General features: G+C 47.1%; 1 protein-coding gene, 3 long non-coding RNA genes and 3 pseudogenes across 10 annotated transcripts; 4 read left to right on the top strand and 3 right to left on the bottom strand.

Annotated features, from left to right (window-relative positions):
- The first annotated feature begins 39,410 nt into the window (after window positions 1-39,410).
- On the top strand, window positions 39,411-40,136 carry LOC139358912 (complex I assembly factor TMEM126B, mitochondrial pseudogene; annotated as a pseudogene).
- An 8,351-nt stretch (window positions 40,137-48,487) lies between these two features.
- On the bottom strand, window positions 48,488-50,631 carry LOC139358600 (mediator of RNA polymerase II transcription subunit 28 pseudogene; annotated as a pseudogene).
- A 2,720-nt stretch (window positions 50,632-53,351) lies between these two features.
- On the bottom strand, window positions 53,352-86,761 carry LOC139358599 (zinc finger protein 337-like). 7 transcript variants are annotated; one of them, XM_071079823.1, is made up of 5 exons: window positions 86,682-86,756; window positions 73,799-73,874; window positions 71,009-71,135; window positions 70,578-70,673; window positions 53,352-56,557 (listed from the first exon to the last, which is right to left on the bottom strand). In XM_071079823.1, the coding sequence occupies exons 2-5, from the start codon at window positions 73,844-73,846 to the stop codon at window positions 55,569-55,571; spliced, it is 1,260 nt and encodes a 419-aa protein (XP_070935924.1). In that variant the 5' UTR covers window positions 73,847-73,874; window positions 86,682-86,756; the 3' UTR covers window positions 53,352-55,568. The 7 variants fall into 7 exon arrangements, with proteins under 7 accessions (XP_070935924.1, XP_070935927.1, XP_070935926.1 ...); XM_071079826.1 differs by lacking the exons at window positions 73,799-73,874; window positions 86,682-86,756 and adding an exon at window positions 72,709-72,960 and having other exon boundaries at window positions 53,352-54,653; window positions 56,388-56,557; XM_071079825.1 differs by lacking the exon at window positions 70,578-70,673 and having other exon boundaries at window positions 86,682-86,761.
- Window positions 86,762-112,322: 25,561 nt separating this feature from the next.
- On the top strand, window positions 112,323-130,740 carry LOC139358598 (uncharacterized). Its single transcript, XR_011613783.1, has 3 exons — window positions 112,323-112,435; window positions 123,849-128,346; window positions 129,110-130,740. It is a non-coding gene; the product is annotated as an uncharacterized lncRNA (long non-coding RNA).
- LOC139358784 (helicase SRCAP-like) lies at window positions 116,209-118,346 on the top strand (annotated as a pseudogene).
- Window positions 127,018-139,340, bottom strand: LOC139358597 (uncharacterized). The gene is made up of 4 exons (XR_011613782.1): window positions 139,152-139,340; window positions 129,116-129,358; window positions 128,432-128,607; window positions 127,018-127,081 (listed from the first exon to the last, which is right to left on the bottom strand). It is a non-coding gene; the product is annotated as an uncharacterized lncRNA (long non-coding RNA).
- LOC139358596 (uncharacterized) lies at window positions 133,175-141,719 on the top strand. The gene is made up of 3 exons (XR_011613781.1): window positions 133,175-133,401; window positions 140,888-141,081; window positions 141,167-141,719. It is a non-coding gene; the product is annotated as an uncharacterized lncRNA (long non-coding RNA).
- Window positions 141,720-142,738: the final 1,019 nt, after the last annotated feature.

The following is a 142,738-nucleotide window of genomic DNA, read 5'->3' as shown; positions in this document are numbered from 1 at the left end:
AGGTGCAGAGCTCCCAGAGGAAGGGGCAGGCTATCATCTTTGCCTTTTTGCAGACTTCACTGCTGATACCTTCAGGCATTGGAAAATAGGAGGCCATTGGGGACTGGAGTGGACCCCCAGCATACCACAGCAGCCCCACAGAAAAGTGGCCAGACTGTTATGTGGGTGCCCATTTCCATATCTCCTCAATGGGTAGGCCCTCCTGGCAGGGTCTCCAGCCAGCCCCCCACTGGAACTATCAAGCCTGTAGCAACTTGGCAATTCCCTGGACTGGGCTTCCAGGAGCAACTGAAATCCTCTCTGCCGCTGCCTCTGCAGTGGAACTGCCCTTGCTTCCCTCAGAATATTAAGGGAGCAAAGACCCTAAGTGCCATATCCACACCTCCAACAAGCTGCAGTTGACCCAAGGAACACACCAGTCCATTTCCCACAGGTACCACACACCCTGCACTGTTCATCACCAGACAGGGAACCCTGACTTGGGCTCACAGCACAGACCCTCCATCCTGGGGTGATTACATTAAGTAACTGCTAACTTACATCTCTCTCGGGTGGAGCCTCCAGGAGACAAAGTTGTAGAGCAACAAGTCAGATGATATGCAGCCCAGAGGGCAGGGACAGCTATCTCTCTAGCTCTGCTTGCTCTTATGAGACACTTTATCCAGCACTTAAGGAGTGCTGCGGTCAGACCAGCCCTGTCTCATGTGCAAGATTGCCCAGCACAGATCAGGTCTAAGAGTTACCTTTTTTAAAAAGGGGAGTTTCTTAAAAAAGAAGTCTGGCCATGTTTGTGTAGAGCAGTTGTGCTGTGCTGGGGTTCCCTTTTGAGAGAGTTCTCTGAGACCTGATCTCTGCTAGGCAGTTTTGCACATCAGGTGAGGCTGGTCTGTCCTCAGCACCCCTTAGTCAGCTTGCCTCTCCCAGGACCCCAGCCAGGCCACACCTGCTTACAGGACACTCTCGGGTGCACACACCATAGCTTCTGTACCAGTGGACCGTGCCTGATTAGTGGAGAGCTGCAGCAAGGTGGCCCCTACAGCCATGCACCAGCCTGCACATCACCTCTCCATACTGCAGCCCTTTATATGGAAACTTCTCACATCCCTTTGCTGTGTGTGTTTACACAGGTGGGTTTTTCTGTACTTGCCCTGATAGCACATGGGAGTACAGCACACACCCCAACCCACACCAACTGCCACTGAAGACGAAGCTGTGGTTGGAACAGAGCCAAAAACCCCATCCCTGTCAACATCAAGATATGGGTAGGAATAAAGTTCACTGAGTGAAAGAAGTACGTTGTCATCCAATACAAGGAAGCTAAAAATCATTGTACAACACTGCAGGAGATGACAGACAAAATAGGCAGTACAGAGAAAAACATAACTGACCTGATAGAGCTGTAAATCACACTACAAGAATTTTCATAATGCAGTCACATGGTGATTGTGTGTGATGGCATTATGAAAATTATTGTAGTGTGTGTGGGCACCCGAGAGTGCCCTGTAAGCAAGTGTGCCCAAGCTGGAGTCCTGGGAGAGGCAAACAGACTAAGGACGGCAGAGGTCTGACCAGCTCCATCTCATGTGCAAAACCACCCAGCAGAACAGACGAAGCAGAGGAAAGAATCTCAGATCTTGAAAACTGGCTTTCTGAAATAAAACAGGCAGACAAGAATGGGGAAAAAAAAAGAATGAAAAGTAATGAACAAAATATCCGAGAAATATGGGATGATATAAATGACCAAATCTGTGACGAATTAATGTACCTGAAAGGGATGAGGAGAATGGAACCAACTTGGAAAACGTACTTCAGAATATCATTCGTGAGAATATCCCCAACCTAACCAGACAGCCAACAATCAAATTCAGGAAATCCAGAGAACCTCAGTAAGATATGTCACAGGAAGATCATCCCCAAGACACACAGTCATCAGATTTTCCAAGGTCAAAATGAAAAAAATAGTACGTTAAAGGCAGCTGAGGAGAAAGGCAAGGTCACCTACAAAGGGAATTCCATCAGACTTAGCAGACCTCTCAGCTGAAACCTGACAAACCAGAAAAGATATTCAACTTCTTAAAGAAAAGAAATTTCAACCCAGAATTTCATGTCCAGTAAAATGAAGCATCATAAGTGAAGGAGAAATAAGATCCTTTTCAGACAAACAAATGCTGAGGGAATTCATTATCACCAGATCTATCTTACAAGAGCTCCTGAAGGAAGCACTAAATATGGAAAGAAAAAACCATCACCATCCAGTACAAAAACGCACTGAAGTACACAGTCCAGTGATGCCAAAAACCAACCACATACACAAGTCTGCAAAATAACCAGCTGACAGCATGACGACAGGATCAAATCCACACATACCATGATTAACCTTAAATGGAAATGGGCTAAATGCTCCACTTGAAAGACACGGGGGCAAGCTGAATAAAGAACCAAGACCCATTTGAGTATGCTGTCTTCAAGAAACCCATCTTGCATGCAGTGCCATACATAAGCTCAAAATAAAAGAATGGAGAAAAATATTTCAAGCAAATGGAAAACAGAAAAAAGCAAGTGTTGCACTCCTAGTTCCTGACCAAACGGACTATAGCAATAAACATAAAAAAAGACAGAGGGCCGGGCGCAGTGGCTCACGCCTGTAATCCCAGCACTTTGGGAGGCCGAAGTGGGCAGATCTCGAGGTCAGGAGATCGAGACCATCCTGGCTAAGACGGTGAAACCCCGTCTCTACTAAAAATACAAAAAATTAGCCGGGCACGGTGGCGGGTGCCTGTAGTCCCAGCTACTCGGGAGGCTGAGGCAGGAGAATGGCATGAACCTGGGAGTCGGAGCTTGCAGTGAGCTGGGATCGCGCCACTGCAGTCCAGCCTGGGTGACTGAGCGAGACTCCGTCTCAAAGAAAAGAAATAAAAGAAGGAGATTACAAAGGTGGTCCTGACCTTTGATAAATCTCATTATTGATTGATACCAACCTGGGCTATCTTTATTGCCCAAACCAATAGGATAATTTGCTGAGGTTGGGGAGTTCTCCCCTGCAGAGAGTTCCTGATCTCCCAAAATTTGGTTGAGATCTAAAGTTGATTTTGCTGTACAAGTCCTTTTCTGAAGTTTTACTCATTTCCAACAACGAAGGCAAGTTTTCCTGCTTCCATGGCGATGGAGAGCAGGCACCTCCTTTCCTGAGTTTCGGCTTGCTTCTGACAGGAAAGGTGAGTGTCAGTTTTTTCCAGCTTCTCAGATGGCAGAGAACGATCACCAGCCTGAGCCTTATTTCCAGGTAAGTAACTGAATTAGACTTTTGTCTTAAAATTTTTTCTAATGACTAAAATTTAAGATTATCCACCAGCTACTTTTAATTTCTCCTTACCATGAGAACACTCAGTAATCATATAAATGGTGCATTTGTTTGTTTTGCTCAATTCTTTGTGTTTGTGTTTGGGGTTTTATTGTTGTTGTTTCACTTTTCTCCCATCTCTTCCTGACTTGGTCAAATCCAAGGAAATGTTCCAAATTGTGCAGAGCAAGGCATCTGAATTGGCTAAAAGCCCTGTGGCTGCAAAAATGAAAAAAAAAATTCCAGTTATCAGAAAATATTTTTTATTTTTATTTTTTTTGTTTGTACATAAGTGGGCTCACCTACATAACAAGGCCATCTTTTGCTAGCCAAGGCCAGGCTGAAGGAGTAGTCTTGGTGACCCAGTGTTAAGATTCTGCTTGTTAACTACGGAAACCTGAGTTTGGTTCCTAAGTCTAGTTCTTTCTGTTTGATGTTTGTGTTACTTTTGAAATATCAGCAGTTTGTCCAAGCTATGATGTGGTAGTAAAAGATTCAAAAGGATTTTTTTTTTAAAGTTCTATGATTAAAAGTTTACTTAAAAGCAAATTTCCTTTTTTTAAAATTATACTTTAAGTTCTGTGGTATATGTGCAGAACATGCAGGATTGTTTTATGGGTATACACATGCCATGCTGGCTTGCTGCATCCATCAGTCCGTGATCTACATTATGAATTTCTGGTAATGCTATCCCTCTCCTAGCTCCCCACCCTGACAGGCACTGGTGTGTGGTGTTCCCCTTCCTGTGTCCATGTGTTCCCATTGTTCAACTCCCACTTATGAGTGAGAAGGTGTGGTGTTTGGTTTTCTGTTTTTTGTGTTAGTTTGCTGAGAATGATGGTTTCCAGCTTCATCCATGTCCCTGCAAAGGATATGAACTCATCCATTATTGTGGCTGCATAGTACACCATGGTGCATATATGCCACATTTTCTTTATCAAATCTATCCTTGATGGGAATTTGGGTTGGTTCCAGTCTGTGCTGTTGTCAACAGTGCCTCAATAAACATACGTGTGCATGTGTCTTTATATTAGAATGATTTATATTTTGGGGGGTATATACCCAGTAATGGGATTGCTGGGTCAAATGCTATTTCTAGTTATAGATCCTTGAGGAATCATCACACTGTCTTCCACAATTGTTGAACTAATTTATACTCCCACCAACAGTGTAAAAGTGTTCCTCTTTCTCCACATCCTCTCCAACATCTATTGCTTCCCGATTTTTTAATGATGGCCATTCCAACTGGCATGAGATTGTATCTCATTGTGATTTTACTTTCCATTTCTCTAACGACCAGTGGTGATGTGCTTTGCTTCACATGTTCGTTGGTTGCATAAATGTCTTCTTTGGGAAGTGTCTGTTCATATCTTTGCCCACTTTTTGATGGGGTTCTTTGTTTTTCTCTTGTAAATTTGTTTAAGTTCCTTGTAGATTATGTATATTAGCCCTTGGTCAGATGGAGAGATTGCAATAAATTTCTCTCATCCTGTGGGTTGCCTGTTCACTCTGATGATTGTTTCTTTTGCTCTGCAGACACTGTAGTTTAATTAGATCCCATTTGTCAATTTTGGCTTTGGTTGCCATTGCTTTTGGTGTTCTAGTGATGAAGACTTTGTCCATGCCTATGTCCTGAATGGTATTGCCCTACTCAAGGGCATTTCTGTGCCTGAGTGCCATACCACCTAAAGTAATTTATAGATTCAGTGCTATTCCCATCAAGCTACCACTGACTTTCTTCAAAGAATTAGAAAAACTGCTTTAAATTTCATATGGAACCAGCAAAGAGCCCACACAGCCAAGAGAATCCTAAGCAAAAAGCACAAAGCTGGAGGCATCACAGTACCTGACTTCAAACTATTCTACAAGGCTACAGTAACCAAAAGAGCATGGTACTCATACCAATCCAGATATATGGACCAATGGAACAGAACAGAGACCTCAGAAATGACACCACACAACTAAAACTGTCTGATCTTTAACAAACCTGACAAAAACAAGCAAAGGGAAAGGATTCCCTATCAATAAATGGTGTTGGGAAAACTGGCTAGCCGTATGCAGAAAACTGAAACTGGGCTATTCCCTTACGCTTAATACAAAAATTATATTAAGATGGATTAAAGAGTTAAATGCAAGACCTAAAACCATAAAAAACCTATAGAAGAAAACCTAGGTCACCAACTGCAGAGAAAGGTACTTGCAGTGAAATGCATGGTACAACACACATTCCCGGCTTCCCTGAGTGGGTCAGGTTGACGAGTGGTCCACCTGCTCTGGGTGGATCCCTGCAGACATGGCTGGTTGCTCTTTGAGCCAGGTTGGCCTTGCCTGGCATGCACAAGCTGCAGTGCAACAACTGTGCTTCAAATGGAGCCACACAGAGAAAAGCAGCAGCAGGATCAGGAGCAGGGTGTGCGCTGCCTTCAGGGTTCCAGTCCATTCCTCAGGGCTCAGATGGCACTGTGGGCTTCTTCGTTTCAAAGAGGGAGACCACAGGCCATCTTGAGGAGGACTTTATGTTCAAGTGCAGAAAGCAGGCAGGAGTTCCACCCAGTGGACTCGGCCTTCTGTGCCCCTGGCCAGATTTAGAATTTGACCCGAGGCAGGACAAGCTCACTCAGAGTAGCATGGTGGTAGCTGCGGTCTATGCATGCCAGGCAAAGCCAAACTGGCTCAAGGAGCAAGCAGCCACGTCTGCAAAGGTGAGCTGGAACAGGTGGAACAGCCACTGACCTCACCCACTCAAGGAAGCAGAGATGGTTTCAACAGCCAGACTGGCTGCCACCTGATGGCTGATGGAGCTGAGGCCTGAGGAGAAGCAGATGGCACTGGGGCCCTACGTCTAGGGTAGAACTGATGTACTATAAGCGGCAGTGAGTGAGGTTGGTGGCTGGTCCACCAGCTCCTGGCACACCCTTGCAGAGGTGGTTGGTTGCTTTTTGAGCCAGCTTGGCCTTGCCTGGCATGCACAAGCCTCAGTGCAACAACTGTCTTACACATGGAGCCACATAGAGGAAAGGAGCAGCAGGCTCAGGAGCAGGGTGTGCGCTGCCTTTGGGATCCAGTCAATTCCTCAGGGCTCATATGGCACTGTGGGCTTCTTTGTTGCCAAGAGAGAGACCACAGGCTGTCTTGAGAAGGACTTTCTTCTCAAGTTCAGAAAGCAGCCAGGATTTCCACCCAGGGGCCTAGGCCTTCTGTTACCCTGGCCAGACGTAGAATTTGGCCCTAAGCAGGACAAGCTCACTCGGAGCAGTACTTTGATACCTGTGGTCTGTGCATGCCAGACAAGGCCAAGCTGGCTCAAAGAGCAACCAGCCACCTCTGCAAGGGTGCGCCCAGAGCAGGTATAGCAGCCACCAACCTCACCCACTCAAGGAAGCAGGGATGGCTAGTTTCCAACAGACTGAGTGACTGCCACCTGATGTCTGGTTGAACAGAGGCATAAGGAAAAGTAGATGGCTCTGGGGCCTTACCTCTAGGGTAGAACTGATGTACCATGAGCGGCATCGAGTAAGGTTGGTGGCTGGTCCACCGGCTCCTGGCACACCCTTACAGAGGTGGCTGGTTGCTCTTTCAGCCAGTTTGGCCTTGCCTGGCATGCACAAGCCTCAGTGCAACAATTGTCTTACACATGGAGCCTTATAGAGGAAATGAACAGCAGGCTCAGGAACAGGGTGTGCGCTGCCTTTAGGGTTCCAGTCAATTCTTCATGGCACAGATGTCACTGCGGGCTTCTTGGTTGCAAATAGGGAGACCACAGGCCATCTTGAGGAACACTTTATGTTCAAGTGCAGAAAGCAGCCAGGATTTGAACCCAAAGGACTCGGTCTTCTGTGGCCCTAGCCAGACTTAGAATTTGGCCCAAGGCAGGACAAGCTCACTCGGAGCAGAATGTTGGTAGCTGGGGTCTGTGCATGCCAGGCAAGGCCAAGCTGTCTCAAAGAGCAGCCAGCCATCTCTGCAAGGGCGCACCTGTAGCAGTTGGACCAGCCAACAACCTCACCCACTTAAGGAAGCAGAGATGGCCAGATTCTAACAGCCTGAGTGGCTGCTGCCCGGTGGCTGATGGAGCAGAGTCCTGAGGAAAAGCAGATGGCAGTGGGGCCCTAACTTTAGGGTAGAAGAAATGGTGTACCCTGAGCAGCATCGAGTGAGGTTGGTGGCTGGTCCACTGGCTCCTGGCACACCCTTGCAGAAGTGGTTGGTTGCTCTTAGAGCCAGCTTGGCCTTGCCTGCCATGAACAAGCCTCAGTATAGTTATTGTCTTACAAATGGAGCCATATAGAGGAAATGAGCAGCAGGCTCAGGAGCAGGCTGTGCACTGCCTTGAGGGCTCCAGTCCATTCCTCAGGGCTCAGATGGCACTGCAGGATTCTTGGTTGCAAAGAGGGAGACCACAGGCCATCTTGAGGAACACTTTATGTTCAAGTGAAGAAAGCAGCCAGGATTTAAACCCAAGAGACTTGGCCTTCTGTGGCCCTGGCCAGACTTAGAATTTGGCCCAAGGCAGTACAAGCTCATTTGGAGCAGCATGTCAATACCTGGAGTCTGCGCATGCCAGGCAAGGCCAAGCTGGCTCAAGGGCAACCAGCCACCTCTGCTATGGTGCGCCTGTAGCAGTTGGACCAGCCTTTAACGTTACCCATTTAAGGAAGCAGGGATGGCCAGACTTAGAAATTGGACCCATGCAGGACAAGCTCACATGCAGCAGTGTCTGTTTCTGGGGCCTGTGCATGCCAGGCAAGGCCAAGCTGGCTCAAAGAGCAGCCAGCCAACTCTGCAAGGGTGCGCTCAGAGCAGGTGGAGCACCCACCAATCTCACCCACTCAAGGAAGCACGGATGGCCAGATTCCAACATACTGAGTGGCTGCCACCTGATGGCTGATGGAGCAGAGGCCTGAGCAAAAGTAGATGGCACTGGGGCCCTAACTCTAGGGTAGAACTGATGTACCATGAGCGATAGTGAGTGAAGTTGGTGGCTGCTCCAACTGCTCCAGAGGCACTCTTGCAGAGGTGGCTGGTTGCTCTTTGAGCCAGCTTGGCCTTGCCTGGCATGCACAAGCCTCAGTGCAACAATTGTCTTACAAATGGCGTCATATTGAGGAAAAGAGCAACAGGCTCAGGAGCCGCGTGTGGGCTGCCTTTAGGCTCCAGTCAATTCCTCAGGGCTCAGATGGCACTGCGGGCTTCTTCATTGCCAAGAGGCAGACCAGAGGCCGTCTTGAGGAGGACTTTATGTTCAAGTGCAGAAAGCAGCCAGGATTTCCGCCCAGGGGCCTAGGCCTTCTGTGGCCCTGGCCAGGCTTAGAATTTGGCCTCAGGCAGGACAAACTCACTCAGAGCAGCACTTTGCTACCTGAGGTCTGTGCATGCCAGGCAAGGCCAAGTTTGCTCAAAGAGCAACCAGCCCCCTCTGCAAGGGTACCCCTGGAGCAGGTGGAGCAGCCACCAACTTCACCCACTCAAGGAAGCAGGGATGGCCAGATTCCAACAGACTGTGTGACTGCCACCTGATGGCTGATGGAGCAGAGGCCTGAGGAAAAGCAGATGGCACTGGGGCCCTACATCTAGGGTAGAACTGATGTATCATGAGCGGCAGTAAATGAGGTTGGTTGCTCGTCCACTGGCTCCTGGCACAGCCTTGCAGAGGTGGCTGGTTACTTTGAGCCAGCTTGGCCTTGCCTGGTATGCACAAACCTCAGTGCAACAATTGGCTTACAAATGGAGCCATATAGAGCAAACGAGTAGCAAGCTCAGGAGCAGGGTGTGGGCTGCCTTTAGGGCTCCAGTCAATTCCTCAGGGCTCAGATGGCACTGCAGGCTTCTTGATTGCAAATAGGGAGACCGCAGGCCCTCTTGAGGAGGACTTTATGTTGAAGTGAAGAAAGCTGCCAGGATTTCCACCCAGGGGACTCGGCTTTCTGTGACCCTGGCCAGACTTTCAATTTGGCCCCATGCAGGACTAGCTCACTCAGAGCAGAATGTCAGTAGCTGGGGTCTGCGCATGCCAGGCAAGGCCAAGCTGGCTCAAAGGGCAAACAACCACCTCTGCAAGGGTGCACCTGGACCAGTGGACCAGCCACCAACCTCACCTACTGAAGGAAGCAGGGATGGCCAGATTCCAACAGCCTGAGTGGCTGCCGCCTGATGACTGATGGAGCAGAGGCCCGAGGAAAAGCAGATGGCACTGAGGCCTTACTTCTCAGGTAGAAGAAGTGATGTACCCTGACCGGCAGCGAGTGAGATTGGTGGCTGGTCCACCGGCTCCTGGCACACACTTGCAGAGGTGGCTGGTTGCCCTTTGAGCCAGCTTGGCCTTGCCTGGCATGCACAAGCCTCAGTGCAACAACTGTCTTACACATGGAGCCACATAGAGGAAATGAGCAGCAGGCTCAGGATCGGGGTATGCACTGCCTTTAGGGTTCCAGTCAATTCCTCAGGGTTCAGATGGCACTTCTTTGTTGCCAAGAGGCAGACTACAGGCCGTCTTAAGGAGGACTTTATGTTCAAGTGCAGAAAGCAGCCAGGATTTAAACCCAAGAGACTCGGCCTTCTGTGGCCCTGGCCAGACTTAGAATTTGGCCCAAGGCAGGTCAAGCTCACTCGGAGCAACATGTCGGTACCTGGAATCTGTGCATGCCAGGCAAGGCCAAGCTGGCTCAAAGGGCCACCTGCCACCTCTGCAAAGGAGCTCCTGTAGCAGTTGGACCAGCCTTCAACCCCACCCACTGAAGGAAGCAGGGATGGCCAGACTTAGAATTTGGCACCACGCAGGACAAGCTCACATGGATCAGTGTTGGATTCTTGTGCCTGTGCCTGCCAGGGAAGTCCAAGCTGGCTCAAGGAGCAACCAGCCACCTCTGCAAGGGAGTGCCTGGAGCAGGTGGAGCAGCCACCAACCGCACCCACTCAAGAAAGCAGGGAAGGCCAGATTTCAACAGACTGAGTGGCTGCCACCTGATGGCTGATGGAGCAGAGGCCTGAGGCTCCTGGCACACCCTTGTAGAGTTGGCTGGTTGCTTTTGAGCCAGCTTGTCCTTGCCAGGCATGCACAAGCCTCAGTGCAACAACTGTCTTACAAATGGAGCCATTTAGAGGAAATGAGCAGCAAGCTGTAGAGCGGGGTGTGTGCTGCCTTTAAGACTCCAGTCAATTCCTCAGGGCTCAGATGGCACTGTGGGCTTCTTTGTTGCCAAGAGGCAGTCCACAGGCCATTTTGAGGAGGACTTTATGTTCAAGTGCAGAAAGCAGCCAGGATTGCAATCCAGGGGACTAGGAATTCTGTGGCCCTGACCAGACTGTGAATATGACAACAGGCAGAACAAGCTGACTCAGAGCAGCACGTTGGTACCTACGGTCTGTGCATGCCAGGCAAGGCCAAGCTGGCTCAAAGAGCATCCACCCACCTCTGCAAGGGTGCACCCGGAGCAGGTGCTGATGGAGCAGAGACTTGAGGACTCTGCCTTCTGTGGCCCTGGGCAGATTTAAAATTTGGCCTCAGGCAGGACAAGATCACTTGGAGCAGCTGGGGCATGTGCATGCAATGCAAGGCCATCCTGGCTCAAAGAGCAACCAGCCACCTCTGCAAGGGTGCGCCTGGAGTAGTTGCACCAGCCACCAACCTCACCCACTCAAGGAAGTAGGGATAACCGGATCCCAACAGCCTGAGTGACTGCCACCTGATGACTGATTTAGCAGAGGCTTGAGGAAAAACAGATGACACTGAGGCCTTACCTCTAGGGTAGAAGAAATGAGGTACAGGAGCGGCAGTGAGTGAGGTTGGTGGCTGGTCTACCTGCTCCTGGCACACTCTTGCAGAGGTGGCTGGTTGCTCTTTGAGCCAGCTTGGCCTTGCCTGGCATGCACAAGCCTCAGTGCTACAATTGTCTTACAAATGGAGTCATATTAAGAAAAAGAGCAACAGGCTCAGGAGCAGGATATGCGCTGACTTTAGGGCTCCAGTCAATTCCTCAGTGCTCAGATGGCACTGTGGGCTTCTTCTTTGCCAAGAGGCAGACCACAGGCCTCTTGTGGAGGACTTTGTATTCAAGTGCACAAAGCAGAAAGGATTTCCACCCAGGGGCCTAGGCCTTCTGTGGCCCTGACCAGAGTTAGAATTTGGCCTCAGGCAGGACAAGCTCACTCAGAGCAGCACTTTGGTACCTGAGGTCTGTACATGCCAGGCAAGGCCAAGTTGGCTCAAAAAGCAACCAGCCACCTCTGCAAGGGTTCCCCTGGAGCAGGTGGAGCAGCCACCAACCTCACCCGCTCAAGGAAGCAGGGATGGCCAGATTCCAACAGCCTGAGTGGCTGCCCCCTGATGGCTGAAGGAGCAGAGGTCTGAGGAAAAGCAGATGGTACTGGGGTCCTACCTCTAGGGTAGAACTGATGTACAATGAGCGGCAGTGAGTGAGGTTGGTGGCCTGTGCTTTATGTTCAAGTGAAGAAAGTAGCCAGGATTGAAACCCAAGGGACTTGGTCTTCTGTGGCCCTGGCCAGACTTAAAATTTGGCCCCAGGCAGGACAAGGTCACTCAGAGCAGCATGTCCATAGCTGGGGTATGTGCATGCCAGGTAAAGCCAACCTGGTTCAAAGGGGAACGAGCCATCTCTGCAATGGTGCGTCTGTAGCAGTTGGACCAGCCTTCAATGTCACCCACTGAAGGAAGCAGCGATGGCCATGTTTCCCCAGCCTGAGTGGCTGTCTCCTGATGACTGATGTGGCAGAGGCCTAAGGAAAAGCAGATGACACTGAGGCCTTAACTCTAGGGTAGAGGAAATGATATATCCTGACCAGCAGCGAGTGTGATTGGTCGCTTGTCCACCGGCTCCTGGCACATTCTTGCAGAGGTGTCTGATTGCTCTTTGAGCCAGCTTGGCCTTGCCCGGCGTGCACAAGCCTCAGTGCAATAATTGTCTTACAAATGGAGACATATAGAGGAAATGAACAGCAATCTCAGGAGCAGGGCGTATGCTGCCTTTAAAACACCAGTCAATCCCTCAGGGCTCAGATGGTACTGCGGGCTTCCTCGTTGCCAAGAGGCAGACCACAGGCTGTCTTGAGGAGGACTTCATGTTCAAGTGCAGAAAGCATCCAGGATTGCAATCCAGGGACTAGGCATTCTGTGGCCCTGGCCAGACTTTGAATGTGGCCACAGGCAGGACAAGCTCACTCAGAGCAGCACATCGGTACCTGCGGTCTGTGCATGCCAGGCAAGGCCAAGTTGGCTCAAAGAGCAACCAGCCACCTCTGCAAGGGTGCACCTGGAGCAGGTGCTGTTGGAGCAGAGGCCTGAGGACCCTGCCTTCTGTGGTCCTGGGCAGATTTAAAATTTGGCCCCAGGCAGGACAAGATCACTTGGAGCAGCTGGGGCATGTTCATGCCAGGCAAGACCATGGTGGCTCAAAGAGCAGCCAGCCACCTCTGCAACGGTGCGCCTGGAGCAGTTGCACCAGCGTACAACCTCACCCACTCAGGGAAGCAGGGATGGCCAGGTCCCAAAAGCCGGACTGGCTGCCACCTGATGGCTGATGGAGCAGAGGCCTGTGGAAAAGCAGACGGCACTGAGGCCTTACCTCTAGTGTAGAAGAAATGAGGTACACGAGCGACAGTGAGTGAGGTTGGAGGCTGGTCCACTGGCTCCTGGCACACCCTTGCAGAGTTGGCTGGTTGCAAGCCAGCTTGGCCTTGCCCTGCATGCACAAGCCTCAGTGCAACAACTGTCTTACAAATGGAGTCATATAGAGGAAATGAGCAGCAGGCTCAGGAGCAGGGTGTGGGCTGCCTTTAGGGCTCCAGTCAATTCCTCAGGGCTCAGATGGCACTGTGGGCTTCTTCATTGTGAAGAGGCAGACCACAGGCTGTCTTGAGGAGGACTTTATATTCAAGTGCAGAAAGCAGCCAGGATTTCCACCCAGGGGCCTAGGCCTTCTGTGTCCCTGGCCAGACTTAGAATTTGGCCTCAGGAAGGACAAGCTCACTCAGAGCAGCACTTTGGTACCTGCGTTCTGTGTATGCCAGGCAAGGCCAAGCTGGCTCAAAGAGCAACCAGCCACCTCTGCAAGGGTACCCCTGGAGCAGGTGGAGCAGCCAACCTCACCCACTTAAGGAAGCAGGGATGGCCAGATTCCAACAGCCTGAGTGGCTGCCACCTGATGGCGGATGGAGCAGAGGCCCGAGGAAAAGCAGATGACACTGAGGCCTTGCCACTAGGGTAGAAGAAATTACATACCTTGACCGGCAGCGAGTGAGGTTGGTGGCTGATGCACCGGCTCCTGGCACACCCTTGCAGAGTTGGCTGGTTGCTCTTTGAGCCAGCTTGGCCTTGCCTGGCATGCACAAGCCTCAGTGCAACAATTGTCTTACAAATGGAGCCACACAGAGAAAAGGAGCAGGAGGCTCAGGAGCAGGGTGTGCGTTGCCTTTAGGGCTCCAGTCAATTCCTCAGGGCTCACATGGCACTGCGGGCTTCTTCATTGCCAAGAGGCAGATCACAGGCCGTCTTGAGGAGGACTTTATGTTCAAGTGCAGAAAGCAGCCAGGATTTCCACCCAAGTTCCTAGGGTTTCTGTGGCCCTGGCCAGGTGTAAAATTTGGACCCAGTCAGGACAAGTTCACTCAGAGCAGAATGTCCATACCTAGAGTCTGTGCATGCCAGGCAAGACCAAGCTGCCTCAAAGAGCAACCAGCCACCTCTGCAAGGGTGCGCCCAGAGCAGATGGAGCAGCCACCAACCTCACCCACTCAAGGAAGCAGGGATGGCCAGATTCCAACAGACTGAGTGACTGCCACCTGATGACTGGTGGAGCAGAGGCCTGAGGAAAAGTAGATGGCACTGGGGCCCTAACTCTAGGGTAGAACTGATGTATCATGAATGGCAGTAAGTGAGGTTGGTGGCTGGTCCACTGGCTCCTGGCACACACTTGAAGAGGTGGCTGGTTGCTCTTTGAGCCAGCTTGGCCTTGCCTGGCATGAACAAGCCTCAGTGCAACAATTGTCTTACAAATGGAGCCATATTGAGGAAAAGAGCAGTAGGCTCAGGAGCCGCGTGTGGGCTGCCTTTAGGCTCCAGTCAATTCCTCAGGGCTCAGATGGCACTGCGGGCTTCTTCATTGCCAAGAGGCAGACCAGAGGCCATCCTGAGGACTTTATGTTCAAGTGCAGAAAGCAGAAAGGATTTCCACCCAGGGGCCTAGGCCTTCTGTGGCCCTGGGCAGACTTAGGATTTGGCCTCAGGCAGGACAAGCTCACTGAGAGCAGCACTTTGGTACCTGCGTTCTGTGCATACCAGGCAAGGCCAAGCTGGCTCAAAGAGCAGCCAGCCACCTCTGCAAGGGTGCGCCCAGAGCAGCAGGAACAGCCACCAACCTCACCCACTCAAGGAAGCAGGGATGGCCAGATTCCAACAGACTGAGTGACTGCCACCTGATGGCTGAAGGAGCAGAGGCCTGAGGAAAAGCAGATGGCACTGGGGCTCTACCTCTAGGGTAGAACTGATGTACCATGAGGGGCAGCGAGTAAGGTTGGTGGCTGCTCCACCGGCTCCTGGCACACCCTTGTACAGGTGGCTGGTTGCTCTTTGAGCCAGCTTGGCCTTGCCTGGCATACGCAAGCCTCAGTGCAACAATTTTCTTACACATGGTGCCATATAGAGGAAAGGAGTAGCAGGCTCAGGAGCAGGGTGTGCACTCCCTTTAGGGCTCCAGTCAATTCCTCAGGGCTCAGATGGCACTGCGGGCTTCTTGTTGCAAATGAGGAGACCACAGGCCATTTTGAGGAGTACTTTATGTTCAAGTGCAGAACGCAGCCAGGATTTAAACCCAAGGGACTCAGCCTTCTGTGGCCCTGGTCAGAGTTAGAATTTGGGCCTAGGAAGGACAAGATCACTTGGAGCAGCTGGGACCCGTGCATGCAAGGCAAGGCCATCCTGGCTCAAAGACCAACCAGCCACCTCTGCAAGGTTGCACCTGGAGCAGTTGCACCAGCCACCAGCCTCACCCACTCAAGGAAGTAGGGATAGCCAGGTCCCAACAGTCGGACTGGCTGCCACCTGATGGCTGACAGAGCAGAGGCTTGAGGAAAAGTAGGTGGCACTGAGGCCTTACCTCTAGGGTAGAAGAAATGAGGTACACTGACCATCAGTGAGTGAGGTTGGTGGCTGGTCCACCGGCTCCTGGCACACCCTTGCAGAGTTGGCTGGTTGCAAGCCAGCTTGGCCTTGCCTGGCATACACAAGCCTCAGTTCAACAACTGTCTTACAACTGGAGTCATATAGAGGAAATGAGCAGCAGGCTCAGGAGCAGGGTGTGGGCTGCCTTTAGGGCTCCAGTCAATTCCTCAGGGCTCAGATGGCACTGCGGGCTTCTTCATTGTGAAGAGGTAGACCACAGGCTGTCTTGAGGAGGACTTTATATTCAAGTGCAGAAAGCAGCCAGGATTTCCACCCAGGGGCCTAGGCCTTCTGTGGCCCTGGCCAGACTTAGAATTTAGCCCCAGGCAGGACAAGCTTACACAGAGCAGTGTCAGTTTCTGGGGCCTGTGCATGCCAGGCAAGTCCAGGCTGGCGCAAAGAGCAACCAGTCACTTCTGCAAGGGTGCACCTGGAGCAGGTGGTTCAGCCACCAACTTCACCCTCTCAAGAAAGCAGGGATGGCCAGATTCTAACAGTCTGAGTGACTGACGCCTGATGGCTGATGGAGCAGAGCGCTCAGGAAAAGCAGTTGGCACTGTGGCCCTACGTTTAGGATAGAAGAAAGGATTTACCATGTCTGGCAGCGACTGAGGTTGGTGGCTGGTCCACCTTCTCCTGGCACACTCTTGCAGAGGTTGTTGGTTGCTCTTTGAGTCAGCTTGGCCTTCCCTGGCATGCACAAGCCTCAGTGCAACAATTGTCTTACAAAGGGAGCTATATAGAGGAAAGGAGCAGCAAGCTCTGGAGCAGGGTGTGTGCTGCATTTAAGACTCCAGTCAATTCCTCAGGGCTCAGACGGCACTGCGGGCTTCTTCGTTGCCAAGAGTCAGACCACAGGGCATCTTCAGGAGGACTTTATGTTCAAGTGCAGAAAGCAGCCAGGATTGCAATCCAGGGGCTAGGCATTCCGTGGCCCTGGCCAGACTTAGAATTTGACCCCAGGCAAGACAAGCTGACTCAGAGCAGCACATCGGTACCTGCGGTCTGTGCATGCCAGGCAAGGCCAAGTTGGCTCAAAGAGCAACCAGCCAACTCTGCAAGCGTGCGCCTGGAGCAGGTGCTGATGGAGTAGAGGCCTGAGGACTCTGCCTTCTGTGGCCCTGGGCAGATTTAAAAGTTGGCCCCAGGCAGCACAAGATCACTCGGAGCAGCTGGGGCATGTGCATGAAAGGCAAGGCCATCCTGGCTCAAAGAGCAACCAGCCACCTCTGCAAGGGTGTGCCAGGAGCAGTTGCACCAGCCGCCAACCCCACCCACTCAAGGAAGTAGGGATGGCCAGGTCCCAAAAGCCAGACTGGCTGCCACTTGATGGCTGTCGGAGTAAAGGCCTGAGGAAAAGCAGATGGCACTGAGGCCTTACCTCTAGGTAGAAGAAATGAGGTACACGAGCAGCAGTGGGTGAGGTTGGTGGCTGGTCCACCTGCTCCTGGCACACCCTTGCAGAGGTGGCTGGTTGCTCTTTGAGCCAGCTTGGCCTTGCCTGGCATGCACAAGCCTCAGTTCAACAATTGTCTTACAAATGGAGCCATATTGAGGAAAGGAGCGGCAGGTTCAGGAGCAGGGTATGAGCTGCCTTTAGGGCTCCAGTCAATGCCTTAGTGCTCAGATGGCACTGAGGGCTTCTTCTTTGCCAAGAGGCAGACCACAGGCCATCTTGAGGTGGACTTTATTATATTCAAGTGCAGAAAGCAGAAAGAATTTCCACCCAGGGGCCTAGGTCTTCTGTGGCCCTGACCAGACTTAGAGTTTGGCCTCAGGCAGGGCAAGCTCACCTGGAGCAGGTGGAGCAGCTGCCAACCTCACCCACTCAAGGAAGCAGGGATGGCCAGTTTCCAACAGCCTGAGTGGCTGCCACCTGATGGCTGATGGAGCAGAAGCCTGAGGAAAAGCAGATGGCACTGGGGCCCTACCTCTACGGTAGAACTGATGTTCCATGAGCGGCAGTGAGTGAGGTTTGTGGCTGGTCCACTGGCTCCTGGCACACCCTTGCCGAGGTGGCTGGTTGCTCTTTGAGCCAGCTTGGCCTTGTGTGGCATGCACAAGCCTCAGTGCAACAATTGTCTTACAAATGGAGCCGTATAGTGGAGAGGAGTAGCAGGCTCAGGAGCAGGGTGTGCACTGCTTTTAGGGCTCCAGTCAATTCCTCAGGGCTCAGATGGCACTGCGGGCTTCTTGGTTGCAAATAGAGAGACCACATGACATCTTGAGGAGAACTTTATGTTCAAGTGCAGAAAGCATCCAGGATTTCCACCCAAGGGACTCGGCCTTCTGTGGCCCTGGCCAGACTTAGAATTTGGCCCCAGGCAGGACAAGCTCTCTCAGAGCAGCACTTTGGTACCTGCAGTCTGTGCATGCCAGGCAAGGCCAAGCTGGCTCAAAGGGCCACCAGCCATCTCTGCAAGGGTGCACCCGGAACAGGTGGAGCAGCCATCAACCTCACCCACTCAAGGAAGCAGGGATGGCCGGATTCCAACAGCCTGAGTGGCTGCCTGCTGATGGCTGATGGAGCAGAGACCTGAGGAAAAGCAGATGGCACTGAGGCCTTACCCCTGGGGTAGAAGAAATGATGTACCCTGACTGGCAGTGAGATTGGTGGCTGGTCCATGGGCTCCTGGCACACCCTTGCAGAGGTGGTTGGTTGCTCCGTGAGCCAGCTTGGCCTTGTCCTGCATGCACAAGCCTCATTGTGACAATTGTCTTACAAATGGAGCCATATAGAGGAAATGAGCAGCAGGCTCAGGAGCACAGTGTGCCCTGCCTTTAGGGCTCCACTCAATTCCTCAGGGCTCAGATGGCATTCTGGGCTTCTTTCCTGCCAAGGGTCAGACAACAGGCCATCTTGAGGAAGACTTTATGTTCAAGTGCAGAAAGCAGCCAGGATTTCCACCCAGTGGCCTAGGTCTTCTGTGGCCCTGGCAAGACTTAGAATTTGGCCCCAGGCAGGACCAGCTCATTCAGAGCAGCATGTTGGTGCCTGGGGTCTGTGCATTCCAGGGAAAACCAAGGTGGCTCAAAGAGCAACCAGTCACTTCTGCAAGGGTGCACCTGGATCAGTTGCAGTAGCCACCTACCTCACCCACTCAAGGAAGTAGGGATGGCCGGGTTCCAACAGCCGGACTGTCTGCCACCTGATGGCTGATGGAGCTGAGGCCTGAGGAAAATCGGAAGGCATTGGGGCCCTACCTCTAGGGTAGAGGAACTGATGTACCCGACTGGCAGTCAGTGGGGTTGGTGGCTGGTTCACCAGCTCCTGGCACACCCTTGGAGAAGTGGCTGGTTGCTCTTAGAGTCAGCTTGGCCTTGCCCCGCATGCACAAGCCTCAGTGCAATAACTGTGCTACAAATGGAGCCATATAGAGGAAATGAGCAGCAGGCTCAGGAGCAGGGTGTGCAGTGCCTTTGGGGCTCCAGTCCATGCCTCAGGGCTCGTATGGCACTGCGGGCTTCTGGTTTTAAAGAGGCAGACCACAGGCCTTCTTGAGAAGGACTGCATGTTCCAAAACAGAAAGCAGCCAGGATTACCACCCAGAGGACTCGGCCTTCAGTGGCCTTGACCAGACTTAGAATTTGGCCCAAGGCAGGACAAGCTCACTCAGAGGAGCATTTCAGTAGCTGGGGCCTCTGCATGCCAGGTGAGGCCAAGCTGGCTCAAAGAACAACCAGCCACCACTGCAATGGTGCACCTGGAACCAGTGGACCAGCCAGCAACCTCACCTACTGAAGGAAGCAGGGATGGCCAGATTCCAACAGCCTGAGTGGCTGCCACCCGATGGCTGATGGAGCAGAGGCCCGAGGAAAAGCAGATGACACTGAGGCCTTGCCACTAGGGTAGAAGAAATTATGTACCTTGACCGGCAGTGAGTGAGGTTGGTGGCTGGTCCACGGGCTCCTGGCACACCCTTGCAGAGTTGGCTGGTTGCTCTTTGAGCCAGCTCGGTCTTGCTAGGCTTTGTAACACACTGAGGTATGTGCAACAATTGTGCTGCAAATGGAGCCAGACAGAGGAAATGAGCAGCAGGCTCAGTGGTAGGGTGTGTACTTGCTTTAGGGCTCCAGTCCATGCCTCAGGGCTTGTATGGCACTGCAGGCTTCTTGGTTACCTCCACAAGCCATCTTGAGGAGGACTTTATGTTTTAAAATGCAATTCAAATTAGCATAAAACATTTACAACCTAGGAAAAGGCTTATGGCATTAGAATCCTTATTTATATGATTATTTTGTGTTTTTTTGAGATATGGTCTTTGTCTCTCATCCAGACAGAAGTGCAGTAATTTTGTCGTAATTCACCACCGCCATGAACTCTGAGTGCAATCCATCCTTTTGCCTTGGTCTCCCAACTAGTTGGAGCTGCAAGCATAAGGCACCATGCCTGGCTAATTTTTTAAATGTGGTTTTGTTGTTGTTGTTGAGAGTATGGTATCATTATGTTGCTCTGGCTGGTCTCAAATTCCCAGCCTAATGTGATCTTTCTGCCGCAGCCTCCTAAAGTGCTGGAATTACAGGCATGAGCCGCCATGCCTAGCATAGAGTATTACATTATTTTCAAAGTCTTATTCTAAGATCCATTTATTGACTTTGGCCTAAATAACTCAATATAATATCTCAGAAACTTTTTTTTGACAAATTTTGGGGCATGATGATGAGAGAAAGGGGTTTGAAACTTTCTAATAAGAGTTAACTTGGAGCCATTTAAGGAGGAACAAACACAGATTATCAGAAAAATAAAAGAAAGATCAAGTGCAGAAGTTCTGTGGCAAAGATGATAGTAAAGAATATATGATTGTGACTCATGGTGGCTTTTACTTTCTTCTTGAATTTCTGAGTAACTTATGGGTTAACATTTAAAGAATGTATGTTATAGATAACATTTTATTGCAAGTAAATATATTTCAAATTTTGTTACTGGTTTTGTATGAGATTATTCTCAGCCTCCTTCATTATCAAGCTGTATTATTTTATTAATGTAGTTTGATGATCTTACAACACAGCTCGGAGCTGTATCTTCAAAATATGTCTATTTGACTAAATAAAATCAAGTTATTCAATGGGAGTTATAATCTATGAAAAAAATACAACAGGAATGTAAAAAATTTCAGGAGGATAAAAATATGTTGGAAGAAGAAATATTAAATCTTAAGATGCTTATGGAAAGAACACACAGGTGAAGACAAATTGGTGATGTACAAAATTATAAATTGGATCTAGAAGAAAGCGCATTGCAGGCAATAGAAAAATGAGTAGAAATCCCTTTACAGGTTAGTTTGTAAAATCAGGTAAGTTTATTTATAATGTGCTTCTATTTATTTCACCGCAAATTATATTTTGGAGATATATATATATTTCCTCTGCCTCTCTAATAGCAATTTGCCTTGTAGAATTCTAGCAATAAAGTGGCATCTGTTTTTACTTTCAAATATTTAAATTTCCATCATTATAACAAAATTGATTTTTCAGAGTAATGATTCTCACTGTGGAGTCATTTGATTAATAAGACCCATTGGCATAAGATTACAACTTCTGACTGCAAAAATCCTGGAAGAAAAACTAGGAAATATTCTTCTGGACGTTGCACTTCGCAATGAATTTGTGGGTAAGTACTCAAAAGCAATTGCCAGAAAAATGAAAACTGACAAGTGGGATTTATTTAAACTAAATAGCTTCTTCTGCACAGCATGAAAAACTATCAAGGGATTGAACAGACAGCCTACAGAATGGAAGAAAATATCCACACACTATGCACCTGTAATCCCAGCTACTCGGGGGGCTGAGGCAGGAGAATCATTGGAATCTGAGAGGCGGAGGTTGTAGTGAGCTGAGATCACGCCATTGCACTCCAGGTCGAGACTGCATCTCAAAAATAAATAAATAAATAAATAAAATAAAAACAAATAAATAAAAGCTAAAAGTTCTATGAAAACATTAATGCACATACAATCTTTTAAAAATGTTTATTGTTTCTCTAGAGATTTCAATACCTATTCTAGCTTATTACAGTAACCTACAGTTTATATTATATCAACTATGGTATAAAAACCTTAAATTGTATATTTCTGTTTCCTCCCTCCTTTACACTATTTATGTCATGCATTATAGTCTCAAATATTATGAATTCCATGATGTGAAGTTACTCTTTTTTTAAAAAAAAATTTAGACAATCCATGATCTTTAGAGCAATGTAAAATAATTGGGCTACATATCTTTATATCTTCCCTGGCACTCTTTATTTCTTTGAGTAGTTTCAACATTCATCTGCTTCCATATTCCTTTTGCCTCAAGAAATCGTTTTGACGTTTATTTTAGTGCAGACCTGTTAGCAAGGGACTCTTCCAGTGTTAATCTGAAAATGTCTTCATTTAGTTGTTATTTTAGTTATATAGTTAATGGATATAAGATTGGGGACTGATTTTTTTTTAGTTATTTAAAAATTTTGTATCATTGGTTTGTGAATTGTAGAGTTGCTGACAAGCAGTTCACTGTAATGTTTGTTTTTCTTTATCTCTGTACACAATGTTCCTATTTTTCTGTGACTGAATTCAAGATTTATGCTAATCGTTGGTTTTCATCAGTTAGACTAGTGTGATTATTCTAGCGTTCTTTAAATTTTTTATTAATCTTTCTTGGAGCTATTTGAGGTTGCTTGGGGTCCTCAGTCATCTTTTTCAAATTTTTCTTCTCTCACACTGTTTTTAATCTCCTTCTGGAATTCCAATTAATTGTATTTTAGTGAATTTCGTATTAGCAGAGAATTCTTGGACTCACCGGAGTATTTTATTTGCTTGGTTCATTGGTTTATTTTGTTTTCCTCTTTCTTCCCTTTGTGCTGCCATTCAAATAATTTGTGTTGGCCTAATATAAAATTTGCTGCTTCTTTCTTAACTCTGATTACCAGTCTGCTAATCAGCTTGTTGATGTAATTCTTCATCTCTGTTCTCAAGCTTTCACTTATTTCTAGCTTTTGCCTTTTACTGTTCCCATCTCTGCTGAAATTCCTCATTTTTCCATGCATGTCTTTTTTTTAACTAGATCCTTTAACATTTTGATCATTATTATTTAAATTACTTGCATTTAGTTCCAACATCTGAATTATCTCTGAATTTGATTCTGTTGACTTTTTATCTTTTGAAAATATTATAACTCATAACTCAAATTTCTAACTTGCTTTTATGTGTCTCCCAGTTTCTAAAAAAATGCAAATCATCAGATGTACAAAAACAGTAACTCGTGAGATAATTACTTATGTCAAGATTGTTTTATGTTTCTGTTTCATTTTGGTTTGTGTCATGCTATTAGTGTGGGCAGGAACAAAGGCTGATTTTTGCTGTGGTGTCTGAAACATTCAGTGAACCATGTAACTTCAATTTCTCCAGCAGTAGGCTGCAATACCTTGTGCCTTGTGTGGGGCCTTAGGCTCTGCAGGGCATATGCCAATGCTCCTGTTCCACAGTTACCTTCTGGTAGTCCTTACCACCTATGTCACAGAGAGGGTCTCTCTCCACTTTCTTGTTCCTCTCTAACTGTAGAACATCATTTCTTGTGTGTGTGACTATGCAGAAAATTGAGGTTGGGAGCAGAGGGATGATTCATGTTATTTTGGAGCCAGTTTCATCATCGGAGTCTCAGAGAAGGGATATTTTTAGCACTTCGTGACTCTTATTCCAGTGGGAGTCAAACTGTCCCTTATCTGTGTTGGTTTTTGAGGAAGAAATAATATCTTGCCTCCTCCCATCTCAGTGGTAGAAAACCTTTGATTTATATCATTGAAAGTTTTCAAACCCACAATAAGGGCTAACTCTTTTCTTTCTCCTTCCATAGGAACAATGTACCTTTGTCTGTGGTCACTGGATGGAGATTTTCCAACCCTTTACCACAGTAGCACGACTCTGCATTAGTCCAAAATCCTGGGCCCCAAAAAATCCTTGTTCCTCTCCTGATGGAGAAGTATTTTTCCTCCATCCGTGCCCTAGAAGCAGTGATCCTTTGCCTGGTCTCAGGTGGGGTGGAGTAGGGTGTGAGAGGTTTCTTAACCTTCTCTGAAAGCTGATGTGTTTTGCTTCTTCTTATCTCCCAGAAACAGTAGACTTTTGCATGGCTTGTGGACCTAGATGCTTTTAAGCCACAGCAAATTAAGCCTTTTGATTCTTAGGAGAGAAGCAAATGTTCATGTAGTCAATTTTTTTCTTATTTATTTTTTGCTTTGTTTTCTTATTTCAGTCATGATGAGTTGAATATGATCATGATTTTCCAGTTAAGCCGCTTGCATTTCTAAAATTTTATTAGTCCCCCTTTGGCCTTTCAGCACTAAATCAAATGCAGATAATCATCACTTGTGTGAATAAAGTGTTTTTATTGAGAACAGAATTGTTCATATACACACGAATGTGGATATTATCTACTTAGCACAATATGTCATTGTTTCAAAATGTAAAATCTGCTTTAGGCTGAACAAAGAATGGTTCTTGAAACTATTTTCCCTTTGTGATCAATTCAAAAAAACCAGTGCTTTCTATCTCATGGGTAGATTATTAAAATAATTACATACCTGATCTTCATTTTATGTTCTCTCTCTTCGAGATATTTCCTTCAAAACTACTTTGACTGATTAGTCTCTTTTGGATTTCGTTATACTCTGTATTTTCTTCACAAGCTCATCAGGGTAAATCCTGCCTTTACGTTTGTTATAAAAATTCTCTCTTTTTTTTTTTCCAAATCTTATTTGAGCTGAAAGCTCTCCACCAAATGTCTCCTATGCCACAAAGCCTTATTTTACTGATCTCTCCTGTCCTCCTTGCTCAAGCTCATTTAGGAATTTTTTTTATGAAAATATTCAAGGAATACTTTAAAAAAAAAGTATGAACACATAGTATTTTCAATTTGAACACAAAATACTGCTCTACTTGAAAACAAGTTTTAGAAACAATTAAATGTTTCTAGAAGGAGAATCAACAGTGTCATAAATATCACAATCCAATTTTCCTGTTTGAACTAAAACACACATTAGCAAATATTTACTGAGAAATTACTATTTGCCTTAAAGTATAATGCTTTTGATACACGTTATAAAAACTAGGTACTATTATTAGCAGTATTTTAAGAGTAAAAATATCGAGTCTTAGAGATGTTAAGCAATGTGCACAAATAGCATAGGGAAAGTTGGAGTTCTGAAATTGTGACTATGCTGTATGTATGATAGGAGAATCAATTCTTGTCAAATGTAACTGTCAAGTCATTGTGCAGATTCGGAGGTCTCTGATTGCTAGGGTCAGTACACTTAAATCATGTCACAACTTAGTTAAATCTATTTTATTAAAGCAATGCAGTCCCAGCTTCCCCAGGCTCACGTGATCCTCCCACCTAATCCTCCTGAGTATCTGGGACTACAGGCAAGCCACCACACCTGGCTTTTTTTTTTTTTTCAAGATTGGGTTTCACTGTACTGCCAAACCTGGTCTGCAACTCCTCAGCTCAAACAATCCACCTGCCTTTGCCTCCTAAAGTATTGGGATTCCAGATGTAAGCCACATGCCTGGCAAATAATGTTATTCGATAAGTTCAATTTAACTATTAGATTTTGGACAATGAGAGATAGAATTTTCTATATCATAATTCATCTTGTGTTCTTATTTGAAGTAATATATAAGGATTTCAATTCCACTCAAATATATTTATTAGCAAATTAAATTTCTTTTTCAGGATTCCAAACTTTTGTTCAAGACATAAATGCTAAATGATGTCACTAATTTTAATTAGATTAACAGAAAGGTATTCTGGTGTTTAATAACAGTGATAGAATGGGCTATTGATTTTAGTTTCTTTCTCTTTGTCTCTTTCCCCTTTTTAAAATATTTTACTTTTTAGGCTCTTTGGAATCCCAAAGATAGAGTTTTAAGAATTAAACAAAACACTCACAGAAACTGCCAATGCTAGGATGAAATATATTGTTACTGTGCTTTGGGATTAAAATAAGGAACTACAGTTTACAGAACTTTTATACTGATACACAGACACTAAAAAGGGAAAGGGTTTGGATGAGAAGTTCTGCTATGCAATCAAGAATCTCAGCCACTCATTTCTGTAGGAGCTGCAGGAGCTCCCTGTAAAGAGAGGTTAGGGAGAATGTAGCTTCAGAGTTTCTCCATTTTTTCCAGAGGTTCCCCCAAAAGGTCATGACAGTTTATAAGAATGCTTCACTTGTGAAAAACAAATATCAAAGTCTTCTTGTAAATTATATTTAAGGACAAATCTTCATTCCATGTTTAATTTATTTAGCATTTTATACGTGCAAATGTGTAAAATATCATCACCTAAAGCTATATAACATGTTCTATTTCTATACTGTGATTACAGGTTTATAATTCTGGAAAGATATACAGAACAAAAGATTTACGTTTTTAATCACTTTAAGTGCACGGTTTTGTGGCATTAAGTATATTTGCACTGTTGTGCAACAGTCACCACCATAGACCTCCAAAACTTGTCTTCTCCAACTAAAACTCTGTACTCATTGAACACCAACTTCCTATTCCTCTCCCTACCCCTCCCCGTAGCAATCACCATTCTACTTTCTGTCTCTACAAATTTCACAAAGTATCTCACAGAAATGGCATGATATAGAATGTTTGAATTTCTCGAACTGGCTTATTTCACTTGGCATATCTTCAAGTTTCATCTATTTCATAGCATGTTCAGAATGTATTTTAAGGCCGAATATTATGACGTTGCCGTATATACCACATTTTTTTAACTACTCATCCATCAATATTCACATGGGCTGCTCCTTCCCTTTGATTATTGTGGATAATATTGCTCATGGACACACTGCACAAACATCTGTTTGGTCCCTGCACTCATTTATTTTGGATATGGATTTGCATTTTAATACAAAGGAGAAATTATGCAGCTTTTTTGAAGTGTCCAAATGAAAAGGAGCACAGCATCAGTAAAATATTAGAAAGTAGATTATTGGAAAAAGTAGGGAGAGAATTGAACCAAAATTTAATAAGCAGTGTAAGAGAGTTTCAAGAGGAGGGAAAAAATCGACAATATAAACAGAGAATTAAATAGTGAAAGGTCGATGTTTAGAAAATTGTCACATGTACCCATATGTTGCCTGTGAGCTGATATTTACATTATTGTTTTATTCCAGGTTTACAAAAGTCAGTGCAATATGAGAGTTTCATGATGCTAAATAAACTGAAACATGATACATATTTTGATGTATTGTCCTTGAGAGCAGGCTGGTGGTAATTAGTGCAATTTTAAATTATGATATGATAGTGGAGTCAATCTGCCAAACTGAAAAAAATGTATATATACAATGTGTATACGTTTCTCAAAACCCCGTTTTATCATACAATTAAATTATGATTTAAAGCTACCTGACAATTACTGGAGGAAAAAATGAAACATTTACATTAATATTACCATAATTTTGATATTATTGCAAATATCAAAGCGTGTAGTACTTAGGGATAAACCTGCAAGAAAAAGAAACGTTTGAAAACTACGAAACTACAAAATATTGTTAAAATAAATAAGAGACCTCAATCAATGGAATGTATGAGTCATTAATCTCAATACTGTTAAAATGTCTATTCTTCCCACATTGATCTATAAGAATTCCAATCAAATCACAGCTGTATTCCTTATTTTAGAAATTGAGAAACTAAAATTCTGAAATGTATGTCGATGGGTAGAGGACCTATAAAGGCAAATTACTTTGAAAGGAAACAATTACTTAGAATTTTTTTCCTATTTCTGTGAAGAATATCATTGGTATTTTCAGAGGGATTGCATTGAATGCGTAAATTGCTTTGAGTAGTATTGTCATTTTAACAATATTAATTCCTCCACACCATGAGCATGGAATATCTTTTCATTTTTGTCTTCTTCTATTTCTTTCATCAGAATTTTATAGTGTTCCTTTGTTCTTTGTATGGACCCTTCCTTCCTTCCTTCCTTCCTTCCTTCCTTCCTTCCTTCCTTCCTTCCTTCCTTTCTTTCTTTCTTTTTTTTTTTTTGATGGAGTCTCGCTCTGTTGCCAGGCTGAAATACAGTGTCACGATCTCAGCTCACTGCAACCTCCACCTCCCAGGTTCAAGCGATTCTCCTGCCTCAGCCTCCTGAGAAGCTGGGACTACAGGCGCATGCCACCATGCATGACCAGCTCAATTTTTTTTTTTTTTTTTTGTATTTTTAGTAGAGGCGGGGTTTCACCATGTTGGCCAGGATGGTCTGGAACTCCAGACCTTGTGATCCACCCACCTCCACCTCCCAAAGTGCTGGGATTACAGGTGTGAGCCACCGTGCCCGGCCTTGTATAGATATTTCTTCTCTGATTAGATTGATTCCTAGGTGTCTTATGTATTTTGTAACTATTGTAAATGGGATTGCTTTCTTTCTTTTTTTTTTTTTTTTTCTTTGAGATGGGGTTTTGATCTTGCTGCCCAGGCTGGAGTGCAGTGGCCCGATTTCAGCTCACTACAACCTCCGCCTCCCAAGTTCAAGCGATTCTCCTGCCTCGGCCTCCCGAGTAGCTGGAATTACAGGCATGTGCCACCATGCCTGGCTAATTTAGTATTTTTAATAGAGACAGGGTTTCTCCATGTTGGTCAGGCTGGTCTCGAACTCCTGACCTCAGATGATTTGCCCACTTTGGCCTCCCAAAGTGCTGGGATTACAGGCATGAGCCACCATGCCTGGCCCTGCTTTCTTGATTTCTTTTTCAGATCAGTCACTGTTGACATATATAAATGCTCCTGATTTTTGTATGTTGTTTTGTACCCTGCCACTTTACTAAATTCATTTATCAATTCTAATAGTGTTCTTGGTGGAGTCTTTAGGTTTTTGTAATTATAAGATCATGTCATCTGGAAACAAGGCTAGTTTGACTTCTTCCTTTCCAATTTGGATGCCCTTCATTTCTTCTCTTGCCTAATTGCTCTGGCCAGGACTTCTGGTATTATGCTGAATAATAGCAGTGAAAGTAGGCATCCTTATCTTGTTATAGCCTTTAGAGAAGGGCCTTCAATTTATCTGTGTTGAGTATGCTATTAGCTATGGGTGTGTCATACATGGCCTTTATTATTTTGAGGTAGTTTCTCCTATACCCTTTTTGATGAGTTTTTTTTTTTTTTTAAATCATATAAGGATGTTGAGTTTTATCAAATACTTTTTTGGCATCCATTGAAGTAATGGTTTTTGTTATTGACTCTGTTAATGTGATTGTATCATGTTTGTTGGTTTGCATGTGTTGAACCATCTTTGTATCCCTGGAATAAATTCCACTTGATCATGGTGAATGACTTTTTCAATGTGTTGTTGAATTTTGTTTGCTACTATTTTGTTGAGGATTTTTACATTATGTTTATCGTTGATACTGGCATGTAGTTTTCTTTTTTTGGTTGTGTCTTCCTCTCATTTTGGTATTAGGGTAACTTACGCTGGCCTTGTAGAATGAGTTTGGAAGTATTCCTTCCTCTTCGGTTTTTTTGAGGAGTTTGAGTAGGATTGGTATTAGTTCTTTAATGATACAATTCAGCAGTAAATCCATCAGGTTCAAGGCTTTTCTTTGATGGGAGACTTTTTATGATGGCTTGGATCTTATTGGTTTGTTGAGGTTTTCTATTTCTTCATGGTTGAATCTTGGTAGGTTTTATAGGTTCAGGACTTTATCCATTTCTCTTAGGTTTTGAAATTTGTCGTATAGTTGTTCATAATAGTGTTGTAGTCTCAGCGATGCACGAAGATGTAACAGTCTCTTCTTGTCTGAGATAACACCTGGAGTTCTTTGTCCTACCTCCAAGATGATTAAGGAGTACAGACACAAAGGTCAGGTTAGAGCAAAAGTTTAATAAGCGAAAGAAGAAAGCTCTTTGCCAGCAGAGAGGGGGTCAAGTGGGGTGCCCACTATGAGGCTGGGCTCCCAGGTTTTATGGACTGGGAAGGGGAAGGAATGTGCTTAGTTCCTGGGCTGTCTTGGAGAACACGTGACTCAGCTTGGCCCAGGGACCTTGGCCGACCGACCAGTCAGGAGCTGAAATGATGATTCATAGCTGCTGCTCAGCTTGGCCCAGGACCTGTCAGAAGCTGAATTGAAAGCTTGGCCCAGGACCTTAGCCTGGGACCAATCAGGGGTTGAAGTGATAATTCATAGAAGCCGGACTTACAGTCCAAATAAAGGAAAATAGAGTGCCCACTAGAACCCACCGGAACCCACTGTGCCCATGCCCACAAAAGGAGAAGGAACTTTTTCTCAGAACCTGCTGAGTATACAATGGACAAAGGCATTTCTGTGCCAGGCCTTGTTCTCTTATCTGAGTGAGCTGGAGGTTTGTGCAGGTTTGTATCCAAAAGGGCCAGAGGTTTTACTATCTGTGCCACCATGGGCATGTCTCTAGGCACAGCACCCTGTGTTAGTTCCCTTATCAGCCTAAATTTTTTCTCAGGCTGCTTTTTTGCTTTTTTTTTTTACTTTCTTTCTTTCTTTTTTTTTTTTTTTTTTTTTTTTTTTTTTTTTTTTTGAGAGGGAGTCTTGCTCTGTCGCCAGGCTGGAGTGCAGTGGCGCGATCTCAGCTCACTGCAACCTCTGCCTCCCAGGTTCAAGCGGTTCTCCTGCCTCAGCCTCCAGAGTAGCTGGGATTACAGACGCGCGCCACCACGCCCAGCTAATTTTTGTATTTTAATAGAGACGGGGTTTCACCATGTTGGCCAGGATGGTCTCGATTTCTTGACCAGGTGATCCACCTGCCTCCTCCTCCCAAAGTGCTGGGATTACAGGCGTGAGCCACCGCTGGCCTCTCAGGCTGCTTTTTATGTTATGTGAGAATGAGGCATTGACCATGGGCCAGGGACTCTCTGGCACCCTTCCCTTGTTATCTATCTAAGGCAAGCTAAATAACTCCTTTCAAATAGTATCTAATAATCCTTTCTAAGGTCTCAGTTGTTGTATCTCCTTTCTCATTTCTGATTTTATTTATTTGGATCTTCTCTTTTTCTCTTAGTCTAGATAAAGTTTTGTTGATTTTGTTTATCTTTTCAAAAAACAAGGTCAGGCATGGCGGCTCAGGCCTGTAATCCCAGCATTTTGGGAGGTTGAAATGGGCAGATTACTTGAGCTCATGAGTTCAAGACCAGCCTGGGCAACATGGCGAAACCCCATCTCTATAAAAAATGCAAAAATTAGCTGAGTGTAGAGGGGCACACCTGTAGTCACAGCAATTTGGTGGGAGGATGGCTTGAGTTTGGGAGGTGGAGGTTGCAGTGAGCGGGGATGGTGCCACTGTACTCTAGCCTGGGCAATAGAATGAGACCCTGTCTAAAAACAAAAAACAAAAACAAAAACAAAACAAAACAAAAAACAAACCACCAAACTACCTTTTCATTTTGTTGATTTCTTTTCATTTATTTCTGCTCTGATCTTTATTGTTTCTTTCCTTCTACTAATTTTGGGTTTGGTTTGTTCTTGCTTTTCTAGTTTCTTGAGGTGTATCGTTAGGTTGTTTTATTTGTTTTTCCTCTTTTTTGATATAGGCATTAGTTGCTATAAACTACCCTCTTAGTATTGCTTTTCCTGTATCCCATAGGCTTTGGTATGCCATATTTCCATTTTCATTTGTTTCAAGAAATTTTAAAATTTCCTTTTTCTAGGCCAGGTGTGGTGACTCACTCCTGTAATCTCAGTGCTTTGGGAGGCCAAGGTAGGTGGATCTCTTGAGTCCAGGATTTCGAGACTTGCCTGGACAACATGGCAAAAACAGTCTTTACAAAAATAAAAATAAAAAATTAACCAAGTGTGGTGGCACATGCCTGTGGTCCCAGCTACTCAGGAGGCTAAGGCAGGGAGATCACTTGAGCCTGAGAGTTTGAGGCTGCAGTGAGCAGTGATCACATCGCTGTACTCCAGCCTGGGCAATGGAGCAAGACCCTGTCTCAAAAGAGAAAAAAAAATTTATTCTTTTATTTTTTTCTTAAGAGATGATCTTGCTATGTTGCCTATACTGTGTTGCCTGGGCATAGCTCATTACTGATCAGCATGCAAGTTTTGACCTGCCCTGTTTCCAACTTGGGCCACTTCCCAGTCTCCTTGGGCAACTTGATGATCCCCTGCTCCCAGGAGGTCACTGTATTGATGCTGAAATTAGTGTGGACACTTAATTGACATACCACACTATAGCCCAGAACTCCTAGATACAAGTGATCCTCCAGCCTCAGCCTCTTGAGTAACTTGTACAAAGGCATGTACCACTGCACCAGCTCTTTCTTAACTTTTTCTTTGACCCATTGGTCATTCAGGAGCATGTTGTTTAATTTCCATGTGTTTGTGTATTTTTCTGAGATTCCTCTTGTTATTGATTTCTGTAGTTTTATTCCATTGTGGTCAGAAAATATACTTGGTATGATTTCTATTTTTTCAAATAGAAATCAGACTTGTTTATTTTTAATAGAAATCAGACTCGATAGAGACTTGGTTTGTGGCTTAAGGTATGGTCTACTCTGGAGAATGTTCCTTGTACTGGTAAAACTGCTGCATTTGATAGCAGTTGGGTGAAATTTTTTTTTTTTTTTTTTTTTTTTTTTTTTTTTTGTCACCCAGGCTGGAGTGCAATGGTATGACCTCAGCTCACTGCAACCTTTGCCTCCTGGGTTCAAGCAATTCTCCTGCCTCAGCCTCCCGAATAGCTGGTATTACAGGCATGCACCACTACACCTAGCTAATTTTTTTTTTGTATTTTTAGTAGAGATGGGGTTTCACCATTTTGTCCAAGCTGGTCTCGAACACCTGACATGAAGTGATCCTCCCACCTTGGCCTCCCGAAGTGCTGAGATTACAGGAGTGAGCCACCATGCCCAGCCGAAATTTTCTTTAAATGTCAGTTAGACCTATTAGATCTTGTGTAGTTTAACTGCCATTTATTTGTTAATTTTCCATGTGGATGATCTGTCCATTACTGAGAGTGAGGTGTTAAAAGCCTCTACTATTATTGTATTATAGTCTAACTTTCTCTTTGGAGCTATTAATGTTTGCTTTATATACTTGGGAGCTCTGGTGTTGGGTGCACAAATTTATTTATTTATTCATTTTTATTTTTTTCGAGACGGAGTCTTGCTCTGTCGCCCAGGCTGGAGTGCAGTGGTGCGATCTCTGCTCACTGCCATCTCTGCTCACTGCAAGCTCCGCCTCCCAGGTTCACGCCATTCTTCTACCTCAGCCTCCCAAGTAGCTGGGACTACAGGCACCCACTACCACGCCTGGCTAATTTTTTGTATTTTTAGTAGAGACGGGGTTTCGCTGTGTTATCCAGGATGGTCTGGATTTCCTGACCTCATGATCCGCCCACCTCGACCTCCCAAAGTGCTGGGATTACAGGTGTGAGCCACCGTGCCCAGCCAGGTGCACAGATATTTATAACTGTTATATTCTCTTCCTGAACTGATGCCTTTATCATTACATAGTGACCCTCCTTTTCTTTTTTATAGTCTTTGATTTGTAGCATATTTTATCTTATATAAGTATAGATAGTCCTGCTTTTTAAAATTTTCCATTTGCATGGAATATCTTTTTCCACCCCTTCACTTTCGGTCTACATGTGTCTTTAGAGGTGAAATGGGTTTCCTGAAGGTAGCATGTAGTTGGTTTTTGCTTCTTTATCCATTCAGTCACTCATGTCTTCTAGCTGGAGAAGTGAGAACATTTACATTCAGTGTTATTATTGATAAGTAAGGACTTACTACTGCTATTTTGTTGCTTGTTTTCTGGTTGTTTTGAGACTTGTCTCTTTCTTCCTTTCTTACTGTCTTCCTTTGTGATTAAGTGATTATCTCTTGGCACTTTTTAATTTGTTGCTTTTTACTTGTAGTGTATCTATTATAAAAACTGTGCTGTGGTTACCATGAAGCTTACAAAACAGTTTTTATAGATATGAGTTATTTAAAAGAGATGACAACTTATCTTAGATCCCAAATAACAGAAACAAACAAGTCCAAAACCCCCACAAAAGTTTTACAGTTTAATTCCTACCCCCACGTTTTAACTTTTAGTTGTCTCAAATTTATACTTTTTTTTTTTGAGATGGAGTCTCACTCTGTCTCCCAGGCTGGAGTGTCGTGGTGCGATCTCAGCTCACTGCAACCTCTGCCTCCCCGGTTAGAGCAATTCTTCTGCATCAGCCTCCCGAGTAGCTGGGATTACAGTTGCCCGCCACCACACCCAGCTAATTTTTGTACTTTTAGTAGAGATGGGGTTTTGCCATGTTGGCCAGGCTGGTCTCAAACTTGTGACTTCAGGTGATCTGCCAGCGTCAACCTCCCAAGCTGCTTGGATTACAGGCATGAGCCAATGCTCCCGGCCAATTTATACATTTTTATGTAAAATAATAAGTTTTCTTTTGCATGTTAGTGTTTTTTTCTTTCAGGCTGAAGAACTGTCTTTAGCATTTCTTGCAAGAAGGGTCTGGTGGTGGTGAATTCTATCTGGGAAATACTTTATCTCCCCTTAATATTTTAATGACAGTTCAGTTGGATACGATATCCTTGGATGACAGTTTTTATTTCTTTGAGTACTGAAAATGTCATTCCACTCCCTCCTGTCCGGTATGATTTCCATTGAGAAGTCTGTTGCCAGACATATTGGAGGTCTTTTATATGTTGTTTCTTATTTCTCACTGGTTTTAGGATCTTCTCTTTGTCCTTGACCCTTGAGGTTTGCTTATTAGATGACTTGGGATAGTCTTGTTGGGTTGAATCTGTTTGATGTTCTAATGTCTTCTTGCACCTGGATATTTACCTCTTTCTCCTGTTTTTGGCATTTTCTGTTATCACTTCTTTGAAGATTTCTACCCCTTGCTCTTGGTCAGCTTCCTCTTGAACATCATTCTTAGATTTGGTCTTTGGAGGTAATTTTCTCTATCTTCTTTCTTTCTTTTATTGAGGCAGAGTTTTGCTCTGTTGTCCAGGCTGGACAACACGTGGCACAATCATGGTTCACTGCAGCCTCAACCTCCTGGGGTCAAGCAATCCTCCCACCTACAGGTGCCAGCCACCACCCCAGCTGAATTATTGTATTTTTAGTAGAGATGGGTTTTCACCACATTGGCCAGGCTAGTCTGGAACTCCTGACCTCAAGTGATCCGCCCACCTCGGCATCCCAAAGCACGGGGATTACAGGCTTGAGTCACCACTTGCCCAGCCAAAACTGCTATTTTGAATTCCTGGTCAGAGAGCTCACAAGTCGCCATCTAGATAGGGTCACGCTCTGGATTTTTGCTTTGCCCTTTTGGGGAGGTCATATTCCTCTGTTTGCTGTTGTTTCTTGTGGGCATATATCTATGTTTTTTGCAATAGAGGATTAGTTATTTATTCTAGTTTTCTCTGGCTTGTTTTGCTTTTTATTGAACATACTTGCTTAGTGAATTGTCACTGCCTCCTGTGGCTCTAGGTGGCGCGTTAAGCCCAGGTTTAACTCTTCTAAGTGATCAGAGTTCTGCCTGTCTTAAATGGAGGAGGTCCTAAAGAGATTACCCTAGCAGTGAGGAAAGATTGTCTAGGTGTTCGTGTCCAGGGGACCTGGGGAACTCCCTCCTGCAGCATGGTGCTGGTGAACAGACACCCTGATTTGGCAACCCCTTTGGCTGAGTTACAAAGCGGTTTCTGAGGCTGGGGATGGTAGTCCTGCCTACCCTGTTTGTTTCTGCCTGTCCTTAGGGTTAGTTCTCTGTTCAGGCAGTCACGAGGCTACCCATGGGTTAAAGCATGGAGAGGTCTCCTGCCTGGGAATCCAAGAAGTTGGAGGAGTGGTTGACCACCTCAATTTCACTTTTTCCATTGTAGAAACCATGAGCTGTGGGGAGACTGGTGCCAGGTGTAATAGGGGGAGGGGCATCATGGATATGGAAGTCTAATTCTCCTGTCCTTTGCTTGAAGTTTTTCCCCTTCTCTGTGGCCCTGGGAACGGTCTCGCCCTTGTACCTGAGCTCTGGGTTGTTGCTGGGGAGGATTTTGGAGGTGCATATTTGGTTTTGGTTTTCTGTGGTGGGGATTGACGCCAACTTGGAACTTCTTGTCATGTGTTTTTAAACACATCTATTTATAAGTGTAATATAAATAGTAAAAAAAAAAAAGTATATTTTGTATGTTTTCTTTACATATATAATTTAGTAGATGTTTTAAAATAAAAATGAGACGATATTAAAGAGTATGAAACAGTAGAAAAATTAAAATGAGATGAAATACAAACAGTTGATTTCTGTGTATGTGTATATACATACACACACTTTCCTTTTAGATACTACAGTTTACTCTAAAACATGAAAATTCAGAAGACCTTATCAGGTACTTGGTTTCAAAAATAAACTATAAATTTGAAAAGGCAGAAGTAATGCCTTCCAAATGACACTGACCATAATGCAGAAATTTAAAAATGAAAGATAACAAAAAATATATCCATTTGGACATTGAAAACATACATTGGAGTCTTAGCTTAAAGAAGAAGTAAAAGTAAAAACTGCAGCATAAAGAAAGGAAATGACATTCAGTGTACAGTTTAGAAACTTAAAGGTATTTTGATAGAAACAAAAAGAAGCAAATAAATGAGTTTAATACAAATGTAAGAAGCTGGAAAAGGACCAAAAGGCCAGGCATAGTGGTTCATACCTGTAATTCCAGCATTATGGGAGCCTGAAGTGGGAAGATCACGTGGGGCAAGGAGTTCAAGACCAGCGTGGGCAACAGAGTGAGACCCTGTCTCTACAAAAAGTACAAAAATTAGTCAAGCGTGGTGGTGCTTGCTTGTAGTCCCAGCTAATTGGGAGGTTGAGGCAGGAAAGGATCATTAGAGCCCATAAGTTCGAGGCTGCAGTGAGTTGTGATCACACCATTGTATTCCAGCCTAGGTGACAGAGCAAGACCAAAAAAAAGAAAAAAGAAAAAAAAAAAAAAGAAAGAAAGGGAAAACAATAAAATAGCTCAAAGAAGTTACCAAGAAAATAAGTAAACATAAAAGTGCAGGTTAACAAACTACAAAACAAAGAAGAGAAGTGAATTAGTGATCAAGGAAACAGAAAGCTAGTTATTTGATGGAAATGAAAATAGAAAAATATTTGGCAAGAATAGTTATAAAATAACATGAGAAACAAAAATGGCTGGGCATGGTGGCTTACACCTGTAATTCTAGCACTTTGGGAGGCCAAGGCAGGAGGATCACTTGGAACAGCCTGGGCAACATAGCAAGTCCCCCATCTCTTAAAAAAAGAGAAAAAGAAAAAGAAAGCCAAAAGTAAGACATAAACACAGATGTGGAGGAGAGTATGTAATTGTAAAGAAATAGAATATAATCTTTGGTAAGAATAAAATTAGGAGAAAGGTATGTGCTTCTCTAGGAAGGACATGCCTGTTATTAAAAAATGTTTAAAGAATAAGGAAAACCTTTGATTCACTAAACTGCAAGTCACTTCTCGGTAGTTTCAAACAGCACTTACTTTTTTGTGTCGGTATTGTTTATTTGGAATTTTCCTCTATAGTTTGTTTAAATATCAGTAAAGATCTGAATGGCACTGTGTTTTTACTTCATCATTTGTACATAGGATGTTCACTCATTGTTGAAGAAAGCATTTTGTTTAGGAGAGAGTGTCTGTGTACTGTGGTGTACGATGGTAGATGTAATTATCACTGAAGGTCACTGAAATGTGAAAATCCCTGGTAATGTCTTGACAGCTGTGTGGAAATAAAGCTGTCAAATGGGAACAGTCAGGGCCTACTTAGAAAGTGCTTGCTAAAGCAAGAGAGTCAGCCACTTTTGACAAAGTGGGAAAGCTTTGTAGTGAACAAAAGGGAAGGCGTCAGATGTGCTGTTGACTGCAGGCTATTGACATGGGACACTGGAAGTGTCTAATAAGCATTGAGGCATCTCATATGATTGGCTATGGGAGTACATTTGGCTTTCTCTGCTTGGTTCTGAGTTCAAAGCTGGGGCACAAATTAGAGAAGCTGCATCACTGCCATGTCCTGACTGGTGTGGGTTGGTTGCTACAGCAGTTTCTGGTTTGCCTTTCTGAGCTGATTGCTGCAGAGGGTGTGGGTCAGACCCTGCTCAGATTCCCACTGACAAATGCAGGCTTGGGAGTGAATGGAGAGGAAGCCATTTAATTGTGGGGCCAATGAGTCTCTGCCTTAATCATGGGATTTGACATTCAGTGTTCTATACACTGATTGACTGATTTCTTTCTTTATTGAAGTCAGATTTATATAATATAAAACTAACCATTGTAAAGAGAATGACTCAGTGGCAGTTGGTAGATTCACAATGTTGCTCAATTATCACTTCCATCTAGTTCCAAACAATTCCATGTCAAAATATAGCTGTGTACCTACCTGTTAAGCAGCTCCTTCTTATTTCTCACTCCTCCTAGCCCCAGACAACTACCAGTGTTCTTTTCATCCATATGGATTTACTTACTCTGAATGTTTTAAATGGAATCATACAATATGTGACCTTTTGTGTCTGTCTCTTTTCCCTAAGCATAATGTCTTCAAGGTTCATCCATATTGTAACAGATGTTATGATTACTTTCTTGTAATTTTCTTTCTCTTTCTCTTTTCTTTTCTTTCCTTTTTTTTTTTTTTTTTTTTTTTTTTTTTTTTTTTTTTTTTTTTTTTTTTTGACACAGGATCTCACTGTGTTACTCAAGCTGGAGTGCAGTGGTGCAATCTTGGCTCACTGCAGCTTTGACCTCCCAGGCTCAAGAAATCCTCCCACCTCAACCTCCTGAGTAGCTGGGACTACAAGTACATACCACTACACTTGACTAATTTTTTTTTGTTTTTTTGTAGAGACAGGGTTTCACGATGTTGCCTAGGCTGGTCTCGAACTCCTGAGCCCAAGTGATCCTCCTACCTTGAACTCCCAATGTGCTGGGATTACAAGCATAATAAGCCACTGTGCCTGGCCACTCTCTTGTAATTTCCTTTCAACCTTTAAGTATATTTTTCTCCTGGGAGTATGGGAAGAACAGTATGGTGATCTGGGCACTCTTTTTGTTTGGAAACATCTGGAATTATCCAAAAACATGAAAGGTAAGGCACTGGTTCCAAGCTTTCTAGGTACAGACTGGAAACTAGTCAAAGCGTTAAGACATACGGGACTCAATGACCCTACTATTAATGCTTTTGCTTTTGGAGCCATTCCCAATCCTGCATACATTTGTTAGTGACAAGTCTGGTGGGTTGCCCAGGATATGTCTATTTTGAGAGATTCTGCAGTGGGCCTGGGACAGAGAGGGAAGCACTGAGCCTTGGGAGGGTGAACCAGAGGGTGCAGTCTGCTCTCCTGTCCTTTCAGGGAACTTTCCAGTTCTATCTGTTGCATGCCTCCCATTTAGAATCTAATGATCCAGAATTCATATTTATTTAAGTACTTACCATTTGAGTTCTCATGTAGTATGGCAGTTTTATGTCTCCTGTAAAGCATTCAAAAATTTAAAGACCACTAAATCAAACTTTAAAACTTCTGTGTATCACCGGATATGGTGGCTCATGCCTGTAATCACTTGAGGTAGATCACCTGAGGTCAGGAGTTCAAGACCAGCCTGGCCAACATGGTGAAACCCTGTCTCTACTAAAAATACAAAAAATTAGCTGGACGTGGTAGCACATGCCTGTAATCCCAGCTACTCAGAAGGCTGAGGCAGGAGAAATGCTTGAACCTGGGAGGCGGAGGTTGCAGTGAGCCGAGATTGCACCACTGTACTTCAGTCTGGGCAACAGAGTGAGGTTGTCTCAAAAAATAATAAATAAATAAATAAATAAATAAATAAATAAATAAAACCACTGTGTATCAAAGAATATAATTTATAAAGTGAAAAGGCAAATACAGTGTAGGAGAAAATATTTACAAATCATATATCTGATAAGGGGTTTATGTGCAGAATGTATAAAGAATACCAAAATGGCAGTGTTCGGGTATGAGGCTGGGGCTAAGCTGAGGGATTCAGGTGTGGTGCGGGTAGGAACTGAGGAAGCGCCCAAGGATGTCAAGATGACCGCATCTATGCATGGTCAACCCAGTCCTTCTCTAGAAGATGCAAAACTCAGAAGATCAGTGATCATAGAAATCATAGAAAAAAAATTTGACTACCTTAGAAAAGAAATGACACCAAATATATATCAAATGGCATCATTTGGGACAACAACTGCTTTCTCTGGAATATTCTCAAACTTCCTGTTCAGATGCTGCTTCAAGATAATATAAGCAAGGAAAACTGTGTTTTCAGAAGCTCACTGATTGGCATAGTTTGTGGTGTTTTCTACCCCAGTTCTTTGGCGTTTACTAAAAATGGACGTCTGGCAACCAAGTATCATACCGTTCCACTGCCACCAAAAGGAAGGGTTTTACTCCATTGGATGATGCTTTGTCAAACACAAATGAAATTAATGGCGATTCTTCTAGTCTTTCAGATTATGTTTGGAATATTAAATGGTCTACACCATTATGCAATATTTGAATGGACACTTGAGAAAACTATACATGAAGAGTAACCAAAAAAATGAATGGTTGCTAACTTAGTAGAATGAAGTTTTTATAAAGAGGACTCAGGCATTGCTGAAAGAGTTAAAAGTAACTGTGAACAGATAATTTGTTTCTGTGCCTTTTGCCTGGTATATAGCAAATACTAAAAAAAAATTCAATAATTCAATCAATATAAGTTTCATCTTACATATAAGTTACAGGTTTTATCTCCTGATAGTGTGTCCATTTTGCTTGGTACATAACAGATAATAAATATTCAGTATCAATAAATGTAATAATAATTAAAAAAAAGAATTACAACTCAACAACAAATAACATTAAAAATAGCAAAGGACTTGAATAGACATTTCATCAAAGATGATATACAAATGGCCCAGAAGCATATGTAAAGATGCTGACCATCACTGATCATTAAGGACATGCAAGCCAAAATTCTGTTGGGATACCACCTCATACCTATTAGGATGGCTACTACAAGAAAAACAGAAAATAACAAGTTTTGGTGAGGACGTGAGCATATTACAACCCCGTGCGCCTTTTTGGGGATTGTAAATGGTGCCACTGCTTTGGAAAGCAACATGGAAATTCCTCAAATAATTAAAACTGCCATATGATCCAACAATCCCACTTCTGGGTGTATACCCAAAATAATTGAAAGCGGGGTATTGAAGGGATGTTTACACACCCATGTTATAGCAGCACTATTCAGAACAGCTAAGAGACAGAAGCAACCCAAATGTCTATCAACATATGAATGGATAAGCAAAATGTGACACATTTTTCCCTCAGTATCTGTAGGGGATTAATTCCAGGATACTCTGCAGATACCAAAATCCACAAATGCTCCAATCCCTTATATAGTGTGGCATAGTATTTGCATATAATCTAGGCACATTTTCCCATATACTTTAACAGCGGTCCCTAACTGTTTGGCACCAGGGACCGGTTTTGTGGAAGACAATTTTTCCACAGACAGGGTCAGGGGGATGGTTTTTGGATGAAACTGTTCCACCTTAGATCATCAGGAATTAGTCTGATTCTCATGAGGAGTGTGCAGCCTAGATCCCTTGCGTGTGCAGTTTAGAATAGGGTTCATGTTCCTATGAGAATCGAATGCCACTGCTGATGTGACTGGAGGTGAAGCTCAGGCGGTAATAATTGCTGGCTTCTTTGTTCATCTCCTGCTCTGTGGCCCGGTTCCTAACAGGTTAAGAACTGGTACCCATCCATGGCCTGGGGCTTGGAACCACTGCTTTGAATCCTAGGTTACTTATAATACCTAGTACAGTGCCTACATATAACTTTATTAGTGTGGATATGACTTAGTATTTGACTCAGGGAAAATTCAAGTTTTGCTTTTTGGAACTTTGTGAAATTTAATGTATTTTTGAATATTTTAAATCTGAGTTTGGTTAAATCCACAGACACAGAACCCATGGATATGGAAGGCCCATAATATATACACAATGGAATATTATACAGACTTAAAAAGGAAGGTAATCCTGTCTCATGCTCCAACATGGATGAATCTTGAGTGCTAAGTGAAAGAAGCCAGTCACAAAATGACTGTGTGATTTCACTTACATGAGTAATCTAAAGTAGAAAAATTCATAGAAACAGAAAATAGAATGGTATTTACTAGGGTGTGGAGGGAAGGGGAAAAATGGAGAGTTGTTTAATGGCTATAGAGATTCCATTTTGCATGATGCAAAAGTTCTGGGGATCTGTTCCACAACATTGTGAATGTATTTAATGGTACTAAAATATATGCTTAAAAATGACCAAGTTGGTAAATTTTGTTGTGTGTTTTAATATAATTTTTTTTTTGAAACAGGGTCTCACTCTGTTGCCCAGGCTGGAGGACAGTGGCACCATCTTGGCTGACTGCAACCTCAGCCTCCTGAGCTCAGGCGACCCTCCCACTTCAGCCTCCCAAGTAGCTGGGACTACAGGCATGCACCACCACACCCAGCTAATTTTTATATTTTTTTGTAGAGATGAGGTTTTGCTATGTTGCCCAGGCTGGTCTTGAATTCCTAGGCTCAAGCAATCCTGCCTCAGCTGGGATTACAGGCATGAGCTACTGCATCCAGCCTGCAATTTTTAAAACATCAAAATAAATGTAAAGGCTACGTCTTAGATATTTTTTTAAACCAATTAAAAATAGTAAAATTTTCTCTTATAGCACAGTGGTCATGCCTGTAATCCTAACACTTTTGGAGGCTGAAGTGGGAGGATCACTTGAGCCCAGGAGTTTGCGACCAGCCTGGGCAACATAGGGAGACCCTCGTCTCTACAAAAAATGCAAAAATTAGCCAGGCATGGTGGCGTGTGCCTGTAGTCCCAGCTACTTGGGAGGCTGAGGAGGGAGGATCACCTGAGTTTAGGAGGTCAAGGCTGCAGTGAGCCAAGATTGCACCACTGCACTCCAGCCTGGGTGACAGAGCAAGTCCCTGTCTCAAAAAATAAAGTAGTTTAAAAAGTATAAGCCAAATTGTGAGTGAATGAGAGAGAGACAAGTGGGGGTTGGGTGGGAGATGTGTGTGTGTGTCTAGATAAATATTTGATCAGTTTGTGGAGGCAAATGAATTTCATCATCAGGGCAGATTTATTGGAGAAAGTTTTGCCATGGTGAGGGTATTTCCTTGGGATAGGAATGAAGCAGGGAAATACTAATTTGTGACTCTGGTTATTTAAATTATTCAATGACAATCTGTTTAGATGTCTTTGCATAGATAATGCAAATTAGATTGGGAATTGCCAGAATTTGGTGCCTGAACTATATAATTTTTAAATTTTTTAGATGAGAACATAATTTCTATTTCCAGCTCTATTCAGACACTGAAGACTTAGGTTGGCCAATTCAAGGTCACTTCTTTTTTTTTTTTTTGAGACGGAGTCTTACTCTGTCACCCCGCTCTGTCACCCAGGCTAGAGTGCAGAGTGCAGTGGCACGATCTTGGCTCACTGCAAGCTCCACCTCCTGGGTTCACGCCATTCTCCTGGCTCAGCCTCCCAAGTAGCTGGGACTACAGGCGCCTGCCACCACACCTGAATAATTTTTTGTATTTTTAGTAGAGACGGGGTTTCACCATGTTAGCCAGGATGGTCTCGATCTCCTGATCTTGTGATCCGCCCACCTCGGCATCCCAAAGTGCTGGGATTACAGGCGTGAGCCACTGCACCTGGCCACCTCTTTTTTTTGTATTTGCATTTTGCAACTTTGTTGAATTTATTTATTAGTTCTAACAGTTTTTTTGTGTGGAATCTTCTACATATAACATCATAATTACAAACAGAGATGATTTTTCTTCCTTTCAAAATTGGATACCTTTTCTTTTTCTTGCCTAATTGCTCTGGCTAGAAATTCCAGTACTATGTTGAATAGAAGAGATAAAAGCGAACATTCCTGCCTTGTTCCTGCTCCTAGAGGAAAAACTTTCGTCTTTCACTGTAAGGATGATGTGAGCTGTGGGTTTTTATAGATGGCCTTTATTATGTTTCCTTTACAGAAACTACCTTCCCATGACATAGTTTCCTTTTATTCCTAGTTTATTGAATTTTTTTTAATCATAAAGAGGTGTTGAATTCTGTCAAATGATTTTCTTGCATCAATGGAGATGTTTATGTGGTTTTCTCCCTTCAATTTGTTAATGTAGTATATTGCATTGATTGATTTTTGTATACTCAATTATCCTTGCATTCCAGGAATAAATCCCACTTGGTCATGGAGTATAATCCTTTTAAATTAATTAACTTATTTATTTGAGACAGGGCCTCGCTTTGTCACCCAGGCTGGAGTGCAGTGGCACCATCTTGGCTCACTGCAACCTCCATCTTCCAAGTTCAAGCGATTCTCATACCTCAGCCTCCCAAGTAGCTAGAACTATAGGCGTGCACCACCATGCCCAGCTAATTTTTGTATTTTTAGTAGAGATATGGTTTCGCCATGTTGACCAGGCTGGTCTTGAACTCCTGAGCTCAAGTGATTCGCCCGCATTGGCCTCCCAAAGTGCTGGGATTACAGGCGTAAGCCACTGTGCCTGGCCTAATCCTTTTTTAAAAATAACATTTTATTAAGGTATAATTAACATACTTTGAAATTTAACCATGGAAAGTATTCAGTTTGATGAGTTTTAGTTCATACAGTTGTGCAGTGATCATCATAATTTAGTTTAGAGAACTTCCTTCACTCCCAAAAGTTCACTTTGTAGTCATTCTTCATCTGACCTTCCCACCCCTAGGCAACAACTAATATACTTTCTATTTTTAAGATTTGCCTTTCTGGAAATTTAGTAAGTAAACTCATACAATTTGAGGTATTTTATGTCTGGTTTCTTTGTTTAGCATAATAGTTTCCTTTAAAAGTTTTATTGATACATAATAATGATACATATTTATGAAGTACATGTGATATTGGAATGTATACATACAATACGAAATGATTAAATCAGAGTACTTAGGCTGTTTTTGTCTACGTTTACTGTTTTTGTGTTGGGAACATTTCAAATCTTCTTTTTTAGCTATTATGACATATACAATATATTGGTGTTAACTATAGCCAACCTACTGTGCTATCAAACACTAGAACATATTCCTTCCATCTAACTCTATGTTCCCATGCATTAACCAATGACTTTTCATTCCCCTAGGCCTGCCCTGTTCCCAACCTCTGGTAACCATCATTTTACTTTCTACCTCCATGAGATCAACTTTCTTGTCTCCTACATATGAGTAAGAATATGTGATGCTTGTGTTTCTGTCCCTGGCTTATTTCACTTAACATAATGACCTCCAGTTCCATCCATTTTGGTGTAGAATAACAGGATTTAATTATGTTTTTATGGCTGAATAATATTCCACTGTGTATATATAGGATATTTTATTCATTCATCCACTGATGGATACTTAGGTTGATTCCATGTTTTGGCTATTGTGAACAGTGCTACTACAATAAATATTAGGGTGCATGTATTCCTTTGGTATACTGATTTCTTTTTTTTTTTCTTGAGAAGGAGTCTTGCTCTGTCACTCAGGCTGGAGTGCAGTGGCACGATCTTGGCTCACTGCAACCTCAGCCTCCCAGGTTCAAATGATTTTCCTGCCTCAGCCTCCCAAGTAGCTGGGATTACAGGTGTGTGTCACCACATCTGGCTAATTTTTGTATTTTTAGTAGAGACAGGGTTTCACCATGTTGGCCAGGCTGGTCTCGAACTCTTGACCTCAAGTGTTCCACCAGCCTCAGCCTCCCAAAGTGCTGGGATTATAGGCATGAGCCACCATACCCCGCCTGATTTCCTTTCCTTTGAATAGATACCAAGTTGTAGGATTGCTTCATTGTATGGCAGTTCGATTTGTAGTTTTAAAAAGAACCTCCGTATCATTTTCCATAATGGCTGTACTAATTTATCTTGCCTTTTTTTTTTTTGTCACTTTATTGAATTTGTTTATTCTAAGTTTTTTGGTGAAGTCTTTAGAATGTTCTATATTTAAGATCATCTTGTCTGTAAAGAGGTATAATTTGCCTTTCTGTTTTCCAATTTGGATGCCTATTTCTTTATCTTGCTTGATTCTAAGACTTCCACTACTATGTTAATAAGAGAGGTGAAAGTAGGCATTTGATTCATGTTTCAGTTCTTAGAGGAAAGACTTTCAGCTTTCCCCTATTCATTATGATGTTAGCTGTGGGTTTGTAATATGTGGCCTATATTATGTTGAGGTATGTTTTTTCTATGCCTAATTTGTTGACAGTTTTTATCAGGACGGAATGTTAACTTATATCAAATGCTTTTCCTGCATCTATTGAGAAGATCACAGGTTTTGTCTTTCAATCTGTTGATGTGATATATCACATTTATTGATTTGCATATGTTCAACCTCTTTTGCATCCCTGAGGTAGAGCCCATTGATCATGGTATCTTTTTGATGTGTTGCTAGGTTCAGTTTGCTAGTACTCTTGAAGATTTTTACTGTATGTTCGTAAGGGACTTTTTGGCTGTTGTTTCCTTGGTATCAGAGTAATGCTGGTCTCATAGATTAAGTTTGAAATAATTTCTGCCTCTTCATGTTTTTGGAATAATTTGAGAATTAATGTTAGTTGTTCTTTTGAAGTTGAATGTAGCAGCAATGCCATCTGGTCCTAGATTTTTCACTCTTGGGAGACTTTTTATTATGGATTCAATCTCGTTACTTATTATTAGTCTGTTCAGGTTTTTGTATGCCTTTTTTTTTTCAAGATTGAAAAATTTCTATTTATTTAAAAAAACTTCTGAATTAAATAGGGAAATGGCAATAACTGGTATATACATTAATTCAAAATATTTTCACTGAGCACTAAATAGTTCACTGAGAATAGTGTCCAATCTTTTCACTAAAAACCCCTTTTAAAGAATGCCTAAAACTGGCCAGGCGCGATGGCTCAGGCCTGTAATCCCAACACTTTGGGAGGCTGAGATGGGCAGATCACGGTCAGGAGTTTGAGACCAGCCTGGCCAACACAGTGAAACCCCATCTCTACTAAAAAATAGAAAAAAAAAAAAATTAGCTGGGCATAGTGGCAGGCACCTGTAATCCCAGATACTCAGGAGGTTGAGGCAGAATTGCTTGAACCTGGGAGGCTGAGATTGCAATGAGCCGAGATGGCATCATTGCACTCCAGCCCTGGCAACCGTGTGAGACTCTGTCTCAAAAAATAATAATAATAAAATAAAGAAAGGCCGAGTGCGTTGGCTCATGCCTGTAATCCCAGCACTTTGGGAGGCCAAGTTGGGTGGATCACAAGGTCAGGATTTCAAGATCAGCCTGGCCAAGATGGTGAAACCCCGTCTCTACTGAAAATACAAAAAATTAGCCAGGCGTGGTGGCACGTGCCTGTCATCCCAGCTACTCTGGAGGCTGAGGCAGAGAATTGCTTAAACCTGGAGGGACGGAGGTTGCAATGAGCCAAGATCGCGCCATCGCACTCCAGCCTGGGCAACAGAGTGAGACTCCATCTCAGAAAAAAAAAAAAAAAAAAAAAAGCCTAAAACTTAGTTTATTTAGGTCTTTAATCAAGAAATCTAAAGCTGCTAATCAGATTTTTGAATCACCATTAGATGACTAGGCTAACAACCTTGAGGTAATATAATGTGGGTTTTAAAAGCTTTGTTTAAACTATACATTCTAACAGACGGGATTCATTGGTCTCAGGCAATTAATCACAGGTTCAATGCCAGATACTGTATATACACAGACAAAACAGAGTAATAGCTATCATTTATAAGGATAAATAACATATGGTCCTGGTATATTCAAAGGGAATAATGTCTAATATTTATGGGTGTACAATTAGTGATGGGCAGGGAGACAGATACAAATGACTAACCCACAAGGGAGAACCTAAAAAGGACGATAGAAGAGATAAAAGTCCTGTGCCCTAGGGATGCAGCAGAAAAGGTGCTGGGAGGCTTTAGGGACCAGGTGGCATCTAGGTCAGATCAAGAGATGAATGGATGTCAGTGTGTGTGGGAGGGACCTTCAAGGCTGGAGAAAACAAAGTGAGCCAAACACTGAGCCACAGGAGTACTCCCTGCTCAGATGACAGTGAAGCATTTGTTCTGTGTAAAAAGATGTAATCTAATAAAAGACTGCATAAAACACTGGAAAACCTCACGCAATGAGAGCCTGAAACAATGCTTGTATTTCTTAACAGCAATTCAACAGAGTATCTGAGGTGGCCTGTGGAACGAACGAGAGAGCAAAATATCTTCCCAAAGGCAGAGGCGCCGCATGCTCTTGGTGGAGGTTAAGTAGCCAAGGATCGCACCCGCAAGCCCACCTCCACCCTGAGACCCCAGTCCCTTGGAATCAACTCCACAGCAAAAATCTTCTTAATGGAAAATCTCTCTCTTCCCAAAATGTAAAATAAAAACAATATAAGCAAACAAAACTGAAAACAAAAAAAGATAATCAGAGCAAGCTTTAGCCTCTCATACTTCACCTATGCCCCAACTGTCATGTTACTGAGAACAGGGTCTGCCCCATTACTTAAATGGATTCCTTATTGCAGAACATGACAAAATTTAGCATATCACTGATCCTACTATGTCCCTCCCTATAAAAAAAAAAAAAAAAGTAAACCAACACCACACAAAATATAACCTTACCCTGAATAAAAGTCAGCCTCAACCTAAGGATCCTACCGTAATGTGACTACCCTAACCCAGGAAACCTTAATCCTATTCTGACCTATTCACACAAAAAATCCCCATTCTAAGAGCTTTGGACGCATTACAAACATGGTTGCATTAGATTCCTCTTCTGAAGTATTCTGAAGTCTTGAAACAGCAAATTTACATATTTTTCTATACTACCACTGAAGGGTAATTATCATAAAAGGCCCACAACCAAAATCCTAATCCCCTGATTCTCAGGCTATTGCAATTTTTTTCCCCTCAGATCAAATAATAGGAAATACACACAAAAAAATGAAAAGTCATACAAACATAAAAACACAGAATCTATAAGTGTCACCACACTGACAGTCTTAACTGTGCTAAAGAGAAAAAGAATTTGGTTTACTCAAGCTCTGGGCATTGTGTAAAGTACTTAAGACATTAACAGCTTATAAAAATAGTGAAAAAAATTTAGGTGGGAGCATAAAACTAACTCCTTCATTCAAAATCCCAAGTTCACGAGAAGGGATTTGTGGCTAACTGTCTGCACAGGGCGGCCTCAGACACCAGCCCAATCTTGGGCTGATGGCCTTGACCTTTGTGCTCAGGTCAGCTTCTGGGGTGCAGGGATGTTGGCAGATGCCTGCTTGAGGTACACGGAGGAGCCCTGAGGGCTGCTGGCTGGTGTTCTGTGCTGCACATTTGATGCCCTTCAGCCCCTGTTGCCAATGCCTCAGCTTTGTCAAGTGCTTCTGGACAGTGTGTGTTTCTGTTGTAATTCATTCCTTAGTTCTGAGATATCCTCTTTGGTAACTTGCTCTGGTGTCTGGACAAATAATTGCAATCGTTTTCTGTAGGAAAACATTCTGCCTGTGTTGCAATATCCAGAAACTCCTAGATATACTGATCAACACCAGTTTAAATGTTTTCCTGATCAATGCCATTGACATAGTCCTCACTCACCAGAGAAGCTAAGCAAGCCTTGAAAGATGACTCCAACTCATTCACCCGGTACTGTTAGAAGGTCTCAGAGTATCTGGTGCTGCCTGAAGAAGTGAAGCCTGGCCCCGGAGCTCCAGTGTGGGTGGTGGGATCCCTGGTAGCTGCTAAGAGAACATATCACCTAGTGGAGCCACCATGTCTTGAATAGCCTGTATTTCTTTATGATTCAATCTTGTTATATAAAATGCATCTAGGAATTTATTCGTTTCCTCTAGGTTTTCCACTTTGTTAGTGTGTAGTTGCTTATAAGAGTCTCTAATGATCCTTTGCATTTTTGTGGAATCAGTTGTAATGTTTTCTTTTTCATTTCTAATTTTATTTATTTGAGCTTCCTCTTTGTATTGTTGGTTAGTCTGGCTACTGGTTTATTGATTTTCTTTATCTTAAAAAAAAATAAAACAAACAAACAAAAAAAACACACAACTTTCCCTGTGATTGTTTCCTTGTAGATTTTGTCTCTATTTTGTTTTATTCTGCTCTGATCTTTATTCTGTCTTCCTTTTACTAATTTGGGGTTTGGTTTTTCTTTCTTTAAGGTGTCTCATTAGGTTATTTGAAGTCTTTCTGCTTTTTGACTCTAGTTATTAATTGTTACAAATTTCCCTCATGGCAATGCTTTTGTTGTATCCCATAGGTTTTGAGATGTGTGTTTCCAACATTTTTTACTTGAAGAAATGTTTTTATTTCCTTCTTAATTTCTTCATTGACCATCATTCAGGAATATGTTAATTTCCATGTATTTGTAGTTTCTAAAGTTCCTCTTGTTATTGATACGTAGTTTTATTCCATTGTTGTCTGAGAAGATACTAGATGTGATTTAAATTTTTTTTTTTTTTTTTTTGAGATGGAATCTCGCTCTATCGCCCACACTGGAGTGCAGTGGCGGATCTTGGCTCACTGCAAGCTCCACCTCGTGGGTTCATGCCATTCTCCTGCCTCAGTCTCCTGAGTAGCTGGGACTACAGGTGCCCGCCACCACGCCCAGCTAATTTTTTGTATTTTTACTAGAGACGGGGTTTCACCATATTAGCCAGGACGGTCTTGAACTCCTGACCTTGTGATCTGCCCGCCTCAGCGTCCCAAAGTTCTGGGATTACAGGCCTCAATTTTTAAAAATTTGTTGAGGCCAGGCTTGGTGGCTCATGCCTGTAATCCTGGTGTTTTGGGAATCTGAAGCTCCTCAAGTGGGAGGATTCTTTGAGGCCCAGAGTTTGAGACAAGACTGGGCAACATAGTGAGACACTGTCTCTACAAAACGTTGAAAATTAACTAGGCATTGTGGTGTGCACCTGTAGTCCTTATTACTTGGGAGGCTGAAGAGGGGATCATTTGAGCTCAAGAGTTCAAGGCTGCAGTGAGCTATGATAACAGCACTGCACTCCTGCCTGGATGACAGAGCGAGACCCTGTCTTTAAAAAAAAAAAAAAAGTTGAGACTTGTTTTGTGGCCTAATATATTAGGTTTACCCCGGAGAATGTTCCATGTGATGATGAGAAGAATGTGTGTTCTATAGCTGTTGGATAAAAGATTCTGAAATATCTGTTAGGTCCATTTGGTTTAAAGTGCAGTTTAAATCCAATGTTTGTTGATTTTTCTGTTTAGATGATCCAATGCTGACAGTGGAGTGAAGTTCTCAATAGTTATTGTCTTGGAATCTTTATTTTTTATAGTATTTGCTTTATGTATCTGAGTGCTCTGTTGTTGGATACATATATATTTAGAGTTGTTATCTACTCTTACACTCCGATAGCATTTTTGCTATGAAGTGAATCTCCTGGGTTGGATGTTATATTACTTGGTATTTCATGTCTTTGGATCAGGCATGAGTAATAGTGCTGGCTGAGCCTTACAGGACTAGAAAGGCAAATCCATGTTTGGAATAAATCCAGGTATTTATCCCTGTGAGGCTGAATCACTGTTTTTTAGAGGCTGGCAGGTGGCTGATGTAGTCAGTTTGTCCCCAGGTAAATAGTTTATTTTCTTGAGGAATACTGTCATATTAGGGACTCAACTTTCTGCTGATACATGCTGGGTAGTTCTTGGCAATTTTTTTTTTTTTTTTTAGATGGAGTCTCACTCTGTCACCCAGGCTGGAGTGCAGTGGCGCGATCTTGGCTCACTGCAAGCCCCACCTCCCGGGTTCACACCATTCTGCCTCAGCTTCCCGAGTAGCTGGGACTACAGGCACCCGCCACCACACCTGGCTAATTTTTTGTATTTTTAGTAGAGACTAGGTTTCACCATGTTAGCCAGGATGGTCTTGATCTCCTGACCTCGTGATCCACTTGCCTCGGCCTCCCAAAGTGCTGGGGTTACAAGTGTAATCCCAAATATAATTATGTATTTATATAATTATATTATATATATGTGTGTGTGTGTGTGTGTGCATATGTATTTGTCAAGCTTTCCTGTTCATCATTATATTGTGCATTGCCCATTTAATCAGCACAATCAGTGAAATGACAGTTTCTACTTTGTTGCTCCTATTAGGATGTGTTTTTTTTTTTTAGAATGTTAGAAATGTTGCAGAAACTAATTCAACCTTTTTTTTTTTGTTTTTGTTTTTGTTTAGACAAGGTCTCACTCTGTTGCCCAGACTTGAGTGCAGTGGTGTGGTCACAGCTCACTGCAGCCTCAACTCCCCAGCCTCAGGTGATCCTCCCATCTAAGCCTCCCAAGTAGCTTGGACTACAGGCATGTGCCACCACACCTGGCTAGTTTTTTGTAGAGATGGGATTTTGCCACTTTAGCCAGGCTGGTCTTGAACTCCTGCACTCAAGCGATCCACTCAACTTGGCATCAGAAAGTGTTGGGATTATAGGCATGAACCACTGTGTCTAATCTCTAATTCAACTGTTTTACTTCACTTCTCCATATGCACATTCTACCAGTGCACTAACTTCATGTTGAGTAAGAAACAGGGAAAAAGTAGCTATGAGTTGCCTTATGTTTCCAATCCCATCTGTGTGATCATTTTCCTGCTCAAAAGGAACTTGAGCAGGAAATGCGTTGACCAGGTTCCTTGGCTGTTTATGCTAAGATGTTGTCTTCTGAATTCAAATCAAATTCTGGGTCCAAATGGACAGTGGTGTCTCTTGGGGCTGTCAGTGTCCCTGATTACTCAGATGTAAATGTGTTTAATACGGAAGAGAAGCACAGAATTCTGGTGAACCCACAATGTATAGTGAAACTCAAAATGAGTATGAGGAAAGTTATGGAAGTTGAAGGGCAAGCATCACAAATACCGTTTACAAAAGGATAGGCATATTGCATGTATCTTCCCTGTGCTGGACAGGGGTTGTGTACAGCTATGTAGGGCACATGTGCATTAAGCTGGCCTTAATTGTGAAGGTTCTGTGGTAATGAATGGTGGAAATGCTATTCATAAGGAAGGATGGGCCATTTCTACACACTCAGATGGTCTGTGGCTGGGAGCATGGCAGAGGCAATCTTGGGCATCCATGGAGATGTTCCTGTATCATTTTTCAGGATCCCAGATTTTCCTCACAAAGGGTCTGACCTCTACAAAATAGACATGCATTGGCTAAGCATTCCAACATCTGTAGAGCTCTGCCACTGTAACTACAAGGCCTTCAGCCTACATATTTGGGCAATGATTCTGCCTTCTATCCAAGAAAATAAAGGCCTCGTAAGCACTCATCAAGGAGTCCTGGTTTACTTAACCACTGTTTGCTAATGGCTGAATGACGTCTTCAATTTCTCAAGGTCCTTCTGCAGGTGGTAATGCAGATCAGCGATAATCAGTCTACTCCGCTCTTTGTAGGCACTTTCTCTACATTTTCTAAGGCCTGCATCATCACACATGCCACAGCATTCTCTATCATTGAAGCATTTTCTCAGGAAATCACCTGTGAAATATTTTGCAGCTAACCACCTACCTGTGCCCCACTAGCCAACCTGCTTTACTCCTGCCAGGCAGGTGAGTGGTCCCCAGATCCCTATTTTACCACCTGTTTTGTCAGACTGTTCTTGGTATCACTGTGTTGGAGGGAGTTCTCTGCAAAGACCAAGATGGGACTGCATGTACAGAGATTTTATTTCAAGATATGATTGTGAGAGAATGATGAGGGGAGCAGTTACTTAGTCTATTTCAGCTGTTATAACAAAATACCACTGGCTAGGAAATGTATAAAGAGGACTTTATTTTCCCAGAGTTCTGGAGGCGAAGTTCATCATCAAAATATCAGTAGGTTCAATTGTCTGTTGAGGGCTCATGTCTGTTTCTAAGATGATGCCTTCATGCTGCATCTTTTGGAAGGGAGGAGCATTGTGTCCTCACAGAGCAGAAAATAGAAGGGCCACAGGACAAACTCCCTCTATCAAGCCTTTTCATAAGGGCACTTGATCCCATTCACAAAAACTCTATCTTCATGACTTGACTTAATCACTTCCCAAAGGTCCCACTTCCTAATACTGTCACACTGTTTCAACAGTAAACAGTTTATGTAGCGTTTCAACATAAATTAAGGAGGGGACAAAACATTCAAACCAAGGAAGGCTGGGAGGGCAGCCAGAGGGAAGGAAAGTGCAAGAAGAGGTTTGGTGGAGGTGTCCTAGATTGCCTGCAGTCCAAGGAGGTTGGGGAGATTGTCAGTAACAGACTTCCCTTGGTATCCCTGCTCTGCAGTCACTGGCTAAGAGCAGTCCTTAGACAAAACAGCCTGGCACAAATACAAGAACATATGCTCAGTTGGAAAGAGACCATATTTCCCCAATAGCCTAAATAATGCCCTCCCCTCAACTGGCATCTCTGTTCCTTAAACATTGACCTCTTTTCTCCGAATCTCTTGGGGACACATGGGTTGAATTCAGGTTCTCTGTGGCCCTCTGGATTCTGTCTGCCTTTGTTATATCTTCACAAACAAGTTATGCAGCCTCAACTGAAGCTTGTAACAAAGCAAAGTTACTCTCCTGTGTGTGTCCTCTGATGGCTGGTGAGATATGGCTTCAAGATGAAGCCTCACCCACACTCCCTGTACAAAAACCCTTCTCACGTAAGTGTCTCTTTAAGTGCTTACTGTAGTATGACTTATTGCTAAACTTTCGTCCACACTCTTGGCATTCATAAGGCCTCTCTCCTGTGTGTATTCTTTCATGCACAGTGAGGTCTGACTTACTGGTATAGCCTCGCTTACACTCCTGGCACACAAAAGGCTTCTTGGAGTGTATCCGCCAGTGGTGTCTGGTGAGACTTCTCTTCCAGCTGAAGCCTTGTCCACACACATTACACACGAAGGGCTTCTCCCCTGAGTGTGTCCTCTGGTGTGTGAGGAGATTTCCCTTCCAGTTGAAGCCTCGACCACACTCCTTGCATACAAAAGGCTGCTTGCCAGAATGTGCAAGCTGGTGTTTCACAAGGTTTGACTTCCAGATAAATCCTTGCCCACATTCACTACAGATGAAAGGCTTCTCCCCCGAGTGTGTCTTCTGGTGGAAGAGGAGAGTTGACTTTAGGATGAAGCCTCGCCCACAATCCTAGCAATTAAATGGCCTTTCCCCTGAGTGTGTCCACTGATGCCTAAGATTTGCCTTCAAACTAAAACTTTTCTCACACTGCTTGCACATGAAGGGTTTCTCTCCTGAGTGTGTCCTCTGATGTATGGTGAGATTTGGCTTCAAGGTAAAGCCTCGCCCACAATCCCTGCAGAAAAAACGTTTCTCTCCCAAGTGTGCCCTCAGGTGCTTGTTATACGAGGACTTATCCCGAAACCTTCGCCCACACTCCCGACATCCATAAGGCTTCTCCTCTGAGTGTGTCCTCTGGTGTAATGTGAAGGTTGACTTTTGGATATGTGGGGAAAAGGAAGAGAGATCAGCCTGTTACTGTGTCTATATAGAAAGAAGTAGACATAAGAGACTCCATTTTGTTCTGTATTTGTGATGCTGTTAATCTGTGACCCTACCCCCAACCTTGTCCTTTGCAAGAGACATGTGTTGCGGTGACTCAAGGTTTAATGGATTTTGGGCTGTGCAGGATGTGTCTTTGTTAAACAAATGCCTGAAGGTAGCTTGCTGGTTAAAAGTTATCACCATTCTCTTAATTTCAACTACCCAGAGACACGTACACGGCCAAAGGTCGCAGGGACCTCTGCCTAGGAAAGCTAGGTATTGTCTAAGGTTTCTCCCCATGTGATAGACTGAAACTATGCTGCCAAAAGGTTTATGGAGATGTTTACATATGCATCTCAAGGCACAGCATTGTCCTTTGAACTTATTCATGTCACAGAGGTTTTTGTTCATATGTCTTACTGCCGATTTCCTCTTTTTTCTTTGATCCTATTGTCCTGCCACTCCCCTGTCTTTAAGATGGTAAAGATAATTATCAATAAATACTAAGGGAACTCAGAGACTGGGGCCGGCGTGGGTCCTCTGTAAGCTGAGCGCCGGTCCCCTGGGCCCCCGCTTTTCTTTCTCTATACTTTGTCTCTGTGTCTTATTTCTTTTCTCAAGTCTCTCGTTCCACCTTACGAGAAACACCCACAGGTGTGGAGGGGCAGGCCACCCCTTCAGGATAAAGCCTCGTCCACAGTCCTTGCACACAAAAGGCTTCTCCTCTGAGTGTGTGATCTGATGTTTCACGAGGGTTGACTTCTGAATAAACCCTTGCCCACATTCTCTACAAACGAAAGGTTTCTCCCCTGAGTGTGTTCTCCGGTGGTAGATAAGAGTTGACTTTTGGCTAAAGCTTCGCTCACAATCCTTGCACACAAAAGGCTTCTCCCCTGAGTGTGTTCTCTGGTGTCTGAGGAGACTTCCTTTCACGCTAAAACTTTGCTCACACTGCCTGCACGCGAAGGGCTTCTCTCCTGAGTGTGTCCTCTGGTGTCTGAGATTTGCTTTGAGGCTGAAGCCTCGCCCACACTCACTGCATACATAGGACTTCTCTCCTGTGTGTGTCTTCTGGTGCAAGAGCAATGCTGACTCATTTCTAAAGCCCTGGTGACACTCCCTGCATGTAAAAAGTTTCTGCCTGGAATGTGCTTTTTTGTGTATGATTACTATCGTCTTCTGGCTGAAGTCTTGCCCACGCTCTGCACACCTGAATGCTCCCCATCTTGAATTTTCTATTCCTTTCAATACTTTGTCTATTTCTGTAGGATTTTCCCTCTGGCCTTGACTAGACTCTATTTCCACTACGCTGTTCCTCCTCCTTGAGCTTACTGCATGTCTTAGGGGTGGGCTGGAAAATGCCATGGGCTTAGAGCTTTTTTCTTTCTCTTGACCTTCAGCTGTGTCACTCTGGAAGCTTTGATCAGAAAATTGTAGTTGCTGTTGCCTCTGATGTGCAAGTCCAAGATTCTTGGGCCGCAGGACATGTTCTGCATATATTCCTGGAGAACAGACCAACAATGAGACTGAATCAGTAATGAAAAGTCTTCTATCAAAGAAAAACCTAGGACCCAATTGCTTTACTGCTTAATTCTAGTAAACTCATAGAGAACAACAAACATCAATTCTTCTCAAACTATTCCAAAAACCTGAAGCGGGGCGGGGAGGAATTCTTCCTAACTCATTCTACAAGACCAGCATTATCCTGATACCAAAAACAGACAAGAACACAACAAAAACAGAGAACTACAGGCCAATATCCCTGATGACACTAAATGGAAAAATCCTCAACAAAATACTAGCAAACCCAATCCAGTAACACAGAAAAGATAATACACCATGACCAAATGAGATTTATCCCAGGTATGCAATCATGATTCAACATACACAAATCAATACTTGTGATACATCACATCAACAGAGTGAAGGACCAAAAGACATATGATCATCTCAACAGATACAGAAAAGGATTTGATATAATTCAAAATCCCATTATGATAAAAACTTTTGTTTTTTTGAGACAGGGTCTCACTCTGTTGCCCAGGCTGGAGTGCAGTGGCATGATCATGGTTCACTGCAGCCTCGACCTCCCAGGCTTACACGATCCTCTCACCTTAACTTCCCGAATAGCTGAACTCCAGGTGCCTGCCTGTAGTCAAGCCACAGGTGCCACTGCCTGGCTAATTTTTGTATTTTTTGTAGAGATGGGATTTCGCCATGTTGTCCAGGAAAAGTACTCCAAAACTTGTCGCATATATGATTATATGAGCTTTCCTACATCATCTGTATAATTTCTAATTTTTCTGATCACTCGGATAATGAGAGTTAAGTTTGCTGATTCTGTAAAGTTACAGGGTAACTTACAATGGTGTTATTTTGGCACTACCCACATACACCCCATCTTCTCATACCTGCACTGAACCAGCTTTGTCATTCTGCCAGTAACCTCACTTATGAGTTAAATAAAATCCTAACATGTACTCCCATTACATTAAACATTCACACTTTCAGAAGTCAGTGGTAGACAAGAAGCCTTTTATTTTAATTAACTGACAGACAAATCAGCAAGCAATTAATATGGGGGCGAGAGAAGGGAGTTGATAATGGACTGAACGTTAGCATCCCCCCCAAACTCATATGTTGATGCCTTAACCTCCAATGTGATGGTATTTGGAGGTGGAGTTGTTGGGAGATAAACAGGTTTAGTTGAGATCATGGGGTGACCATGAGAGGACACAGCAAGAAGGTCGCAGCCTGCGAGCCAGGATGGGGACCCTCACAATGAAGCAAAGGTGCCAGCACCTTCATCTTGGAATTCCCAGATTCTAGAACTGTAAGAAATAAATGTCTGTTGTTTAAGCCTCCCAGTCTATGATATTTTGTCATTTCTATGATATTTGAGATGACTAAGAAAGGAGTCTCTTCCCACCTATGCAAACTGAGGGAGTGGCACCGATCATAAATCCAAAAGCAGAGACTTCATACCCATGAAAACACAGACCGGCTCCAAATTTCTCAGTGGATGCCCCCACATTTTTTATGGGGTGGTGGGAAGCAAGGAATGAGAAAGAACTCCACAGTCTGTATGAACCTGCTTTTTTGGGAAACAACAGGACAAAGTCAATAACAATAACCATAAAAAAAAAAAATCAACCTGCTAATTTTCTGACAGAGAGTATACTGTGTAATTCCACTTACAAGAAGTTCTAAGATAGGTGAAATTAAGGCATATTGAACAAAATCCAAATAGTGATTTTCTCTGGTGGATGTGGGGGCAGGAAATGACTGGAAAAAGGCATAAGAGTACTTCTGGGGTGAAAGTAATTGTTATGTGTTGTCATAGGGGTCCAGATTACATAAAGATATGCATATGTCAAAGCTCACTGAATGTTACACTTAAGATTTATGCATCTTACATAAGTCCTAAGAAGAACCACAAAGAAACATTATAATATTACTTATTGATATGCATGCTGAAGTGTTTATCAGTAAAGGATAATGATGTCTCCAATATTAAAGAGCATCAAAAGGAAGATGGACTTATGGAGAGAGCAATGTACAGCTGGATAAGTAAGTGATAAAGAATATGGAGCACAGAGCTAAATGCTGACTGTAGGTGGTAGACTGACAGGTGTTCATTCTATAAGCCTTTCAACTTTTTAGTATCCACCAAAATATAATTGTTTAACATTTGCTTCACAAAAAAATGCTGGAAGAAAGAAAGTATTATAGGATGTAAACTCAAAATATACATGCCATGAAATAAGGAAAGTTAAATGAGCATTACAGTCACCAAAAATATCTTAAGAACTAATATTAATATTAAATGAAATAGATAATAATATAGTAACTATTATTATGTTTTACAAATGAAATATGATGACCAGGATTTGCTTCAAAATAATCCAGGAATGGGAGATGAGGGTGAAAGTACAGAGGACACAAGATTCCCTGTAAGCCAATAAAATTATAATAATTCTAACCTTGCATGTATTTAATAGTAGGCTAAAATATATAAAGTAGGTCCTACAAAACTTAGTAGATATAGAACAATCCACTATGAACATAGAAGATGTAAAAACCATCTTTTCAAGTATTGGATAGTTCAAACTGCCCTCCCTAAAAAAAATCTGTAAAGACACAGAAGAGTTAAGCAACAACAACAAAAATTTTTATATATAATTGGCCAAGCATGGTGGCTCATGTCTGTAATCCCAGCACTTTGGGAGGCCGAGGCGGGTGGATCACCTGAGGTCAGGAGTTCAAAACCACCCTGGCCAACATGATGAAACCCATCTCAAGTAAAAATACAAAAAAAAATTAACCAGGGGTGGTGGTGAGCACATGTAATCCCAGCTACTCAGAAAGCTAAGACAGGAGAATTGCTTGAACCTGGGAGGCGGAGGTTCCAGGGAGCCAAGATCGTGTCACTGCACTCCAGTCTGGGTTACAAGAGTGAAACTCCGTCTCAAAACAAAACAAAACAAAACTTTATATCTTTAAATCTTTGTATCTTTATAAACTTGATCTACGAAGGGTTTCTTAAACAAGACATAAAGAGACTTCTAAGTACTCGAGGAGAACTGCAGCTAAGTAAGGCTAAATCTGTCCACACATTCACTAAATAGGATATAAAGGTCAATAGAAACAGATGACCCTGAAACTGACACAAAACAAGACAGAGAAAACTAAATTTATCATTGTCATAAGCAGAAAACTTAACATCACTTTTTAGCAGTCTCCTGTGGTCTCACTGTGAGGAGTGAGGGAAGCCAGTGAACTAGAATGAAAAGAGAAGAGAGGAAAACAGGGCCTAACTGTGAACTAAAACTGCTCCAAGAGAGAACAAGTCCACCCTAGAGGCAAGAATCATCATCATCATCGTCGTCGAGGCAAGAATCATCATCATCATCATCATCGAGTCCTGATGATCATCATTATCATGATCATCATGAGTCCTGATCATCATCATCACCATCATGAGTCCTGATCATCATCATCATCATGAGTCCTGATCATCATCATCATCATCATCATGAGTCCTGATTATCATGATCATCATGAGTCCTGATCATCATCATCATCATGAGTCCTGATCATCATCATCATCATCATCATCATGAGTCCTGATCATCATCATCATGAGTCCTCATCATCATCATCATCATGAGTCCTGATCATCATCATCATCGAGTCCTGATCATCATCATCATCATGAGTCCTGATCATCATCATGAGTCCTGATCATCATCATCATCGAGTCCTGATCATCATCATCATGAGTGCTGATCATCATCATCATCATCATGAGTCCTGATCATCATCATCATCATGAGTCCTGATCATCATCATCATCAGTCCTGATCATCATCATCATTCCTGATCATCATCATCATGAGTCCTGATCATCATCATCATCATGAGTCCTGAGCATCATCATCATCGAGTCCTGATCGTCATCATCATCATGAGTCCTGATCATCATCATCATCATCATCATGAGTCCTGATCATCATCAACATCATGAGTTCTGATCATCATCATCATGAGTCCTGATCATCATCATCGAGTCCTGATCATCATCATCATCAGTCCTGATCATCATCATCCTCATCATCATGAGTCCTGATCATCATCATTGAGTCCTGATCATCATCATCATGAGTCCTAATCACCATCATCATCATGAGTCCTGATCATCATCATCATCATGAGTCCTGATCATCATCTGCATCATCATCATGAGTCCTGATAATCATCATCATCATGAGTCCTGATCATCATCATCGAGTCGTGATCATCATCATCATCATGAGTCCTGATCATCATCATCATCATGAGTCCTGATGATCATCATCATCGTCATCATGAGTCTTGATCATCATCATCATCATGAGTCCTGATCATCATCGAGTCCTGATCATCATCATCATGAGTCCTCATCATCATCATCATGAGTCCTGATCATTATCATCATCATCATCATCATGAGTCCTGATCATCATGGAGTACTGGTCATCATCATCATCTTCATCATCATGAGTCCTGATCATCATCTTCGAGTCCTGATCATCATCATCATCATGAGTCCTGATCATCATCATCATGAGTCCTGATCATCATCATCATCGTTAATCATCATCATGAGTCCTGATCATCATCATCATCATCATGAGTCCTCATCATCATCAGTCCTGATCATCATCATCGAGTCCTGATCATCATCATCGAGTGCTGATCATCATCATCATCATGAGTCCTGATCATCATCATCATCGAGTCCTCATCATCATCATCATCATGAGTCATGATCATCATCATCATCGAGTCCTGCTTATCATCATCATCATGAGTCCTGATCATCATCATCATTGAGTCCTGATCATCATCCTCATCATCCTGAGTCCTGATCATCATCATCATCATCATCATCATGATTCCTGATCATCATCATCATCATCATCATCAGTACTGATAATCATCATCCTCGTGATCAGGACTCATGAGTCCTGATAATCATCATCATCATCATGAGTCCTAATCATCATCATCATCATGAGACCTGATCATCATCATCATGAGTCCTGATCATCATCATCAACATCATGAGTCCTGATCATCATCATCATCATCATGAGTCCTGATCATCATCATCATCATGAGTCCTGATCATCATCATCATCATCATCATCATGAGTCCTGATCATCATCAACATCATGAGTTCTGATCATCATCATCATGAGTCCTGATCATCATCATCGAGTCCTGATCACCATCATCAGTCCTGATCATCATCATCCTCATCATCATGAGTCCTGATCATCATCATTGAGTCCTGATCATCATCATCATGAGTCCTAATCACCATCATCATCATGAGTCCTGATCATCATCATCATCATCATGAGTCCTGATCATCATCTTCATCATCATCATGAGTCCTGATCATCATCTGCATCATCATCATGAGTCCTGATAATCATCATCATGAGTCCTGATCATCATCATCGAGTCGTGATCATCATCATCATCATGAGTCCTGATCATCATCATCATCATGAGTCCTGATGATCATCATCATCATCATCATGAGTCTTGATCATCATCATCATGAGTCCTGATCATCATCGAGTCCTGATCATCATCATCATGAGTCCTCATCATCATCATCATGAGTCCTGATCATTATCATCATCATCATCATCATGAGTCCTGATCATCATGGAGTACTGGTCATCATCATCATCTTCATCATCATGAGTCCTGATCATCATCTTTGAGTCCTGATCATCATCATCATCATGAGTCCTGATCATCATCATCATGAGTCCTGATCATCATCATCATCGTTAATCATCATCATGAGTCCTGATCATCATCATCATCATCATGAGTCCTCATCATCAGTCCTGATCATCATCATCATCATCATGAGTCCTGATCATCATCGAGTGCTGATCATCATCATCATCATGAGTCCTGATCATCATCATCATTGAGTCCTCATCAACATCATCATGAGTCATGATCATCATCATCATCGAGTCCTGCTTATCATCATCATCATGAGTCCTGATCATCATCATCATTGAGTCCTGATCATCATCCTCATCATCATGAGTCCTGATCATCATCATCATCATCATCATCATCATCATCAGTCCTGATCATCATCATCATCATCATCATCAGTACTGATAATCATCATCCTCGTGATCAGGACTCATGAGTCCTGATGATCATCATCATCATCATGAGTCCTAATCATCATCATCATCATGAGACCTGATCATCATCATCATCAGTCCTGATCATCATCATCAACATCATGAGTCATGATCATCATCATCATCATCATGAGTCCTGATCATCATCATCATCATGAGTCCTGATCATCATCATCATCATCGAGTCCTGATCATCATCATCCTCATGAGTCCTGATAATCATCATCATCATGAGTCCTCCTCCTCCTCCTCATCATCATCATCATCGTGGGTCCTGATCATCATCATGAGTCCTGATCATCACCATCATCATCATGAGTCCTGATCATCATCATCATCATCATGAGTCCTGATCATCATCATCATCATCATAAGTCCTGATCATCATCATCATCATGAGTCCTGATCATCATCATCATCGAGTCCTCATCACCATCATCATGATGAGTCCTGATCATCATCATGAGTCCTGATCATCATCAACATCATCATGAGTCCGGATCATCATCATCATCATCATGAGTCCTGATCATCCTCATCATCATCATCATGAGTCCTGATCAAAATCATCATGGAGTCCTGCTTATCATCATCATCATGAGTCCTGATCATCATCATCATCATCATCATCATGTGTTGATCGTCATCATCATGAGTCCTGATCATCATCATCATCATCGAGTCCTCATCATCATCATCATCATCATGAGTCATGATCATCATCATCATCGAGTCCTGCTTCTCATCATCATCATGAGTCCTGATCATCATCGAGTCCTGATCATCATCATCATCATGAGTCCTGATCATCATCATCATCATCATCATCATCATCATGAGTCCTGATCATCATCATCATCATCAGTACTGATAATCATCATCATCCTCATGATCAGGACTCATGAGTCCTGATAATCATCATCATCATCATGAGTCCTAATCATCATCATCATCATTGAGTCCTGATCATCATCATCATCAGTCCTGATCATCATCATCAACATCATGAGTCCTGATCATCATCATCATCATGAGTCCTGATCATCATCATGAGTCCTGATCATCATCATCATCAGTGTTAATCATCATCATCATGAGTCCTGATCATCATCATCATCATGAGTCCTGATCATCATCATCATCGAGTCCTGATCATCATCATCATCATCATGAGTCCTGATCATCATCATCATGATTCCTGATCATCATCATCATGTGTCCTGATCATCATCATCATCATCTTGAGTCCTCATCATCATCATGAGTCCTGATCATCATCATCATGAGTTCTGATCATCATCATCATCATCGAGTCCTGATCATCATCATCATCATGAGTCCTGATCATCATCATCATCATGAGTCCTCATCATCATCGAGTCCTGATCATCATCATCATGACTCCTGATCATATCATCATCATCATCATGAGTCCTGATCATCATCATCATCATCATCATCATGAGTCCTGATCATCATCATCATCAGTCCTGATCATCATCCCCATCATCATTAGTCCTGATCATCATCGAGTCCTGATCATCATCATCATCGTGAGTCCTGATCATCATCATCATCATCATCATCGAGTCCTGATCATCATCATCATCATTATGAGTCCTGATCATCATCATCATCATGATTCCTGATCATCATCATGTGTCCTGATCATCATACTCATCATCTTGAGTCCTCATCATCATCGAGTCCTGATCATCATCATCATCGAGTCCTGATCATCATCATCATCATCATGAGTCCTGATCATCATCATCATCATCATGAGTCCTGATCATCATCATCATGATTCCTGATCATCATCATCATCATCGAGTCCTGATCATCATCCTCATCATCTTGAGTCCTCATCATCATCATCATGAGTCCTGATCATCATCATTATGAGTCCTGATCATCATCATCATCATCATGAGTCCTGATCATCATAATCATCATGAGTCCTGATCATCATCATCATCATGAGTCCTCATCATCATCATTGAGTCCTGATCATCATCATCATCGAGTCCTGATCATCATCATCATCATCATCATGAGTCCTGATCATCATCATCATCATTATCATAAGTCCTGATCATCATCATCATCATCATCATCAGTACTGATAATCATCATCATCTTCATGATCAGGACTCATGAGTCCTGATAATCATCATCATCATCATGAGTCCTAATCATCATCATCATCATGAGTCTTGATCATCATCATTATCAGTCCTGATCATCATCATCAACATCATGAGTCCTGATCATCATCATCATCTTCATGAGTCCTGATCATCATCATCATCATGAGTCCTGATCATCATCATCATCATGAGTCCTGATCATCATCATCATCATCATCGAGTCCTGATCATCATCATCATGAGTCCTGATAATCATCATCATCATCATGAGTCCTCCTCATCATCATCATCATCATCATCGTGGGTCCTGATCATCATCATGAGTCCTGATCATCATGATCATCATGAGTCCTGATCATCATCATCATCATAAGTCCTGATCATCATCATCATCAAGAGTCCTGAGCATCATCATCATCAGTCTTGATCATCATCATCATCATCACGAGTCCTGAGCATCATCATCTTCATGAGTCCTGATCATCATCATCATCATCATGAGTCCTGATCATCATCATCATCATGAGTCCTGATCATCATCATCATCATGATTCCTGATCATCATCATCATGTGTCCTGATCATCATCCTCATCATCTTGAGTCCTCATCATCATCATAAGTCCTGATCATCATCATCATCATGAGTCCTGATCATCATCATCATCATCATCATGAGTCCTGATCATCATCATCATCATGATGCCTGACCATCATCATCATGTGTCCTGATCATCATCCTCATCATCTTGAGTCCTCATCATCATCATGAGTCCTAATCATCATCATCATGAGTCCTGATCATCATCATCATCATGAGTCCTGATCATCATCATCATCATCATGAGTCCTGAGCATCATCATCATCATCGAGTCCTGACCATCATCACCATCATCGAGTCCTGATCATCATCATCATCATGAGTCCTGATCATCATCATCATCATCATCATCATGATTCCTGATCATCATCATCATGAGTCCTGATCATCATCGAGTCCTGATCATCATCATGAATCCTGATCATCATCATCATGAGTCCTGATCATCATCATCGAGTCCTGATCATCATCATCATCAGTCCTGATCATCATCATCCTCATCATCATGAGTCCTGATCATCATCATTGAGTCCTGATCATCATCATCATGAGTCCTAATCATCATCATCATCATAATGAGTCCTGAGCATCATCATCATCATCATGAGTCCTGATCATCATCTTCATCATCATCATGAGTCCTGATCATCATGGAGTACTGGTCATCATCATCATCTTCATCATCATGAGTCCTGATCATCATCTTCAAGTCCTGATCATCATCATCATGAGTCCTGATCATCATCATCATCATGAGTCCTGATCATCATCATCATCATGATTCCTGATCATCATCATCATGAGTCCTGATCATCATCGAGTCCTGATCATCATCATGAGTCCTGATCATCATCATCATGAGTCCTGATCATCATCATCGAGTCCTGATCATCATCATCATCAGTCCTGATCATCATCATCCTCATCATCATGAGTCCTGATCATCATCATTGAGTCCTGATCATCATCATCATGAGTCCTAATCATCATCATCATCATAATGAGTCCTGAGCATCATCATCATCATCATGAGTCCTGATCATCATCTTCATCATCATCATGAGTCCTGATCATCATGGAGTACTGGTCATCATCATCATCTTCATCATCATGAGTCCTGATCATCATCTTCGAGTCCTGATCATCATCATCATGAGTCCTGATCATCATCATCATCATGAGTCCTGATCATCATCATCATCATCATGAGTCTTGATCATCATCATCATCATGAGTCCTGATCATCATCGAGTCCTGATCATCATCATCATGAGTCCTCATCATCATCATCATGAGTCCTGATCATTATCATCATCATCATCATCATGAGTCCTGATCATCATGGAGTACTGGTCATCATCATCATCTTCATCATCATGAGTCCTGATCATCATCTTCGAGTCCTGATCATCATCATCATGAGTCCTGATCATCATCATCATGAGTCCTGATCATCATCATCATCAATGTTAATCATCATCATGAGTCCTGATCATCATCATCATGAGTCCTCATCATCATCAGTCCTGATCATCATCATCATCATGAGTCCTGATCATCATCATCGAGTGCTGATCATCATCATCATCATGAGTCCTGATCATCATCATCATGAGTCATGATCATCATCATCATCATCATCATCAGTACTGATAATCATCATCCTCATGATCAGGACTCATGAGTCCTGATAATCATCATCATCATCATGAGTCCTAATCATCATCATCATCATGAGACCTGATCATCATCATCATCAGTCCTGATCATCATCATCAACATCATGAGTCATGATCATCATCATCATCATCATGAGTCCTGATCATCATCATCATCATGAGTCCTGATCATCATCATCATCATCATCGAGTCCTGATCATCATCATCCTCATGAGTCCTGATAATCATCATCATCATGAGTCCTCCTCCTCCTCCTCATCATCATCATCATCGTGGGTCCTGATCATCATCATGAGTCCTGATCATCATCATCATCGAGTCCTGATCATCACCATCATCATCATGAGTCCTGATCATCATCATCATCATCATCATGAGTCCTGATCATCATCATCATCATAAGTCCTGATCATCATCATCATGAGTCCTGATCATCATCAAGTCCTCATCATCATCATCGAGTCCTGATCATCATGAGTCCTGATCATCAACATCATCATGAGTCCTGATCATCATCATCATCATCATGAGTCCTGATCATCCTCATCATCATCATCATGAGTCCTGATCAAAATCATCATCGAGTCCTGCTTATCATCATCATCATGAGTCCTGATCATCATCATCATCATCATCATGTGTTGATCATCATCATCATGAGTCCTGATCATCATCATCATCGAGTCCTCATCATCATCATCATCATCGAGTCATGATCATCATCATCATCGAGTCCTGCTTCTCATCATCATCATGAGTCCTGATCATCATCGAGTCCTGATCATCATCATCATCATCATGAGTCCTGATCATCATCATCATCATCATGAGTCCTGATCATCATCATCATCATGAGTCCTGATCATCATCATCATCATGAGTCCTGATCATCATCATCATCAGTGTTAATCATCATCATGAGTCCTGATCATCATCATCATCATGAGTCCTGATCATCATCATCATCGAGTCCTGATCATCATCATGATCATCATGAGTCCTGATCATCATCATCATGATTCCTGATCATCATCATGTGTCCTGATCATCATCATCATCATCTTGAGTCCTCATCATCATCATGAGTCCTGATCATCATCATCATGAGTTCTGATCATCATCATCATCATCGAGTCCTGATCATCATCATCATGAGTCCTGATCATCATCATCATCATGAGTCCTCATCATCATCATTGAGTCCTGATCATCATCATCATGAGTCCTGATCATATCATCATCATCATCATCATCATCATGAGTCCTGATCATCATCATCAGTCCTGATCATCATCCCCATCATCATTAGTCCTGATCATCATCGAGTCCTGATCATCATCATCGTGAGTCCTGATCATCATCATCATCATCATCATCATGAGTCCTGATCATCATCATCATCATGATTCCTGATCATCATCATAATGTGTCCTGATCATCATCGTGAGTCATCATCATCATCATCATCATCATCGAGTCCTGATCATCATCATCATCATCATCATGAGTCCTGATCATCATCATAATCATCATGAGTCCTGATCATCATCATCATGAGTCCTCATCATCATCATTGAGTCCTGATCATCATCATCATAATCATCATGAGTCCTGATCATCATCATCATCATCATCATGAGTCCTGATCATCATCATCATGAGTCCTGATCATCATCATCATCATGAGTCCTGATCATCATCATCATCATGAGTCCTGAGCATCATCATCATCATCATGAGTCTGATCATCATCATCATCATCATCATCATGAGTCCTGATCATCATCATCATCGAGTCCTGATCATCATCATCATCATGAGTCCTGATCATCATCATCATCATCATGAGTCCTGATGAACCACTGCAGTGACTAAGGGGACTTAAGAGAGTGCACAATTCTAGACCACAGCCCCACTCAGGCAGTACTTCTGGGGGAAATGGGGGAAGGAGGAAGGTGAAGTGACCTCTGGCAACAGTAGTACTGCTTAAAACATTAAAAGACAAGGAAAAAAGCTATGGGAATTGAAGAAGAATAATGGACAGAGGTTTTAAGAAGCTAAAATAGAACTTAAACAAATTTACAAAAAAAAAAAAAAACCCCATCAAAAAATGGGCAATGGATATGAACAGACACTTCTCAAAAGAAGACATTTATGCAGCCAACAAACTTAGAAAATATGCTCATCATCACTGGTCATTAGAGAAATGCAAATCAAAACCATAATGAGATACCATCTCATGCCAGTTAGAATGGCAATCATTAAAAAGTCAGGAAACAACAGGTGATGGAGAGGATGTGGAGAAATAGGAACGCTTTTACACTGTCAGCGGGAGTGTAAATTAGTTCAACCATTGTGGAAGACAGTGTGGCGATTCCTCAAGGATCTAGAACTAGAAATATCATTTGACCCAGCAATCCCGTTACTGGGTATATACCCAAAGGATTATAAATCATTCTAGTATAAAGACACAGGCACATGTATGTTTATTGCAGCACTGTTCACAATAGCAAAGTCTTGGAACTAACCCAAATGCCTATCAATGATAGACCAGATAAAGAAAATGTGGCACATATATACCATGGAATACTATGTGGCTATAAAAAAGGATGAGTTCATGTCCTTTGCAGGAACATGGATGAAACTGGAAACCATCTTTCTCAGCAGAGTCACATAAGAAGTGAAAAATCAAACGCTGTATGTTCCCACTCATAAGTAGGAGTTGAACCATGAGAACACATGGACACAGGGATGGGAACATTATACACTGGGGAATGTTGGGGGTTGGGGGGCAGGGGGAGGGATAGCATTAGGAGAAATACCTAATGTAAATGATGAGTTGATGGGTGTAGCAAACCAATATGGCACATGTATACCTATGTAAGAAACCTGCATGTTGTGCACATGTACCCCAGAACTTAAATTTAAAAAAAAAAGAAAATCAGTATATAGAAGAATGAGATCCAAATTATGTCAAAAAATTTATATTTACTTATACGGAAAAATAAATAAAAAACAAAACAAAACAAAAAGAAGCTACATAGGAATACCCTGACAGTATCAGGAAGGGGCAACAGACTTAGGCTTGCAGTCGGGCAGTCACGAGGAAAGTCACAAATGAGGAGACTGAGTGGGAGAAAGAAGCCTAGCAAGTAGGGGGAAAGGAGGCTTCCTGGGAGAAGGAGTCCAGGGGCCCCAAGAGAACCCCTCACTCAGCAAGGACTGAAAGGCAGGCAGGGCCAGGTGGTCTGAAGAGCAGCCAAGGAGGCCAGAACAGCTTCCAGGTCCCCTGGCCTCAGAGAAGCCTCCTCCCTCCTGAAAGGCTGAGTGCCTTGTGCTCTGTCTGCCCTGTCTATCCCCTCACCTGCACGGGGGCCTGGCCGGCATCTTCTCTCTTCTCCCCAGGGCGCTTCCCCTTGCCCTAGCCACCTGATGAGTTCTGGTTTAGGATGGAGAATTCCTGCTCACAGGGAAAAAAACCATAAGGTGACTCCTGGTTGTAGGCTCCAGGGGCCATTTGCTGGAGCCACCCAGGGCAGGAAGGGAGGGAGACTCAGAGGGGGAAGGCTCAGGAGGACCCTGTCTACCATGCTCAGAGTACAAACCCCCAGGGGGAGCCGCAGGGTGGGGAAAGAGGCCTGCAGGTGCCCAGTGGCAGTCAGTATGAAACTTTACCAAAGGTAGACCTTCCTCAGGGGAATAGAGAAAACAACATTCTTGTCTCTGAACCTAACCCTATGGCAACATCAGAGGCGCCACAGGTCAAATGTTAGGCTCGAGGGAAGCCACGCTTACCTAGTGAGACCAGGTGGCTGTAGTTCTCCAGTGTCACCTCCCTGTACAGGGCTCTCTGAGCAGGATTCAGCAGCCTCCAATCCTTCTGGGTGAAATCCACAGTGACATCCCCAAATGCCAAGAAAGCCTGTAACACAAAACCCAGGCATGCTCACCAGGGACAGTGTTGCACTCAGGCAGTTGGAGGATTCCAGGTTCTGCCACCTGTGCCTGGAGTTCCAAGACCTCCGTCTCTGCCTGGCCCCAGTATTTATGGTGCTAGGTAGTCTTAATGGGGCTTCCTAGAAGCACAGAGAGTTTCAACTGCATGGAGCTTTAAACCTAGGCAGGGAGAAGAGGGAAACTCAAAAAATTAAGTAACAGTGTTTCCTACAAACATATGAACAGTAAATAACACATTACTAAAGTTTTACGGTACCCTGAGCCATGTTCTGAGTTAGATACTCCATGAATTTCTAAATGAGCAAGACACAGCTCTCATGGATCTTCTGATAAAATGACAACCGATCATTTGGGACCTGCGCTGGAAAATGTAAATCTCCACTGCAGGATCCCAGAATTCAGATCCAGGTTAGATCTGATTTCTACCAAAAATCCAGTGCTGTATAGGGCAGTCTGAGCACATCTGAATTAGTGGATGGAGCACTTTTGAAAGAGCCCTTCTCACAGTACATCTGTTCTGCAACTACGCACGTGACCAGTTTGGCATCTCTGTAGGTGCCTGATGAATTTAAATTCCATTTGTGGCCAGGCACGGTGGCTTGTGCCTGTAATCCCAGCACTCTGAGAGGCTGAGGCGGGCGGATGACTTGAGGCCAGGAGTTTGAGACCAGCCTGGCCAACACAGTGAAACCCTGTCTCTACTAAAAATATAAAAATTAGCCAGGTGTGGTGGTGCATGGCTGTAATCTCAGGTGCTTGGGAGGCTGAGGCAGGAGAATCGCTTGAACCTGGGAGGAGGTTACAGTGAGCTGAGATTGTGCCACACCACTCCAGCCTAGGCGACAGAGCAAGACTCTGTCTCATAAATAAATAATCAATTCGTGAAGCTCATCAGACTACTAGACTCATGAGTCAGAAAGCCTCTCCTTTGACCCTTAACTGTCAATCCCTATTTCCCCCAGCACTGATCTATCATGTCACACCTACTGTAAAGATCCTCAAAATCCAGGCAGGCTGGGCATGCTGGCTCATGCCTATAATCCTAGCACTTTGGGAGGCTGATGCAGGATTGCTTGCATCCAGGAGTTTGAGACCAACCTGGGCAAAATAGCGAGACCCCAACTCCACATACACAAAAATAAAAAATTAGTTGAGCATGGTGGCAAGTGCCTGTAGTCCCAGCTAGTTGGGAGGCTGAGGTGTGAGCACTGTTTGAGCCTGGGAGGTCAAGGCTGCAGTGAGCTATTATTGTGCCACTGCACTTAGCCTGGGCAACAGTGAGACCCTGACCACCATCCCCCCAAAAAACCCAAAAGAAAAACCAAGAAAACCCCAGACAGCTTAAAGACCAAGTTGGGCTCCTCAGGCTGGCATCCAGGCCTCTGTCCTCAGGAGGGTCAGAGGTAGCCAGCAGTCTTTAGGAATAATCAGATGACAGGGGCCAATGAGGGAGGTAGGTGGGAGCTATCTCAGCAGTTTAGGCCACGCTGTGAGGAGTCTGCAGGAAGTGGCAGAGCTATGGGAGGTGGCAATCCGACACTGTCAAACCGTGAGGACCCTGGTGAGCTTGGGCATCTGTGGCCAACTGACAATGCAGGCTCGGCACAGGGCAGTGACTGCTCCTCAGAGACGTGGCCGATCCAGGGCTGTAGGTGCAATCTCCCAGTTTGGTAATGCTGAAAGCCCATCTAACCATCCAACATGCTGTCTGCCAAACCAGAGATATTCAGGTGCCCTGTGTGACTCTGCACCTCCACTAGAACACACAGAAAATCAGCTGTGGCCACCCCAAGCCAGCACCTGGCAGACTTCTGAGTTGGGAGCCTAAAGGACCACAGTCCACTCCTGCACCCACATCTAGGCCATGCTTCTCGCAGCTGTTCCAGGCAGTGGCCATGCATTTTAAGGACATCAAGGCAAGCCCCTTCCGATCCAGGCGCTCCTCTGATGGCCCACTATGGCTTGAAGACCTGCTGGCCTGGCTGAGCCTCCCAAGGCTGTACTTGGTCTCCGATACTTCCACGCAATTTTATCCCCCTCTCCTCACTGGAGTCTGATGAGGCTCCAGTCATCCCCTTTTCTCTCTTGCAGGCCTTTCCTCTAACATGAGCCCAGCCCATCTCATTGCATCTTGGGATCTGCTTCTCCTAGGACCTGGATTCATCCACCAGCCGTCTGTGAGAACGTTGACTGCTAAAACCCTTCGTCCCTGCAGTTGAGCAGTCTGCCCAGTGGCGGCCTGAGATTGAGCACACTTCTGCCTCTTCCCCATCTCCTGTACTTGCCACATCTCTCGCAACTGCCCAGGGAGCCCCTCCCACTGGAGGCCTTTGTGACCTCCCTCTCTGCCCTACCTTTCATTGACACCAACCCAACATCATCACTGGACACCTGAGTGTGGAGATTCCTGTCTTTGGCTGTAAATGCTCCCTGGGTGTTGTACACAGATCACTACTTGATAAGTGACACCCACAGGCCAGTCACTTGCTGGAGGACGCCAGGAAAGACAGATCACTCCCCAGGAGCGGTGCTGGCCTTGGTCCTGTGCTAACAATGTGACTGCTAGGGCCAGTGAAGGAAATGAGCCTATCCTGTGACAGCAAGAAGGACAGTTCTGGGAAGTCTCACCTGTCTCCTGGCTCCCTGGGGTCCCATGACTGTCTTCCTGCTCTCCATGGAGAAGGGAAGCTTGCAGATGGCTGATCTGTGGGAGGAGAGAAGTCAAAGGGTGGCTGGGTGCAGCTGCCCTCCCCACATGTGACACAGGCCTGATTCCAATACCAACTGGGGATCTGGGGAGAGCACATCTGCACAATCCCCCTGTGGGGGTCTGGCCAAAAGGTCTAGGGAGCCAGGCTCCCTGCAAATCCAGGACAAGCTCATCTGGGAGTGAAGACCCTGTGTCCCAGGAGCTGGGTGAGGTTTGTTGCTTACATCACTGAGGGGCTAAAAGGATGTGCAACACCTGCAGATGAGGTCTTGAGTTTAAGGTTAGGGCTCAGAGTTGCAGGTGTTCTTTGCATTGGACAGAACACACAAAAGCTGTCTGCCTCTTCTAGCCTCCGTCTACCTGGGTTTAAAGTCAGGATAATCACAGGGGCAGACAAACTTAAGAAGGCCACAGGCAGATGGCATTGGCAGTTATTAAGTACTGTACAACACCAAAGCCTGTAACAAATTAATAGCATGGGGAGTGTGAGCCTTCAAGAATAAAAGTCCTCAGACATGTGGTCAATCTAAGGCAGTGAGTGATCCAATGCAATTTGGATCCTGATTGCAACAAAGAATACGTGAGGAGTTTTAGCAGCCAGTGAAATCTGAACACTAATTGGATATTAGATTATCAAACATTGATTTTGTTGTTATAAAAATATTTTGGGTTTTAAAAGCATGAGCCCTTCCTTGTATACAAACTTTCAGAACATTCATGAGTGAAAATGATGTCTGGATGTGCTTAAACACCCCTTCTCACCCTCAAAAGTCAATTGAGCATTATTGGCCACACTTGATAATTTTTAGAACTGAATAATGTGTACTGGGTTCATTGTACTATTTTCTCTGAATTTTTGGAAAATAATTCCAGTAGAAATACAGGAAAAGAATTAATTGTAAATTAAAGTGGTGGGTACAATGATTTCATTAGAGTACTCACTATACTTTTTAAGTGAATGTTTTGATAAAAAAAAAATTCAAAGTAAAAACAGACATACAAGGGTGAAAAGAAGGAAATGTGAAGGAACAAAGATGCTATCGTGGTGATTATGATGAACACAGCATACATCCACTGGCCAGCAACTTTGAGACAGAAGAAGTGAACAAATACTACGGTGTTATGAAAGGAAAATAAAACTAGGGACCCCAGTCCACTATGCCAAAAGGAAAGCATGTAAGAAGCTGCCTTTTCTTTTGTTCCAAAGGAGATAGCTACAGATAAAAGGTTAAGTATCTCCATAGTAGCTGCTCTATGCACACCTTATCTTACATAAAGTGCTAATTTACTGAGTGTGAGATGAATACATAACTGATTATTCTCCTACCTGCTCCTTTTCTCTTGCCACAGGTGGATTACCATACCCTCCCTCTTTCCCCTCCAGCCTACTTTTCCCTTTTAAACAATGAAGCTCTCAAACTCATCTTTGGGGAAAGCCACTGACCTCTCTCTGGGGCATGTGCTCAACCTTGGCAAAATAAACATCTATTAGCACATCAAAAAGCTTATCCACCATAATCAAGTGGGCTTCATCCCTAAGATGCAAGGCTGGTTCAACATATGCAAATCAATACATGTAATCCAACATATAAACAGAACCAAAGAAAAAAACCACATGATTATCTCAATAGATGTAGAAAAGGCCTTTGACAAAATTCAACATCCCCTCATGCTAAAAACTCTCAATAAATTCGGTATTGATGGAATGTATCTCAAAATAATAAGAGCTATTTATGACAAACCCACAGCCAATATCATACTGAATGGGCAAAAACTGGAAGCATTCCCTTTGAAAACTGGCACAAGACAGGGATGCCCTCTCTCACCACTCCTATTCAACATAGTGTTGGAAGTTCTGGCTAGGGCAATCAGGCAAGAGAAAGAAATCAAGGGTATTCAGTTAGGAAAAGAAGAAGTCAAATTATCCCTGTTTGTAGATGACATGATTGTATATTTAGAAAACCCCATCGTCTCAGCCCAAAATCTCCTTAAGCTGATAAGCAACTTCAGCAAAGTCTCAGGATACAAAATCAATGTGCAAAAATCACAAGCATTCTTATATACCAGTAACAGACGAACAGAGAGTCAAATCATGAATGAACTTCCATTCACAATTGCTTCGAAGAGAATAAAATACCTAGGAATCCAACTTAAAAGGGATGTAAAGGACCTCTTCAAGGAGAACTACAAACCACTGCTCAGTGAAATAAAAGAGAACACAAACAAATGGAAGAACATACCATGCTCATGGATAGGAAGAATCAATATTGTGAAAATGGCCATACTGCCCAAGGTAATTTATAGATTCAATGCCATCCCCATTAATATTGACTTTCTTCACAGAATTGGAAAAAACTGCTTTAAAGTTCATATGGAACCAAAAAAGAGCCCACATTGCCAAGACAAATCCTAAGTCAAAAGAACAAAGCTGGAGGCATCACGCTACCTGACTTCAAACTATACTACAAGGCTACAGTAACCAAAACAGCGTGGTACTGGTACCAAAACAGAGATATAGACCAATTGAACACAACAGAGTCCTCAGAAATAATACCACACATCTACAGCCATCTGATCTTTGACAAACCCGAGAAAAACAAGAAATGGGGAAAGGATTCCCTACTTAATAAACAGTGCTGGGAAAATTGGCTAGCCATAAGTAGAAAGCTGAAACTGGATCCTTTCCTTACTCCTTATACGAAATTAATTCAAAATGGATTAGAGACTTAAATGTTAGACCTAATACCATAAAAACCCTAGAAGAAAACCTACGTAGTACCATTCAGGACATAGGCATGGGCAAGGACTTCATGTCTAAAACACCAAAAGCAACGGCAACAAAAGCCAAAATTGACAAATGGGATCTATATTAAACTAAAGAGCTTCTGCACAGCAAAATAAGCTACCATCAGAGTGAACAGGCAACCTACAGAATGGGAGAAAATTTTTGTAATCTACTCATCTGTCAAAGGGCTAATATCCAGAACCTACAAAGAACTCAAACAAATTTACAAGAAAAAAACAAACAACCCCATCAAAAAGTGGGCAAGGGATATGAACAGACATTTCTCAAAAGAAGACATTCATACAGCCAACAGACACATGAAAAAATGCTCATCATCACTGGTCATCAGAGAAATGCAAATCAAAACCACAATGAGATACCATCTCACACCAGTTAGAATGGCAATCATTAAAAAGTCAGGAAACAACAGGTGCTGGAGAGGATGTGGAGAAATAGGAACACTTTTACACTGTTGGTGGGATTGTAAACTAGTTCAACCATTATGGAAAACAGTATGGTGATTCCTCAAGGTTCTAGAACTAGAAGTACCATATGACCCAGCCATCTCATTACTGGGTATATACCCAAAGGATTATAAATCATGCTGCTATAAAGACACATGCACACGTATGTTCATTGTGGCACTATTCACAATAGCAAAGACTTGGAATCAACCCAAATGTCCATCAGTGACAGACTGGATGAAGAAAATGTGGCACATATACACCATGGAATACTATGCAGCCATAAAAAAGGATGAGTTCATGTCCTTTGTAGGGACATGGATGCAGCTGGAAACCATTATTCTCAGCAAACTATTGCAAGAACAGAAAAGCAAACACCGCATGTTCTCACTCATAGGTGGGAACTGAACAATGAGATCACTTGGACTCGGGAAGGGGAACATCACACACAGGGGCCTATTATGGGGAGGGGGGAGGGATTGCATTGGGAGTTATACCTGATGTAAATGACGAGTTGATGGGTACAGCACACCAACATGGCACAAGTATACATATGTAACAAAACTGCACATTATGCACATGTACACTAGAACTTAAAGTATAATAATAATAATAATAATAAAAACATCTAAATTGGTACTTGATTCTGATACTTTTTGGTTTACACGCAGTTAGAGAAGAAAAGCAGTGAAATTTCTTCTTCTGATGGCAGTTGAAAGGCGATTTATAACATTTATTTTTGTTGTTTCTGTACACTTAAATAGTTTACAGCCTTGCATGTCTCATCTGTGCTATCTTTACCTATTCCAAAGTCACAAAGATATTCTCCTACATTCAGTCTTAGAAGTTTAAACATTTTGTTTTTGGTGGTAGTATAAATATGTATTTCATTTTTTAACTGTTTGCTGCTAGGTTACAGAAATACAAGTGCTCTTTAAAAATACTGACCTTATTTTCTCAAGTTCCTAAACTGTGTGTTACTAGTATCTAGTTGTTTAACTACAGATTCTTCCATGTACACACTCACATCTGTGAATAAAAAGTTTTTCTTGTTCTATTTCAACGTTTATGCCTTTTATTCCTTTTTAATACCTTAACAAATTACCTTGATATTCTAAGATAATGCTAAAGAGTGATGAGAATCAACATTAATGCTTGTTCCTGATCTTAGTGTGAACACACTTCACCATTAAATATGATGATTGCAGCCAGGCTGTCACACATAACCTTTGTTTTATTAAGGGAAATTCTTTCTATTCCTCATCTGCTGAGAATTTTTACCCTGAATAGGTGTGAAATGTTATCAAATATTTTTCTGCATTAAGATACTCATGTAGGTTTTTCTCTTTTGCTCCCTGAAAGCAGTGAAAGGAAAATAAAAACGTGGGAACTCAAACCACTCTGCCAAAAGAAAAATATTAAGCTGAAAGCTGATTCATGCAAGAAGCTGCCTTTCCTTTCCTTCCTGAGCTGAGAACCACAGATAAAAGGTAAAATATCTCCGCCGGGCTCAGTGCGGTCGGTGGCTCACGCCTATAATCCTAGAACTTTGGGAGGCGGAGGCGGGTGGATCATGAGGTCACCATCCTGACCATCCTGGCTAACACGGTGAAACCCCCTCTCTACTAAAAATACAAAAAAATTAGCTGGGCGTGGTGGCAGGCACCTGTAGTCCCAGCTTCTAGGGAGGCTGAGGCAGGAGAACGGCGTGAACCCAGGAGCAGGTGGAGCTTGCAGTGAGCGGAGATCGCGCCACTGCACTCCAGCCTGGGTGACAGAGCGAGACTCTGTCTCAAAAAAAAAAAAAAAAAAAATAGCCGGGAGTGGTGGAGGGCGCCTGTAGTCCCAGCTACTCAGGAGGCTAAGGCAGGAGAATGGTGTGAACCTGGGAGGCGGAGCTTGCAGTCAGCAGAGATTGTGCCACTGCACTCCAGCCTGGGCGACAGAGACTCAGTCTCAAAGAAAAAAAAAAAAATTAGCAGGGCATGGTGGCAGGTGCCTGTAGACCCAGCTACTCGGGAGTCTGGGGCAGGAGAATGGTGTGAACCCACGAGGCGGAGCTTGCAGTGAGCGGAGATCACGCCACCGCACTCCAGCCTGGGGACAGAGCAAGACTCCGTCTCAAAAAAAAAAAAAAAAAAAAAAAAAAAAAGTTAAATATCTCCACAGGTAGCTTACTCTATGTTCACCCTATCGTTGGTTTTTTAGGCACAAACTCCATTTGGCTAGAATATATCATCCTTTTCATGCATTGCTGGATGCTACTTGTCCATATTTTGGTGAGAATTCTTGACTATTTTCCTCTAGAGTGATTACATATAAGGGCACATGAGAACTCTGTTGAAATGTTCTGTATCTTGATTGAGGTGATAAGTGACCTGTGTCAAAACTCATTAAAGTATACAGTTAAAAGCAGTGCTTCTTATGGTACCCAAGTTACACCTCAACATTGATTAAAAATCCTCTCAGAGACCAAATATATATGGGTAAAATAACAAGACATCTGGATTTGTTTAAAATACTTTGGCACATAAACAGGGGGAAGGGATAAATCTAACAAAACTATCTATGGTTTTAAAATTTATCGAATCTGGATGAAGGCAACATGGGGATTCATATTACCATTCTCCCAATTTTGCTACCCATTTGAGATTTTTCAGAATACTAGTTTACAGAAAAAGCATTAATCATATTGCTAATTCTATGCTTACCAAAAAATTGCCTAAAATAATCTTATAGGAACAAACTTCATTTGAAAATACTCAAAAGTCCCCAGTATTCAAGAAACTGCCCAATCAAGAAAAAGCCACATTAGAAACAGGAGGCAGTTGGCTGGGCACAGTGGCTTTCCTGTAATCCCAGCACTTTGGGAGGCTGATGCATGTGGATCGCTTGATCCCAGGAGTTCAAGACCAGCCTGGGCAACATGGCAAAGGCTTGTCTCTACAAAAAATATAAATATTAGCCATGTGTGGTGGCACGTGCCTGTAGTCCTAGCTACTCCTGGCTTGAGCCCAAGAGGTTGAGGCTGCAATGAGCTTTGTCACTCCAGCCTGGGCAACAGAGCAAGACACAGTCTCAGGAAAACAACAACAACAACAACAACAAAAACAAAACAGGAGACAGTCATATTTGCAACCCAATACTCCTTATTCCCAGTGTTCTATCCTGTCCAAGTGCTGCCTAACGGAAAAATCTCATGGTGAACTTGCCTATAGATCCCTGGGGCAAAAAATTACAGGTGCAGAATACAACAGAGCTTCTAAAGCAGCATCCCAGTTTCCACTTCCTTCCCTCAAATCCGAGAAAGCAGAGTAGACCTTTCTTACAAGGTTCTAAGCTGTTGGAGGCTGCCTGAGGGACTGCTCTCTCTGTTTTGAGGATCTCACACCTTAGGGAGGAAAAGCACTGGATCATGCTTGGCAAAGATGCAGACAGACTGAAAAGCAGATGCCTGGGGCAAGATATTATGGGTAGAGACATGCAACAGACCATCAAGGGCCCAGAGGAGAGACTCTTGGGACAAATAAGTATTTAAAAGCAGTTGCCTATGAGCAAATGGAAAAAGCCACAAGCAAAGGTAAGATCCATGCTCAAAAAAGGCCTGAGAAAATCTTAAACCTTCTCCTCAGACTGATACCAAAGCTTAGAACCAATGCCAAGGTAATAGCAAAAATCCTCCCGGGAAAAGAGTCAGTCTGCAAAAATTGGAAAAGGAGGTTGTTTTTTCCCACAATGCCTAATTTCTAACAACAACAACAACAACAACAAAAACAACTCAGAAAACATGGACCAATAGTGGAAGAAAATAAAGTGATGCAAACCTTCCCTGGAGAAACATAAGCTTCAGGCATACTAGACAGATTTTAGACTGTCTAAAATATTCTCAAAAACTCATGTAAACACATATAGAGAAAAGGAAATCAGGAAAATATATATGAACAAAATAAAAATATCAACAGAGATTACAAAAAGGAAGCAAACGAAAATTCTGGACCTGAAAACATAGTAACTGAAAAATTCAGTAGAGGGGTTTAACAGCAGATGAGCAGGCAAAAAAAAAATAATCAGTAAACATACAGGGAAGAAATTACAGAGACAGAGAAGCAGGAAGAGAAAACAATGACATAAAGTAAACAGAGCCAAGAGAGTTATAAGGCACCATTAACTGGACATATATATGGGTGTCTAGGAGAAGATGCTGATAGATTACTGAAGAAATAATGGCCAACACTTCAAAATTTGAAGACAGACATGAATCTACAAGGCCAGCACACTCAACAAACTCCAAGAATAAATTCAAGGAGGTCCCTACCCACACTTCACAACTACGCTTACATGAAACCAGCTTCAGGAACACAGGACTGGCGGGGGGAGAGAAGTTAAGAATAGTGGCATCATGCCTCTCTCAGGGATAAACTGTCACAATAGACTGAGAACTGGAGAGGGAGAGGGTTCCATCTTGTCATTTTCACAGCCCATAGTGGAGTTTCTCTCAGAGCGGACCAAAATGGGGGTGGGGAGGGTAGCAGTTTGTGTGTCAAATGTTACAGACTCTCACTGTTCTCAGAAAGGCTCGGTTGATTTTTCTGAATAAATGTTTCTCTAAATTCCTGAGTGGTCTTAAGACAAATTCTGTGTAGTTTAAATGGTTGTTTTTGGTTTTCTAAATTACAAGTTACGGTGTTTTACTGGAGATATAGTCCACATAGCTCCTCACTGCCATTTCAGAATCCACATTTCTGATTATAGTTGGGACCAGAACTAGGGCCAGGCAATTAGGTAAGTGGCTGTGATCATTATTTGTCCTCATGGGCAGAGAGGCAAAAGACAGTGGAGAAGTAGAATTAGGAGATGAGCCTGGCAGGCAGAAGGAGGAAGCGGAGGAAAAAGCCATGACAAGGAAAGCATGAACAAGCCTCAGCACCTAAGCAAGCAGATGGGTAGTTTGCCAAGGTAGGGAAACTTCCTTTACCTAGATCACAAAGAGAGAAGTAAAACAGACAGGGGGCACTACTGAGCTGGTTTCTAGATGTTTCTTCTCTCATGCTTCCCATCTTAATGAACCTGAGTGTGAAATCTGAATTGTGAGGAGAAATTTTTGAGACCTGGACAATTTCCGCATAAACTGGATAATGGGTGAAATTAATAAATTGCTAATTTTGTTGAGTGTGATTCTGGTACTCTAGTTATGTTAAAAAGCAAAACAATAACAACAAAAATAGTCCTCAGAGAAGCAGCTGCAGTAAATTTACAGATAAAATGGTGTCTTGGATTGGCTTCAAGATGCTCTATCCTGAAAACAGAAAGCGTGGGGTGGGGAGGGGGTTGGATGAAGTAAGAAGAGCAAAGTGTTAAGGTGCAAGTAGGGAACAGAGAGATTTGTTATATATTCTCTCTACTTTAGTTCCTTCTTCAATATTTTTCATTGTAAATTTGAAAAAAAAAAATTGAATATCCCTTCCAAGATAATTTGGAGAGGAAAAACAGAGGAAACCTTCATTTCCAGGGTGTGAGTGGAGAACACTGCAAACTGTTTGATCTCACTCCTGCCATCTGTTGACATCTGTGGGACTTAATATCCAGTAGGAACAGAAACTGAGAGCCAGAAGAAAGTGGTTTAAATTAGTTACCAATAAATTAGATATGAACATAAGGCAAACTTGAAACATTTAGCTCCTCCACATACATTTCATTAAAATTTTCCTAAGATTAAAAAACAGCTCCTACATTTTTGGGGATGAAAAATGTTCATATGTTGATTTGAAGATCAAGACTTCACTATATACATTTCTTAAAACTCATTAACTAGAACTTAAAATGTGAGAAATTTTGTCTCAATTATACCTCAGTGAAGCTAATTCTTAACAGAAACCCCCAAAATCCCAGCTTGCTCCACAACCCAGTCCACTTGATCCCAGATATGTTACATAAAGTAAAAATTATTATTTTTTGAGACAGAGTCTCAGTGTCCCCCAGGCTGTAGTGCAGTGGCATGTTCTCTGCTCACTGCAACCTCCATCTCCTGGATTCAAGCAATTCTCTTGCTTCAGCCTCCAGAGTAGTTGGGATTACCGGCGTGAGCCACCATGCCTGGCTAATTTCTGTATTTTTAGTAGAGACGAGGTTTCACCATGTTGGCCAGGCAGGTCTCGAACTCCTGAGCTCAGGTGACCTGCCGACCTTAGCCTCCCAAAGTGCTGGGATTACAGGTGTGAGCCACCATGCTCAGTCGTGAAAATTATTTCAACTGATTAACACACTACTTCTTAGTCTGGGAAATGGGGATTCCAATTCTTAACTTCCACACTGGTTGAAGAGATGAATATGGCAATGACTATAAAGCCCTGTCCCTGGGACAGGACAATGGCTCAGCACATGCTGACAGAATAATTTTTTACAAGACCTGGTCTGCACCATGAATGCAGCAGCCTGAATAAAGCACTGAGAGAAGAAATGTAGGGACAATGATGGAAGTGCCCTGAATGAGGGCATCAGATCTGGGGAACCTTCCCCACGAGGAGAACCAGCTGAGAGGTTCTGAGCCTCAGACGGGACAGTGTAGGGCACAAGATGTCAGACATTAGCAAAGGAAACCCATGATGGTTTAGGGCAGAGAAGGCACTGCAGGAAGGCAATACATAAGAAGTCCCCACCTGGGGTTGGGCTGTCCTCCCTTACCCTGCAGGCAGTCCTCTCATGGGTAACATGGGAGTGGAGGAAGAGGAGCTGGGGACTAAAATAGTTCTAAAATTAGCTCTGTGATCCTCAAAGGTGGCCTTGGAAATCCTCAGTACCAGGGTAGAGCCTCTTCTTGTTAAAAAAAAGGACCCAAAGTCTTCCAGAGAAGAAAACCATTGTAGGCAGGTTCCTGGGAACAGATTCCGAGTGTGGGCATCACAACAGAGCCTGTCCTGAAACGATGCTTACACTAAACACAGCTTATCCTGTCGGTGCTTCCAGAATAAGGAAGTGTTGATATTCATTATAATATTTAACACATTGAGAATTTAATATATGCCAGGGACGGTTCCAGGCATGGCACAAATTTTTCTGCATTCAATCTTCACAAATGTTCTATGAAGTGACTATTACCCACCAATTTCAGATGATGAAACAGGCACAAAACATTTAAATACCTTTCTCAAAGCAACACAGCCAAGAAAGTGATAGAGCCTGGGTTTCAGTTCTCACTGTAAAGGGTTATGTCTTAACCAGTAGGCAGGGCTCTGACATTTCTCAATGAATCTGCACAGGTTAGGAGGGGATCTGGGTCAAGCTAGATTAGCTTGCAAGGTCATGAGGTATATCTTGACTGATGGGTCTCTCTACCATGGGGTTCTGCTTACAATTTTTCCATAATGAAATGATTAAAATCAGTTATTTGGCCAGTCCACAGCCCCAGAGGCATTTAAAAAAACTGCTGGGCCCAATGGTTGCTGTTACTCCCACTCCACTAACCAAGGAAGCCCTACCAACCTGGTGAGGATGAAACTCACCTTTTTTCCCTTGCCCAAATGCGTATATATGGGGCTTGGGGAGTCCTGTCCTAGAAACCATAAAATCTAATCAGATGAGTTTTATTACTCTTATATAATGTGGCTCACTTTCCAACCTGACTCTGGTACAGCATCACATGACAGCAGATGCTGAAGGAATTTATTTTAGCCCAAAATATACTTCTTTGACAAGTTTTGAAGTGGCTGCCACAGGCGCAACATACTGAAATGGATAGCCCCGCAAAGCTGCCTTTAGTGGGAAAATTTGCATCTGTAGCAAATCTCCACTAATGTAGCCAGATCTCCTTCGTTCTAAGCCTTTCCTAGGCTGGAAGAGACAGCCAGTTTGACGCATGGTGGCTCACACCTGCAATCCCAGCACTCTGGGAGGCCGAGGCAGGTGGATCACCTGAGGTCACGAGGTCAAGACCAGCCTGAGCAACATGGTGAAACCCCATCTCTACTAAAAATACAAAAATCAGCCAGGCGTGGTGGTGGGCATCTGTAGTCCCAGCTACTCAGGAGGCTGAGGCAGGAGAACTGCTCAAACCGGGGAGGTGGTAGTGGCAGTGAGCTGAGATCACGCCACTGCACTCTAGCCTGGGCGACAGAGCAAGACTCTCTCTCAAAAAAACAAAAACAAACAAAGAAACAAAAATAACTGAAAACATACATTTACCATCTATTTTGTGTGCTGCCAACTAAGAGGCTTCATCTACATAACAAGAACTTTCATCTATGCAATCCCCTTAACTCTGGCATACTTCTGATTCCAGTCTTTAGGCAACAGCTTAAGTCTCTCAACCAATTGTCCACTAAAGAATACCTAAGTGCCCCCATGAGGTGTAAACCCGTTTGGAGATACTGGATTTTTGGGAGGAACCCATGTGTATCTTTCTCACATTGATTTATGATTTTCTGAGGCAGGATCTCGCTGTGTTGCCCAGGCTGGCATGCAGTGCAGCCAACATAGCTCGTTACAGCCTCCACCTCCCGGACTCAACTGACTGGGCCACCGAAGTAGCTGAGACCACAGGCATGGGACACTACGCTCTGCTAATTTTTTTTTTTTCTAATTTCACATAGAGACAGGGTGTCTCGCTGTGCCGCCCAGGCTGCTCTGGAACTCCTGACCTCCCACAGTGCTCAGGCTGATTTATGATTTTACCTGAAATTCCTGTCTCCCTGGATTGTATAAGATTAACCTGCAAGCCGACCACCTCGGGCACTTTCTCAGGACCTCTTGAGACTGAATAACCTGGGCCACAGTCACTCACACTGACTCAGAATAAACCTCTTTAAATATATTTTGCCATCATTAGCAGGGCTCCAGGGAAGAGGCCACCTGGGTCCCCACAGCTACCTCACCTCCCGCGGACGCTGCCCCACGCAGAGCCCCCACACACACGTCTAGAAGTGCCCGTGCCAGGACATCTGGTCCCGGCCTACCCTCCCACCCAAGGAAGATAGTCCCAAGGCGGGCTGCCCCCAACCCAAAGCAGCGCCCCTTCCCCAAAACACGCGGGCGAAGTCGTCCCCGGTCCCGCCTCCCACAACAAAGTCTGGAGCATCAAGAGTCGGAGGGAACCCGAGTCGGACCTAGTCCATCAGTCTCTGGGCTGTAAGCCCCACCCAACCGGTGGACCCAGTCTGTGGCCGAGTCCCCCACCACCTCCAGCCAAACGACCCCCGTGGCAGCTACCTAGGCCGCTGGCCCGTCCCCACTCGAGGAGCGGCGACCCTGGCACACGGAGACCTGGGTTGCTCGGCGCCCCTGTGAAATCCTGGCTGCCTAACCGCCTAACCACTACACGCAACCGGGGACGGAGACTGAGTAGCGGCCCAGACCCGGGGCGCTCGGCGAGCCGCAGCACCACAGCCCACTCCAAGGCGCGGCCTGGGTCTCCGCCCCTCCCCAGAACATGGAGACGCCGGGCCTGAGGAAGGGCGCGCGACGGCCCCAGCAGCGCCCTGGCGTCCCAGGCCTTCCCGGCCCTTCTTCCTGCGCAGGAAGGGCGGGCTGGAGAGAGGGACCCGCAGGAGCGCGACTCACCAAGGCGGCTGACGGCGAACGGAGGAGGTGAGGTCACCGACGGTGGACTACCCACCTCCCAGCTCGGTGACGCCCAGGGATTTGGACCGCTCGGCGCCGCCCGGGCTACGCTACGCAGAAGCCTCTGCGCGGCCGGGATTACGCTACCCAGAATCCTCGGCGCGACCCGTGGCTCTGCGACCCTCCGCTTCGCATCCCGGCAGTGGACTACACTCCCCAGAGTCCTCGGCGAGTCGTCCAGGTACACGCCCCAGAATGTTGGTCAAAGCCGTCCACAGGGGACTGCGCGACCCGGAATCCTTGGAAGAACTCCCCTGACCGCGACCCTGTGGTCTTTTGGACGCGGAGGGATCCTTTCAGAACCAGCGATTTCTTTTATTTATGTAGCCCTGTACATACAATAAGAATATTTGTCCATTTCTATGATATAGGTAAATAATTTTCCCACGGTCTTTTGATTATTGTTATATCTTTTTTTCTTTTCTTTTTTTTTTTTTTTGCTATGTAGTCCTTTTGATCTCTGAGAGATTTTCCTACGGATTTTGTGGTTTTATAATTTGCATTTAGATCTCTCAATGGTTTTTCTCCAGGTATACACTGTGAATATATACTTCTTTTTAAATTTTCCAATATTTTATTTTCCCATTAAATGTATTAAAAATATAGTCTTTTACCACATAATTTAAGGTTTCAGCTACATGACTGAGTATACTCACAATTTACATTTGCATTTCAGTTTCTAATTTTCCCCCATATATCTAATTATGCATCAGTGCCACTTCAGGGCAAGACCCTGGCCCTGAAGTGGATTTGAAGGGATCCTGTCCCTGATTTAATCTTGCTCTGCCTTCGCCCGTCCCTCTCCTGGCCCTACCATGGCCCTGCCCCTTCCCTGGCTCTGCTCTGGTCTTGTGCTTACCCTGAGCGAGAACTTGACCCTGCCCCAGCCTTGTCCCAGACCTGGCCATGGCCCTGCCCCTGCCCTGGGCCGGCGCTGGCACTGGCATGGACCCTGGACCTGGCTCTTGGCTACTTAAGGCCATACCCTGGCCCAGCCCTCCTCCTGACCCTGTCCTGGCCCTAATTTGCCCTGGCCCTATCCTGGCATGCTATTCTGGCCCCACCCCAGACCCTGTCCCTGTCCTGGCTCTAGCTAAGTTGGCTATGGCCGTGTTCCTGACATTGCCCTCTCCTGGTCCTGGCCCTGGCCCTGGCCCTGCCCCGGCCCTGGTCTGAACCCCGGCCCTGCAATGGACCTGCCTTGGCCCTGCCTATACCCTGCCTCTGGCCCTACCTCTGCCCTGGCCATACCCTTGCCCTGGCCTGGACTCTGATCCTGGTCCTTGTCCTGCCACAGCTGTGGCCCTGGCCCTGCCCTGCCTGTACCCTGTTCTATCCTGGGCTGGCCCTGCCGTTGTCTGGTCTTGCTATTGCCCTGCCCTAGCCTGCCTTGCTTGTGCCCTAGATCTGCCCCGGCCTTTGCTCTTGTCTTGGTTCTAGCACTGAGTCAGCCCTGGACCTTCCCTGACCTTGCCTCAGCCCTGGCACTGCCCTGGCCTTGCCTTGGCATTTGCCCTACTCTCTCTAATGCCTGGCTCTGGTCCTGCCTTGCTCTGCGCTTGTTCTGTCCTGGCACAGCCCTGGCCCTGGTCCTGCCCTTATGCAGGCCTGACCCTGCCACTGCTCTGGCTTTGACCTGGACCGTGGCCATACAGTGACCCTGCCTTGACCCTTTCCTGGCCCTGGCCTGGAACGTGGCCCTGCCAAGGACTCGCCCTGGCTCTGTCATGGCCCTGGCGTTTTCTTGGATTTGGATGTGTCCTGTCCCTTATTTGCCCCAGCCCTTCCCTGACTCTGCCCTTCCACTTCTCTGGGGTAGGGGGACAGGGTCAGGACCAGGCCAGGGCAGGGTCAGGACCAGGGTAGGGCTTTGGTAAGGCCTGAAGATGGGAAGGGCCAGGGCAGCGGCAGGGCCAGGGAAGGGTGTTAAGTTGAGGCTCTTAATGCTACCACCCCTCGCATCTTCCTCTAGGCTTTTGTGGCTTTGCCCGCCCAGCTGCTCTGTGCCAGGAGGAGGAGGAGACGCCTGGAGCCTAAGACACCACGGCTTGCCTCGCTGAGGGTGGGTGGCAGTGACGGAGACTGCAGCATGCTGGAACGGTAGGAGAGTGACCACGCTAGGAGGTCAGGCGGCTGCAGCCAGGGTTGGGGGTGAGGCTTACAGCGATGGCCGGGCTGCGGCAGTGGCCAGGTGGTAGAAGCCTTGTAGGGTGGGCTGTTGCATTGGCAATGGGCCTGGCTTTGCCCTGCCACTGCCGTGGACCTGGCCCTGTACTGCCCTGCCTTGCCCTGGCCCTGCCCTACTGTTACCTGGACTGTCTCGGCCCTGCCCTGCTCCGATCCCATCCTGGTTTTGCCTTTGCACTGGCCTTTCCCTGAACCTGTGCTGGCCCGGCCTTGGCTCTGGCCCTGCCTCTTGTCCTGACCCTGGTCCTGTCATGGCACTGGCCCTGCTAGTGGTCATGGTCCTGCTCCTGTTCTGGCCTTGACCTGGCCTTGGACGTGTCCTGGCCCAGATTTGTTCTGGCCCTGCCTTGGCCCTTCCCTGCCCTGGCCCCACCGTGGCCCTGCGTGTTGTGCCCTCTCCTGGCACTGACTTTGCCCTGTCATGGCACAGTGGTGCCATTGACCTGCCTTGCACTGCCCTGGTTGTGCCCTGGCCCTGGCTGGCACTGGCCTCTCCCTGGATCTGCTCTGACCCTGCCTTGGCCTTTGCCCTGTCCTCACTATGTCCTGGCCCTGGCCTTGTTCTGGCTTAGCCCGGGCCCTGGCCCTAGCCCTGGTCCTACCGTATCCCTGGCCTTGCCCTTATCCAGACCCTGCCCCTGCCTCTGCCCTGGCCCTGGCCTGGAACCTGGTCCTGTCAAGGACTTGCCCCGACTCTGCCATGGCCCTGGCCCTGCTCTGCCTTGGTCCTGGTCCTGACCCAGACCCTTTCCTGGCTGTGCCCTGGCCATGGCCTTTCCTTGGCCCTGAGTTGGCAGTGGTCTGCCCCTGGTCTTGCCACCACCTTACCCTGCCATGCACTGGATGTGTCATCAGCCTGCCCTGGCCCTACCTTGTCCCTCACCCTAGTCTTCGCTAGGCCCTGCTCTGGACCTGGCCCTAGCCCAGACCTGGCCCTGACCCTGGCCCTGGCCTTTGTCCTTCATAGCCCTGGGCCTGAAATGGACTTGGAGGTGTCCTGGCCCTGGAGTGACCTGGCTCTGCCTTGGCCTGTCCTTGCCCTGCCCCTACCATCAGCTTGCCCTGTTCTGCCCTGTCCTAGTACTGACCCGGCTGTGTCATTGCCCTGCCCTACCCTGCCTTGGCTGTGCCCTGGCTCGATTCCGGCCCTGGCCCCGCCCTGTGCATGCCATGACACTACCTCAGCCTTGGCACTAGCCTGGTCCTTTCCTGGCATCAGCCCTGCTCTTTCTATGGACCGCCTTTTGTCGTGTCCTGCGCTGGCCATTCCATGCCCTGCCCTGCCCTGACTCAGCCCTGGCCTTGGCATTGCCCTTGGTCCTGCCATATTTCTTGCCCTGTCCCTATCCTGGCCTTGGCCCTGACCCTTACCTTGCTCTGGCCCTGCCCTTGCCCTTACGCAGCCCCTGGCCCTGTCATGGACCTGCCCTGGACCTGTCCTGGCCCTGGCCCTGCCCTGCTTCAGACCTTGCCCTGGTTCTCCCCTGGCCCTGACCGTGAAATGCCTGGCCCTACCCTGGCCTTGCACTGCCCTGGCCCTTGCCCTGACTCTGGTCCTGTCACTGGAAAAGCCCCAGCCCTGTTGCTCGTCTTCCCATGGCCCAGACCCTGCCTTGGCCCTGCCCTGACACTGTCCTGGACGCTGGCTGTGCCAAGAACCTGCACTGTTGTTGCCCTTGTTTTGCTCCTGTCCCGAACCTGGTCCTGCCCAGGCCATGGCCATGGCCCTGTCCCTGCCCTGGCTGTTCCCTGGCCCTGCTCAGGTCTTGGCACTGTCCCGGCCCTGCCCTGCCTTGGCCCTATGCTTTCCTGGCCCTGCCTTGCCTGCCCTGGCCCTGCCTTGCCTGCCCTGGTCCTGCCTTGGCCGTACTCTAGCTTTGACCCTGCGCTGGCCCTACCTTGGCCTTCACCCTAGCCTTGCCTGGGCACTGTGCTGGACCTGGCCATAGCACAGACCTGGTTGTGGCCCTGGCCCTGCCATGGCCCTGTCCCAGACCCTAGCCCTGCCAGGTACCTGTCCTGGCCCTGCTCTGGGCCTGGCTTTGTCCTTGGTTCTTAGATGACCCTGGCCCTGCCCCTGCCCTTGCCCTGGCACTGGCCTTGGACATGTCTGTGGTCCTAACCCCGGCCCTGCCCTGGAGCTGTCACTGTCTTGGCCCTGCCTTGGCCCTGGCCCTGGCCCTGGCCCTGGCCCTGCCACAGCCATAGACCTGCCCTGGTTGGTCATGCCCTGCCTTTACCCAGTGCCACCCTGGGCCTGCTCCACCCTGCCCTGGCTCTGCCCCGCCTTTGGCCCCGCCCTGACCCCGCCTTGGCCCTCACACTGGCCCTAGTGCAAACCTAGTCCTTGTTCTGGCCTTGGCCCGGCATTGACCACTGCTCCTGACCCTGGTCGTGCCATGGCCCTGGCCCTGCCAATGATCCTGACAGTCCTGGCCCTGGCCCTGTCTTGGCCCTGTCCTGGCCCTGGCCCTGGCCTGACCCTGGCCCTGAAGTGGATTTGAAGGGATCCTGTCCCTGATTTAATCTTGCTCTGCCTTCGCCCGTCCCTCTCCTGGCCCTACCATGGCCCTGCCCCTTCCCTGGCTCTGCTCTGGTCTTGTGCTTACCCTGAGCGAGAACTTGACCCTGCCCCAGCCTTGTCCCAGACCTGGCCATGGCCCTGCCCCTGCCCTGGGCCGGCGCTGGCACTGGCATGGACCCTGGACCTGGCTCTTGGCTACTTAAGGCCATACCCTGGCCCAGCCCTCCTCCTGACCCTGTCCTGGCCCTAATTTGCCCTGGCCCTATCCTGGCATACTATTCTGGCCCCACCCCAGACCCTGTCCCTGTCCTGGCTCTAGCTAAGTTGGCTATGGCCGTGTTCCTGACATTGCCCTCTCCTGGTCCTGGCCCTGGCCCTGGCCCTGCCCCGGCCCTGGTCTGAACCCCGGCCCTGCAATGGACCTGCCTTGGCCCTGCCTATACCCTGCCTCTGGCCCTACCTCTGCCCTGGCCATACCCTTGCCCTGGCCTGGACTCTGATCCTGGTCCTTGTCCTGCCACAGCTGTGGCCCTGGCCCTGCCCTGCCTGTACCCTGTTCTATCCTGGGCTGGCCCTGCCGTTGTCTGGTCTTGCTATTGCCCTGCCCTAGCCTGCCTTGCTTGTGCCCTAGATCTGCCCCGGCCTTTGCTCTTGTCTTGGTTCTAGCACTGAGTCAGCCCTGGACCTTCCCTGACCTTGCCTCAGCCCTGGCACTGCCCTGGCCTTGCCTTGGCATTTGCCCTACTCTCTCTAATGCCTGGCTCTGGTCCTGCCTTGCTCTGCGCTTGTTCTGTCCTGGCACAGCCCTGGCCCTGGTCCTGCCCTTATGCAGGCCTGACCCTGCCACTGCTCTGGCTTTGACCTGGACCGTGGCCATACAGTGACCCTGCCTTGACCCTTTCCTGGCCCTGGCCTGGAACGTGGCCCTGCCAAGGACTCGCCCTGGCTCTGTCATGGCCCTGGCGTTTTCTTGGATTTGGATGTGTCCTGTCCCTTATTTGCCCCAGCCCTTCCCTGACTCTGCCCTTCCACTTCTCTGGGGTAGGGGGACAGGGTCAGGACCAGGCCAGGGCAGGGTCAGGACCAGGGTAGGGCTTTGGTAAGGCCTGAAGATGGGAAGGGCCAGGGCAGCGGCAGGGCCAGGGAAGGGTGTTAAGTTGAGGCTCTTAATGCTACCACCCCTCGCATCTTCCTCTAGGCTTTTGTGGCTTTGCCCGCCCAGCTGCTCTGTGCCAGGAGGAGGAGGAGACGCCTGGAGCCTAAGACACCACGGCTTGCCTCGCTGAGGGTGGGTGGCAGTGACGGAGACTGCAGCATGCTGGAACGGTAGGAGAGTGACCACGCTAGGAGGTCAGGCGGCTGCAGCCAGGGTTGGGGGTGAGGCTTACAGCGATGGCCGGGCTGCGGCAGTGGCCAGGTGGTAGAAGCCTTGTAGGGTGGGCTGTTGCATTGGCAATGGGCCTGGCTTTGCCCTGCCACTGCCGTGGACCTGGCCCTGTACTGCCCTGCCTTGCCCTGGCCCTGCCCTACTGTTACCTGGACTGTCTCGGCCCTGCCCTGCTCCGATCCCATCCTGGTTTTGCCTTTGCACTGGCCTTTCCCTGAACCTGTGCTGGCCCGGCCTTGGCTCTGGCCCTGCCTCTTGTCCTGACCCTGGTCCTGTCATGGCACTGGCCCTGCTAGTGGTCATGGTCCTGCTCCTGTTCTGGCCTTGACCTGGCCTTGGACGTGTCCTGGCCCAGATTTGTTCTGGCCCTGCCTTGGCCCTTCCCTGCCCTGGCCCCACCGTGGCCCTGCGTGTTGTGCCCTCTCCTGGCACTGACTTTGCCCTGTCATGGCACAGTGGTGCCATTGACCTGCCTTGCACTGCCCTGGTTGTGCCCTGGCCCTGGCTGGCACTGGCCTCTCCCTGGATCTGCTCTGACCCTGCCTTGGCCTTTGCCCTGTCCTCACTATGTCCTGGCCCTGGCCTTGTTCTGGCTTAGCCCGGGCCCTGGCCCTAGCCCTGGTCCTACCGTATCCCTGGCCTTGCCCTTATCCAGACCCTGCCCCTGCCTCTGCCCTGGCCCTGGCCTGGAACCTGGTCCTGTCAAGGACTTGCCCCGACTCTGCCATGGCCCTGGCCCTGCTCTGCCTTGGTCCTGGTCCTGACCCAGACCCTTTCCTGGCTGTGCCCTGGCCATGGCCTTTCCTTGGCCCTGAGTTGGCAGTGGTCTGCCCCTGGTCTTGCCACCACCTTACCCTGCCATGCACTGGATGTGTCATCAGCCTGCCCTGGCCCTACCTTGTCCCTCACCCTAGTCTTCGCTAGGCCCTGCTCTGGACCTGGCCCTAGCCCAGACCTGGCCCTGACCCTGGCCCTGGCCTTTGTCCTTCATAGCCCTGGGCCTGAAATGGACTTGGAGGTGTCCTGGCCCTGGAGTGACCTGGCTCTGCCTTGGCCTGTCCTTGCCCTGCCCCTACCATCAGCTTGCCCTGTTCTGCCCTGTCCTAGTACTGACCCGGCTGTGTCATTGCCCTGCCCTACCCTGCCTTGGCTGTGCCCTGGCTCGATTCCGGCCCTGGCCCCGCCCTGTGCATGCCATGACACTACCTCAGCCTTGGCACTAGCCTGGTCCTTTCCTGGCATCAGCCCTGCTCTTTCTATGGACCGCCTTTTGTCGTGTCCTGCGCTGGCCATTCCATGCCCTGCCCTGCCCTGACTCAGCCCTGGCCTTGGCATTGCCCTTGGTCCTGCCATATTTCTTGCCCTGTCCCTATCCTGGCCTTGGCCCTGACCCTTACCTTGCTCTGGCCCTGCCCTTGCCCTTACGCAGCCCCTGGCCCTGTCATGGACCTGCCCTGGACCTGTCCTGGCCCTGGCCCTGCCCTGCTTCAGACCTTGCCCTGGTTCTCCCCTGGCCCTGACCGTGAAATGCCTGGCCCTACCCTGGCCTTGCACTGCCCTGGCCCTTGCCCTGACTCTGGTCCTGTCACTGGAAAAGCCCCAGCCCTGTTGCTCGTCTTCCCATGGCCCAGACCCTGCCTTGGCCCTGCCCTGACACTGTCCTGGACGCTGGCTGTGCCAAGAACCTGCACTGTTGTTGCCCTTGTTTTGCTCCTGTCCCGAACCTGGTCCTGCCCAGGCCATGGCCATGGCCCTGTCCCTGCCCTGGCTGTTCCCTGGCCCTGCTCAGGTCTTGGCACTGTCCCGGCCCTGCCCTGCCTTGGCCCTATGCTTTCCTGGCCCTGCCTTGCCTGCCCTGGCCCTGCCTTGCCTGCCCTGGTCCTGCCTTGGCCGTACTCTAGCTTTGACCCTGCGCTGGCCCTACCTTGGCCTTCACCCTAGCCTTGCCTGGGCACTGTGCTGGACCTGGCCATAGCACAGACCTGGTTGTGGCCCTGGCCCTGCCATGGCCCTGTCCCAGACCCTAGCCCTGCCAGGTACCTGTCCTGGCCCTGCTCTGGGCCTGGCTTTGTCCTTGGTTCTTAGATGACCCTGGCCCTGCCCCTGCCCTTGCCCTGGCACTGGCCTTGGACATGTCTGTGGTCCTAACCCCGGCCCTGCCCTGGAGCTGTCACTGTCTTGGCCCTGCCTTGGCCCTGGCCCTGGCCCTGGCCCTGGCCCTGCCACAGCCATAGACCTGCCCTGGTTGGTCATGCCCTGCCTTTACCCAGTGCCACCCTGGGCCTGCTCCACCCTGCCCTGGCTCTGCCCTGCCTTTGGCCCCGCCCTGACCCCGCCTTGGCCCTCACACTGGCCCTAGTGCAAACCTGGTCCTTGTTCTGGCCTTGGCCCGGCATTGACCACTGCTCCTGACCCTGGTCGTGCCATGGCCCTGGCCCTGCCAATGATCCTGACAGTCCTGGCCCTGGCCCTGTCTTGGCCCTGTCCTGGCCCTGGCCCTGGCCTGACCCTGGCCCTGAAGTGGATTTGAAGGGATCCTGTCCCTGATTTAATCTTGCTCTGCCTTCGCCCGTCCCTCTCCTGGCCCTACCATGGCCCTGCCCCTTCCCTGGCTCTGCTCTGGTCTTGTGCTTACCCTGAGCGAGAACTTGACCCTGCCCCAGCCTTGTCCCAGACCTGGCCATGGCCCTGCCCCTGCCCTGGGCCGGCGCTGGCACTGGCATGGACCCTGGACCTGGCTCTTGGCTACTTAAGGCCATACCCTGGCCCAGCCCTCCTCCTGACCCTGTCCTGGCCCTAATTTGCCCTGGCCCTATCCTGGCATACTATTCTGGCCCCACCCCAGACCCTGTCCCTGTCCTGGCTCTAGCTAAGTTGGCTATGGCCGTGTTCCTGACATTGCCCTCTCCTGGTCCTGGCCCTGGCCCTGGCCCTGCCCCGGCCCTGGTCTGAACCCCGGCCCTGCAATGGACCTGCCTTGGCCCTGCCTATACCCTGCCTCTGGCCCTACCTCTGCCCTGGCCATACCCTTGCCCTGGCCTGGACTCTGATCCTGGTCCTTGTCCTGCCACAGCTGTGGCCCTGGCCCTGCCCTGCCTGTACCCTGTTCTATCCTGGGCTGGCCCTGCCGTTGTCTGGTCTTGCTATTGCCCTGCCCTAGCCTGCCTTGCTTGTGCCCTAGATCTGCCCCGGCCTTTGCTCTTGTCTTGGTTCTAGCACTGAGTCAGCCCTGGACCTTCCCTGACCTTGCCTCAGCCCTGGCACTGCCCTGGCCTTGCCTTGGCATTTGCCCTACTCTCTCTAATGCCTGGCTCTGGTCCTGCCTTGCTCTGCGCTTGTTCTGTCCTGGCACAGCCCTGGCCCTGGTCCTGCCCTTATGCAGGCCTGACCCTGCCACTGCTCTGGCTTTGACCTGGACCGTGGCCATACAGTGACCCTGCCTTGACCCTTTCCTGGCCCTGGCCTGGAACGTGGCCCTGCCAAGGACTCGCCCTGGCTCTGTCATGGCCCTGGCGTTTTCTTGGATTTGGATGTGTCCTGTCCCTTATTTGCCCCAGCCCTTCCCTGACTCTGCCCTTCCACTTCTCTGGGGTAGGGGGACAGGGTCAGGACCAGGCCAGGGCAGGGTCAGGACCAGGGTAGGGCTTTGGTAAGGCCTGAAGATGGGAAGGGCCAGGGCAGCGGCAGGGCCAGGGAAGGGTGTTAAGTTGAGGCTCTTAATGCTACCACCCCTCGCATCTTCCTCTAGGCTTTTGTGGCTTTGCCCGCCCAGCTGCTCTGTGCCAGGAGGAGGAGGAGACGCCTGGAGCCTAAGACACCACGGCTTGCCTCGCTGAGGGTGGGTGGCAGTGACGGAGACTGCAGCATGCTGGAACGGTAGGAGAGTGACCACGCTAGGAGGTCAGGCGGCTGCAGCCAGGGTTGGGGGTGAGGCTTACAGCGATGGCCGGGCTGCGGCAGTGGCCAGGTGGTAGAAGCCTTGTAGGGTGGGCTGTTGCATTGGCAATGGGCCTGGCTTTGCCCTGCCACTGCCGTGGACCTGGCCCTGTACTGCCCTGCCTTGCCCTGGCCCTGCCCTACTGTTACCTGGACTGTCTCGGCCCTGCCCTGCTCCGATCCCATCCTGGTTTTGCCTTTGCACTGGCCTTTCCCTGAACCTGTGCTGGCCCGGCCTTGGCTCTGGCCCTGCCTCTTGTCCTGACCCTGGTCCTGTCATGGCACTGGCCCTGCTAGTGGTCATGGTCCTGCTCCTGTTCTGGCCTTGACCTGGCCTTGGACGTGTCCTGGCCCAGATTTGTTCTGGCCCTGCCTTGGCCCTTCCCTGCCCTGGCCCCACCGTGGCCCTGCGTGTTGTGCCCTCTCCTGGCACTGACTTTGCCCTGTCATGGCACAGTGGTGCCATTGACCTGCCTTGCACTGCCCTGGTTGTGCCCTGGCCCTGGCTGGCACTGGCCTCTCCCTGGATCTGCTCTGACCCTGCCTTGGCCTTTGCCCTGTCCTCACTATGTCCTGGCCCTGGCCTTGTTCTGGCTTAGCCCGGGCCCTGGCCCTAGCCCTGGTCCTACCGTATCCCTGGCCTTGCCCTTATCCAGACCCTGCCCCTGCCTCTGCCCTGGCCCTGGCCTGGAACCTGGTCCTGTCAAGGACTTGCCCCGACTCTGCCATGGCCCTGGCCCTGCTCTGCCTTGGTCCTGGTCCTGACCCAGACCCTTTCCTGGCTGTGCCCTGGCCATGGCCTTTCCTTGGCCCTGAGTTGGCAGTGGTCTGCCCCTGGTCTTGCCACCACCTTACCCTGCCATGCACTGGATGTGTCATCAGCCTGCCCTGGCCCTACCTTGTCCCTCACCCTAGTCTTCGCTAGGCCCTGCTCTGGACCTGGCCCTAGCCCAGACCTGGCCCTGACCCTGGCCCTGGCCTTTGTCCTTCATAGCCCTGGGCCTGAAATGGACTTGGAGGTGTCCTGGCCCTGGAGTGACCTGGCTCTGCCTTGGCCTGTCCTTGCCCTGCCCCTACCATCAGCTTGCCCTGTTCTGCCCTGTCCTAGTACTGACCCGGCTGTGTCATTGCCCTGCCCTACCCTGCCTTGGCTGTGCCCTGGCTCGATTCCGGCCCTGGCCCCGCCCTGTGCATGCCATGACACTACCTCAGCCTTGGCACTAGCCTGGTCCTTTCCTGGCATCAGCCCTGCTCTTTCTATGGACCGCCTTTTGTCGTGTCCTGCGCTGGCCATTCCATGCCCTGCCCTGCCCTGACTCAGCCCTGGCCTTGGCATTGCCCTTGGTCCTGCCATATTTCTTGCCCTGTCCCTATCCTGGCCTTGGCCCTGACCCTTACCTTGCTCTGGCCCTGCCCTTGCCCTTACGCAGCCCCTGGCCCTGTCATGGACCTGCCCTGGACCTGTCCTGGCCCTGGCCCTGCCCTGCTTCAGACCTTGCCCTGGTTCTCCCCTGGCCCTGACCGTGAAATGCCTGGCCCTACCCTGGCCTTGCACTGCCCTGGCCCTTGCCCTGACTCTGGTCCTGTCACTGGAAAAGCCCCAGCCCTGTTGCTCGTCTTCCCATGGCCCAGACCCTGCCTTGGCCCTGCCCTGACACTGTCCTGGACGCTGGCTGTGCCAAGAACCTGCACTGTTGTTGCCCTTGTTTTGCTCCTGTCCCGAACCTGGTCCTGCCCAGGCCATGGCCATGGCCCTGTCCCTGCCCTGGCTGTTCCCTGGCCCTGCTCAGGTCTTGGCACTGTCCCGGCCCTGCCCTGCCTTGGCCCTATGCTTTCCTGGCCCTGCCTTGCCTGCCCTGGCCCTGCCTTGCCTGCCCTGGTCCTGCCTTGGCCGTACTCTAGCTTTGACCCTGCGCTGGCCCTACCTTGGCCTTCACCCTAGCCTTGCCTGGGCACTGTGCTGGACCTGGCCATAGCACAGACCTGGTTGTGGCCCTGGCCCTGCCATGGCCCTGTCCCAGACCCTAGCCCTGCCAGGTACCTGTCCTGGCCCTGCTCTGGGCCTGGCTTTGTCCTTGGTTCTTAGATGACCCTGGCCCTGCCCCTGCCCTTGCCCTGGCACTGGCCTTGGACATGTCTGTGGTCCTAACCCCGGCCCTGCCCTGGAGCTGTCACTGTCTTGGCCCTGCCTTGGCCCTGGCCCTGGCCCTGGCCCTGGCCCTGCCACAGCCATAGACCTGCCCTGGTTGGTCATGCCCTGCCTTTACCCAGTGCCACCCTGGGCCTGCTCCACCCTGCCCTGGCTCTGCCCTGCCTTTGGCCCCGCCCTGACCCCGCCTTGGCCCTCACACTGGCCCTAGTGCAAACCTGGTCCTTGTTCTGGCCTTGGCCCGGCATTGACCACTGCTCCTGACCCTGGTCGTGCCATGGCCCTGGCCCTGCCAATGATCCTGACAGTCCTGGCCCTGGCCCTGTCTTGGCCCTGTCCTGGCCCTGGCCCTGGCCTGACCCTGGCCCTGAAGTGGATTTGAAGGGATCCTGTCCCTGATTTAATCTTGCTCTGCCTTCGCCCGTCCCTCTCCTGGCCCTACCATGGCCCTGCCCCTTCCCTGGCTCTGCTCTGGTCTTGTGCTTACCCTGAGCGAGAACTTGACCCTGCCCCAGCCTTGTCCCAGACCTGGCCATGGCCCTGCCCCTGCCCTGGGCCGGCGCTGGCACTGGCATGGACCCTGGACCTGGCTCTTGGCTACTTAAGGCCATACCCTGGCCCAGCCCTCCTCCTGACCCTGTCCTGGCCCTAATTTGCCCTGGCCCTATCCTGGCATACTATTCTGGCCCCACCCCAGACCCTGTCCCTGTCCTGGCTCTAGCTAAGTTGGCTATGGCCGTGTTCCTGACATTGCCCTCTCCTGGTCCTGGCCCTGGCCCTGGCCCTGCCCCGGCCCTGGTCTGAACCCCGGCCCTGCAATGGACCTGCCTTGGCCCTGCCTATACCCTGCCTCTGGCCCTACCTCTGCCCTGGCCATACCCTTGCCCTGGCCTGGACTCTGATCCTGGTCCTTGTCCTGCCACAGCTGTGGCCCTGGCCCTGCCCTGCCTGTACCCTGTTCTATCCTGGGCTGGCCCTGCCGTTGTCTGGTCTTGCTATTGCCCTGCCCTAGCCTGCCTTGCTTGTGCCCTAGATCTGCCCCGGCCTTTGCTCTTGTCTTGGTTCTAGCACTGAGTCAGCCCTGGACCTTCCCTGACCTTGCCTCAGCCCTGGCACTGCCCTGGCCTTGCCTTGGCATTTGCCCTACTCTCTCTAATGCCTGGCTCTGGTCCTGCCTTGCTCTGCGCTTGTTCTGTCCTGGCACAGCCCTGGCCCTGGTCCTGCCCTTATGCAGGCCTGACCCTGCCACTGCTCTGGCTTTGACCTGGACCGTGGCCATACAGTGACCCTGCCTTGACCCTTTCCTGGCCCTGGCCTGGAACGTGGCCCTGCCAAGGACTCGCCCTGGCTCTGTCATGGCCCTGGCGTTTTCTTGGATTTGGATGTGTCCTGTCCCTTATTTGCCCCAGCCCTTCCCTGACTCTGCCCTTCCACTTCTCTGGGGTAGGGGGACAGGGTCAGGACCAGGCCAGGGCAGGGTCAGGACCAGGGTAGGGCTTTGGTAAGGCCTGAAGATGGGAAGGGCCAGGGCAGCGGCAGGGCCAGGGAAGGGTGTTAAGTTGAGGCTCTTAATGCTACCACCCCTCGCATCTTCCTCTAGGCTTTTGTGGCTTTGCCCGCCCAGCTGCTCTGTGCCAGGAGGAGGAGGAGACGCCTGGAGCCTAAGACACCACGGCTTGCCTCGCTGAGGGTGGGTGGCAGTGACGGAGACTGCAGCATGCTGGAACGGTAGGAGAGTGACCACGCTAGGAGGTCAGGCGGCTGCAGCCAGGGTTGGGGGTGAGGCTTACAGCGATGGCCGGGCTGCGGCAGTGGCCAGGTGGTAGAAGCCTTGTAGGGTGGGCTGTTGCATTGGCAATGGGCCTGGCTTTGCCCTGCCACTGCCGTGGACCTGGCCCTGTACTGCCCTGCCTTGCCCTGGCCCTGCCCTACTGTTACCTGGACTGTCTCGGCCCTGCCCTGCTCCGATCCCATCCTGGTTTTGCCTTTGCACTGGCCTTTCCCTGAACCCGTGCTGGCCCGGCCTTGGCTCTGGCCCTGCCTCTTGTCCTGACCCTGGTCCTGTCATGGCACTGGCCCTGCTAGTGGTCATGGTCCTGCTCCTGTTCTGGCCTTGACCTGGCCTTGGACGTGTCCTGGCCCAGATTTGTTCTGGCCCTGCCTTGGCCCTTCCCTGCCCTGGCCCCACCGTGGCCCTGCGTGTTGTGCCCTCTCCTGGCACTGACTTTGCCCTGTCATGGCACAGTGGTGCCATTGACCTGCCTTGCACTGCCCTGGTTGTGCCCTGGCCCTGGCTGGCACTGGCCTCTCCCTGGATCTGCTCTGACCCTGCCTTGGCCTTTGCCCTGTCCTCACTATGTCCTGGCCCTGGCCTTGTTCTGGCTTAGCCCGGGCCCTGGCCCTAGCCCTGGTCCTACCGTATCCCTGGCCTTGCCCTTATCCAGACCCTGCCCCTGCCTCTGCCCTGGCCCTGGCCTGGAACCTGGTCCTGTCAAGGACTTGCCCCGACTCTGCCATGGCCCTGGCCCTGCTCTGCCTTGGTCCTGGCCCTGACCCAGACCCTTTCCTGGCTGTGCCCTGGCCATGGCCTTTCCTTGGCCCTGAGTTGGCAGTGGTCTGCCCCTGGTCTTGCCACCACCTTACCCTGCCATGCACTGGATGTGTCATCAGCCTGCCCTGGCCCTACCTTGTCCCTCACCCTAGTCTTCGCTAGGCCCTGCTCTGGACCTGGCCCTAGCCCAGACCTGGCCCTGACCCTGGCCCTGGCCTTTGTCCTTCATAGCCCTGGGCCTGAAATGGACTTGGAGGTGTCCTGGCCCTGGAGTGACCTGGCTCTGCCTTGGCCTGTCCTTGCCCTGCCCCTACCATCAGCTTGCCCTGTTCTGCCCTGTCCTAGTACTGACCCGGCTGTGTCATTGCCCTGCCCTACCCTGCCTTGGCTGTGCCCTGGCTCGATTCCGGCCCTGGCCCCGCCCTGTGCATGCCATGACACTACCTCAGCCTTGGCACTAGCCTGGTCCTTTCCTGGCATCAGCCCTGCTCTTTCTATGGACCGCCTTTTGTCGTGTCCTGCGCTGGCCATTCCATGCCCTGCCCTGCCCTGACTCAGCCCTGGCCTTGGCATTGCCCTTGGTCCTGCCATATTTCTTGCCCTGTCCCTATCCTGGCCTTGGCCCTGACCCTTACCTTGCTCTGGCCCTGCCCTTGCCCTTACGCAGCCCCTGGCCCTGTCATGGACCTGCCCTGGACCTGTCCTGGCCCTGGCCCTGCCCTGCTTCAGACCTTGCCCTGGTTCTCCCCTGGCCCTGACCGTGAAATGCCTGGCCCTACCCTGGCCTTGCACTGCCCTGGCCCTTGCCCTGACTCTGGTCCTGTCACTGGAAAAGCCCCAGCCCTGTTGCTCGTCTTCCCATGGCCCAGACCCTGCCTTGGCCCTGCCCTGACACTGTCCTGGACCCTGGCTGTGCCAAGAACCTGCACTGTTGTTGCCCTTGTTTTGCTCCTGTCCCGAACCTGGTCCTGCCCAGGCCATGGCCATGGCCCTGTCCCTGCCCTGGCTGTTCCCTGGCCCTGCTCAGGTCTTGGCACTGTCCCGGCCCTGCCCTGCCTTGGCCCTATGCTTTCCTGGCCCTGCCTTGCCTGCCCTGGCCCTGCCTTGCCTGCCCTGGTCCTGCCTTGGCCGTACTCTAGCTTTGACCCTGCGCTGGCCCTACCTTGGCCTTCACCCTAGCCTTGCCTGGGCACTGTGCTGGACCTGGCCATAGCACAGACCTGGTTGTGGCCCTGGCCCTGCCATGGCCCTGTCCCAGACCCTAGCCCTGCCAGGTACCTGTCCTGGCCCTGCTCTGGGCCTGGCTTTGTCCTTGGTTCTTAGATGACCCTGGCCCTGCCCCTGCCCTTGCCCTGGCACTGGCCTTGGACATGTCTGTGGTCCTAACCCCGGCCCTGCCCTGGAGCTGTCACTGTCTTGGCCCTGCCTTGGCCCTGGCCCTGGCCCTGGCCCTGGCCCTGCCACAGCCATAGACCTGCCCTGGTTGGTCATGCCCTGCCTTTACCCAGTGCCACCCTGGGCCTGCTCCACCCTGCCCTGGCTCTGCCCTGCCTTTGGCCCCGCCCTGACCCCGCCTTGGCCCTCACACTGGCCCTAGTGCAAACCTGGTCCTTGCTCTGGCCTTGGCCCGGCATTGACCACTGCTCCTGACCCTGGTCGTGCCATGGCCCTGGCCCTGCCAATGATCCTGACAGTCCTGGCCCTGGCCCTGTCTTGGCCCTGTCCTGGCCCTGGCCCTGGCCTGACCCTGGCCCTGAAGTGGATTTGAAGGGATCCTGTCCCTGATTTAATCTTGCTCTGCCTTCGCCCGTCCCTCTCCTGGCCCTACCATGGCCCTGCCCCTTCCCTGGCTCTGCTCTGGTCTTGTGCTTACCCTGAGCGAGAACTTGACCCTGCCCCAGCCTTGTCCCAGACCTGGCCATGGCCCTGCCCCTGCCCTGGGCCGGCGCTGGCACTGGCATGGACCGTGGACCTGGCTCTTGGCTACTTAAGGCCATACCCTGGCCCAGCACTCCTCCTGACCCTGTCCTGGCCCTAATTTGCCCTGGCCCTATCCTGGCATGCTATTCTGGCCCCACCCCAGACCCTGTCCCTGTCCTGGCTCTAGCTAAGTTGGCTATGGCCGTGTTCCTGACATTGCCCTCTCCTGGTCCTGGCCCTGGCCCTGGCCCTGCCCCGGCCCTGGTCTGAACCCCGGCCCTGCAATGGACCTGCCTTGGCCCTGCCTATACCCTGCCTCTGGCCCTACCTCTGCCCTGGCCATACCCTTGCCCTGGCCTGGACTCTGATCCTGGTCCTTGTCCTGCCCCAGCTGTGGCCCTGGCCCTGCCCTGCCTGTACCCTGTTCTATCCTGGGCTGGCCCTGCCGTTGTCTGGTCTTGCTATTGCCCTGCCCTAGACTGCCTTGCTTGTGCCCTAGATCTGCCCCGGCCTTTGCTCTTGTCTTGGTTCTAGCACTGAGTCAGCCCTGGACCTTCCCTGACCTTGCCTCAGCCCTGGCACTGCCCTGGCCTTGCCTTGGCATTTGCCCTACTCTCTCTAATGCCTGGCTCTGGTCCTGCCTTGCTCTGTGCTTGTTCTGTCCTGGCACAGCCCTGGCCCTGGTCCTGCCCTTATGCAGGCCTGACCCTGCCACTGCTCTGGCTTTGACCTGGACCGTGGCCATACAGTGACCCTGCCTTGACCCTTTCCTGGCCCTGGCCTGGAACGTGGCCCTGCCAAGGACTCGCCCTGGCTCTGTCATGGCCCTGGCGTTTTCTTGGATTTGGATGTGTCCTGTCCCTTATTTGCCCCAGCCCTTCCCTGACTCTGCCCTTCCACTTCTCTGGGGTAGGGGGACAGGGTCAGGACCAGGCCAGGGCAGGGTCAGGACCAGGGTAGGGCTTTGGTAAGGCCTGAAGATGGGAAGGGCCAGGGCAGCGGCAGGGCCAGGGAAGGGTGTTAAGTTGAGGCTCTTAATGCTACCACCCCTCGCATCTTCCTCTAGGCTTTTGTGGCTTTGCCCGCCCAGCTGCTCTGTGCCAGGAGGAGGAGGAGACGCCTGGAGCCTAAGACACCACGGCTTGCCTCGCTGAGGGTGGGTGGCAGTGACGGAGACTGCAGCATGCTGGAACGGTAGGAGAGTGACCACGCTAGGAGGTCAGGCGGCTGCAGCCAGGGTTGGGGGTGAGGCTTACAGCGATGGCCGGGCTGCGGCAGTGGCCAGGTGGTAGAAGCCTTGTAGGGTGGGCTGTTGCATTGGCAATGGGCCTGGCTTTGCCCTGCCACTGCCGTGGACCTGGCCCTGTACTGCCCTGCCTTGCCCTGGCCCTGCCCTACTGTTACCTGGACTGTCTCGGCCCTGCCCTGCTCCGATCCCATCCTGGTTTTGCCTTTGCACTGGCCTTTCCCTGAACCTGTGCTGGCCCGGCCTTGGCTCTGGCCCTGCCTCTTGTCCTGACCCTGGTCCTGTCATGGCACTGGCCCTGCTAGTGGTCATGGTCCTGCTCCTGTTCTGGCCTTGACCTGGCCTTGGACGTGTCCTGGCCCAGATTTGTTCTGGCCCTGCCTTGGCCCATCCCTGCCCTGGCCCCACCGTGGCCCTGCGTGTTGTGCCCTCTCCTGGCACTGACTTTGCCCTGTCATGGCACAGTGGTGCCATTGACCTGCCTTGCACTGCCCTGGTTGTGCCCTGGCCCTGGCTGGCACTGGCCTCTCCCTGGATCTGCTCTGACCCTGCCTTGGCCTTTGCCCTGTCCTCACTATGTCCTGGCCCTGGCCTTGTTCTGGCTTAGCCCGGGCCCTGGCCCTAGCCCTGGTCCTACCGTATCCCTGGCCTTGCCCTTTTCCAGACCCTGCCCCTGCCTCTGCCCTGGCCCTGGCCTGGAACCTGGTCCTGTCAAGGACTTGCCCCGACTCTGCCATGGCCCTGGCCCTGCTCTGCCTTGGTCCTGGCCCTGACCCAGACCCTTTCCTGGCTGTGCCCTGGCCATGGCCTTTCCTTGGCCCTGAGTTGGCAGTGGTCTGCCCCTGGTCTTGCCACCACCTTACCCTGCCATGCACTGGATGTGTCATCAGCCTGCCCTGGCCCTACCTTGTCCCTCACCCTAGTCTTCGCTAGGCCCTGCTCTGGACCTGGCCCTAGCCCAGACCTGGCCCTGACCCTGGCCCTGGCCTTTGTCCTTCATAGCCCTGGGCCTGAAATGGACTTGGAGGTGTCCTGGCCCTGGAGTGACCTGGCTCTGCCTTGGCCTGTCCTTGCCCTGCCCCTACCATCAGCTTGCCCTGTTCTGCCCTGTCCTAGTACTGACCCGGCTGTGTCATTGCCCTGCCCTACCCTGCCTTGGCTGTGCCCTGGCTCGATTCCGGCCCTGGCCCCGCCCTGTGCATGCCATGACACTACCTCAGCCTTGGCACTAGCCTGGTCCTTTCCTGGCATCAGCCCTGCTCTTTCTATGGACCGCCTTTTGTCGTGTCCTGCGCTGGCCATTCCATGCCCTGCCCTGCCCTGACTCAGCCCTGGCCTTGGCATTGCCCTTGGTCCTGCCATATTTCTTGCCCTGTCCCTATCCTGGCCTTGGCCCTGACCCTTACCTTGCTCTGGCCCTGCCCTTGCCCTTACGCAGCCCCTGGCCCTGTCATGGACCTGCCCTGGACCTGTCCTGGCCCTGGCCCTGCCCTGCTTCAGACCTTGCCCTGGTTCTCCCCTGGCCCTGACCGTGAAATGCCTGGCCCTACCCTGGCCTTGCACTGCCCTGGCCCTTGCCCTGACTCTGGTCCTGTCACTGGAAAAGCCCCAGCCCTGTTGCTCGTCTTCCCATGGCCCAGACCCTGCCTTGGCCCTGCCCTGACACTGTCCTGGACCCTGGCTGTGCCAAGAACCTGCACTGTTGTTGCCCTTGTTTTGCTCCTGTCCCGAACCTGGTCCTGCCCAGGCCATGGCCATGGCCCTGTCCCTGCCCTGGCTGTTCCCTGGCCCTGCTCAGGTCTTGGCACTGTCCCGGCCCTGCCCTGCCTTGGCCCTATGCTTTCCTGGCCCTGCCTTGCCTGCCCTGGTCCTGCCTTGGCCGTACTCTAGCTTTGACCCTGCGCTAGCCCTACCTTGGCCTTCACCCTAGCCTTGCCTGGGCACTGTGCTGGACCTGGCCATAGCACAGACCTGGTTGTGGCCCTGGCCCTGCCATGGCCCTGTCCCAGACCCTAGCCCTGCCAGGTACCTGTCCTGGCCCTGCTCTGGGCCTGGCTTTGTCCTTGGTTCTTAGATGACCCTGGCCCTGCCCCTGCCCTTGCCCTGGCACTGGCCTTGGACATGTCCGTGGTCCTAACCCCGGCCCTGCCCTGGAGCTGTCACTGTCTTGGCCCTGCCTTGGCCCTGGCCCTGGCCCTGGCCCTGGCCCTGCCACAGCCATAGACCTGCCCTGGTTGGTCATGCCCTGCCTTTACCCAGTGCTACCCTGGGCCTGCTCCACCCTGCCCTGGCTCTGCCCTGCCTTTGGCCCCGCCCTGACCCCGCCTTGGCCCTCACACTGGCCCTAGTGCAAACCTGGTCCTTGCTCTGGCCTTGGCCCGGCATTGACCCTTGCTCCTGACCCTGGTCGTGCCATGGCCCTGGCCCTGCCAATGATCCTGACAGTCCTGGCCCTGGCCCTGTCTTGGCCCTGTCCTGGCCCTGGCCTTGGCTTGACCCTGGCCCTGAAGTGGATTTGAAGGGATCCTGTCCCTGATTTAATCTTGCTCTGCCTTCGCCCGTCCCTCTCCTGGCCCTACCATGGCCCTGCCCCTTCCCTGGCTCTGCCCTGGTCTTGTGCTTACCCTGAGCGAGAACTTGACCCTGCCCCAGCCTTGTCCCAGACCTGGCCATGGCCCTGCCCCTGCCCTGGGCCGGCGCTGGCACTGGCATGGACCGTGGACCTGGCTCTTGGCTACTTAAGGCCATACCCTGGCCCAGCCCTCCTCCTGACCCTGTCCTGGCCCTAATTTGCCCTGGCCCTATCCTGGCATGCTATTCTGGCCCCACCCCAGACCCTGTCTCTGTCCTGGCTCTAGCTAAGTTGGCTATGGCCGTGTTCCTGACATTGCCCTTTCCTGGTCCTGGCCCTGGCCCTGGCCCTGCCCCGGCCCTGGTCTGAACCCCGGCCCTGCAATGGACCTGCCTTGGCCATGCCTATTCCCTGCCTCTGGCCCTACCTCTGCCCTGGCCATACCCTTGCCCTGGCCTGGACTCTGATCCTGGTCCTTGTCCTGCCACAGCTGTGGCCCTGGCACTGCCCTGCCTGTACCCTGTTCTATCCTGGGCTGGCCCTGCCGTTGTCTGGTCTTGTTATTGCCCTGCCCTAGCCTGCCTTGCTTGTGCCCAAGATCTGCCCTGTCCTTTGCTCTTGTCTTGGTTCTAGCACTGAGTCAGCCCTGGACCTTCCCTGACCTTGCCTCAGCCCTGGCACTGCCCTGGCCTTGCCTTGGCATTTGCCCTACTCTCTCTAATGCCTGGCTCTGGTCCTGCCTTGCTCTGTGCTTGTTCTGTCCTGGCACAGCCCTGGCCCTGACCCTGGTTCTGCCCTTATGCAGGCCTGACCCTGCCACTGCTCTGGCTTTGACCTGGACCGTGGCCATACAGTGACCCTGCCTTGACCCTTTCCTGGCCCTGGCCTGGAACGTGGCCCTGCCAAGGACTCGCCCTGGCTCTGTCATGGCCCTGGCGTTTTCTTGGATTTGGATGTGTCCTGTCCCTTATTTGCCCCAGCCCTTCCCTGGCTCTGCCCTTCCACTTCTCTGGGGTAGGGGGACAGGGTCAGGACCAGGCCAGGGCAGGGTCAGGACCAGGGTAGGGCTTTGGTAAGGCCTGAAGATGGGAAGGGCCAGGGCAGCGGCAGGGTCAGGGAAGGGTGTTAAGTTGAGGCTCTTAATGCTACCACCCCTCGCATCTTTCTCTAGGCTTTTGTGGCTTTGCCCGCCCAGCTGCTCTGTGCCAGGAGGAGGAGGAGACACCTGGAGCCTGAGACACCACGGCTTGCCTCGCTGAGGGTGGGTGGCAGTGACGGAGACTGCAGCGTGCTGGAACTGTAGGAGAGTGACCACGCTAGGAGGTCAGGCGGCTGCAGCCAGGGTTGGGGGTGAGGCTTACAGCGATGGCCGGGCTGCGGCAGTGGCTAGGTGGTAGAAGCCTTGTAGGGTGGGCTGTTGCATTGGCAATGGGCCTGGTTTTGCCCTGCCACTGCCGTGGACCTGGCCCTGTACTGCCCTGCCTTGCCCTGGCCCTGCCCTACTGTTACCTGGACTGTCTCGGCCCTGCCCTGCTCCGATCCCATCCTGGTTTTGCCTTTGCACTGGCCTTTCCCTGAACCTGTGCTGGCCCGGCCTTGGCTCTGGCCCTGCCTCTTGTCCTGACCCTGGTCCTGTCATGGCACTGGCCCTGCTAGTGGTCATGGTCCTGCTCCTGTTCTGGCCTTGACATGGCCTTGGACATGTCCTGGCCCAGATTTGTTCTGGCCCTGCCTTGGCCCATCCCTGCCCTGGCCCCACCATGGCCCTGCGTGTTGTGCCCTCTCCTGACACTGACTTTGCCCTGTCATGGCACAGTGGTGCCATTGACCTGCCTTGCACTGCCCTGGTTGTGCCCTGGCCCTGGCTGGCACTGGCCTCTCCCTGGATCTGCTCTGACCCTGCCTTGGCCTTTGCCCTGTCCTCACTATGTCCTGGCCCTGGCCTTGTTCTGGCTTAGCCCGGGCCCTGGCCCTAGCCCTGGTCCTACCGTATCCCTGGCCTTGCCCTTATCCAGACCCTGCCCCTGCCTCTGCCCTGGCCCTGGCCTGGAACCTGGTCCTGTCAAGGACTTGCCCCGACTCTGCCATGGCCCTGGCCCTGCTCTGCCTTGGTCCTGGCCCTGACCCAGACCCTTTCCTGGCTGTGCCCTGGCCATGGCCTTTCCTTGGCCCAGAGTTGGCAGTGGTCTGCCCCTGGTCTTGCCACCACCTTACCCTGCCATGCACTGGATGTGTCATCAGCCTGCCCTGGCCCTACCTTGTCCCTCACCCTAGTCTTCGCTAGGCCCTGCTCTGGACCTGGCCCTAGCCCAGACCTGGCCCTGACCCTGGCCCTGGCCTTTGTCCTTCATAGCCCTGGGCCTGAAATGGACTTGGAGGTGTCCTGGCCCTGGAGTGACCTGGCTCTGCCTTGGCCTGTCCTTGCCCTGCCCCTACCATCAGCTTGCCCTGTTCTGCCCTGTCCTAGTACTGACCCGGCTGTGTCATTGCCCTGCCCTACCCTGCCTTGGCTGTGCCCTGGCTCGATTCCGGCCCTGGCCCCGCCCTGTGCATGCCATGACACTACCTCAGCCTTGGCACTAGCCTGGTCCTTTCCTGGCATCAGCCCTGCTCTTTCTATGGACCGCCTTTTGTCGTGTCCTGCGCTGGCCATTCCATGCCCTGCCCTGCCCTGACTCAGCCCTGGCCTTGGCATTGCCCTTGGTCCTGCCATATTTCTTGCCCTGTCCCTATCCTGGCCTTGGCCCTGACCCTTACCTTGCTCTGGCCCTGCCCTTGCCCTTACGCAGCCCCTGGCCCTGTCATTCACCTGCCCTGGACCTTTCCTGGCCCTGGCCCTGCCCTGCTTCAGACCTTGCCCTGGTTCTCCCCTGGCCCTGACCGTGAAATGCCTGGCCCTACCCTGGCCTTGCACTGCCCTGGCCCTTGCCCTGACTCTGGTCCTGTCACTGGAAAAGCCCCAGCCCTGTTGCTCGTCTTCCCATGGCCCAGACCCTGCCTTGGCCCTGCCCTGATACTGTTCTGCACCCTGGCTGTGCCAAGAACCTGCACTGTTGTTGCCCTTGTTTTGCTCCTGTCCCGAACCTGGTCCTGCCCAGGCCATGGCCATGGCCCTGTCCCTGCCCTGGCTGTTCCCTGGCCCTGCTCAGGTCTTGGCACTGTCCCGGCCCTGCCCTGCCTTGGCCCTATGCTTTCCTGGCCCTGCCTTGCCTGCCCTGGTCCTGCCTTGGCCGTACTCTAGCTTTGACCCTGCGCTAGCCCTACCTTGGCCTTCACCCTAGCCTTGCCTGGGCACTGTGCTGGACCTGGCCATAGCACAGACCTGGTTGTGGCCCTGGCCCTGCCATGGCCCTGTCCCAGACCCTAGCCCTGCCAGGTACCTGTCCTGGCCCTGCTCTGGGCCTGGCTTTGTCCTTGGTTCTTAGATGACCCTGGCCCTGCCCCTGCCCTTGCCCTGGCACTGGCCTTGGACATGTCCGTGGTCCTAACCCCGGCCCTGCCCTGGAGCTGTCACTGTCTTGACCCTGCCTTGTCCCTGGCCCTGGCCCTGGCCCTGGCCCTGCCACAGCCATAGACCTGCCCTGGTTGGTCATGCCCTGCCTTTACCCAGTGCTACCCTGGGCCTGCTCCACCCTGCCCTGGCTCTGCCCTGCCTTTGGCCCCGCCCTGACCCCGCCTTGGCCCTCACACTGGCCCTAGTGCAAACCTGGTCCTTGCTCTGGCCTTGGCCCGGCATTGACCACTGCTCCTCACCCTGGTCGTGCCATGGCCCTGGCCCTGCCAATGATCCTGACAGTCCTGGCCCTGGCCCTGTCTTGGCCCTGTCCTGGCCCTGGCCCTGGCCTGACCCTGGCCCTGAAGTGGATTTGAAGGGATCCTGTCCCTGATTTAATCTTGCTCTGCCTTCGCCCGTCCCTCTCCTGGCCCTACCATGGCCCTGCCCCTTCCCTGGCTCTGCTCTGGTCTTGTGCTTACCCTGAGCGAGAACTTGACCCTGCCCCAGCCTTGTCCCAGACCTGGCCATGGCCCTGCCCCTGCCCTGGGCCGGCGCTGGCACTGGCATGGACCCTGGACCTGGCTCTTGGCTACTTAAGGCCATACCCTGGCCCAGCCCTCCTCCTGAACCTGTCCTGGCCCTAATTTGCCCTGGCCCTATCCTGGCATGCTATTCTGGCCCCACCCCAGACCCTGTCTCTGTCCTGGCTCTAGCTAAGTTGGCTATGGCCGTGTTCCTGACATTGCCCTTTCCTGGTCCTGGCCCTGGCCCTGGCCCTGCCCCGGCCCTGGTCTGAACCCCGGCCCTGCAATGGACCTGCCTTGGCCATGCCTATACCCTGCCTCTGGCCCTACCTCTGCCCTGGCCATACCCTTGCCCTGGCCTGGACTCTGATCCTGGTCCTTGTCCTGCCACAGCTGTGGCCCTGGCCCTGCCCTGCCTGTACCCTGTTCTATCCTGGGCTGGCCCTGCCGTTGTCTGGTCTTGTTATTGCCCTGCCCTAGCCTGCCTTGCTTGTGCCCAAGATCTGCCCTGTCCTTTGCTCTTGTCTTGGTTCTAGCACTGAGTCAGCCCTGGACCTTCCCTGACCTTGCCTCAGCCCTGGCACTGCCCTGGCCTTGCCTTGGCATTTGCCCTACTCTCTCTAATGCCTGGCTCTGGTCCTGCCTTGCTCTGTGCTTGTTCTGTCCTGGCACAGCCCTGGCCCTGGCCCTGGTTCTGCCCTTATGCAGGCCTGACCCTGCCACTGCTCTGGCTTTGACCTGGACCGTGGCCATACAGTGACCCTGCCTTGACCCTTTCCTGGCCCTGGCCTGGAACGTGGCCCTGCCAAGGACTCGCCCTGGCTCTGTCATGGCCCTGGCGTTTTCTTGGATTTGGATGTGTCCTGTCCCTTATTTGCCCCAGCCCTTCCCTGGCTCTGCCCTTCCACTTCTCTGGGGTAGCGGGACAGGGTCAGGACCAGGCCAGGGCAGGGTCAGGACCAGGGTAGGGCTTTGGTAAGGCCTGAAGATGGGAAGGGCCAGGACCGCGGCAGAGCCAGGGAAGGGTGTTAAGTTGAGGCTCTTAATGCTACCACCCCTCGCATCTTCCTCTAGGCTTTTGTGGCTTTGCCCGCCCAGCTGCTCTGTGCCAGGAGGAGGAGGAGACGCCTGGAGCCTGAGACACCACGGCTTGCCTCGCTGAGGGTGGGTGGCAGTGATGGAGACTGCAGCGTGCTGGAACGGTAGGAGAGTGACCACGCTAGGAGGTCAGGCGGCTGCAGCCAGGGTTGGGGGTGAGGCTTACAGCGATGGCCGGGCTGCGGCAGTGGCTAGGTGGTAGAAGCCTTGTAGGGTGGGCTGTTGCATTGGCAATGGGCCTGGTTTTGCCCTGCCACTGCCGTGGACCTGGCCCTGTACTGCCCTGCCTTGCCCTGGCCCTGCCCTACTGTTACCTGGACTGTCTCGGCCCTGCCTTGCTCCGATCCCATCCTGGTTTTGCCTTTGCACTGGCCTTTCCCTGAACCTGTGCTGGCCCGGCCTTGGCTCTGGCCCTGCCTCTTGTCCTGACCCTGGTCCTGTCATGGCACTGGCCCTGCTAGTGGTCATGGTCCTGCTCCTGTTCTGGCCTTGACCTGGCCTTGGACGTGTCCTGGCCCAGATTTGTTCTGGCCCTGCCTTGGCCCATCCCTGCCCTGGCCCCACCGTGGCCCTGCGTGTTGTGCCCTCTCCTGGCACTGACTTTGCCCTGTCATGGCACAGTGGTGCCATTGACCTGCCTTGCACTGCCCTGGTTGTGCCCTGGCCCTGGCTGGCACTGGCCTCTCCCTGGATCTGCTCTGACCCTGCCTTGGCCTTTGCCCTGTCCTCACTATGTCCTGGCCCTGGCCTTGTTCTGGCTTAGCCCAGGCCCTGGCCCTAGCCCTGGTCCTACCGTATCCCTGGCCTTGCCCTTATCCAGACCCTGCCCCTGCCTCTGCCCTGGCCCTGGCCTGGAACCTGGTCCTGTCAAGGACTTGCCCCGACTCTGCCATGGCCCTGGCCCTGCTCTGCCTTGGTCCTGGCCCTGACCCAGACCCTTTCCTGGCTGTGCCCTGGCCATGGCCTTTCCTTGGCCCTGAGTTGGCAGTGGTCTGCCCCTGGTCTTGCCACCACCTTACCCTGCCATGCACTGGATGTGTCATCAGCCTGCCCTGGCCCTACCTTGTCCCTCACCCTAGTCTTCGCTAGGCCCTGCTCTGGACCTGGCCCTAGCCCAGACCTGGCCCTGACCCTGGCCCTGGCCTTTGTCCTTCATAGCCCTGGGCCTGAAATGGACTTGGAGGTGTCCTGGCCCTGGAGTGACCTGGCTCTGCCTTGGCCTGTCCTTGCCCTGCCCCTACCATCAGCTTGCCCTGTTCTGCCCTGTCCTAGTACTGACCCGGCTGTGTCATTGCCCTGCCCTACCCTGCCTTGGCTGTGCCCTGGCTCGATTCCGGCCCTGGCCCCGCCCTGTGCATGCCATGACATTACCTCAGCCTTGGCACCAGCCTGGTCCTTTCCTGGCATCAGCCCTGCTCTTTCTATGGACCGCCTTTTGTCGTGTCCTGCGCTGGCCATTCCATGCCCTGCCCTGCCCTGACTCAGCCCTGGCCTTGGCATTGCCCTTGGTCCTGCCATATTTCTTGCCCTGTCCCTATCCTGGCCTTGGCCCTGACCCTTACCTTGCTCTGGCCCTGCCCTTGCCCTTACGCAGCCCCTGGCCCTGTCATGGACCTGCCCTGGACCTGTCCTGGCCCTGGACCTGCCGTGCTTCAGACCTTTTCCTGGTTCTCCCCTGGCCCTGACCGTGAAATGCCTGGCCCTACCCTGGCCTTGCACTGCCCTGGCCCTTGCCCTGACTCTGGTCCTGTCACTGGAAAAGCCCCAGCCCTGTTGCTCGTCTTCCCATGGCCCAGACCCTGCCTTGGCCCTGCCCTGACACTGTCCTGGACGCTGGCTGTGCCAAGAACCTGCACTGTTGTTGCCCTTGTTTTGCTCCTGTCCCGAACCTGGTCCTGCCCAGGCCATGGCCATGGCCCTGTCCCTGCCCTGGCTGTTCCCTGGCCCTGCTCAGGTCTTGGCACTGTCCCGGCCCTGCCCTGCCTTGGCCCTATGCTTTCCTGGCCCTGCCTTGCCTGCGCTGGCCCTGCCTTGCCTGCCCTGGTCCTGCCTTGGCCGTACTCTAGCTTTGACCCTGCGCTGGCCCTACCTTGGCCTTCACCCTAGCCTTGCCTGGGCACTGTGCTGGACCTGGCCATAGCACAGACCTGGTTGTGGCCCTGGCTCTGCCATGGCCCTGTCCCAAACCCTAGCCCTGCCAGGTACCTGTCCTGGCCCTGCTCTGGGCCTGGCTTTGTCCTTGGTTCTTAGATGACCCTGGCCCTGCCCCTGCCCTTGCCCTGGCACTGGCCTTGGACATGTCCGTGGTCCTAACCCCGGCCCTGCCCTGGAGCTGTCACTGTCTTGGCCCTGCCTTGTCCCTGGCCCTGGCCCTGGCCCTGGCCCTGGCCCTGGCCCTGCCACAGCCATAGACCTGCCCTGGTTGGTCATGCCCTGCCTTTACCCAGTGCTACCCTGGGCCTGCTCCACCCTGCCCTGGCTCTGCTCTGCCTTTGGCCCCGCCCTGACCCCGCCTTGGCCCTCACACTGGCCCTAGTGCAAACCTGGTCCTTGCTCTGGCCTTGGCCCGGCATTGACCACTGCTCCTGACCCTGGTCGTGCCATGGCTCTGGCTCTGCCAATCATCCTGACAGTCCTGGCCCTGGCCCTGTCTTGGCCCTGGCCTGGCCCTGGCCCTGGCCTGACCCTGGCCCTGGAGTGGATTTGAAGGGATCCTGTCCCTGATTTAATCTTGCTCTGCCTTCGCCCGTCCCTTTCCTGGCCCTACCATGGCCCTGCCCCTTCCCTGGCTCTGCCCTGGTCTTGTGCTTACCCTGAGTGAGAACTTGACCCTGCCCCAGCCTTGTCCCAGAGCTGGCCATGGCCCTGCCCCTGCCCTGGGCCGGCGCTGGCACTGGCATGGACCCTGGACCTGGCTCTTGGCTACTTAAGGCCATACCCTGACCCAGCCCTCCTCCTGACCCTGTCCTGGCCCTAATTTGCCCTGGCCCTACCCTGGCATGCTATTCTGGCCCCACCCCAGACCCTGTCTCTGTCCTGGCTCTAACCAAGTTGCTTGTCCTGTCATGGCTGTGTTCCTGACATTGCCCTTTCCTGGTCCTGGCCCTGGGCCTGCCCTGTCCCTGCTCTGGCCCTGGTCTGAACCCCGACCCTGCAGTGGACCTGCCTTTTCCTGCCTAGAGCCTGCATCTGGCCCTACCTCTGCCCTGGCCGTACCGTTGTCCTGGCCTGGACTCTGATCCTGGTCCTTGTCCTGCTCCAGCTGTGGCCCTGGCCCGGCCCTGCCTGTACCCTGTTCTATCCTGGGCTGGCCCTGCCGTGGCCTGGTCTTGCTTTTGCCCCGCCCTAGCCTGCCTTGTTGTGCCCTAGATCTGCCCCGGCCTTTGCTCTTGTCTTGGCTCTAGCACTGACTCAGCCCTGTCACTGCCTTGGCCTTGCCTTGGCATTTGCCCTACTCTCTCTAATGCCTAGCTCTGGTCCTGCCCTGCTCTGCTCTTTTTCTGTCCTGGCACAGCCCTGGCCCTGGCCCTGCCGTATCCCTGGCCGTGGTCCTGCCCTTATACAGTCCTGACCCTTCCACTGCCCTGGTTTTGACCTGGACCTTGGCCATACAGTGACCCTGTCTTTACCCTTTCCTGGCCCTGCCAAGGACTCGTCCTGGCTCTGTCATGGCCCTGGTGTTTTCTTGGATTTGGATGTGTCCTGTCCCTTATTTGCCCCGGCCCTTCTCTGGCTCTGCCCTTCCACTTCTCTAGGGTAGGGACAGGGTCAGGATCAGGCCGGGGCAAGGTCAGGACCAGGGTAGGGACTTGGTAAGGCCTGAAGATGGGAAGGGCCAGGGCAGCGGCAGGGCTAGGGAAGGGTCAGGGCCAGGGATATGGTGAGACTAGGGGCAGAGCCAGTGCTAGGGCTGTGCCAGGGCAGAGCAGGTGAGATTACATTAGGCTATTATTTACAAATTTTGTTTTATATTTTTAAGGTAACTATAGTATAATAATAATATCTGTATTATGTTGTTTGTAATAACAGTAGTATTTGTAGTAAATCATTACTAAATTTTAACTTATACTTTCTTTGCTTTCGGTAGTGTTCTATGAGTATAATTTTATAAATACGTATATTTGTGAGGCATCGATTCTCACAATTACTCTCTGTGCTAGGTACTTATGGCATCCCCATTTTCCTAACATAGGAAACAGACCTAACGAGGTTAAGTACTTGGCCAGATTACTCCCAGCACTTTGGGAGGCCAAGGCAGGGGGATGGCTTGAGCTCGGGAGATTGGGACCAGCCTGGACAACACTGTGAAACCCCATCTCTACTAAAAATGCACAAAAATAGCTTATTAAAGTTTCTTGTATCATTCTGGTTACAAAACACTGGTCAAATACACAGGGCATGGTTTGGGCAGGGCCGGGGACAAGGTCAGGCCAGGAATGGGCCAGGGCCAAGGCAGGGCCAGAGCTAGACTTGGAGGTGTCCTGGCCCTGATTTGCCCTGCCCCAACGTTGGCCCAGCCCTGCTCTGGCACTTCCTGCCATGCCCTGTCCCTGGCCTGAGCATTGGCCCTGGCCCTGTCCTGCTTCTGGCCCTGTCCTGGAGTTGACCAGGCGTTGCCATGGCCCAGTCCTGCCATCGCCTTGCCCCCTGTCCTGGTGTTGCCGTGGCCCTGCCTTGGCCCTAGCTCTGCCTCAACCCTCGACCTGCCCTGACCCTGCTCAGCCCTGGAACTACCCTGACTCTGCCTTGGCGCTGGTCCTCTCCTCTCTATGGCCTGGCTCTGGCCCTGCCTTGTACATCCTCTGACCTGCATGTCCCAACCTGGGTCCAGCCCTGGTCCTACCGTGTTCCTGGCCTGGCTGTACCCTTGTTCTGGCCCTGACCCTGCCCTGGCCCTCTTCTGGCCCTTCCTTGGTCCTGCTCTGCCCTTCCATGTCCTGGCCTTGCCCTCACCCTGCACTGGCCCTGCACTGGTCCTGCTCAGCCCTGATACTGCCTTGACCCCGACCCTGCCTTCTCCCCAGCCTTGTCCTTGCCCTGCCCTGGCCTGACCCTGGGCCTGCCATGTCCATGACATGGCCCTGGACCTGCCTTGCCATTCTCTGTCCTGGTCCTGTATTGTCCCCACCATGCTCTGGTCCAGCCCTTGCCCTGGCCCTGTTGCCAGTACTGCTACTACTATAGCCCTGCTCTGTATTTGGCCATGCCCTGTGTTACCGTACCCCTGCCCTGCGTTGGCCCTGGCCCTACCCTGGCCTCCTCTTATCCAGGCCTGTCCCTACCCTGGCCTTTTCCACCCTGGCCTTTTCCACCCTGGCCTTTTCTACCCTGGCCTTACCGTTCCCTGGCCTTGTCCTGCACTGGCCCTGTGCTGTCTTAGTCCTGCCCTGGCCCTACCCTCACCCTACCCTGACCCTGCCCTACCCTGGCCTTGCCCTGCCATGACCTTGCCTTTGGCATGCCCTGGCTCTGGTTCTGCCCTGGCCCTGCCCTTGCCCTGGACCTTCCCTGGCCATGTTTTTTCCCTGGTCCTTCTCTGGCCTTGCCCTGGCCCCTTTCTGGTCCTGCCGTGTTTCTGGCCTGCCCTGTCCATGTCCCAGACCTGGCTCTGGTCCTGGACTTACCTGTCCCTGCCCTGCCATACGCTGACCCATTCCTTGCTCTACACTGAACCTGGCCTGCCTTGGCCATGTGCTACCCTTGCCCTTCCCTGACCCTCTGCTGGCCCTGGCCCTGCCGTGGGCCTGGCCCTGCCATGTCCCTGCCCCGGCCCTGGTTCTGCTGTGCTTTGGTCCCTGGCCTTGGTCCTGACTTGTCGCTGGCTGTGACCCTGCCCCTGGTTTTTCTTTGGCCGTGACCCTGTCCCCGTTCTGTCCTAGTCCTGGCCCTGTCCCAGTTCTGGTCCTGCCCTGGCCCAGCCCTGACTGGTCACTGCACTACCTTGGCCCTGCCCTGCCCAACGCTGCCCATGCCGGCGCCCTGACTTAGCCATGCCCATGGCCCTGCCCCGGGTCCTGCCATTGTCCTTACCCTGCCACTCGTCCTGCCATATCCCTGACCCTGACTTGGCCCTGGTCCTCATCTGGCTCTGGTCCTGCCCTGCTTCTGGCCCTGCCCTGGCACTACCTTGGCCCTGGCCCTGCCAAGGCTCCCACTTTCCCTGGCCTTTCCTTGACCTTGTGCTACCCTGGCCCTGCCATGCCATGGCCCTGTCTCTGCCTTGGCCCTGCTCTGGGCATGGCCTTGGCATTTGGCCTGGCCCTGCCCTCCCTGCCCTGGACCTGCCCTTCCACTACCTGGCCTGTCCCAGCCCTGCCCTGGCCCCCTCCTGGCTCTGTCTTGGCCCTGTGCTACCCTGTCACCCTGTCCCTGCCCTGTCCTGGCCCTGCCCTTGCACTGGCCTTTCCCTGGCCCAGGCCCTGGATTAACAAAGCTGTACAATCATCAATCACCACTGATTCTGTGCAGAACATTTTCATCTTCCCAAAAAGAAACCTGTTAGTACTCACTCCCCGTCCCTCTCCCCTCGCAGCCCTTGGCAACCACTATTGTAATTTTTTGTCTCTGTGGATTTACTTACTCTCAACTAGACATTTCGTATAAATGGAAACATTCACATGCCTTTTGTCTGGCATGTACCAAGATTTTTGAAGTATACTTTTTAATTTTTGTCTGATGTTTTCTAGATTTTAAAATTTAGATTTCTTAATCTTTCTGGATTTAGTTTTTTTTGTTTTTGGGTTTTTTTTTTTTTTTTTTTGAGACACAGTTCTTGTTGTTCAGGCTAGAGTGCAATGGCGTGATCTTGGCTCACTGCAACATCTGCCTTTGAGGTTCAAGCAGTTCCCCTGCCTCGGTCTCCCTGATTTAACCTGGCTCTGCCTTGGCCTGTGCCCGCCCTACCCCTACCATGGCCCTGTCCCTCCCCTGGCTCTGCCCTAGTCCTGTGCTGACCCTGACCCAGACCTTGGCCCTGCCCCAGCCTTGTCCTAGACCTGGCCATGGCCCTGCCCCTGCCCTGGACCGGCGCTGGCACTGGCATGGACCCTGGCCCTTGCCCTGGCCCTTTGCTAGTTAAGGCCATACCCTGGCCCAGCCCTGGTCCTGATGCTGTCTTGGCCCTAATTTGCCCTGGCCCTACCCTGACCCTGCTATTCTGGCCCTGGCCCTGGCCCTGTCCTGGCCCTAGCCCCATTGCTGGTCCTGCCATGGCCCTTGTCTTGACATTGCCCTTTCCTGGTCCTGGCCCTGGCACTGCCCCAGCTCTGGCCCTGGTCTGAACCCTGGCCCTGCAGTGGACCTGCATGTAATCCCTAATAGCTGGGATTGCTGGCATGTGCCACCATGCCTGGCTAATTTTTTATTTATAGTAGAGATGGGGTTTCTCCATGATGGTAAAGCTGGTCTTGAACTCCCACCCTCAGGTGATCCGCCTGCCTTGGCCTCCCAAAGTGCTGGGATTACAAGTGTGAGCCACCATGCCTGGCTAAAAAATGTGTTTTAAAAAATGTATTACAAAAAAGAAAAAAAAAATGTAGCTAGATGTAGTGGCAGGCACCTGTGATCCCAGCTACTCAGAGGCTGAGGCAGGGAGAATTGCTTGAACCCGGGAGGTGGAGGTTGTAGTGAGCTGAGATCATGCCACTGCACTCTAGACTGGGCAACAGAGCGAGACTCCATCTCAAAAAAAAAAAAAGCTTATCATAGGGTTAAACTTTGGAAAGGATTTTCCATAAGAATCTTAACATAAAGATTCTTGAATGACATAATGTACAAGGTCTTTGATAGCAATGCGACCCAAAGCACAAAGATGTTTTACTAGTCTTGTTGGTGTCTCAGATTGGCTCTCGGTAAGTAATCGGGACATACTGTGAAATTTTAATTCTGTATAGACAGTTCAACTTAACAGGTTCGAGTGATACAGTCCAAATAGATGACTTTCTTCTGGTCTGGCTTAACATAAACCTTGAAAAATCTGATAGAGTAAATATTTAATATATCCTCAGTTCTTAACCACACTTCTTCCCCTTTTAGACAGCATCACAGGCAGGACACCCTTCCAATGGTACACACAATATTATGTACAGTTCTCACACAAGAAAGCACATAATCTCAGTGAGAATGATGTTCTCACAAGGTCAGTGATACTCAGTGTGCACAGTTGTCCGAGTGTAGGTATGAAACCAAATCATTGGCAAGAACCCCAGTCTGATTATTAATAATAAGAATCTACTTGTGACACAGCTTTTCTTTGTTGAAACAAAATATTGTTTTGACATCATGGTTGAAACATTGGTCTTAGGCCAACACTCTCTTTTATCTGTTGTTGTTGCCTAGCCTTTGAGCGGTATTTTATGTAGGGCAAAAGGCTCCTTCCTGTCTCTTTGGTCAAAGCAAAGGAGGAGTACAGATGACTGAGAGAGTGATCACGCTGCTGTGCCCACCTGTGAGATAGCCCTTGTTCCTGGGTTGCGAGATATTTTATGGTCAGGGTGCAGTAGAAAGAGCACACAGGTAGCAGTAAAGAGAGGTTACCCTGACTGCAGCTCTGCCTCTAACTTCCTGAGTAACCTCAGGCTAGTCACACAGTGACTGCTCCCCACATTCCTTTTTGTAAGCTCCAAGGATCGAATCAGACAGTAGCCTTTAAGTTTCTTCTGAACTTTGATACTCAACAATGCCAATGATGTTGGCAGCAAGAGCTTCATAGATTATGGGCCTAGTGAAACATGAAAATACATGGCTCCTTGTTCAAAAATTAAGAATTTCAAGATGCAACAGCAGAGCATTGTAAACCAAGTGCACAACCCCTCTGAGACCAGGGCTCTCTGCAACTGCCCAGTCATAACTCTTGAAGACAGCCTGGTGTCAGCTTCCCATTACAAAGCTGATTTGTCACTCAGGGCTCAGAAGTTGGATCTTCCAGGCTGAAAGTGGGAGGAGAGCACATGCTATGCTAGTGACAGCCAGAGATAATACAAAGAGGACTTAACAAGGGCCCAGGCACAACACACATTGTTACACAGAAGAAAAGAGGGCCACCTACGGACTCAACACAAAAATGACCCTCTGTCCACATCTCCTCTCCAGGTTTCAGTCATGGTAAGGACTGTCCCAGATTTCAGAGCCTTCAAAGAAGATCTTAACTCTGAAATCTGGGCAAAGTCTGGGGATAGCAGTTTGTGTGCCACCTCACTCTCCTGTCTCTTTCTCTCTGAATTAACATCTTTTATTAGGAAGCCCAGCAGAATACAGTCAAAAAGCATATAGGTGACTGCCATTCCCCTCTTGCTGAAATCGCAGCCACTTAGGATCAGCGTGATGGTGATCAGTGGTGGCTCAGGCCTTGAACATGTGAGAATAGACTGTGTTGTCAAGGCACTGATGCAACACACTTCTGCCTGACTTGGTGCATTTTCTCAGGTCTCAGCACTCACAGCGGATGCTCATAATCCTACACACAATCCCCAGATGTCAATGAGGATCACTGGCCAGCCATACCTCAGTGCATGGGGGGTAGTAGGGATATCCACTAAGGCCCTACCTTCCACCACCCAAATGCTTCCGATCAGAGGGTTGAGCTTGGGTAATTTTGGGATGCGTGACAGGATGGTGTCAGCAGATTGGCCAAATCCACATTCAGTATTTCCCATCATGAGATCTTTGGTGTCAGTTGACATTAAAGACTGAGAGTGGTGAAAAAACACCTCTGGTGAATCACTTTCCAATAGGCTGAGAATGCAGCTTTCAAATCACTTCCATTACTTGGCTTAAAGAAAATGGAAAGCTAAGTGAAAGACAGAACACAGGGCTGATGGTCAGAGGACCTAAGATCCTGCTCTCAATTCCCACTTACAGACTGAATGACCAAAGGGAAGTCATTTGCCCTCGTGTATGTCTGCTTTCCCATTGAAAAATGGCAACAAACTACTTGCTTCGTTGCGACCCTGTGACCAGAAAATGAGGCATCCTATAAAATATACATTTAAATATAAAATCACTGCCAGGTGTGGTGGCTCACACCAGTAATCCCAGCACTTTGGGAGGCCAAAGCGGGTGGATCACCTGAGGTCAAGAATTTGAGACGAGCCTGGCCAACATGATGAAACCCCATCTCTACTAAAAACACAAAAAATTAGCTGGGCATGGTGGTGAGTACCTGTAATCCCAGGTACTCAGGAGGCTGAAGCAGGAGAATCGCTTGAACCTGGGAGGTGGAGGTTGCAGTGAGCTGAGATCCTGCCGCTCTACTCCAGCCTGGGTGACAGAGAGAGACTCCGTCTCAAAATAAATACATAAAAATAAAATCACTCTGCAACTAGTGGGTACAAGGGTACAACCTGAGTTTCTTTTTTTTTGTATGTGTATGTCTGTTGCCCAGGCCATCGCCCAGGCTGGTGTAATCTCGGCTGTCGGAGTAGATAGGATTATAGGAGTCCATCGCCATGCCCGGCTAATTTTTGTATTTTCAGTAGAGACAGGGTTTCACCATGTTGGCCAGGCTGATCTTGAACTCCTGACCTCAAGTTATCCACCCACCTCAGCCTCATGGGATTAGAGGTGTGAGCCACCATATGTCCCCATCATATTCTATTATTGGGCAAAACAAAATGTAAACCACGTACTCAAAACATCAAATATTGTGGGTGACAGCGACACTGGTATTCAGAAAGATGAAGAAGTGTAATTAAGAAACCAGACAAAGAAGTAAACATGCCATGTAACTTTCAAAAGACCAGCCACATTGTGTTTATTTTAATATTGTTTAATGGTAACACCTAATAAAGAGAGCGTCATGATGGTATGAACTAAATTTTCAGTCATAATGAATGCTACAAAACTTAACCTCCCAAGTTTAAATAGGCTACAATGTCTTGGGAAAAATGCAAGAAGAATTACTGATAAAGGTGACGGTTTTTCACACCTGAAAATAATGTTTTTCCTCCAGCCTATCTTGATCAACAACCAGCAGCAACATATTGCAGTGGCATGTGCTTGTCACTACATGCCTAACTTACTATAGACTGAGGATCATGGAGATTTTGAACGTAACTTCCCACATGACAGGAGATTAAATAGACCACATTGGAAGAAGGCAAGAAGAAGCTAGGTGTCTGGAGTACCAAAAGTAAACCAGCCAGTTCTAGAAGCAGGAAAACAGCAGAAAATATACTTTCAGATGGGCTACTTTCTCAATAGTTCTTGCTTGCAAGAGCTCTAGGGAATGTATGAGTTACTGGGTAAGAATGTGATAGAAAAGGGGCCAGCCTTGGGAAAATATGCAACGGAAGAAAACCAGTGTCTCCTCATTTACAACTGTCTTTCTTCTCTTCCTTTGTAATGCTTCCTTTCTTGGGCTATTCCTTCCCCTAGAATACCCTGCCTGTCACCCCATGAGAACCTGCTCTTGAGATGGCATTTCTAATACCTATAATGAGATGTTAGATCAATGCCTTATCTCTCAGTGTGTGTATATACATATTAAGCTTTCTGTCTATGCTGTGCTTTCTCATGCAGGGATATCAGACATTAATGAACCAGTTAAGAAGATACTGGGATGCAGAAGAACTTTCCCAGTGTCCCGGGAGCCGTTCTACACAACATCCTACACCATGGCTTTGGATCTGCTGTGCTTCGTTTCTTTACTTGTGAAAACAGAGTAACAGTAGCACCTGCCTCACAGGATGGTTCTGAAGATTAGAGGGTTCTTTCATGCAGAGCTCTAGAGCAGCTTGAATGGTATTGGTATATAGAAATACTACTAATTTTTGTACATTGACTTTGTATCCTGAAACTTTACTGAATTCATTTGAGTTCTGGGGGTCTTTGGGAAGAAACTATGGGGTTTTCCAGTTATAAAACCATATTACCAGCAAGGAGAGAAATTTGACGGTGACTTTTCATATTTGGAAGCCTTTTATTTCTTTCTCTTGCCTGATTGCTTTGGCTAGAACTTTCAGTACTCTCTGGAATAGAAGTATATATAGAGAGAATCCTCATCTTGTTCCTGTTCTTAAGGGAAGTGCTTCCAGTTTTTGCCCATTCGGTATTGTGTTAACTGTGGCTTTGTCATAGATGGTTCTTATTATTTTGAGGTACATTCTCTTTGATGCTTAGTTTGTTGAGGGTATTTATCATAAAGGAAGATTGGATTTTATTGAAAGCCTTTTCTGCATTGACTGAAATTATCATATAATTTTCATTTTTAATTCTGTTTATGTGTTGAATTATATATATTGATTTGCATGTTGAACCAACTTTGAATCCCAGGAATGAAGCCTTCTTGATTGTGGTAAATGAACTTTTTGATGTGCTGCTGAATTCAGTTTGCTATTATTTTGTTGAGAATTTTTGCATCTATATTCATCAGAGATATTGGTCTGTAGTTGTCTTTTTTTGTTGTTGTATCTTTGCTAGATTTTGGTATTAGGATGATGCTGGCTCCATAGAATGAGTTAGGGAGGTATCCCTCCTCTTCAATTTTTTTGGAATAGTTTCAGTAGAATTGTTACAGCTCCTTGTACATCTGGTAGAATTCATTGTGAATCCATCTGGTCCAAGGCTTACTCATTGGTAGGTTTTTTACTACTGATTCAGTTTTAGAACTTGTTATTTGTCTGTTCAGGATTTCAAGTTCATTCTGATTTAATCGTGGGAGGTTGTTTGTTTCCCAGAATTTATTGATTTCCTCTAGGTTTTCTAGTTTTTGTGCATAGAGGTGTTCATAATAGTCTCTGCGGATGTTTTGTTTTTCTTGGGTTTGGTTATAATGCCACTTTTGTCATTTTTGTTTATGTTTATTTGGATCTTCTCTCTTTGTTTTTCTTTGTTAATCTAGCTAGCATTCTATTGATCTTGTTTATCTTTTCAAAGGAACTAACTTTTGTTTCTATTGATCCTTTGTATGGATTTTTGGGTTACAGTTTCTTCATTTAGCTCTGCTCTGATTTTCCTTCTTTTCTTGTGCTAGCTTTGGACTTTGTTGGTTGTTGGTTTGTTCTTGTTTTCCTAGTTTTTTGCTTAGGTGTGAGGTTAGATCACTAATTTGAAATCTTTCTAACTTCTTGATGTAAGTGTTTAGTGGTATACACTTTCCTCTTTATACTGCCTTTGCTTCATCCTAGAGATTTTGGTGTATTGTGTCTCTGTTTTCATTTATTTCAAAGATTTTTTTTATTTTACCTTAATTTTGTATTTTAGTGAAAGATGCATATGTGGAAGAAGAGGCTTGCTAAGGGAGATGTAATGTCATAGGAGACCATTTATTTTTAAGATCAAAGGTCACATGTTTGATTGTAGCATTTGTTATAGATGTTTGATTGGGAAAGAAGCCAGGGTGAAGATTTAGGAGAAAAGAAGTAATAGAGTAGAATTAAAGTCTCTGAGACTTTGGGGGAAATTTTAGAACACAGCCTGGGAATGGGCCATGGTTAGAGAGAGTAACAGCACTTCCTTTGAGATTGAAGGGGCTAAAAATGGATAAGTTTGGTAGAGATTGGTTATCTATGGTCTTTTGGGGGAGTTGATGGAGGACAGAAAGTGGATAACTAGGTATTGAGGGAGTTCATACATTGTTATGAATATGTATCAGAGAATTATAGAATATGAAACTGTAGCATTGAAAAAGACTTTGAAAGTTGTTGAAGATTGGGATATTGGTACCAATTCTTCATTTCCTGTGACAGTATATTGATACCATTTGCTGTGTAGTATTACCGTGCTTTTCTATTGGGGATAGAATGTAGATCTTTGAAAATGGGCTTTGCCATGTGACTTGCATTGGACATTGAGATGCTAGAAGATATGATGTGAGCAGGAGCCTTATATGTGCTTGTGTTTGGCTTCATCACCACGACTCGGACATTCCATGAACAGCCACCACTTTTTCATTCTGGACTCCAGAATGAACATACACAAAGCAGAACTTATTTCAACCCAAAGGTGTGGATCCCAATGAATACCCTTTAAGGAGATGTACCAAACAAATATGGGCATATAGGGAGGGCAGAGGTGGAGGTCATTTTCAGCTGGCAAGCAAGCTCATGAAGATTTAGAAGCCATTGAATTGACCAGACTCAGTGTTCCTCTGTCTAGTCACTAGATCCATAAATGTTAAAAGGTAGTGGTGGTCATGACAGCAATTCTAACTCTCTGATCTCTGGATTGTAGTTATGATGGAAGTTCTTCAAATTGGCTAAGTGGCGGCTTCTGGACTTGTTGCACATTATTCTTCCTTCCACCATTTCTGTCTGCACTAAATTCTCTGTTTTAAATCTTTTTCTGCATTAAATGTCTACAGTGAGTTCTGTTTCCTACATTGAACCCTGACTGACTCACTCTGTAAACCTTCCTCCTTCCATTTATTTTTGGTGTACGCCGATTTCAGTGCTACCCATAGTGTGGTCTCTGGTTGGCCAACTGTTTGCAACCAGTTTGCATCAGGGTGTAAATTAATTTAGCCATTAAGCATGCTTTTCAATTCATCTGATTTATGTATTTGTTTATTTATTTTGGTAGCAAGGCTTGCTCATAGAAGAAAGTAGTGTATTAGTTTCTATTCCATCACAGGTTCCTGATCTCATTGTGAATGGGTACTTGGAGCATCACTGGCTTACTCAAAGGTCACACAGAGTCCACGTATTCTGTATTTTCTTCCTCTAGGCATTAAAATGGCTTCTTCTTATTTTGTTTTTGTAGATATTTCAGTTTTATCCCAGGGAGCACGTGTGTCCTGGCATTGGATTACCTCTCTGTAATAAAAATTATTTTTAAAAATTATGTGACTTTTTAGAAGTCATTTTTGCTTCTTATTTTAAAATAAATTTTAAGTAATTACTTCTTCCACTAACAAAGAAATGCATACCCATGATAAAAGTTCCAGCACTTTAATTAAAGTTTAAGCACAGAGTAATATAATATGAAAAGAAAAAATTTATTTACCTCGCCAATTTCTTAATCAAATTATCTACGGTAACCATTAACAGTATTTTAATATAAAAAGCTGTTTGTTTCAGTGGAAATAGTCCTCGCCAACCTCAGTTAAGCTTCACAACTACAGTTGTGCCTTTACTTTCCTCACCCAACGTAGACAATGTGAATTTTTTTATTGCATGTCATTGAGATTTTTATCACAATGACCTTTATATGAACCAAAGCACCAAGTAGACTTGGTCTCTACGCTATTGCCTCAGGATAGGGATTTAATTTTAACATCAGTTTTCGATCATATTAGAAATATCTATCTCAACAAGGCAAATGACACTTATTTCGTTCAAATGTTTAAACAATTCCCATTATGAGTAAGATATTGGAATTGGGGACCTAGGTATTCAAATTTCTGTTTGAAATGTTAGCATGGTTAGACTTGCAACATAAATTATTTTAGCTACTTTTGTCCTTCTATTCTAAACAATGACAAAGTTTATTTCCATGCAAAAGACAATACAATTCCGATGATTTCCCTTAATAACTTAAAAATTGATTTAACAAATTTACATACTATTTCTTTTTGTTGTTTTTCTCAATTGAAAAGATACATTTCGATCTTCAGATGTGTGTTTTAAGTTAATTGTCTTGGTTTGGGTAATCGTAGTGGAACATCAACTTTAAATGTGTGGTCATAATCATAGGGACTACCAAAGTAATCATGCACAATATTACTTCCATAGGTTTGGGAAAAATGGACAGAATTTTCTGAGCTCACCACTTGTCAGCACAGAATGCTTTAAAACAACATAAAGCAAAATGTTGCCAAGTATTTCAATAAAAAATAACCTAAAGTAATCAGGGGGAAAATATCTGCTTATGTAAAATACAATGTGGAGAATGCCTACCCTTTGAGAGTTCTTAAAGATTCCACCTTCATAATGTATATGATATTAAACACTGATGTGCTACGTAAATTGATTTGACTGCTATCCTTTTTCATTCAAAGATGCCCTGTTGAATTCTCTTTTGGCCCTTAGAAATGCTGCCCTGAAGAGACTTCAAGGTTTTAATGGAAATGCCATTTCCCGTAAGAAAATTGAATTTTAAATCTAACTATCCTACTTACTAAGTACAAGATATTGGGCAAGTTACTTTACTCTTAAATGCTTCACCTTTTTTCTCTGTAGAATTTTGGGTTGAAATGCCCATCACAAAGGGCTATTATAAAAGTGAGATTGAATGATGGTATAAAGCCAAGAGGATGATGCCTCTTCCATAGTAGTTGCTTAGTTAAGTGTGAACTCTCCTCTTCCTCCTCTGTCTTTGGCCTTGGAGATTAGCTGAGATGCTAAAGAGAGAAGTCCTATTTTATTAATATGTATGTACTGGATAGTGAAGATAAATATCTCAGAGGTGAAGAGGCCTCAGGTTACAAAATCTGTGTTTGTGTTTTAACAATTAGTGGTGATGAACATGTTCTTTCAGTCCTGTTGGTGTATGTATGTAGCATCACATTTGGAGAAAACATTAGAAGTCCAGATTTGCATGAGAATCCTGACTTAACTGACACTCTTGCACTCTCCATGATAGGCCCTGATCACAGGGTCCTTTGTTACATTTCAAAGGTGGATTTTTAAAAAAATACCTCTATTGAGGCATCATTTATTTCACAAAAGTCACCCACTTTAAAAAATGATTCAATTATTTTTAGCATATTTATAAAACTATCATTGAAATCAGTGTTAGAACATTTCTACCACTCCCAAACTCTTCCTTGTACCTATTTGCAGTCAGTACCTGTTCTCACATCCAGCCCCAGGATAACACTAATCTATTTTATGTCTTTTTAGATTTACCTTTTTCAGAGGTTAATTTTTCTGGAGGCTTTATTCACTTGGATTCACATTGGTTGGAAGAATGCATGAGACCAGATTTGTTGGTAGTACTGACACAGTAATTGCTGTTGGCTTCCTGGTGATGGAAATGAGCTTCTTTGCAGCTGCTCTGGGAGCTCCCAGTCTTATTGATGAGAAATAGTACCAGAAACCAACTAGCCTGGGACCTGTATCAGTCAGGGTCCAGGCAGGAAACAGAAACCACTGCAATCATTTTAACAGAAAGAATTTAATATAAACAGTTGCCAAAGGGTATCGAATAATTGAAAGATAAACAGAGAGAATTAAAGTATTATAGAAGGGTACAACAGCAGGAATTAACTACCAGCTCCTGGGTTGAGAAACAAAGGCAAATAATGGAATTATCACAATTTAGAAGTTTGGAGGAGGGTATCTCTGGGGTTGGGACCCATGAACTTGAGGGGATGGAAACAGACAATTGGCGCTGATGCCCCTTAGTGAATGCAAGCTAGATTTAACTGAATTCAAATTCTGCTATTGGAACAACAACTGCTTCTGATTGAACTGAAGCAGTTAACTGCAAGCTAGATTTAACTGAATTCAAATTCTGCTACTGGAACAACAACTGCTTCTGAAGTCATTGTTAAGATGATGCTTATAGTAACGGAAAACCGAAAGGAAACAGACCTCAGTGAACATCTTTCTTTTCCTCTGGCAGAATTTAACGGGGAGCAGAGGGCAAAGCAGAAAGGTGGTTCACAGAGCCTGAGATTGATCATAATATTGAAAGACACAGTCCTACAGGCTATATTCCCAAATGTTGAAATCCCAAAGATCAAAATCTCTAAAGTTTAAAATTCCTGGTGTCTAAAATCCTGATAATCACAGTCACAAGACAGTTGCATCATGTTAGGCGGAGCTATTACCTTGTTACCGTCCTTACACAGAAGAAAATAGATTTCAATTGAATCCCCAAGCCATAATGACAGATTTGGAACTAGGAATGACCAAGGCTGCTAAAAGAGAATGTGAAAGTATTACCAGTAAGGTGTGTTTTTTCCATTGAGCCCAAAGCATTTGGCAGAAAATTCAGACGAGTTGATTGACCATGATGTACAGCAATGACAAAAACTTCAGTTTAAAAAAATGCATCATTTGCCCGCATTGACATTCCTTTCAACACATGACATTTCAGGAACTTTTAATAAATTAAAGCCACATTTGTTGAGGAAGCCAGCAAAGCTACTGGCTGGTTCAAAAATAATTATATGCATGGTAGGATAAGAAGACACTTATACAGTGGTGTTACTATTTGATCACTAGTATTATTTCTGCCAAATTGGTCTATGTATAAATGCATGTAGAATGGATTTCTACATACCCAAAACAACATAGAAGCATGACACTGAAGGTAGGAAGATTTAATAGGGAATGCCTGTTTTGGTGTATATGGAATCATAGAAGAATTTTGAAAAGAGCAGCACCATGTAGAAAATGAATATTCTCTGAGGAAGGCCAAGTCCTAAAAGAAAAAAAGCAGTTGTTCATTGTGATACAAGACTTCCATGTATATTTAATGATCATGAAATCCAGCCGTCCCTTAGTGAACTATCTCCCTGCAATTGCCCATAATTTTTCCCTGTAATACACTATTTCAGATGTCAGATTTCCTTCTTAGTTTTTCCTTTTCTTTTTCTCACTATTTTAAATTTTCAAAATATATCTTACAGTTTGCTATGCTACATATTTTATCTTGCATTATTTTCAATACTGGAAATATAAATTATGTAAGGACTTTTAGAGAGTTCTAATTTGTTTTATGCATTTTTTTTTTTTTTGCAAATTTGATTTCATGAAAGTGCTTTATCACAATGTGACTTTGTTTGCAAGCTTTGTGTATGTATGTAAAAATGTTGGAACTGTCTCAATAAATAAAGATATGTCCATACATCTGCATTTGTGTAAGATACAATTCTCAAAATCTTGGCTCTTCAGACAACTGCATATGTGGTGGTGATTCATCACAACTTTTGCTCCATCTGATCAGAAGACTTGGGTTTTTAGTCATGGTATTTCAGATGACTGTAACTCTAAAGCTGGGTATACACATTACCAACTATAGTGATACGTGTTTATACCTTTCAATTTTTGACTCATTTCTTTGTGAGTACAGTTCACCTGCTCATAACAGTCATAACCATGTGACTGTCATTGGTATACCTGAGTGCTTATGCTTGCAAAAATATGTATGTTATTTTGACTACTTTATTGTGTAAAGTGATCTATGAAGTGTTTTGTCATGTTTTTATATGTTTCTCAAATCCCCTTTAAAATGCAAATATCTTTTAAATAATTTTAAAATTATTTTTCCCAGAATTATATTTTTGGACTTGTGATCTTTCAGATTTTTGACATTTGAGATTATGGTGTTTGGGAATTGTGTCCTTCAGGATTATCAGCAGCTCCTAAAATCCACCATTCAGCCCATTACAATGTTCTATAGAGCTGATTCTTTAACCTATGGACCTCCAGTTGCAGTTTCCCACTAGTACCTTGATACAAATCATATCTCACAGAATTAATATAAAATAAAAACTGATTTATATTTTTCAAATATTTTAACTAAACATGCATAATTAGATATGTCATGGGCCAAAGTTGGCTGAGTTAATAATTCTTGAACAAGGTAAATGAGTTTGCATTTGAGTCAATGTTCAGATTGTACACCTATTATTCTGAATAAATGGTTATAAAAATGATGGAGAGTAGCAATTATAAAAATTATCTTTTCTCCTGGAAAATGGAGTTTGTATCTGTAACAAATCCATTTAAAAATAATTTGTTCAGATTTCCTTTCCTCTCTATTTATGCATTCTTCTGTCTCCATTCACCATTTATATCATATTCCAACACAATTATAAAAATTATCAATGTATTACAGTTATTGTGCTAAGCATTAATGAATGAGATATTTTAGTCCTTATTTTACAATTCAGGAAATCAAGAGTTAGGAACTATAAATAATTTTCACTGAGTGACATACTTTAAAACACAAAGTCGATTCTAAAATTCAGGTTTGTCTGATTTCAAAGCCTGTATATTCCATGCTAATAAATTTTACTTTAAAATTAAAATTTAATTTTATTATTGTCTTTTAGAGACCAGGTCTTGCTCTGTTGCCAAGGCTGGAGTGCAGTGGTGCAATTATAGCTCACCAGCAATCTTGAACTCCTGGATTCAAGTGATCTGCCCACCTCATCCTCCCTAGTAGCTGGTACTACAGGTGAATGCCACCACACTAGAGTAATTCAAATTGTTTTTGTTTTTGTAGAAACAGGATCTCACTGGTCTTAAACTCCTGGTCTCAAGCAATCCTCCTGCCACTGCCTACCAATGCACTGGAATCACAGATGTGAGCCATAGTGCCCAGCCCATACTATTTTTATGTTTATATTCTACATCTTGTTTATGAAGTTCCAGACATTGGTATACTTCAGTAATTCAATGTCTCAGTTTTCCACAGATGCAGGCATTGAGAATCAAAATATACAGTTTTCACCTATTTAAAATTCATGCTTTGCTTGATAGATTTCTTGTTTAATCTTTCATCCAAAAATGCCAACTTGGAATCATCTTTTTTTCATCTGAGTTCAAAATTTCCTTGATATTCAAGGTTTCCACAAGCTCCTCATTGAGCTAATCTTGGTGATGAGATAGAGTTTTTGTCTGAAGTTGTCACTGCAAACCCTAATCTACATATTTTCACAGAGAAGTCTTTAGAAGTCAGGGCACATCTTCAAGGTCACACGTTGATAAGCATGGAGATATGTCCCACTACCTTCTCCTGAGATCTCAGACAAAATTCCAAATTTCAAAAGGTCACAGAAGGCAGCTCTCAGGTGCTTTTAAAAAGTAACCCTCTTCCTGGGATACGGAACTTCCCTCTAACCATAACGGATGTTCTGAACTACAATAAACATCAGATGGATCCAGGTTTGTCTGAACTCACTGTGATTGTTTCATTCAGCTGCTGTTTCAATGTGTCTGAAGGGGTAAGTGAGAATTTAGGTGACCTGTATGTTTGGTTGGTTTTATATGAATCTTTAAGGATAGAACAGTACTGACCCTATTCCAAAATCTGTCCTTGATCCCTGATCACACTCCTTCCAGGCCAGCTCCTCCAGCACATTTCCTACCTGGAAGAAGAGGACTCTGGGCTTGCTGAGGGGAGGTCCCAGGAGCAGAACTGAATTATCAGACGGCACAGTCAACATCCTCCTCCCAGGGTGAGCCTAAAAGACTGGGGCCTCCCTCATCCCTTTTCACCTCTCCATACAAAGGCACCACCCACATGTAAATCCTCACTTAGGCACCCAGAAAGAGGCTGCACCAAGAACCAACCCTGCCAGCTACTTGATCTTCCACATTCAGACTGCAGAATTGTAAGAAAATCAATATTTGTTGTGTAAGCCACCCACTCTGTGTTGTCTTCTTATGAAGACCCCAAAAGACTAATACCACATAACTCCATTAGCGCTGTCCCCTGGATGGAGAGAATCAGCCCCCTGAGGCTGGGCGTATCTCTCAGATTTCCACATAAATTAGGCAAAAATAGTAGCTCTGATATAAAAACTTGTCATGTCCCTGTTGGCCATTTTCTGGACAAGGTCTTTTAAACAAGACCTGGGGCTTTGTCACAAAAGTTGTCTTTTATCTTTTTTTGAACATATCAAATGGACAAAGAGTACCAGCTGGATGGAGACTGACCACTGGCCATCTTCTGCTCTCTCCTTAGTATGTCCACAGAAAACCACACCGACATTATTCTACGTCTTCGACTTTCTAAATTTGCACTGAATCTATTGCTAAATGAGGAGCTACACGGGGTCGGAGTTTTGTTACTGTATTCCCAGTCTTCTGCAAGTGCCAAGGGCAGAAGAGGCTTATAATGGAATTTGGCTGTCAATGCCCCCAACACATCACGTTTTAAGCTCCAAGAACTTAATAAGGGGGACTAGTGAAACACACTTGTAAATGGAAAGCCCTAAAGCACATACAACAGCTGATAGAGTGGCCACTGTGCACATGAAGGCTGAAGAAATGGATGGTAGGGTACGTTCCTCCAAGATGTGCCTGGGTGTGTGATGGTTGGATGCCTCATGCATTTTAAAATAAGGACTGGACTGAAGTATAAACAAGGGCCATATTGCGTAGGAAAACAAAAAAGGGCATCCCTGAAGAGAGTTAATTAGATTTGGTGGGTTTAAAAGGAAATTTTGTTCCAAAGTTTTTAATGTTCTAAGCTAAATATGAATCTTTTCAATAAACTGAGAATCAAAAGGAGAATAGTTAGAAGTTGAAAGAGAAAAATCTCCTGAGAGAGTAGAAGTTAAATCCACACAAAACTGTCATATGACAGAGGCAAAAATGGAGCTGATGCAGCTAGGTCATTACTCTGCAGACCTAGTTGAGACCCTTTGGTGTTTAAGGCAGGCCCAGCAGTGAAGAACTCTTTTAGATTTTGCTTCTCTGGGAAAAGTCTTATCTACAATTTATTTTACAAAAATATTTACATGGTAAAATTTCTTGATTGGCAGATTTTTGTTTGTATTTCAGTTTTTACCCCAGCAATTTGAATACAGTCATGTGTCACAATGTTTCAGTCAATGATAGACCACATATATGTTTTTGGCCACATAACATTGTAATACCATATTTTCACAAACTTTTTCCATGTTCAGATGTGTTTAGATAGACAGATACTCACCATGGTGTTTCAGTTCCTTATAGTGTTCAGTGCAGTAACATGCCGTACAGGTTAGTTGTCTGGGAACACTATGCTATTCCACATAGCCTATGTGTAGGAGGGTATTCCTTGTAGTTTTGTGCAAGTTCACCCTATGATGCTTGAACAATGATTACACTGACTAGGAACACATTTCTCAGAAATAATCTTGTCACTAAACCATACATCATCGAATATAATTCCTCTCCACTCTGAACTTCTGCTGAGAAATCTGAAATCTGCTAAATCTGCTCTTCTTTCTGTTTTTGAAAACCTTTCCTTTTAAAAATGTGATTTCAATCTATCTCAGATTTTTCTCATTGGTTTATCTTATTTAAAATTTATAGAACTTCTTGGATGTGGGTGAATATTTGCTTCTCTAGATTTAGAAAGTTTCTTTGCTATTACATCTTTGAATAGTCTATCTCTCTCTCTCTGTCTCTCTCTCTCTCTCCCCCACCTCCTCTCTTTTTTCCTTCATTACGCCCCCCTCTTTTTTTTTTTTTTTTTTTGAGACGGAGTCTCCCTCTGTCGCCCAGGCTGGAGTGCAGTGGCGAGATCTCGGCTCAGTGCAAGCTCCGCCTCCTGGGTTCACGCCATTCTCCTCCCTCAGCCTCCCGAGTAGCTGGGACTACAGGTGCCTGCCACCACGCCAGGGTAATTTTTTGTATTTTTAGTAGAGACTGGGTTTCACCGTGTTAGCCAACATGTTCTCGATCTCCTGACCTCGTGATCCGCCTGCCTTGGCCTCCCAAAGCGCTGGGATTACAGACGTGAGCCACGCACTCGGCCTTCCTTCACTACCCCTTTTGTTTTATATTTGTATGACTCATCAAATGCATAATTTAGTTTTCAGTGCGCTTCCTGACTCATAAGTCTTTAACTTTTTTATTTCTTTCATTTAAATTTTTCTTCTTTGTCTCTATTATTTCAAATGACCTTTCTTTGAGTTTACTGTTCTTTCTATTACTTGATCTAGTCTGGTCTAAAATCTTCTGTTAAAATTTTTGGCTGACTTATTATATGCTTTAGCATCAATATTTTTGTTTAGTCATCTTCTAAATACTTTATTGAAATTCTCACATTGTTCTTGATGGTGCCACTAGCTCATTGAATAGGTTTCTAACATTTACTTTAAATTTTCTGCCAGGTAATCCAGATGGTTCCTTTTCATTGATGTCAGTTTCTGGAGCTTTATGTTGTTCTTCTGTTTGGGCCATGTCCCCTGCTTCTTCATTTTCCTTGACTGTCTTTGTTGTTATCAGTTCATTATAATAAAAGAATAAAAGCCATCATACACTCTGCAAAATCTAGGCTCATAGAGATCACCCTCACCAATCAGCCCAGACAGTAATTTTGGATCTGTCAAAACTTCATAGGATTCAAACTTCTGTCTCTGTTCTTAGCAGCCTCCCAGATTTTAGATGATGCTAGATTGTGCCAGGACTCACAGGTAGGGGAGGTACAAACTACTTACTCAAGTAGCCCCTTGAAAAGTTGGACCACTGGACACAGTTTTATTTTTGAATTATAATTCATCAAAATAATAGTTCAAGCTTCTTTCAACCAGTCATTAAACATTGAAATGGTATAATTTCTTATTTGGATCTGGGGCTTATTCTTTGAACATTTAGGTCAAATTACAAATATTTAAAACTGCCTATTTGGCAAAAGGATCTGCTGCAGAATTTTTATTTTCTGTGTTACCTCTTTTTGCATTTAAATCTAAGTCAATATTAGCCATGTGTCTAGAATACAAAAAAAAGTCTTAAAGTTCCTTAATTTACTTAATTTAATGGAGTTTCCATTAAATAACCTTTATTTTTAAAATACCTGATTCCACATTGGTCAATAGTTTCCTTTTAATGTACCTCTCTCCTCTCACATTATCTATAATAGGCAAGGAGAAATGAAGACACACCATCAACAGTTTGCTTACATGTGCCCTCAGCTAAATTTTTAAGTGTCACTTACTAAGTCTAATTTCATCCAATGTAACATAATTCAGATAAATTCCATAACAAGGTACACATATTTTCCAGTTCTACTACCATGTTTGTGATGGCAACAAAGCAGGTGTGCCCTCTGCAAGGAGGTCATCTGAGGTCTGAGATGAAGGGTCACACAGGTACTTTTCTGCTTTCTAGGGGTAGGGAAAACAAAGTGATAACAATCCTGAAGAGCCCTGGATCCTAACTGAAAGGTTACAGGTAGTACCGCTGCTATTTTATGTTAACAGCTTATTAGTATAAAGCTCTGAGGGAGGGGCCTACATCGTAGGTCCCCAGGTGAGGAGGAATTGAGTCATGCTCTGCTCTCCACACTATCTACAAGATCCCAGTCCCCAGCCCAGGTTCCACTGATGCATGGCATCTAAAGGGCAGTTCCCAGGGGATGATTGGGGCACCTGCTTCCTGGGGCAGGGCACTTCCTTCTCTCAATTGTGCACTTGCTCCTTCTACAAGCTATGGAGTGATTACTAGCATTGCCATGAATTATATATGTTCTCTCCCTTAATATGGCAAAAACACATTTATTGAATCTTCAATTTCATTTTCTCTGAAGCATATTGGGTGAGCAGAAAGAAATAAATTACATTCTTATCCCCCCACACAGCCAAAGATTCCTGAAGACAGAGCTGAAGTGATGTACTCATAGGTGGATATCTGTCCCTCAGAGGTGGCTTAGGTCTTCAAGTTTGAGCACTTCTGGAAAGCCAAGGAAACCTCCATCTCTTCCTTCCTGCTCTACAACTCACCTGAGAACAGATTTCTCATTGGAATGTCTTGTGTTTAAGGAATAAGAGTCCCTGCTTCAGGTTTGGGTGGCTGGGTGCACTTACTGCATCCAGCCTAGGGTTGGAGATAATTTCCAGAACACAACATCATCGGAGACACGACCAGCCACACTGTTTCACTTTCACAATTTCAGCTTCCTCAGAAGAAAATTAAAATTGCTGAGACTTTTTATAAGCATTGTGCCATGTCCTTTCTCTGTTTTCTTGCCTGTTCATATGTCAGACATGCCACATATATGTAATAAGGTCAGAATTCTGCCTCCAGTAACACATCACAGCTGACCTTTGATTGTGCTTTTGGTTTATGCTCCAACATGTAGATTACTAAATTAATCACCCTAATTTTAAAGTCAAAACATATCTGTATAATCTGAATGTCAATACTTTTTGAAATCTATTAAATAACTGAAATTGCAAGGAATATTACCCTATCCAAAACCTGAAGAGACAGGCAGGTCCAGAGTGGCAGTTGACACCTGCTTAACCAGAACAGAATTTGCCACAAGCTGTTGAGGCCACTTACATAGTAAGCACTATAGATGTCTGAAAGACAGACATGAGCTAGGGTAAAGATGACAGTTCCAGAGGGCCCTACTCTCCTCAGTCTGCTGGACTTTCCTTCAAGAAACTTCTAGATTTTAAAAGATACAATTCAAATACGTTTTCAATGGGTTAGAATTGAAGAGGATCATTTACTCAGGAATATATCAGGAGCCTTCTCCAAAGGATCCTAAGGAGAAGAACATTTCCAGAATCTTATCCTATGTGAAAGAAGAAAAAATATCTCCCACCCCAGATCCCTTCCTCATTTTTCCATTATTATAGAAATGACTAAAGTTATAGCCAATAGTGGTGAGATGTAAAGGAACAGTCCAGGGTCACTGAAACCACAAAGCAGACTAAAAGCCAATACTCTGCTTTTCCCCTCAAGACACCTGGTAAAGGTCACAGGCCAGATAAAGATGATCAAGTCTCTAGGTTTCCATTGTAAGAATAGTCAGTGCTTATCTGCCCCCACACAATCCATTCTCACCAGGATGATGGCTCTGGATAAACGATAAAAGTGTGGCAATGCACAGACTCTGAGGAGAACACAGGGAAACTGAAAGACAATTGCAGAGAGTTAGACAAGGACAGTAGAGCAATCTGAAGCCTCTAGTATCACTATTTTTAAGACCAAGGTCTTTCAAATTCTTTCATCAATCTCCCCTTCTTTTAGCACGGGGTCTTTGCTGAGTTTCTAGCTGAGAAAATGAAAATAACAACTTGCATGCACTTCGTAAGTCTCCACGTGTATCCTGTTTGCTTTAGATCTGTGGGAACAGAAGCCAGATACCTGAGCCTAGTGTCAGTGTGGGAGGTACTTTGTGTTTGTCTAGACACTAATAAGAAAGGAAAATTGGTGTTATTAGAATAGTAGACAGAGATTGGCTGTAGTCTGAAATTAGCTGTACCTGCAGGTATTCTCAGATGCAACATTCAACTGCAGCAGCCCAAGGAAGAAACAAAGCACTCCAAAAACTCCTGCAAAGTTTTTGGATTCATTGTGGATTCACTGATTCAGTGCATCTGGAGCTTTAGAGAAGAGGCTCCCTCCTGTGTCATAGAATCCTTGTTTTGGGTCTCCCTGCAGAGTTCAAATGGTTTAGTAAGGCTAATGGATTGTTTCAAGAGATGGTGTCAGAAGCATATGGTGTCACTGAAGGAGCATTCTAAACTAGAACACAGCCACTTCATGCTGGTCTAGAGATGCTGGGGGGAAATGCTTTGTAAGCCCCAACAGGAAACTTCTTGCAAGTCAAGGGCCGAGCTGGAGGGGGCACTTAGGAGCCCCACAGCACAGGTTCCAGCCCCGGATCAAGTGCACACGAGGCTTGGCAGGAGGTTTCCTCTCAGAGTTTGTGTCTTCCTTTATCAGAAAAACAAACAAACAAACAAAAACAAAATAAAACAAAAACTGTTCGACAAGTTGCTGATTTGCCTTTAAATATCATATTACATTGCAACCATGCAGATAACTTAAAGCAATGAGAACTTTTTTATTTTAATTCTAATTTTAATTTCCAGGGTACATGTGCAGGATGTGTAGGTTTGTTACATAGGTATTTGTGTGCCATGGCGGTTTGCTGCACCTATCAACCAATAACTAAGGTATTAAGCTCGGCATGCATTAGCTACTTTTCCTAAGGCTCTCCTTCCCCCAGCCTCACAAAGATATTTATAACTAGAAACCCACTTTAAAAAATAGTTGTCATTCCATGTCTTTGCTATTGAATGATAACTATTTTTTAAAGTGGGTTTCTAGGATTATAAATGTCTTAATGATGAGAATATGAAAGACGGGAATGATTTTACTAATTCAATGTGTACAGAATTGTTGGAGACACCATATTTCTATGAATAAGGAACTCAGATTTCAGTGTTAAGTACTTTTGCCTACATTGTGTGAGTGACAGGGCAGTGGTGGATCTCAGAGTGTGGTAGGTGCACAGACCAAGTGAGTAAGAAATCAATATGTAAAGATAAGGATCTATGGATATGAGCTGAAAGTACATAAATACTTCAAAAAATTCTAATAAATGCAGTAGAAAAGAAAACCCAAACTTATTCAAAACACAAATTACTTGGTAATTATTTTGGGAGGATTAGTTCATGAAGAAATCCAAACAATTGTTTCATCTTCTTATTCCTATTGTCCTTGAGATAAGAAAATCATCTCTAATCACACACCATGGGGCAAATCTGTAAACCAAGAGTGTTTCTATTGAAGAGCCTGGGATCCCAGGCCACCAAGCCGGTACTGGAGACAGTGTCTTAGGAGCTCCCAGTAGATCTCAGAGGGACCTGCTGGAAACTCATGTGGGACACCCAGCAGTCAGTTTCTTGGAGTCACCAGTGAACTGTGCTGGTGCCTAAGGCCAGCAAGAGTCCAAAGCACCTGTTCAGTGTCATTGACAGTGATGGTCCCAGAAATCATCAAGGTGACCTCCATGCTAACCAAATGTGGGTTCACAGTGAAAAACTTGTTGTGTGGGGGCTTATGTTTCAGTAAAAGTACCTCTGTTCACAAGGAGCTTGGAAATGGAGCAGAACATGCTTTTCATCAAGCAGGATTATGATGTGGACCATCAGCATCTCACTCTTGCATGGCTGATGTGTCATTTATCCTCCCTTTCTTATCTTGGATCAGGTCTTGAGCTATGAAATGCTCTGTATCATGAATATGCAAATAACCTGAGATCCACTGAGGTAAATTCGGATATTCCTGTGCCCTGAGAGCATCACCCAACAACCACATCCCTTCTCTAGAAAAGCTACTGAGAACACAGTTCCTCAGCATAGACTGCACCTGGAGGTTTCTTTTTTTGGTGTCAGCAATTACAGGTAAATGACCACCTAGTCCCAGGGATGAGGAGGGGACTCTTTTCAGTCAAAAAGAATTTGACCCATTCCTTTGTCCTCTCCACAGGTCCCACTCCTAGATGCAGCTGGTGCTGTCTGAGGTTGACGTGAGGAAGCCTAGGGCCTCAGTGAAGTTATCTTGTATTTTTTCTGGGTTCACCATCACCAGCTATGGTATACACTGGGTGTGACAGGCTGCTGGACAAAGGCTTAAATAAATGGGATGTATCAACCCTAGCAATGCTAACACAGGCAATGCCCAAAAGTTTCAGGGCAGACTCGTCATGACCAGGTACATGTCCATGAGTGCAGCCTACACGGAGCTGAGCAGCCTGAGATCTAAGGACATAGCTATGTATTACTGTGCATGTCACACAGTGTGAAAGCCCACATCCTGAGAATGTCAGAAAGCCTGAGGGAGGAGGCAGCTGTGCTGGGGCTGAGGAGATGACAGGAATTATTTGACTGAAGACTTTCTTAGAAAGTGAGGTTAAGCCATTGAAGAAAAGGAACAATAGAAATGCATATGCACTCTAATTATTGGAGAAATTTTCCATATAATATTTATTCTGTAAGCAAAATTCAAGGAGTGGAAAACAATCAAATTAATAAAACTTATACAGGAATTTATCTGAAGATATCAGTGTGAGCATGAGTTTTTGAATCAGTGTTGTAAATATTTTGGAACACGGCTGCTAGATCACATTTTAACTTAACATTTACCTCCATTATATAAAACATCAAGATGTTTTAAAGTTTTCCATAGTGTGCAGTTATGATTTTGGGCTCATACCAGTCACACGTGATATATCTCATTCTTCCACATCCTCATTGCCATTTGGGACTATAAGTGTTGTGTATTTTAACCATTCTAATAGATTAGTAGTGGTATCTCATGGTTTAAATGCACATGTCTCTAAACAAAATTTCATATTTAATTATTTCTATAGAATTGTGATGAAGTGTCTGTCTTGATTCATTTGGCTCATTTTTAATTTCATTGTTTTATTTTGATCAGTTGTAAGTTTCCTTACATACCCATTAGAAAAGTCATTTACTACGTTAACATAAAGCCATGTAACAAATATTTGAGTTACAAGTGTATTCTCCAGGTCTGTAATTGTCTTTTCACTGCTTTATCAGTGACAGAAAAATACTCATATATATGTATATACACACACACACACATATACATGCACACACATTTATGTGTGTGTGTGCATGCGTGTGTGTAAACTTGGATAAAATAATTTTATTTTTTCATAGATTATACTTTTGGCATTATATCTAAAAATGAATTATGAAACCAAATATAACACAAAACTCTTGTCTCTAATCTCAGGCCACAATTACAGCATAAGTGTTTAAATTTCACCTACTTTATGGGAGGATTATTAATTTAAGACGTTTGGAATTTTTCTGCATGAAAAATATCTTTTTTCAAAAATTTTTATATTATTTATTTATTTATTTTGAGATGGAGTTTCACTCTTGTTGCCCAGGCTAGAGTGTAATGGCAAAATCTTGGCTCACCACAACCTCCGTCTCCCAGATTCAAATGATTCTCCTGCCTTAGCCTCCTGATTAGCTGGGATTTCAGGCATGTGTCACCATGCCAACTAATTTTGTATATTTAGTA

Source organism: Macaca nemestrina, chromosome 15 (assembly GCF_043159975.1).
Source record: "Macaca nemestrina isolate mMacNem1 chromosome 15, mMacNem.hap1, whole genome shotgun sequence".
Classification (NCBI taxonomy): domain Eukaryota; kingdom Metazoa; phylum Chordata; class Mammalia; order Primates; family Cercopithecidae; genus Macaca; species Macaca nemestrina.
The sequence above is the reverse complement of the archived record's forward strand: the minus strand, read 5'-3'. Positions and strand labels throughout refer to the sequence as shown.

Excerpts from the sequence above, each read along its gene's own strand:
- LOC139358599 (XM_071079820.1), bottom strand. The coding sequence starts at position 72,858 with ATGGGCTTTCAGCATTACCAAACTGGGAGATTGCACCTACAGCCCTGG. Across the intron at positions 70,674-71,008 it reads CAGCCACCTGGTCTCACTAG|GAATTCTCCATCCTAAACCA; the intron begins GTAAGCGTGGCT and ends CCCTGTGAGCAG. Across the intron at positions 56,558-70,577 it reads CCGGCCAGGCCCCCGTGCAG|GAATATATGCAGAACATGTC; the intron begins GTGAGGGGATAG and ends TCTGTTCTCCAG.